This window comes from Anomaloglossus baeobatrachus, chromosome 3 (genome assembly GCF_048569485.1).
Source record: "Anomaloglossus baeobatrachus isolate aAnoBae1 chromosome 3, aAnoBae1.hap1, whole genome shotgun sequence".
NCBI lineage: Eukaryota > Metazoa > Chordata > Amphibia > Anura > Aromobatidae > Anomaloglossus > Anomaloglossus baeobatrachus.
In genome coordinates, this window is record NC_134355.1 from 637,858,373 (window position 1) to 638,002,551 (window position 144,179).

The window sequence follows — 144,179 nt, forward strand, 5'->3', positions numbered from 1 at the left end:
CGCTATTTGTGACACCGCAGGAACGAGGAACATCACTGTCCCTGCGGCCGCCCGCAATGAGGAAGGAAGAAGGTGGGTGGGATGTTCGGCCCGCTCATATCCGCCCCTCCGCTTCTATTGGGCGGCCGCTTAGTGACGCCGCTGTGACGCCGAATGAACCGCCCCCTTAGAAAGGAGGCGGTTCGCCGGCCACAGCAACGTCGCTAGGCAGGTAAGTATGTGTGACAGGTGTTAGAGATCTTGTGTGCCACGGGCAGCAATTTGACACTAGTGATGTCGCTGTGTGTAAAGCCCGCTTTACAGCTTGCCATTGTGGCCAACACAATTGAGGTCCGACTGTGATAACTGTCATGGCCAGCATTGTCTAAATCATGCATAATTTAACCCTGAGCGTCCCCAACCAACACAAGGAAGCGATGATTATGTACAAGTTGCTGTTCTTCATCCCTCTTGCATTGTTGTATGTTTTTCAAGATAAGTATGAGAGGGATGACACTCGAAAGACATACATACAGATAGGGACTCTAGATTGTGAGCCCCAATGGGGACAGTGTTGCCAATGTATGTGAAGCGCTGTGGAATTAATAGCGCTATATAAATGAATAAAATTATTATTATAATTATGACATTGCTTATTCCACACTTATCGTTAATGATTAATTTAGTCTCTTTTTCAAAGGATTTCAGTAGGAGACTTATCAAGGCTCCGGTGTGAGCTAAAATACACACCAACAGTGGTTACACCACAACAAACAAGAGGTACACTAGGAACACTTTAATAACAGTGGGCCCTAGGACTTGTGAGAGGGACGATGGACACCTCCTTCACTTACCTGCCACTGTACTCTGCACTCCTAGCCAGCCCCTATAAAGGTTCCTCACCTCTCACCAAGCAGGAACCTGAATCCCTGAAAAGACCTTTCAATTGTCCCTGGCTAGTGAGTGGGCAGGTGAAGGATGCTAGCCCTACTACTGTACTGAAACAACACACCAGGGAAGGAAGACAGACAGCGGGAACACAACAACAGACTGCTGCCAAGAGCAACAAGACTGCAGCCACCACTGCAACTTCAGCAGAGGGTTTTCAGCAGCTCCTTCCACCTTCTGGACCAGCATCCAAATTTAAAAAAATAACTAGCACCCTCTGCTGTTAGCAGAGGGTAAATAAAGGGACTGGAAGCGGTCCCAAACTGGAAAGATTTGAGCTGGTAATTAGCCTGCTTGCTGGCAAGGAATATTGCCTTTAACCCTACAACTGCCAAAGGGTACAACTTTTTATAAAATAAATGATTAAATTGTCAATTGTCTTCTGTTTTAATGGGAATAAAACTATTTTTAATATTGGGAGTCAAGTATGGAAATGACACAAGTCCTGAATCTGTCATTAGTCTCATAATGCAGAGAGACAGTTGTGACACTAAAGCTGGTGTCACACACAGCGACAACGACAACGACGTCGCTGCTACGTCACCATTTTCTGTGACGTTGCAGCGATGTCCCGTCGCTATCGCTGTGTGTGACATCCAGCAACGACCTGGCCCCTGCTGTGAGGTCGCCGGTCGTTGCTGAATGTCAAGCTTCATTTTTTGGTCGTCACTCTCCCGCTGTGACACACACATCGCTGTGTGTGACAGCGAGAGAGCGACGAAATGAAGCGAGCAGGGAGCAGGAGCCGGCGTCTGGCAGCTGCGGAAAGCTGTAACCAGCGTAAACATCGGGTAACCAAGGGAAGACCTTTCCCTGGTTACCCGATATTTACCTTTGTTACCAGCCTCCGACCTTGCTGCCAGCGCCGGCTCCTGCTTTGTGCACATGTGGCTGCAGTACGCATCGGGTAATTAACCCGATGTATACTGTAGCAAGGAGAGCAAGGAGCCAGCGCTAAGCAGTGTGCGCGGCTCCCTGCTCTCTGCACTGTGACATGTAGCTGCAGTACACATCGGGTTAATTAACCCGATGTGTACTGTACCTAGGAGAGCAAGGAGCCAGCGCTAAGCGCGGCTCCCTGCTCTCTGCACATGTAGCACAGCGACGTTATGATCGCTGCTGCGTCGCTGTGTTTGACAGGTAAGCAGCGATCATAACAGCGACTTACAAGGTCGCTGTTACGTCACAGAAAATGGTGACGTAACAGCGATGTCATTGTCGCTGTCGCTTAGTGTGAACCCAGCTTAACACTCAAGTTTGGCTGCTACATAATATAGTCTATCACCACTCATATGGACACTCCAACATATACAGCATTGAATTCCAGTGGGATATGACATCCCAATGGTACTCTGGAAGACCAATCTGTTTTTGCAAAAACAAGAGGACATTCTTTATCACGTACGAATGATGAAAATGAGCTGACTCTTTCCTAGCCAAAGCCACCACCTTCCTTATGCAGGGTGTATCTGTGACGACATGGACACCCAATGCCTAGCATGGGTTAAAGTTTCTTAAAATTCAGCCAGACGTATTGTTCTTTTGTGTGTTAACTCATGTTTTCTAAACTATTGTTTGGGACCAGACCCTTCTGAGCAATCATTGTAATGTAGTTGTGTATTGCTAATCTAATGTAAATTACCTTAGTAGCCATTGTCTAGTCTGTGACTTGCAGACTTCATGTAAAAATCCTCAGTCTTTCTATCCACATCATTTAAATGAACATTATCCATGCAGCTTGAAATTCATCCAATAAGAGAAGCAACCTTGTACAACCAATCCGATAAGGGCACAGTATATACTAAGGGAAGGCTATGGCTATAAAAGTGACTTCACCAGGTGTTTGATGGATGTGCATGATCCAGTCTAAGCTCTTAGGAGCTGGCTAGGGCATCAGAATCAGGATGCCTTGTGGACTCGGTCTAGGGACTTTGGCTCTGACTACAGAATCACTTGGCTACATGGCTTCAATCTAGGGACTTCGATTCCGATTGGAGACCATATCCACAGTCTAGGGATTTCGACTCCGGCTGCCAGGATTATATCATCATACCAGAGACTACTTAAGGAGGAAACCCAGGTTGGGACAATCCAGTCACCTGGCTACAGACTTTAAGGACCTCAGCCAGCTTCCTAAATCTGGCATTATTCCATTCTAGGTGGGTGCCCGCCAAAAGTGGGGTGCTGCTGGATTGGAGTAAGTAGCCCTGGAAGCTCTAAAGCACGGACATTCAAATCCCTGGTGAGCCAGTGGAAGGGTGAGACTCTGTTGCCTGTTACATTTGTGTGTTTTGCTGGTTATGTGTTATGTGGTTAATATTTTGGGGATCCAATAAAACCTTAATATTGGGATTTCCTCACCCTGTGTTGTCTGAGTAGTGTTCCGCCCACGGTTAAGGAGGCCGGCGTTCAGTTGGGATGAGCCCTGGGCCATGCTGTAATTCTAAAGGCGGCTGGACCAGCGGACCAGAGCACCCACTGACCTTGTATTTCCACAATTGGTGGCAGCAGTGGGACACTACTCAGGCAGGTTTAACCAGGGGAGGTGCAGAGGACTGGTGTTCGTGGACACCATCCAGGGCTCAACAACCAGGGAGGCACATAAGCATACCCAGCAGGCCATAGGGAAGGCATTCAGGTTTCGGACACTGCCATGTCCAACCCCACCAGCTCAGCCATGGGACAAGGACCAGAGAGGAGTTACGACCAAAGCAGTAAATGGATGCTACAGGATCTGTGCCAGAGGCGAAAGATTGACTACAGGAACGCTGACACTCGGTCGGACTTGATTCGGAAATTAGTACGTTGGGATGCCCAGAATGATGCAGAGGACGATGAGGATCCCGCCGATATTGACCCAGAGGATTTAATCTATGTGCCACATCATGGATCTAGTGACAAATGGGAATCAACTTGGTCCAAAATGGCCCAAGCCACAGCATTGTTGACTGCATTGGGGCCTAAAACCTCAAGAGAAGAGAGGGCTTGTGTTCTGGAATATGTTTATGGAGTTCCAGCTGCCGTACTGCTAACACCAGCCGCTCGAGAAGAATGGTCCCGCTACCCAGCAGAAGCTGCACCGAAACAAAGGTCTACAAACAGGGCCTGTGACTTGCCCAATCTACGGCGCTGTTATACATGTGGGCGCCATGGACATATCGATAAAGATTTTCTCCAAAACAGAGGCCGCATGCTTGGAGCCCATCTGCCAGTCCAACCAGTCAACATATGCCGAGATAAACCAACGAGATCTGAGGAATGCTACTCCTGAGAAACACCAATAGCTGAGGAAGTGGTTTACCCAGTCCACACCCTACAGCAGGCCGGACACCGTACACCAGCTAACCTCCATCCCCACATCCAGACGGTCAAGGTCGGTGATATACAGGCTCAGGGACTTCGAGACACTGGATCTTCCATCACCCTGGTCAGCCCAGATATTGTTCCCACAGAACATCATTTACCTGGCCGCCAAGTGACCATCACCCTTGCTGGGGGCCAGCGCTCGGACATCCCTCTGGCATGTGTGCAGTTGGACCTAAGGACCAACCAGGGAGAGGTCGAGGTGGAGCTTGTGAACAGCCTTCCCACACCTGGTATTTTGGGGAGTATCCAGGAAGCAATCGATGTGGGACTTGTGAACAGCCTCCCCATACCTGTCATTGTGGAGACTGACCAGAGCAAGGCTGATGTGGAGCTTATGGACACCGTCCCCACAGCAGTTATTTTGGGAAATGACCAGGAAGAGGTTGATGTGAGACTTGTGGACAGCTTCCCCACACCTGATATTTTGGGGACCAACCAGGAAGCGATCGATGTGGGACTTGTGAACAGCCTCCCCATACCTGTCATTGTGGAGACTGACCAGAGCAAGGCTGATGTGGAGCTTATGAACAGCATCCCCACCCCTGTTATTTTGGGGTCTGACCAGGAAGAGGTCCATATGGAGCTTATGGACAGCCTCCCCACTTCTGTTGTTTCGAGGACTAGCCAGGAGGAAGTTGAAGTGGGGTTCATAGATGGCCCCACCAAGCCTGTTGTTTCGGATACCACCCAGAGGGAAGTGAAAGTGGGGCTTGTGGATTACCTGCTCACACCAGTCATTTTGGAGAATGACCTAGGATAAGGACTATCCAGCCAGTTTGTTACCGCCATCACCCGCAGCCAAGCCAAACACCAACCTTGTGAAGATGTTTCTACCAACCCATCCGAGGGGAACCCTCCTCCTCAATCTTCAGCCTCCTCCTCAGATGCAACGAATGTGAGTACCTCAGAACCAACTGTGGCCATTGACTGGGGGGAGATAGATCATAAGGAATTCAGGGAAGCCCAACTCACGGACCCCACTTTAGTGCTTGTCTGCAATATGGCTGCTCAACCTGGGGGAGGTAATCAGGGGGAGGTGTATAGATGTGAGCCTCTCTTGCTGACCTCACTATTAAAAAGGACAATGCCATCAAGAGGAGAAGGGTGATCGGAAGCCCATCCTGTCTGGCTAATATTAAGAAGGGGGGGAAATGTGACGACATGGATACCCAATGCCTAGCATGGGTTAAAGTTTCTTAACATTCAGCCAGACGTATTGTTCTTCTGTGTGTTAACTCATGTTTGCTAAACTATTGTTTGGGACCAGACCCTTCCGAGCAATCATTGTAATGTAGTTGTGTATTGCTAATCTAATGTAAATTACTTTAGTAGCCATTGTCTAGTCTGTGACTTGCAGACTTCATGTAAAAATCCTCAGTCTTTCTATCCACATCATTTAAATGAACATTATCCATGCAGCTTGAAATTCATCCAATAAGAGAAGCAACCTTGTACAACCAATCCGATAAGGGCACAGTATATACTAAGGGAAGGCTATGGCTATAAAAGGTGACTTCTTGGAGTCACCAGATGTTTGATGGATGTGCATAATACAGTCTAAGCTCTTAGGAGTTGGCTAGAGCATCAGAACCAAGATGCCTTGTGGACTCGGTCTAGGGACTTTGGCTCCGACTACAGGATCACTTGGCTACATGGCTTCAATCTAGGGACTTCGATTCCGATTGGAGACCATATCCACAGTCTAGGGATTTCGACTCCGGCTGCCAGGATTATATCATCATACCAGAGACTACTTAAAGAGGAAACCCAGATTGGGACAATCCAGTCACCTGGCTACAGACTTTAAGGACCTCAGTTCTCTTCCTAAATCTGGCGTTATTCCATTCTCGGTGGGTGCCCGCCAAAAGCGGGGTGCTGCTGGATTGGAGTAAGTAGCCCTGGAAGCTCTAAAGCACGGACATTAAAATCCTTGGTGAGCCAGCGGAAGGGTGAGACTCTGTTGCCTGTTACATTTGTGTGTTTTGCTGGTTATGTGTTATGTGCCGTTAATATTTTGGGGATCCAATAAAACCTTAATATTGTGATTTCCTCACCCTGTGTTGTCTGAGTAGTGTTCCGCCCACGGTTAAGGAGGCCGGCGTTCAGTTGGGATGAGCCCTGGGCCATGCTGTCTTTCTAAAGGTGGCTGGACCAGCGGACGAGAGCACCCACTGACCTCGTGTTTCCACAGTATGTATTAAAGAAACTGTCCTCTATTGAATTCAGGATGTGGGCCATGGAAGGAGTGTGAGTTGCTTTGTCTGATTGTAAATCAACCAGAACGTTTTTGTCACTCATAATTTCCAGCTGTACTTTACAGGGAGCCAGCCAGTGAACAAGTTGCTGCTTTGCAAGATGGATAGACAACCACCCCTTGGCAGTGGAAACAGTCATAGCTCTGTGGAGACTTCACCACTTGTCCTGGTCGTGGTGGTGGACCACTGGCATAACAAACATTCACCCAGTAGGCTGTGAAACTCATTTTTGTCTCCTTTCCCATAAGTTGCGGCGCTAAATTTTTACAGTGTGGTGCACTTTGGAGCTCAACGAAAAGTCTAAAAATTACCTACGTTCTCCTGCACGTGAGGGCACCCCTTTCTTGGAAAAATAAATTTGGCTAGCTATCTTCTAGTAGTCTGAAAATGATACAGAGATTCAATTGACAGCCCTTTTTCATTGCCCTCTGCACCAAAGTTTCATCTAAATTGTTGACTTTTCTCGGAATTGCAACTTAAAAATACTGTCACGTCTCCAGGGCCTGCTCAGGTGACATCTGCCCTGGTCACTAGGCGTCGCTCTACTGTAACGTCTCCACCAGGGCCTGCTCCGGAGACGTCTGCCCCGGTCACCAGGCACTGCTCTGCTCACACTATAGGCGGTGCTGGTGATGGTGGACAGGTCAGTTCCAGTGGCTCTAGTGGCCAGAGTCGCCGCACATTCACCAGGCTTGGTCTGGCTGGAACTTGCTGTATTGCTGACTGACTGTAGGGGTGTGTGCCTTCCAGCTAGTATCAGCTCCTACTCCAACTTCTATGGGAAGGCGCCACATCCTTTTTATATCCTTCAGTGTCCCTGGTTTCTTGTCAGAGATAGTCTTGTGTTGCTTTGAGCCACATCCTTCCTGGTACCTTGCTTGATTTCTAATATGAACTTGGCTTTGTTTATTGACGTCCCTCCTGCCTGCTGTTTTGTACCTTGCCTGACATCTCGGTTTGACCTCGGCCTGTTTTCTGGACATTCCTCCTGCTTGCTGTACTGTACCTCGCTTGACATCTCGGTTTGACCTCGGCCTGTTGACTATCCCCATCTCTGGACTGCAGCCTACCATAGGCAGTGAACCGCTGGACCCTGCAGTAATTCCAGATCCCTGTATAGGGGTTAAAGGGTTTTGAGGTACCTGCTTAGTGGGTGGCTTGCTGTCACAAATACTTCCAGAAAAGTAATTGCTACTTTGTGAGGAGTTAATAGTGAAGAACAGAAAGACTCCTCTGCACCCTAGTTTAGCCAATGCCAAGCAAAACTGCAGCTAAAAGTAGATGAATCACATCTCTGGTCGGAGACAGCAATTCTCTTCAAGAACCAATCAAGTTGAACTTTACAAAGTGTCTCTACTTTGGGCACCAACTCCCCTCTTCCTACGCCCAAGTTTAATACATGTCCTCATAAATTTTAGATAATTTATTGGGTATAACTTAAAACTAAATCAATCAAATAAACTATATACCTTCTTCCAAAGGCAAATTAAGGGAAGGAAATACAAGGAAATGTTTATTTAGACTGTTGTCTCAGAATAAAGGCAGGAAATAGTAAAATGTTGTACGCATTCGGTTATGTACATAGAGCAGAAACCATGCCAATATCAGCACTTCTAGACATATGTCGTCTTAGTCTTCCTCCTGAGCTATTGACTGTCTTCCTTGTCGAAGTTATAATGCACTCTTATTAAGAAGTTTAAAAGGAAAATTAGCATAAAACACCCACTCGCTTCATAGTCCACTCCACTTATACTGCTCAGCTATCTTATTTTATATTGTAATACCAATGTGGACCTAAACTGGAAAAGAGTAGAGAAAGGGTCAGACCACTTGGAAAAAAAATGTTTTTATTGTGTTTAAAATAGAAATATTCTCAATTTACTAATATATTTGTATTTAAGTGTGTATTTAAATCCCTATTTATTGCCCCAAACTAATCTAATTTGTAATATGGCTACATTAAAGATTTCCTTTTCTTACCTGACTACACTATTTAACTACTATTATTTTGTGTCTCTACTTTTTGTCTGATGACGCTTTGATTGAGAATCCCAGTGCATGCTGGGATACTCAAGCGAAGTGTCATAAGAAGATAGAGGCTGCTGTTACTGCCACTGGATCTGCCCCTTCCCTGAAACAAAGAGTCATCAGTGACGCTTGTTTCAGGGACTGATCTGGTCCTTGCATGATGGGATGTCATTATGCAACTCTATTGATCTGAACCGGTAAAAGAGTAGTGCTAGGTGTCAGAGTACTCAAGTTGCAAGAAAAAGAATGCCCATCCACTCTCAGTATGGATTTCTGGATCCAGCCTCGCCATGGCTTCCAAACGAATAATGATAATCTGAGAATCCATACAAGGTTTCTTTATTTATATAAAGTGCATAATACCAGCAAACGTCACATCAACGCATTTCAGGTCCAAAGCGCACTCTTAGTCATCATGACTAAGAGTGCACTTTGCACTTGAAACGCGTTGATGTTCAGGGACCAGCAGTACCCCTGCAAGAGAAGATTATTGCAGAGAAAGCATTGGTCTCTGAATGCTGCCTGGTACTCAGACACCAGGTACTGACAGTGCGCGCTGCTGTGTTGCCTGCTGTACTGATCTGAGCCATCAAGACAGACTGTGCTGTCACAATGCGTAATGGCATCACACAAGGACCACACCAGCTCCTTAAACAATTATCACTGATGATGCTTTGTTTCAGGGAGGGAGCAGACCCTGTGGCAGTAACCGCAAATTTTGCCCTGATGAAGCTTCATTTCAGGCAGGAGGCATACACGGTAACAGTGATAGCAGCCTTTGCTTCTGATGATGCTTCATTTGAGTATCCCAGTATACACTGGGATTCTTAAACAAAGCATCATCAGACAGGAAGTAGGGGAAAAATACAATAGTAGATAGTGTAGTCAAGGAAACATGGGAAATTTTTAATGCAGCTGTGTTAGAAATTAGTTTTAATTGGGGCAATACATAGATAGTAATTTTGATTAAAATTTCTTCAGTGTTCAAACCACCCTTTTAAAGAAAGGGCCCCAATCTCAAGATATTAATGCTAGTCCTGGCAATTTACAGTATGTGATCCTCTTCTATGAGGCCTTTATGAATGTCTGTCAGGATAACTTATTTGACGGATGAGTTAGATATACAGACACTTGTTACCTACACTATATATAAATGTGGAACCTGTATTGGTCTGCTTTGGTATTTTTTTTAATTTAAATTCAAGTTGTTGTCATCTTTGCTTTGCCCCTTTTGACAAGAATATATTTAAAAAAATATAAGAAAGAGAAATACAGCATTCCAAAATATATGATGGTGCCCGGATAGGATCCCACTCCGTATCTGTATATAAGAAGAACCCGGCACTCATTTGAGTGCCAGATTCTTCTTATATATTAAAAAAAAATTAGAAATGTTTGTAGGATTTCAAGGTCAGTTATAGCTAATAAAGAGATTTTCTTAGAAAGCTCCCCGGGTATTACTAAATCCATCTTTCCACACCTTTTTATGGAAAATGCATTCTATGAAATTGACTAACCTCAGACCAGCCCCCTTTGGACACTATATCAGTGATTACACAGAGACTCAACAACACTTGTGTCACCCAACCAGCTTGGCAGACATATAGTAGGTCCAGTTGACAGGCTAATCAAAAAGTTGGTCAGTGGACTTGATTGATGGCTAAACAGATCTCCTGGCACCCTATTTAAATCTTAGGCGGGCTTTGCACGTTGCGACATTGGTAACAATGTGTTACCAACGCTGCAGCGATAGTCCCCGCCCCCGTCGCAGGTGCGATATCTTGTGATTGCTGCCGTAGCGAACATTATCGCTACGTTAGCTTCACGTGCACTCACCTGCCCTGCGACGTCGCTCTGGCCGGCGACCCGCCTCCTAAGCGACGTCACACGGCAGGCAGCCAATAGAAGCGGAGGGGTGGAGATGAGCGGGACGTAAACATCCCGCCCACCTCCTTCCTTCCGCATAGCCAGCCGGGACGCAGGTAGGAGATGTTCCTCGCTCCAGCGGCTTCACACACAGCGATGTGTGCTGCCTGCTGCAACGAGGAACAACATCGTACCGTCGCACCAGCGGCATAATGGAAATGTCGGACCCTACACCGATCATACGATAATGACGCTTTTGCGCTCGTTAATCGTATGTAAAAGGCTTTACACACTACCATGTCGATAGCGACGCCGGATGTGCGTTACTTTCGATTTGACCCCACCGACATCACACCTGCGATATCGTAGTGTGCAAAGCCCGCCTTAGTCTTTTGCAACAGGTTAACTATCATAAATGAATGACTTGATATGCTGCAAATCGAATTTGTGTTAAATTTTCTTAAAAATGCGGGACACATCAAATTTTAACAATTTGCGATTTGACTTCTCTGAATTGCCCAAAAAATGGCAACATCATCATTTTTCACAAAACAGAACAGTGCATGATCAAGAAAAGGCTAATCTAACCTCAGGTTTGGAAGCTTATGCTTCCATGTGTAAGAATATTCTAGGCCCCTATGCCCCAGCCCTGAAGACACCGATTGCCGCCAAGTTATAATAATGTTAATAGCGTTAATGAATGCAATGTGTTCATGCATAAGTGTAAGTGTTGCCATCTAGTGTACAGTTTAAGATACTGCTTCCTGGTAAAGAGGTTAGGTTCTGCCTAGCGACAGGGAGTGCATAGGCAGTGAATAATTAAGTTCTGTGGGCTGCTCACAGTTGGACGACCCAGCTGCAGGGTACATCCTGACTCAATCCCAGTTTGGTCAATAGTAGTTAGAGTGAAGAAAACTGTACTAATGGGTAGTATAGGCTGAAGAAAGTGGGTGCTTGAGGCAACCACTACCTGACCCTCAGAATCACTCCAGGAGTAGAGCATGCGAGAAGGACTCTATTTTGGGGCCAGCTGAAGGTCACATCCATCCCACAGTTGTGAACGCCAAGCCTGAAACCTAGGGAGGATTCCTGGGCAGGGGACTCACTCCAGTGGTACTTGTCCTAAAGTGGAGGTTTGGTATAGACCTGGGAGAACAGTTCAGCATGGAATCACCAGTAGACAATCCTTATTAGACAGTGGTCAAAACCGTTATACAGATAGGCTCCCTGTGGGTGGGACGAGAACATGGCGATGCGGGACTCTAAAGCGGGGTTTACACGCTGCGACATCGCTAGCATCGGCTAGCGATGTCGAGCGCGATAGCACCCACCCCCGTTGTACGTGCGATATTGTGTGATCGCTGCCGCAGTGAACATTATCGCTACGGGAGCATCACATGTACATACCTGCTCTGCAACGTCGCTCTGGCCGGCGAACCGCCTCCTTTCTAAGGGGGTGGTTTGTGCAGCATCACAGCGACGTCACGCGGCAGGCGTCCAATAGAAGCGGAGGGGCGAAGATGAGCGGGACGTAACATCCCGCCCACCTCATTCCTTCCGCATTGCTGGTGGAGGCAGGTAAGGAGATGTTCATCGCTTCTGCGGTGTCACACATAGCGATGTGTGGTGCCGCAGGAACGAGGAACAACATCGCTAATAAGCACTAAACGATTTTTTGTTTCAGGATGACCTCTCTGCGGCAAACGATTTTGACTGCTTTTGCGATCGTTTAAGGTCGCTCAAAAGTGTCACACACTGCGATCTCGTTAATGAAGCCAGATGTGCGTCACAAACACTGTGACCCCGACGATAATTCACTAACGATATCGTAGAGTGTAAACCCCGCTTAAGACTTTATTGTGTGAAACCGTTATGCCAGGCACAGAGGAGTAGGATGTACAAATAGCAGTACTACCAGGAACTGTGGAGTGGCCTGCAGTAGGCCTTGAAGTTAAATGTACTGTACCGAAAATGTTCAAGTGTTGTGCCCGCAGTAATGATGTATCAAAAATACTGGCAAAACTGTTAGTAAAAGACTGTTAAGAAAGAAACCAGAATCCAAGTCTATGACTCCCCAGAGGAAAAATCCTGATCTGCACAAGGACTTAATCATAGGCATGGCTTGCCCACATAAAGTCCCCACACCCAGCCAGGAACAGTGCAACTAATCCCTTCCCCTTGCTCTGTGGAGGTGTCCAGAGCACGAACCCAAGAAAAAGGACTGCCAAGGCGTCTGTTGCCTGCGACTACTGCCCCGCGCCACCCCCACTCATGCAATGCCCTGCACCAACGATATCACATAGCACAGCACACGCAATCAGGAGGAACTATTATGGTCTACTCTATATAAAAGCAGAGGCAGAGAATGCAGGAGATACCTGGACAGTGAGAGGACATCACATTTGAAGGCTTAACAATGGAGATAAGGAGGGAAAGTTTTAAAACACAGAATCAACATCACAGATAGTGAACTTGGGGATGCCCGATAAGTTGAGTGGCCACCACCATGTCTGACCAGGGAAGTGAGCAGAGGGGATTACCTCTGACTATATTCCCCAGAGTTAATTTTCTAAGATTCAGGAGGAGAAAGGAGAACTTGGAACAGACCCATATGGAGGTGACACCACGCAGTACTGTATTCTTATATTTAAGATGGTACCTTTATGGAACATATGCCACTAGTAAGATCTACCTAAAGGATATATGCACACATTTACTATTTGCAGCAGATTTTTCAGCCTTGTTTTTGTGTGCATTTTTTATGCACTTTTGCTTGCCTTTTTTTCCATTCATTTGAAAAATACTGAAAAAAAGGCTAAAAGAATTGACATGCTATACATGTGAAAAAAATCTTTAAGAGTATGTGCCCACGATGAGGCCCTGCTGTGTCCCAGAAGCAGGAGAGCGCAGGAGACCGCAGGGACCCGTGCCAACGATCAGGTTTCAGTGCATTGCGGTCTCTCACTTGTGTTCTCCTACAGAGCACACTTGCAACTCCGCAGCAAAGAAGTGACATGCTGCGGTATGGAAACATGCACCGCAGGTCAGTTTTTGCTGTGGGCCGCACATGCACAGTGGGCACAGGATTTCTATTAATCCCATCCACTGTGCTTGTACTGTACATCGCCGTGTTTTGGACACAGCAAAATCACGCTACGTCCAAAACGCTGCAAACACTGATCGTGGGCACGGGTCCTAAAGGTTCGAAATTGCAAAAAAAAAGAAATAAGCAGCACGTGGATGATATTTCAGAAATCTCATTTAGGCTTCCACACTCACACTTACGTGCCTGCGGTACGTGTTTGCCTTTTTTTACACGTACCGGAGACATGTACACATGTGTGCTTAGGTAATCCTAATGTTTTGGACACATGTAAGTATTTCGGAACGGAACATGTGTCCGTTCCATGCTTACGTGAGTTCCATACACTGACATGTCAGTGTTTCTGCGGCAGCACGGGTGTAACACGGCCCGCACCCGTACCACACGGATGCGTGCCCACGTGACATGCGCCGGAGAAACACACGTGTCAGGTTAAAAATAAAAAAAACACAAACTCACCTCCACCATACCTGCAGTCTCTGCCGCGGCTGTCCCCTGCATCCGTCCCCCAGTGAATTTGAACAACGCTTCTTCTTCACTGGGGGCTGGAAGCAGCGTCAGCGGGGCGTGGCCTGTGCCGGAAACTGTGAATCAGCACCACAGACAGCTCCGGAAGAAGCAGGTAAGACGGGACTATCAGTTCTCCGTGTGTTATTACGTATAACACACGGAGAACACGTACGTGCCACAAAAACGGCACACGGGGAACAAACCACCCCTTTAACACGTACGTGACAAAAACGTTACGTTTTGTCACGTAAGTGTGGCAGAGGCCTAAGGCGGGCTTTGCACACTGCGACATCGCAGCCCGATGCTGCGATGCCGAGTGCGATAGTGCCCGCCCCCGTCGCAGCAGCGATATGTGGTGATAGCTGGCGTAGCGAAAATTATCGCTACGCCAGCTTCACACACACACTCACCTGCCGTGCGATGTCCCTGTGGCCGGCGGCCCGCCTCCTTGTTAAGGGGGGCGGGTCGTGCGGCGTCACTGTGACGTCACACGGCAGGCGGCCAATCGGAGCGGAGGGGCGGAGATGAGCAGGATGTAAACATCCTGCCCATCTCTTTCCTTCCGCATATCCTACGGAAGCCGCAGTGAGGCCCGTAGGAGATGTTCCTCGCTCCTGCGGCTTCACACACAGCGATGTGTGCTGCCGCAGGAGCGAGGAACAACATCGGACCGTCGCGTCAGCGTAATCATGGATTACGCCGACGCTGCACCGATGATACGATAACGACGCTTTTGCGCTCGTTAATTGTATCATCTAGGCTTTACACACTGCGATGTCGCATGCGATGCCGGAAGTGCGTCATTTTCAATTTGACCCCACCGACATCGCACCTGCGATGTCGCAGTGTGCAAAGCCCGCCTTAGGCTGAGTTCACATGTCCTGTAATCATGCTTTAGAATGGATCCTGCAGAGATTTTTCGGCAAAGTTATTTCTGCCGGATACATTTTTTTTTAAATGGCAGTCTATGGAGAACAGATCTGTTAATGGATTGCAGTCTATCTTCAATTTGAAATGAGACATGTTAGAAAAGAACAGATCCATTACAAATGCAAGAAAAATGGATGACTAAACAGCAATTCATTAAGGGATCCATTTCCATAGACTCCAATGGAAAAAAAAAACAGATCCAGCAGAAATATGCTTGTTAACAACGAATAAAAAAAAATGTGTTGCAGAACTTTTTTTCCCAACAGATCTCTGCAGGGTGATTACAGGACAGGTGAACTCAGCCTATGTTTGCTTGTTTCTATTTCTGCAGGGAAAAAATGCAGCAAAAATGCAATAAGTGAACATGCCCGTAGGGAATAGGATATTTAACAAAAAAAATATCTAGTTTGTTTCAAAAACAGATTGAAACCTGTGACTGGTTCTTGTCTGAGCTGCAATTCCACACACAACCTGTGGACAGTTGTGGCGCTGCTTCTAAAAGAAAATTGTTTTTCTAAACTTGTAAAAAACCTTTGAAATATGCATGTCAGAATATCATCATAATAAACATCGAGTCTTAGCACAAATCCCATCTCAATGGTTATAAAAGACCCTTCTGCATTTGTGGCGCCCTGGACAAGCCAGGGGCCACAGAGAACAACACCACAACACCCCTCACTCCCAACAGGCACACCGAAGTCAGACACAAACCCTTGTTGCCTTCCTCCAGGGGCTGATGTCCACACCAGGGGGTGGAGCCAGGCGGTTGGTCTCCGCCCACCAAGGAGTTCACAGTCCTGGAGGAGGGAAAACAGGCAGTCTAGTTTGGAGGAGGAAGTGGAAGGAGGTGAAGGAGAGAGATAGAGTTTGGAGAGGAGTGAAGAGAGTTGAGAAGTGAGAGTGAGAGAGGAACAATTGACAGCAAAAGTGCCTGAAGTTGGTACGGGTGTGTGGCCCGGACAGATCAGCAAGGTTGGCAGACGGTGGTGACCGTCTGCAGGAGTGGCCGATTGGAGTCTACCGTAAGGACCGTGGACGGGTGGTGGCCCGGCGGTACCAGACCGGTACGCAAAGAGAAGCCAGCACCAGTGGCAGGGGCTTTTCGGACCCCGGCAAGGCTAGGAGTCACCGTAAATTTGCCGAATCCGTTAGTGAAGGGGACCTCCTGGGTTTCCAAACAGTCAAGTCCCGACAGAAGGTAACAGTCCAACCCAGTGAGAGAGACACCGCCACCGCCAAGGCAACCGTTTCTCAGGGCCAGTGCCTGCGGGCAAAAGGGACTCCTCCGGCCCATATCCAAGTCGGGGAGCGGGTTACCGGTGGGAACCCATTGGAACCGTACAGACAGCGTAGGTGCAGGGAAAAGACAGTCACCGCTAACCTGCCGGGAGCAACAACACCGCAGCCGTCCGAGGGACCCGTCCATCCAGCCGCTTGTTTTACTGTGAACTGTGTCCTCATCATTGGGCTGAGTGAGTACCACCATGCCGTGCGGCACAGCGCTGACCCCGCGACCCTGCACCTCATCAGGCCCCGCAACTCGCCTGTCATCCATTCCTACCCTATCACCGGGCCCCAGGACAACCAACCCCCTACCCACGGAGGGGAGAATTAACAACAAAGCTGCTCCCTGTCATCGCTCCCGGGATCCCTGTCCAGAGCAGCGGTGGTGTCCACAAAATCACCACAACCGTGGGTGGCGTCACGGACAATATCCCTAAAACCAAACCACCCCTTTTTCACTCACGGGCGAGGAGCGCCGCTCGAATCCCCGGGATCCGGCCCATCACTCGAGCCACCGAGCAGTGGCAGCGGCAGCCGGACCTGAGCAGTGGGAGAGCGCAGCGTCCCCTCCTCCGCCCGCGACAACTTGGCGTCACGAACAGGATCCTACCGTTCTACCGACTGGTGGAAGTGCGCCTTGTGTGACCGCTGGAGGTGTCCGGCCGGAAAAATTGAAAAGCCGCCATCTTGGGCGCGAAGAGTTCCCGCTCAAGCGTCTCCTCGAGTAGTGGAGGCACGAAGGCCAAAACCCCGCCCCTGTAAAGGAGGGGCCGAAAAGAGACTAAGGGGGACGAAATGAAGGCTGGTCGCATGTGAGCGCGGCTATAGAAGCAGGGATGCCAGGACCCTGCGGCCATTGACTGGTTCCTGGAAGAGGCCGCTGCTAAAGATGCTGAGTCCGACCAACAACACCGTGGTCCCCGCGCCTGGCCCCGCAGCGTGGGTGGAAGTCCGGACCGTCCAGCTAAGCAGCCGTCTGCAGGTCCGCATGCAGCTCCTCCTGGAGGAGTGGGAGGCCGACATGGCGGAAGTGGTGGCGGCCATACGGAGACGCGAGGTGGAGGGAGTCTTGGAAGGGAGGGTAAGTGACCCACGCCCCTGTACCCCTAGTGGGTCGGTCATCGCGGCTGAGGGACCCGGTCCATACACGCTCGCCCTGCTACCTCCCCCCGCTACCCGTGTTGGCTGCTGCTGCCCCGCCACTAGGCCCGTTACCACCACCACCGGTAGCGGTACCCTGCCAATCCGCCCCGGCGGACCGACCTGCAGCAGAAGCTCGTCACCGCCCTGATCCGCTTCCATGGAAGAAGCCGAAGGCTGAGGCCATCAGCAAAGATGCACCGGAGGCACAGCGGGGATGCAGCTGCCAGGAGGCAGAGCAGGCCATGTCACAGCAGGGTCCCTCATTACTGAAGGTGCCGGTCGTAGCGGACACGGAGGAACTCTGGCTGGGTCCGTCCCCCGCACACACTGAACCGGAGCAAACAGAAAGTGCTCCAGACTGGGAGCGGCAGCAACGGCAGCTGCGCAGGGAGATCGATGCCCGAGAGGGGTGTAGAGCGGATGTGCATGCCCGCATGAATATGGAGGAAGATCACCCGCAGCGAGCTACCATCGGGGTCCACAGCGGTGCACCATGTGAAGGTGGCACTAGAGCCCCGCGATTGAGGATGGACTGTTAAGTCGGTGGTCCTCCGCCTAAAAGTTGTCCCCGTTGGGACCACCAGTGTTTGAAGTTTGAAAATGAATGATAAGCGAATGATACCGTGAAAAAGTCACCTGATTGTCGATCCTGATTTGGAACCGGTCGTAGCCGGCAACTGGTCCCCGTTTGGACCCCCTTTTTACAAGTTTACATAGAAACTTCTATGAACATGCCTGAGAACTTGCAAGGCAACCACAAACTTGTGGCCTGTAAATATTGTTGTTACAGCTTCCACCGTAACCACCTCCGGAGAGGCAGATTGGAGGAAGGGCCCGCAGTGGAGCAGGCTGGGGCCCAGCCACCACCGGAACCGGTGGCGATCCTCTGGGGGTTTCAGGGGCTCCCCATGGACGTGGGTCCCCTGAAAAGGTCAGAACCCGCTCGGGCAATTTGTGCAGGACTGGGTTCAAGGGGTGCTGCCCGTTTGCTTAGGGGCAGCATCAGGGCCAGGTTGCTTGGGTGGGAGAGAGCCGTAACCGTTTACGCAACGTTTTAAGTAAGAGTGCCTCCCGATGTGGGAAGATGTTAATATAATTGTATGTCTGTTACCGTTTACATTTTTCTATTTTTTAGTTGGTGAAAATAAAACCGGTGATGGACGGGCAGCCTGTGGATGGTCTGCATTTAACTAAGGGGGAATGTGGCGCCCTGGACAAGCCAGGGGCCACAGAGAACAACACCACAACACCCCACACTCCCAGCAGGCACACCAAAGTCAGACACAAACCCTTGTTGCCTTCCTCCAGGGGCTGATGTCCACACCAGGGGGTGGAGCCAGGTGGTTGGTCTCCGCCCACCAAGGAGTTCACAGTCCTGGAGGAGGGAAAACAGGCAGTCTAGTTTGGAGGAGGAAGTGGAAGGAGGTGAAGGAGAGAGATAGAGTTTGGAGAGGAGTGAAGAGAGTTGAGAAGTGAGAGTGAGAGAGAGAGAGGAAAAAGTGACAGCAAAAGTGCCTGAAGTTGGTCCGGGTGTGTGGCCCGGACAGATCAGCAAGGTTGGCAGACGGTGGTGACCGTCTGCAGGAGTGGCCGATTGGAGACTACCGTAAGGACCGTGGACGGGTGGTTGCCTGGCGGTACCGGACTGGTACGCAAAGAGAAGCCAGCACCAGTGGCAGTGGCTTTTCGGATCCCGGCAAGGCTATGAGTCGCCGTGAATTTGCCGAATCCGTTAGTGAAAGGGACCTCCTGGGTTTCCAAACAGTCAAGTCCCGACAGAAGGCAACAGTCCAACCCAGTGAGAGAGACACCGCCACCGCCAAGGCAACCGTTTCTCAGGGCCAGCGCCTGCGGGCAAAAGGGACTCCTCCGGCCCATATCCAAGTCGGGGAGCGGGTTACCGGTGGGAACCCATTGGAACCGTACAGACAGCGTAGGTGCAGGGAAAAGACAGTCACCGCTAACCTGCCGGGAGCAACAACATCGCAGCCGTCCGAGGGACCCGTCCATCCAGCCGCTTGTTTTACCGTGAACTGTGTCCTCATCATTGGGCTGAGTGAGTACCACCATGCCGTGCGGCACAGCGCTGCCCCTGCGACCCTGCACCTCATCAGGCCCTGCAACCCGCCTGTTATCCATTCCTACCCTATCACCGGGCCCCGGGAGAACCAACCCCCTACCCACGGAGGGGAGAATTAACAACAAAGCTGCTCCCTGTCACCGCTCCCGGGATCCCCGTCCAGAGCAGCGGTGGTGTCCACAAAATCACCACAACCATGGGTGGCATCACGGACAATATCCCTAAAACCAAACCACCCCTTTTTCACTCACGGGCGAGGAGCGCCGCTCGAGTCCCCGGGATCCGGCCCATCGCTCGAGCCACCGAGCAGCGGCAGCGGCAGCCGGACCCGAGCAGTGGGAAAGCGCAGAGTCCCCTCCTCCGCCCGCGACACATTTGCCCCTCTTATTTCCCCTATTAGGCCTTTTTCACATGTCAGTGATTCCAGTACATATGATGTTGTTTTTATACATACCGGAATCACGGACATACGCAGACACATTAAAATCAATGAGTCTGCGCACATATCAGTGTTTTTCCAAGGACAGTGTGCTTCACATGGAGACAAGTCGATTTTTCTCCGGCAGCACTGATGTCACACGGACCACACATTGGTGTGATCTGTGTGACATGTACCAAAGAAAACACGTGTCTGAAATAAAATGATTTTCTATACTCCCCTATCTCCAGCCCTGCTGTCTTTGGCACTGCTGTCACTTGCTTCAGGGCCCACTCATTATGCTCATGAATATTCACTGCACCAAGGCCCCAGAAGCAGCAGCGCCAGAGACAGCAGCGCCGGGGACAGGTGAGTAAAAATTTCCTGGTCTCTGTGTGCTATCACGGTGTTACGGGGGGCTGTCTGATAATAACTTAAAGGAGTATCAGACAGTCAGGGTCCACCGTGCAAAGACTCTGCTGCAGACTATGGCAGAGTGCAATACCTCTGTTAACTCACAGAAGGATATAATAAGTAAGTAAAGCAATTCCTCCCTTACTTGGAGGGTGTGTGGAATGATCTCTGTTAATAATCACAGAGACAAAGGCAATGTGTGCGAAATGGCACCTACCTAGGTCCGCTCTTCTAGTGGTGCAAAAGAGACGAACAGCAGCGTAAGCCGCACAAAGCTCCTACCTGCGTTCGCTCCACTAGTGTGCGAGGACATGAACCACTAGATATGGCACCTGCCTAGGTCCGCTCTTCTAGTGGTGCAAAAGAGACGAACAGCAGCGTAAGCCGCACAAAGCTCCTACCTCTGTTCGCTCCCCTAGTGTGCGAGGATATGAACAACTGCCAGACGCAGTATAAGGAACGTTACCCTAGCGGCAACGTCCACCTACGAGTCGAACCACAAGGCCCAGCCAGACCATGTGCCTCAGGCACCTGCCTATGTCCGCTCCCCTAAGAGGTAAGGATACGGACAGCAGCCGAAGCTGTAAGGTATAAGAACGCTACCCTGCCAGTAGCGCTCACCTAGCATAGACAGAGGAATGCCTAGAGGAACGCGCACAGAGCGTCTACTCTTATGCATGAACCAAGAGGACTGAGCGCCATGCGGCGTGTGTCAGGGTCTTATATAGACTCTGTGCCTCATCCAAGATGGAGGACACCAGAGCCAATCCGCTGCCAGAACGACAGGAGTGACGTCATGCTGGCCTATCACGGAGCAAGGCATCACAAGCACATGACCAGCGACCAATCGGCATAGAAGGTGTCAGAGACATGTGACCTCGTGTCAGCGATGATGTCACCCGCACATGTGCAATGGCTCCAAGATAGGACTTAGTCTCTGGCGCTCGCACATGTGCAGTAGCAAGAAATCTGGACTTAGTCTCCAGCGCTCGCACATGTGCAGTAGCAAGAAATCTGGACTTAGTCTCCAGCGCTCGCACATGTGCAGTAGCAAGAAATCTGGACATAGTCTCCAGTGCTCGCAGCAACCGTAACAGTACCTCCCCCTCAAGGGCCCCCCTCCCGGCGACGCAGGTAATCGGCAACTAAGTCGGGAGCATGGACAGCCTCCTCAGGCTCCCAAGAGCGATGTTCTGGGCCGTAACCCTCCCAATCTATCAAGAAGAACCTGTGCCCTCTAACCATCTTAGAACCAACTATGGCTCGTACCTCATAGCTAGAGCGAGAGGAATCAGAGGCAGGAGAGTGCACTTCACGAGCGTGAGGTAAAATAGCCGGCTTTAGCAGTGAGACATGGAATTTGTCATGAATCCTAAGATGGACGGGTAACTTCAATTGGTAGACTACAGGATTCACCTGTCGAAGAACCTCATAAGGACCCAGGAAGCGAGGAGCAAATTTGACAGAGCTCACTCTAAGTCTCACGTGTTTTGCAGAGAGCCACACAAAGTCCCCTGGAGAAAAGACAGGAGCCGGGCGACGAAACCGATCGGACATCGTCTTCATACGGTCCTTAGCTGCTTGGATCGACTCTTGAGTCCGATCCCAAACCTCTCTGGCATTAGTTGCCCAGTCGGCCACAAGAGGAGGAGGTGCAGCAGCGGGAAACGGTACCAGTACCCTAGGGTGTTGCCCATTATTGAGTACGAACGGTGTCTGCCCAGTGGCCTCAGCCAGCGAATTGTTAAGGGCAAATTCTGCCCAGGGTAGGAGGGAGGACCAGTTATCGTGGTTCTCAGCAACAAAGTGTCGAAGGTATATAATCATAGATTGATTGGTACGTTCAACCAAACCATTGGTCTCCGGATGGTATGCCGAAGAGAGATTCAACTCAATTTGCAGAAGGCTACAAAGATCTCGCCAGAAACGGGAAGTAAATTGCGGGCCTCTATCACAAATGATACGATCTGGCATCCCGTGAAGCCTAAAGACATGCTTGAGGAATAGTTTGGCTAGTACCCTGGAAGATGGGATTCTCGATAACGGTACGAGATGAACCATCCGGGAGAAATGGTCCGTAATGACCCACACAAATCTATGTCCCTGTGAACATGGAAGATCACCCACAAAGTCCATGCCTACCACCTCCCATGGTCTATCTGGCACTGGTAAAGGATGCAAGAGCCCAGCCGGTCTCTGCCGTAATGGACGGTTGCGAGCACACGAGTAGCAGGAACCGACATATCTCTTGACGTGGCTGGCTAAGTGTGGCCACCAATACCACCTCTCCAGTAACTCTCGTGTCCGCCTAATACCAAAATGCCCACCCACCTTTGAGGTGTGGGCCCATGACAGTATATCATTCTGTCGATCAGGCGGAACAAAGGTCTTGCCCGGTGGGATTTGGTCTAATGTCACAGGGGAGAGCGTATGAAAAACCCTGGAGGGAAGGATAAGACGAGGTTCGTCAATCTCTTCCTGGGTAGAAAGCATAGAGCGAGACAGGGCGTCTGCCTTGTTATTCTTACTCCCAGACAGATAGTTGATGGAGAAGTGAAAGCGGGAGAAAAACAAGGACCAGCGTGCTTGGCGAGGATTCAGACGCTGAGCGGTTTGTAAGTACGTCAGATTCTTGTGATCTGTATAGACCTGGAAAGGATGTTTCGCTCCTTCCAGCAAGTGACGCCACTCCTCCAAGGCTAATCTCAAGGCGAGCAGTTCCCTATCCCCAATGGTATAGTTTCTCTCTGCCGGTGAAAAGGTTTTCGCAAAGAAGAAACACGGCCTTTTTCTACCTGCACCGTTCTTTTGATACAAGACCGCACCAGCACCCACTGAAGAGGCATCAACCTCTAAGAGGAAGGGCTTACTCTCATCGGGTCTTTGAAGAACGGGTGCAGTTGAAAAGTGTCTTTTTACTGCCTCAAAAGCCTGAGATGTCTCAGTAGACCAGGCTTTGGGATTAGCACCTTTCTTAGTCAAGGCCACCAAAGGGGCCACCAAAGTAGAAAAATGGGGTATGAACTGCATGTAATAATTTATGAATCCTAAGAAGCGTTGCACCGCCTTCAAGGAATGAGGTTCGGACCATTGTAGGACAGCAGAGAGCTTCGCAGGATCCATAGCCAGGCCCTCTTGTGAGATAATGTAACCCAAAAAAGGCAATGAGGACTGCTCGAATACACATTTCTCGAGTTTAGCAAACAATGAGTGCTCCCTTAAACGGGAAATGACACGAACGACATCCTGACGATGAGTCTCCAGATCAGGAGAAAAAATCAGGATGTCGTCCAGATACACCACTACTGAGGATAACAGTAAATCCCTGAACACATCGTTTACGAAGTCCTGAAATACTGCGGGTGCATTACATAACCCAAAAGGCATGACGAGGTATTCATAGTGACCGTCTCGGGTGTTAAAAGCGGTCTTCCATTCGTCACCCTTTCGAATTCGTACCAAGTTATACCCACCCCGCAGATCCAACTTCGTAAAAACTTGAGCTCCTCTCAGTCTGTCAAAGAGCTCCGAAATTAAAGGTAATGGGTATTTGTTCTTTATTGTGATTGCGTTGAGACCCCTGTAATCTATGCAGGGACGCAAATCACCCTCTTTCTTCCGAACAAAGAAAAACCCAGCTCCCGCGGGAGAGACAGACTTACGAATGAACCCCTTCTCTAAACTCTCTCTTATATAGGTCGACATGGCCTCCGACTCAGGTATCGACAGGGGGTAAACCCTGCCTTTAGGTGGAACCGAACCTGGGATAAGGTCTATGGCACAGTCATACAGCCTATGGGGTGGAAGAACCTCAGCACCCTGTTTGGAGAACACGTCAGCGAAATCCAGATAGGGTGTAGGTATGGGAGAGAGATCAGTAGATGCAACCGCAATGACCTTAGGTGGTAAGGGAAGACATCGGGACTGACATTTCGAACCCCAACTAATAATGCTGTCAGACTCCCAGTCAATGTGAGGAGCATGAGTCCGAAGCCATGGGAGACCCAGAAGGACGTCGTCTATACCCTCAGGCAAAACAAGAAAAGAAATCTCCTCTATGTGATCCTGAGACAGGGAAAGGCGCAAGGGAACTGTCCTCAATGTAATGGAGTCAGACAACATAGTTCCATTAACAACACGGACAGGAATAGGCGCCTCTAACATGATAGAGGGAATATTGTGTCCCTTTACAAATCCTGGAGGACACAAAAGTCCCGTCAGCTCCGGAATCCACAAAAGCCATAATAGACCATGTATTCTCAGATAACGAGAGCTGACCTGGGATACAACACTTAGAGGGTGCAGAAGACGTCTCTAGTAACCCCCCTCTAATGGTTACTAGACCAGGGAGTTTCCCTGACGACTAGGACACTTGTTGGCATAGTGCCCAGCCTGACGACATACGTAACATATAGGAGGACCAGACTTGCGTAGTCTGGAAGACGTATGACCTAACTCCATAGGAGTGGGAGATGTTTCAGATGCTGAGGAAGATGGTAGTGGACCCTCAACAACTGGAATAGCCCGATGCTTAGGGCGTGAGGAAGAGACCTCGAGTCTACGTTCCTTATGGCGTACATCGATCCTCGTTGCTACTGTGATCAAGTCCTCCAGAGAAGCAGGGACCTCACGAGTAGCAAGAGCATCCTTGACATAGCCTGCCAACCCTCTCCAGAAGATAGGAATCAACACCTTCTCTGGCCAATCTAGTTCTGCCACCAGAGTTCTAAAAGCAATGGCATAAGAACTAGTGGATAACGAACCCTGAGATAGATCTAACAGTCTCAGGGCCGCATCATGGGTAACCTGCGGACCCATGAATACCGCCTTAAGAGCATCAAGAAAGTCTTGATGTCTCAGAGTAACCACATCAGAGCGCTCCCATAGGGGAGTCGCCCATTCTAAGGCTTTGTCCTGAAGTAAGGAGATGATAAAGCCTACTCTGGACCTCTCCGTAGAGAAGCGAGAAGAGTTGACCTCTAGGTGTATCTGACACTGACTAATGAAACCACGACATGATCTGGCATCGCCAGAATATCTGTTTGGCAGAGCAAGTCGAGGATCATGTGCAGATGACACCATGGTCTGAGGTTTATCCTCTATACTCTTGAGCCGTGACTCAAGTACTTGTATGTAACGGTGTAACTGCTGATATTCTGCCATAACTGCCAGACCCTTGGCTCAGTCCTAATGTTACGGGGGGCTGTCTGATAATAACTTAAAGGAGTATCAGACAGTCAGGGTCCACCGTGCAAAGACTCTGCTGCAGACTATGGCAGAGTGCAATACCTCTGTTAACTCACAGAAGGATATAATAAGTAAGTAAAGCAATTCCTCCGTTACTTGGAGGGTGTGTGGAATGATCTCTGTTAATAATCACAGAGACAAAGGCAATGTGTGCGAAATGGCACCTACCTAGGTCCGCTCTTCTAGTGGTGCAAAAGAGACGAACAGCAGCGTAAGCCGCACAAAGCTCCTACCTGCGTTTGCTCCACTAGTGTGCGAGGACACGAACCACTAGATATGGCACCTGCCTAGGTCCGCTCTTCTAGTGGTGCAAAAGAGACGAACAGCAGCGTAAGCCGCACAAAGCTCCTACCTCTGTTCGCTCCCCTAGTGTGCGAGGATACGAACAACTGCCAGACGCAGTATAAGGAACGTTACCCTAGCGGCAACGTCCACCTACGAGTCGAACCACAAGGCCCAGCCAGACCATGTGCCTCAGGCACCTGCCTATGTCCGCTCCCCTAAGAGGTAAGGATACGGACAGCAGCCGAAGCTGTAAGGTATAAGAATGCTACCCTGCCGGTAGCGCTCACCTAGCATAGACAGAGGAATGCCTAGAGGAACGCGCACAGAGCGTCTACTCTTATGCATGAACCAAGAGGACTGAGCGCCATGCGGCGTGTGTCAGGGTCTTATATAGACTCTGTGCCTCATCCAAGATGGAGGACACCAGAGCCAATCCGCTGCCAGAACGACAGGAGTGACGTCATGCTGGCCTATCACGGAGCAAGGCATCACAAGCACATGACCAGCGACCAATCGGCATAGAAGGTGTCAGAGACATGTGACCTCGTGTCAGCGATGATGTCACCCGTACATGTGCAATGGCTCCAAGATAGGACTTAGTCTCCGGCGCTCGCACATGTGCAGTAGCAAGAAATCTGGACTTAGTCTCCAGCGCTCGCACATGTGCAGTAGCAAGAAATCTGGACTTAGTCTCCAGCGCTCGCACATGTGCAGTAGCAAGAAATCTGGACTTAGTCTCCAGTGCTCGCAGCAACCGTAACACACGGCTAGCATACGACGAACACACATGTGCCAAAATCACGGCACGCGGAGGGACATATGCACCATCAACATATCCATGAAAAACGTGTGTATTTTCCTTGCACGTGTAAAAGGCCTTAAGGTGGTGTCACACATAGCGACGACGACAACGACATTGCTGCTAAGTCACCATTTTCTGTGACGTAGCAGCGGCGTCCCGTCGCTGTCGCTGTGTGTGACATCCAGCAACGACCTGGCCCCTGCTGTGAGGTCGCCGGTCGTTGCTGAATGTCCTGCTTCATTTTTTGGACGTTGCTCTCCCACTGTGAAGCACACATCGCTGTGTGTGACAGCAAGAGAGCGACGAACTGAAGCGAGCAGGGAGCAGGGAGCCGGAGTCTGGCAGCCTGTGGGTAAGTTGTAACCACGGTAAACATCGGGTAACCAAGAAGCCCTTTCCTTGGTTACCCGATATTTACCTTAGTTACTAGCGTCCGCCGCTCTCACACTGCCACTGCCGGCTCCCTACTCCCTGCATACGTAGCTGGAGTACACATCGGGTAATTAACCCGATGTGTACTCTGGCTAGGAGGGCAGGGAGCCAGCGCTAAGCGGTGTGCTCTCACACTACCAGTGCCGGCTCCCTGCACACGTAGCTGGAGTACACATTGGGTAATTAACCCGATGTGTACTCTGGCTAGGAGTGCAGGGAACAGGGAGCCGGCACTGGCAGCGTGAGAGTGGCGGACGCTAGTAACTAAGGTAAATATCGGGTAACCAAGAGAAGTGCTTTCCTTGGTTACCCGATATTTACCTTAGTTACGCTTCCACGCGTCGCTGCTGGCTGGGGGCTGGTCACTGGTCGCTGGTGAGATCTGCCTGTTTGACAGCTCACCAGCGGCCATGTAACGACGCAGCAGCGATCCTGATAAAATCAGATCGCTGGTCGTGATCGATGCTGCGTCGCTATGTGTGACATCACCCTTAGATTGTGAGCTCAAATGACCAAGTTGTCTACTATAGGTATACATCTACATTTGACATGTAAGGTAAACCATGATTCTTGCATTGTTCTAATATCCACGCCTAGAGAAGCATTTGCATAGATAGTTGGAAATGTTACAATGTTCCCATTCATTACAGGAAGCGTGAATAATTAGGTGCTGTCAGCTGTTACCGCTCTGTAAAAACTTATCACTCCAACACGTGGAGCTTTTGTGAGGAGCAGGACAAACAAAACTCAACATTACACGACATTGTTCTTCTGTAATTGCAATAGGATAAATTTATTAATGTGAATTCAGAATGAGTTTCCTACAGGCTTATTTACCGACCAACGCTTACTAAATCTGAGCAAACATCAGCATTTCCAAAACACACTGAACAGAACAGTGTGACTTCTTCGCTCCTCTGTTATCCTTCCAAGCAAAGAATCTTCAAGATATTCCCTGTTTTTTATGGAACAGAGGGCCCTTAAAGGCACAAGAACTTATATAGATTATATTCTTTAATTTACATTTTTATATTTATTTTTTTTGTATCCTATATTTAGTAATAATTAAAACAAAATAGGATTTCTATTTTTTATCTGTTTTTATTCTGTAACTGTAATTTATTTTTTCATTTTATTTTATTTCTATATACATAGTTATGGTTGCATCTTTAGTGTGATGCTACTACTGGGGAGTGCAGGAAAACAGGGAGGATGTAGTGCTCCTAAGCGCAGTTTAGTGCAAACCCACTAGAGGTCACTAGCACCAGTGCAGGGACATAGAGTGGTCGAGAAGCCGAAGGTCGGTGCCGGGATGTCATGTCTGCACAAAGGAGCAAGTGAAGCCGAAGTCAGGTGAGAGCCAAAGGTCAGAAGCCAGGAGGTCATGTCAAGAGCCAAAGGGAAGCAGAGCCATAGTCAGTGTACAAACCGGTGTCAGAAGCCGAGAGGACAAGTAAGTATAGCGGAGTGAGGAGAACACGCAAAGAGATGATAGGGAGGCAGGGAAGTCAAACAAGATGGGACGGATGGAGGTCCAGGGAAGGAGTACTGAGTAGTGGGACAATATCAGAAAAAAGACCAGGAAGGGCACACTGCAAAGCAGGAAATATTACTGGCGGGAGAAACAACTCCAAGATAAACCAGCGTGATCCCCGGAATGAGGCTGAATAGATTAGGCTTCTCACAAATGAACTAACTCCCGGAGGATATCAACAGCAGGAAAATCAACACATACAGTGGCTCTGTAGAAGCAGAGCCATGAGTGAGTCATGACATTTAGCTTCGGTAAACAGAAATTAGAAATATGTTCACACGTCAGTTTTTTGCCATCAGTCATAATCCGTTTTGTGACAGTTCCGACATGGTGCAATAATAATAATAATAATAATAATTAATAATAATAATAATTAAATAATTAAAAAATCAGCAATTTTACTATTTTTTTGGATATTTTGTTTTTATGTTATTAATTAAGTGATATAATTAACTGATCTAGTGTAGTTAACTTTATTCCTGGAGTCAGTGCAATTACAGCAATACAAAATTTCTATATATTTTTAGTACTTTTGTAAAGAAAAGCTTAATATATTGACAAAAAAAATCATTTTTAAGGCGACACTTTCCAAGACCTATAACATTTTTTTCAATTGACATAGCTGTATAAGGGTCATATTTTTTTTTTAATCTCAGACAGACTGGATGATGTTGATGATATCTGGGACTTGTGAGGCGATATCATCACTTCTAGGACTACTTGTTCTAAATGAAGATAGCTCTTAATGGCTGGCATTGGCAGTATGTTGGGGGTTGTTGTTCTGCTGAAGAATACATTTGGAGCCAATCAGACTCCTCCCTGATGATATTACAGAATTTACAAGTTTCTGCCTGGATTTCCCAACACTGAGTATAACAAGAAGTCATAAATAGAGGAGATTAGGGTGCACTCGGCTATAATATTGAGCTGCCACTGAACAGATTATGGATAACCCTTGTAGCAAAATGGAGAGAAGTCTTTAGTCTTTTTCCTTGGCTGACCACTGCATCTACTGTCTTCAATGTTGCTGATTTCTTGGTATATACAGTATATAGAGAGAATCACTGCACACTCTAAAGCTGGTGTCACACATAGCGACAGCGACAACGACATCGCTGTTACGTCACCATTTTCTGTGACGTAACAGCGACCTTGTAAGTCGCTGTTATGATCGCTGCTTAGCTGTCAAACACAGCAGCCGAAGCAGTATCATAACGTCGCTACATGTGCAGAGAGCAGGGAGCCGCGCACACTGCTTAGCGCTGGCTCCTTGCTCTCCTAGCTACAGTACACATCGGGTTAATTAACCCTATGTGTACTGCAGCTACATGTCACAGTGCAGAGAGCAGGGAGCCGCCCACACTGCTTAGCGCTGGCTCCTTGCTCTCCTAGCTACAGTACACATCGGGTGGTGGCTGGTAACGAAGGTAAATATCGGGTAACCAGGGAAAGGTCTTCCCTTGGTTACCCGATGTTTACCCTGGTTACAGCTTTCCGCAGCTGCCAGACGCCGGCTCCTGCTCCCTGCTCGCTTCATTTCGTCGCTCTCTCGCTGTCACACACAGCGATGTGCGCTTCACAGCGGGAGAGCGACGACGAAAAAATGAAGCAGGACATTCAGCAACGAGCAACGACCTCACAGCAGGGGCCAGCTCGTTGCTGGATGTCACACACAGCGACAGTGATGGGACGTCGCTGCAACGTCACAGAAAATGGTGACGTAGCAGCAACGTCGTTGTCGTCGTCGCTGTGTGTGACACCACCTTTATTCCAATATGCAAAGTCTTTCATTGTAAATGTGATTCATGCAAAATAGATGAAGGCTACAGGAAACAATGTTTAGACCTAATTGGTCTTGATTACAGTGTCTCTTTGACAACCATAAAGTACTGATGGCACTCCAGTGCCTAAGCCAGGTAGAATGTTACATTCTACACCATATAAATATAGAAATGTGGCACTCCTAATATTGCGCTGGTGCTTGGATAGGGTCCCACCCCAGATCAAAAATTGTCAAAAAATCCAGCACTCAAAGTATGAAATAAGGTAATTTTTATTTAAATTTTTATAGAACACAATTTTGTGTCAATTATTATCAAAAACGTTTCGGTCTTCCGACCTTCATCAGTTTAACACTATAACAGAAAAAAATATATTTAGAATCAATACAAATGTTTTCTCCAAAAAAAGAAATATTCATAACATTCTTAGCATTCAGAACGGCAGAATAAATTCATCAATTGACATTATAGCCATGCAAATGCTAAACAAAAAATAAAAAATCAAAGCTAATAATCTGTCAGGTGAGTCACTTCACTAGCAGAAGCATGTCCTCCTAAAAATAAGGGGAAAAAAAAAAGTTGCATATGCTGAGCAAGAGAAAGGGAGACAAAGAAAGAAAGAAAAACAAGAAAAAAAGGGGAAGAGGGAGAAACAGAAAAAGACAAAAGCAAGGAAACATACACTGTACCTTTAAAAAATCAGTGAAAAGCTACGCAAAAAGAGAGCAATAGAGAGAAGAGGAACTAAGTTTTTGGTGAGGGGTTATCCAAAGGAGGTGTTGAATAGTACCAGTACCATTACTGAACCTTCCATTGGCAAGACTAAAGACAAACGTTTAGCCTTTGTACATACTTACCATCCCTTTTCTTATAAAATTCACAGGTTCATTAGGAGACATTGGAACATTTTTCATAAAGGGTATCCGGAGGTGGAAGAATTTAAATCACCCTTTCTTCCCTGTTTTAGATGACCATCTAATTTAAGTAACAAATTGGTCAGGGCAGATATGGGTACCAGTTCTACTGGACCTGTTCAAACTCATTTATTTACCTTATTTCATGCTTTGAGTGCTCGATTTTTTGACAATTTTTACATTCTACACCATGTTTAGGCACAGGAGTGCCAGCAGTATTTTGCATTTGCCAAAGCGACACTGCTCAAGACCAATTAGGTCGAAACATTGTTTTCTGTTGACTTTACCTATTTTGTATGAACCACATTTACAGTATTTGCAGATTAAAATAAGAGTGTGCAGTGATTTTCTCTATTTATGTCATGATTTTGCTCAGCGGTGCTCTGCTCTCCTGCAGAACCTATGCTGGGCCTCATATTTTTCCCCAGTTCCGGGTCGAGTCCTGTGTGGTGTGGGAGGATCTGTTCATTGGAGCCTCGTTCCGGGTGATTGCTTCACTTTATCTTGGAGCTGTTTCTCTTGGAACGCTGCCAGTGATAGTTCCTGTTTTTCAGTGCTCATTTCTGGTTCCCGTAAGTGTCTGACCTAATCAAGTCTCGCTACCTAGTTCTGCTGTTCCCCTCCTGTTGCCTTACCTACTGACTTGATTCCCTGAATCTCTGACATTGGCTTGTTCCCTGACTCTGGCTCTGCTCTCTCCCTTGTACTTACGTGACCTCTCTATTTACCGATCCTGACTCATCACCGGACTCGAGCTCGCTCATTTTGTCATTTAGGTTATCTCCTGGCTTTTTGACCCCTGGCTTGTTTGAGTGTCCCTCATTAGGTATGTCAAGTGACACCTAGTGTACTAACCCAGCAGATCCACTCCATTAGTGTGCCTGGTGACATCTAGTGGTTTGGTGTCTTATTACACCTGGATTCTTGTCATCACAGTCAGGGCCAGAAATATTTGGACTGTGACACAAGTTTTGTTATTTTAGCTGTTTACAAAAACATGTTCAGAAATACAATTATATATATAATATGGGCTGAAAGTGCACACTCCCAGCTGCAATATGAGAGTTTTCACATCCAAATCGGAGAAAGTGTTTAGGAATAGTGATGAGCGAGTATGCTTGTTACTACTCAGTACTCGCACGAGTATCACTGTACTCGGGCTACTCGGCGGGGACCGAGTAATCTCGCGATACTCGTGCTGTACTCGTGGTCTTCATCCCTGCATGTTGGCGCTCTTTTGAGAGCCAGCCCTCATGCAGGGATTGGCTGGCAGACCACTGCAATGCCACAGCCCTGTTAGTTGTGGAATTGCAGTGATTGGCCGGCCTGCACAGCGTGACCGATCCTTTATACCGGCGGGCGCGCTGTGCTCTGTACACAGCCATCTCATATTCCCTGCTTTCCACGCCCACAGGCGCCTATGATTGGTTGCAGTGAAACACGCCCCCACGCTGAGTGACAGGTGTCTCAATGCACCCAATCACAGCAGCCGGTGGGCGTGTCTATACTGTGCAGTAAAATAAATAAATAAATAATTTAAAAAAACGGCATGCGGTCCCCCCCTATTTTAATACCAGCCAGATAAAGCCATACGGCTGAAGGCTGGTATTCTCAGGATGGGGAGCTCCACGTTATGGGGAGCCCCCCAGCCTAACAATATCAGTCAGCAGCAGCCGCCCAGAATTGCCGCATACATTAGATGCGACAGTTCTGGGACTGTACCCGGCTCTTCCCGATTTACCCTAGTGCGTTGGCAAATTGGGGTAATAAGGAGTTAATGGCAGCCCATAGCTGCCACTAAATCCTAGATGAATCATGTCAGGCATCTCCCCGAGAAACCTTCCATGATTAATCTGTAAATTACAGTTAAAAAACACACACACCTGAAAAAATCCTTTATTAGAAATAAAAAACAATAACAAAGTCCCTCATCACCAATTTATTAACCCCGACAAACCCTCCATGTCCGGCGTAATCCACAGTCCTCCAGCGTCGCGTCCAGCTCTGCTACATTCAGGTGACAGGAGCTGCAGAATACACCGCCGCTTCTGTCAGCTTCACACAGCAACTGAGGTGAGTAGCGCGATCAGCTGCTGTCAGTCAGGTAACTCACGGCCACCGCTGGCCGCGGGTACCTCAGTGACAGCAGCTGATCGCTATACTCACCTCAGTTGCTGCATGGAGCTGACCGGAGCGGCGGTGAGTAGCGCGATCAGCTGAGCTGTCACTGAGGTTACCCGCGGCCATCGCTGCATCCAGGTAACCTCAGTGACAGCTCAGCTGATCGCTATACTCACCTCAGCTGCTGTGTGAAGCTGACCGGAGCGGCGGTGTATTCTGCAGCTCCTGTCACCTTCATGCAGCACAGCTGGACGCGACGCTGGAGGTCCGTGGATTACGCCGGAGATGGAGGGTTTGTCGGGGTTAATAAATTGGTGATGAGGGACTTTGTTAGTGTTTTTTATTTCTAATAAAGGATTTTTCGTGTGTGTGTGTTTTTTAACTGTAATTTGCAGATTAATCATGGAAGGAATCTCGGGGAGACGCCTGACATGATTAATCTAGGATTTAGTGGCAGCTATGGGCTGCCAATAACTCCTTATTACCCCGATTTGCCAACGCACCAGGGCAAATCGGGAAGAGCCGGGTACAGTCCCAGAACTGTCACATCTAATGTATGCGGCAATTTTGGGCGGCTGCTGACTGATATTGTTAGGCTGGGGGGCTCCCCATAACGTGGAGCTCCCCATCCTGAGAATACCAGCCTTCAGCCGTATGGCTTTATCTGGCTGGTATTAAAATTGGGGGGACCGCACGCCGTTTTTTTTAATTATTTAATTATTTATTTCACTGCACAGTATACACACACACACCGGCTGCTGTGTTTGGGTGCAGTGAGACACCTGTCACTCAGCGTGGGGGCGTGTCTCACTGCAACCAATCATAGGCGCCGAAAAGCAGGAAAGTAGGGAATACGAGATTGTTTAATGAGCGGCCGGCTTTTTCAAAAGAGGAAAAGCCGCCGGAGTTTAGTGAACAGCCATGCAGCGCCGCGGCAGTGATCGGGGAACGGTAAGTAAGAGAGAGGGGGGAGAATGACCGACAGACTGTGAGAGGGAAACAGACAAGACAGAGAGAGACCGACAGAGCGAGACCGACCGACGGGAGATAGAATGAAAAAAAAAATGACCGGCATCGCTAGTAAAAAGCACAAAACGTGCGTTTTGGACATCGGAGTGCCACACAATGTTTTACGTAAAATCTTTCATGTATTAATCTCAAAAAGTAACATACACCAGCTCTATCTCACTATTAGGTATGTGCCCTTAACATTTCCGCCATGAAAATTCATTTTGGTGTCATTTTGGAAGGTTTTCTGGTGAGTCCGTAAAAATGGCGTAAAACGCGGACAAAATTGTTCACAGCTGTGACTTTTGAGTGATAAATGCTTCAAGGGGTCTTCCCCATGCTGTTGCCATGTCATTTGAGCACTCTTCTAAGACTTTTGTGACATTTTTAGGGTTTCTACATGCTGCCGGGGGTCATTTCATAAAAATACTCGGGTCTCCCATAGGATAACATTGGGCTCGGTGCTCGGGCCGAGTACACGAGTATCTTGGGATGCTCGGCCCGAGCCTCGAGCACCCGAGCTTTTTAGTACTCGCTCATCACTATTTAGGAATCATAGCTCTTTAATGCATAGCCTCCTCTTTTTCAAGGGACCAAAAGTAATTGGACAAGGGACTCTAAGGGCTGCAATTAACTCTGAAGGCGTCTCCCTCGTTAACCTGTCATTTGGAAGCTGTTGCTGTGACCAGACAACATGTGGTCTAAGGAACTCTCAATTGTGGTGAAGCAGAACATCCTGAGGCTGAAAAAAAAAGAAAAAATTCATCAGAGAGATAGCAGACATGCTTGGAGTAGCAAAATCAACAGTCGGGTACATTCTGAGAAAAAAGGAATTGACTGGTGAGCTTGGGAACTCAAAAAGGCCTGGGCGTCCACGGATGACAACAGTGGTGGATGATCGCCGCATACTTTCTTTGGTGAAGAAGAACCCGTTCACAACATCAACTGAAGTCCAGAACACTCTCAGTGAAGTAGGTGTATCTGTCTCTAAGTCAACAGTAAAGAGAAGACTCCATGAAAGTAAATACAAAGGGTTCACATCTAGATGCAAACCATTCATCAATTCCAAAAATAGACAGGCCAGAGTTAAATTTGCTGAAAAACACCTCATGAAGCCAGCTCAGTTCTGGAAAAGTATTCTATGGACAGATGAGACCAAGATCAACCTGTACCAGAATGATGGGAAGAAAAAAGTTTGGAGAAGAAAGGGAACGGCACATGATCCAAGGCACACCACATCCTCTGTAAAACATGGTGGAGGCAACGTGATGGCATGGGCATGCATGGCTTTCAATGGCACTGGGTCACTTGTGTTTATTGATGACATAACAGCAGACAAGAGTAGCCGGATGAATTCTGAAGTGTACCGGGATATACTTTCAGCCCAGATTCAGCCAAATGCCGCAAAGTTGATCGGACGGCGCTTCATAGTACAGATGGACAATGACCCCAAGCATACAGCCAAAGCTACCCAGGAGTTCATGAGTGCAAAAAAGTGGAACATTCTGCAATGGCCAAGTCAATCACCAGATCTTAACCCAATTGAGCATGCATTTCACTTGCTCAAATCCAGACTTAAGACGGAAAGACCCACAAACAAGCAAGACCTGAAGGCTGCGGCTGTAAAGGCCTGGGAAAGCATTAAGGAGGAAACCCAGCATTTGGTGATGTCCATGGGTTCCAGACTTAAGGCAGTGATTGCCTCCAAAGGATTCGCAACAAAATATTGAAAATAAAAATATTTTTTTGGGTTTGGTTTATTTGTCCAATTACTTTTGACCTCCTAAAATGTGGAGTGTTTGTAAAGAAATGTGTACAATTTCTACAATTTCTATCAGATATTTTTGTTCAAACCTTCAAATTAAACGTTACAATCTGCACTTGAATTCTGTTGTAGAGGTTTCATTTCAAATCCAATGTGGTGGCATGCAGAGCCCAACTCGCGAAAATTGTGTCACTGTCCAAATATTTCTGGACCTAACTGTATATATATATATATATATATATATATATATATATATATATATATATATACCAAGAAATTGGCAACATTGAAGACAGTAGATGCAGAAGTCGGCCAAGGAAACTTAGTACAGCAGATTAACAACACATATTTATTTTCAAAATCAGTGCAACAGTGCCATCCACTCCGGACTTACATCAACCAATGGGACCCCGGTCTTCATAGAAGGGTTGGTCAAAAATCCTCCTTTTATAACTTAAAGAAGGACCAGCAACTCAGCTATGCATGAGAATATAGGAACTTGGGTGGAGAAAATGTCAGCAGGTGCTCTGGACTGATGAGTCACCATTTTAAATAAATGGCTGTAGCAGAAAACAGTTTGTTTATAAAAGGCTGGAGAGCAGCACAATAATAAGTGTCTGCATTGCTGCTATAAGTCTCCTCACACCTGGCATGCCAGATTGGTGTGTCAGTCTCCACAAGGAGAAAAGCTTTCCCCTTACGTCCCGTCTTAGCCTCTCATACAGCCAGATCGGATCTTATACTTGGCACTGACGAGGGGCAATCACCCCGAAACACCTGTCTGAAAATTGAAGTTCTGATCTGGCATAAATCCTAAGTCATATGACAAGGCTCATTAAAGGGTCACTTTTGACTTTGACTGAAGAGACAATTTGCATATTTCCTAAAGGAGTATTGCAGCTATACATCTCCTCAATAGCAGCAAGATTGGTTTGTCAGTCTCCACAGGGAGAACATTTTTCCCTTTAGATCCCACTATAGCTTCTTATGCAGCCAGATCAGATCTCATACTTTGCACTGATGAGGGACAATCACCCCAAAACACTGTGCTTGCAAATTGAGGCTCTGATCTGGCATTAATCCTAAAGGGTCTGTTACACGCTACGATATATCTAACGATATGTCGTCGGGGTCACGTCATAAGTGACGCACATCCAGCATCATTTGACATATCGTAGTGTGTGACAGCTACGAGCGACTGTGAACGAGCAAAAATACTCACCTTATCGTTGCTCGTTGACACATTGCTCATTTTCAAAAAATCGAACGTCCTTCTGCGTGCCAGTTGTTCATTGTTCCCGAGGCAGCACACATCCCTCCGGGGGGCCCCCCAGAACAATGAACTGCAGCTTACCTGTGTCCCGCCGGCAATGCGGAATGAAGGAGGTGGGCGGGATGTTACGTCCCGGTCATCTCTGCCCCTCCGCTTCTATTGGGCGGCCATTGTGTGACATCGCTGTGACGCCGAACGTCCCTCCCCCTTCAGGAACTGGATGTTCGCCGCCCACAGGGAGGTCGTTTGGAAGGTAAGTATGTGTGACGGGGTTACCGACTTTGTGCGACACGGGCAACAAATTGCCCGTGTTGCACAAACGATGGGGGCGGGTTCGATCGCACGTGCGATTGCACGATAAATCGCCGCGTATAAAGCAGCCTTTAGTCATATGACAAGGGTCAATTTTGACTTTTAGGATTGCAACTTCCGATAGGAGGCATTAGAGTTGGTCTGCTTCCTCCCTGAAGAGACAATTTGTACAGGAACGGTAAAGCATGGAGGAGAGTCCTTGCACATTTGGGGTGGCATTGCTGAGAAATACAGATGCTTCTCTATCAGCATTCTTACATTTTTTCCAAACCTGTCTAAAATCTCTGCCCAATTCTGCATATCATAGTATAATAGTTATAGAATTTGGATGCCATGTTTTTGTTTGGATTTATTCAGATGAGAATATTACGTAACAGTTAAAATATTTGTCGCGGGGGTGCGCCGCTGCTCGCGCTGCACGCTTGGGTCCGGCGCTACTGCGACGGCTGCTCGGTGGCTCGAGCGGTGGGCCGGATCCGGGGACTCGAGCGGCGCTCCTCGCCCGTGAGTGAAAGGGGTGGTTTGGGTTGGGGATTTGGTCCGTGATGCCACCCACGGTTTGTGGTGAAGGTGGGCACCACCGCTGCTGGTGACGGGGATCCCTGGAGCGTTGTTAGGGAGCAGCTGAGATGTTTTCCCCCTCCGTGGGTAGGCGTTGGTGGTCCCGGGGCCCGGTGAGGTGACGGGGAAGCAGGGCTGGCAAGGTGCAGGGTCACGGGGACAGCGCGGCGCGGTGCCAGATGGCACTGGTGTACTCACTCAGCAACAGATACACACAAAGTCTCTGGTAAACCAAACGGCTGGATGGACGGGTCCCACAGCCGGCTGCTGTGGCTTCTCCCGGACAGTTGATGGCAGCTGTCTTTCCCTTCACCTGTTTATGTGTTCGGCTCCGATGGCTTCCCACCGCTAACTCGCTCCCCAGCGTATAGGTGCCGGAGGAGCCCCTTTTGCCCGCAGGCTCTGGCCCTCAGAACTCTAGCTGTGGCGGTAGCTGTATTTCCTTTCTCTGGTCGGACGGTTGACTTCTATCGGGTCTTGGCTGCTAGGAAACCCCTGGGGTTCCGGTCACTGATGGATTTGACCTTTAACGGCGGCTCCAAGCCTGGTCGGGGTCCGCAGGCCCTGCCTGTGTGTGCTGGCTTCACTTCGCTCCCCGGTTCGGTACCGGCGGGCCACCGCCCGTCTCCGGTCCTACAGTTCCGCATTGATCGGCCTCTCCTGCAGACGGCCACCACCGTCTGCCAACCTTGCTGTATGTGTCCGGGCCACGCACCCGGACATGGTCAGTTTTGCTCCTCTCTCCTTCACTTCCCTAACTGAACTCTCTACTCAAGCTCTCCCTGAGCTTAACTGACTACTGTTTCCTGTCTCCAGGACTGTTAACTTCTCAGTGGGTGGGGCCAACCGCTTGGCTCCACCCCACCTGGTGTGGACATCAGCCCCTGGAGGGAGGCAACAAGGATTTTGTGTCTGGCTGATGTGCCTGTCTCAGGGTGGGAGTGTGTGTTGTAGTACCTGTGACGACCTGGCTAGTCCAGGGCGCCACATTCCCCCTTGGTTAAATGCAGACCGTCCGCGGGCTGCCCGTCCATCACCGGTTTTATTTTTCTACTGCAAAAGATATAAAACATGTGAAAACTTTTAACAAAAGCATATTTATAAATCTTCCCTTAACGGGAGGCATGGTACTTTAACGTTACAAACACATTTTTATTAATAACGGTCAGCTTCCGCTCTCCCACCCAAACAAGCTGGCCCTGATGCTGCCCCTAAGAAGTGGGCAGCACCCCTTGACCCCAGTCCAGATCCAGGCTGCCCGAACGGGAACGGGTAGGGTGTCTCGCACACGACAGCCTTTTCAGGGGACCCCACGTCCATGGGGGGCCCCTGACCCCCGGAGGATTTCCTCCGGTTGCGGTAGTGGCGGGCCTGGGCCATCACTTTCCTCCAGGCCCATCCTCCAAATCTGCCTCTCCGGAGGCGGTCACGGAACACAGGTTTCAAACTATTTACAACCCCACAAGTTTGTGGGTGCCCTGCTAGTTCTCAGGCATGTCCATGAAGAGTTCCTCATGCTAACAGTAACAAAGGGTCCCTACGGGGACAACTTGCCGGCAATGGCCGGGTCAATCACGGTGTCAATCAGGTAAACAACGGTTGATTAGCTTTCATTCATTTGCTACGGTACCGGTGGTCCCAACGGGGGACAACGGTGCAATGGAGGGACTGCTGCCTTACTTCAGACCCACATCGCAGGCCGGAGGAGGGAACTGGGCCAGTTCTTGGGCCTCCTGGCCTCCTCTCAGCTTAGCATCCAGGGCAAACCAGCCCCTCTCCCCACAGTGCCGCGTGTATTGTACCAGATCACCGGGGAGCAAGTTACGGCCCGGGTGGCCCTCTGGCAGGTGGGTATTCACATCCCGGCGGGCCACAAACACCTCGGCCTCCAGGCCCGGCTCGAAAATAAATCCATACCCCAGGCGTGGATCAAATCTTCTCACCTGCCCTTCGTGAATCGGGCCCCGTACCCGGAAGGTGGCTCTGCGGAGGTTCTCCTTTTCTTGTATGGTGCGGGCTATCAGCTCAGCCTTCTGCTTCTCCCTCTCCGCAATTTCTCGGCCCAGCGGAGTCGGTTCCCTGTCCCAATAAGGGGCTGCTGCTTGCCCCTGCGCAAGGGTCGGGCCCCGTGGGCCTTCCACTACACTGCCTACAACTGGCGCCCTCCGTGGAAGGTCCCGTGGTGACATGACCTGGGGTGCTGCTTCACAGCGGCGACCCGGCGCAGTCTCAGCCGAGGCGTGGGGGATGGGTACAGGGGTCCTCTCCCGCTAGACCTCCACCTCCTCCTGCACGGGACGGATCACTGGAGCCGGGACGGGACTGGACACGGTCACTTCCGGTGCCACCGGTAAGTCTTTGCAGACAGATGATGCCTTCGGGAGCTTCCAGGGAAGCGGCTCAGGTCGTCTGCGGGCTTCAGCTGCAGGCGGGTCTGCTTGGGCAGATGGGCAGGGTGCCGCTACCGGTTGTGCGGGTAGCGGGCCTAGTGGCGGGGGTGGTAGCGACTAACACGGATACCGGGGGAGGCAGCAGGGTGAGCGGACGCAGACCGGGCCCTTCAGCCGCAGCGGCCGATCCCTTAGGAATACAGGGGCGTGGGTCGCTTACCCGCTCCTCCAAATGTTCCTCCACCTCGCGTCTCCGTATAGCCGCCACCACGTCCGCCATGTCGGCCTCCCACTCCTCCAGGAGGAGCTGCATTCGGACCTGCAGGCGGCTGCTCAGCTGGACGGTCCGGACCTCCACCCACGCTGCGGTACCAGGCGCGGGGACTGCGGTGCTATCGGACGGACGGTGAATGCTGGCAGCGGTATCTCCCAGGAACCAAATGGCGGCGATCCCTGGAGCGTTGTTAGGGAGCAGCTTAGATGTTTTCCCCCTCCGTGGGTAGGGGATGGTGGTCCCGGGGCCCGGTGAGGTGACGGGGAAGCAGGGCTGGCGAGGTGCAGGGTCACGGGGACAGCGCGGCGCGGTGCCGGATGGCACTGATGTACTCACTCAGCAACAGATACACACAAAGTCTCTGGTAAACCAAACGGCTGGATGGACGGGTCCCGCAGCCGGCTGCTGTGGCTTCTCCCGGACAGTTGATGGCGGCTGTCTTTCTTTGCACCTGTTTATGTGTTCGGCTCCGATGGCTTCCCACCGGTAACCCGCTCCCCAGCGTATAGGTGCTGGAGGAGCCCCTTTTGCCCGCAGGCTCTGGCCCTCGGAACTCTAGCTGTGGCGGTAGCTGTATTTCCTTTCTCTGGTCGGACGGTTGCCTTCTATTGGGTCTTGGCTGCTAGGAAACCCCTGGGGTTCCGGTCACTGATGGATTTGACCTTTAACGGCGGCTCCAAGCCTGGTCGGGGTCCGCAGGCCCTGCCTGTGTGTGCTGGCTTCACTTCGCTCCCCGGTTCGGTACCGGCGGGCCACCGCCCGTCCCCGGTCCTACGGTTCCGCGTTGATCGGCCTCTCCTGCAGACGGCCACCACCATCTGCCAACCTTGCTGTATGTGTCCGGGCCACGCACCCGGACACGGTCAGTTTTGCTCCTCTCTCCTTCATTTCCCTAACTCAACTCTCTACTCAAGCTCTCCCCGAGCTTAACTGACTACTGTTTCCTGTCTCCAGGACTGTGAACGCCTCAGTGGGTGGGGCCAACCGCCTGGCCCCACCCCACCTGGTGTGGACATCAGCCCCTGGAGGGAGGCAACAAGGATTTTGTGTCTGGCTGATGTGCCTGTCTCAGGGTGGGGGTGTGTGTTGTAGTACCTGTGACGACCTGGCTAGTCCAGGGCGCCACATATTGAAATGCTAGTAAATCACACAATAATGGGTCTATTATTTCTAGACCCCATTGTGCTGAAGCATCATATAACATCCACAAACTGTGCAACAGGCTCTAAATCCAAAGAGGTAAATGTAAATGCATTAATCTTCATTCTAGAAAAAAACTTCTTATCTGAGAAGGAAAAGATCCTGACTTATGGCAAAATGTAAAAGCAAGAATAAGATGCCACATTTTGTAATCCTGTAAAACACTGTAACTTACTAGGCAAGTGATCTGAGCTATTCTGGCCTCTAAAATTGTAGAATATGACTTCTGTTGGCAACGTAAACCAATAAGCATAGTGTTTGTTATAGCCGGGTTAGGTTTATACGGCTATGAAAATGCCTTCTGCTGCTTGTAAATGCTTCAAGGACATTTTTCAAACCTAAATTTATTTTGCATTCAGCTTTTTCAGCCAAAGTTTAAGAAAACAAAGTCTTAGCGTTTTTTGTTGTTTTTTGTAAAATGGCCTTATTGAGTTAATGAGCTTGACGTTAGTTGTGTTCTATACTGAATAGTCACCCTAATATGTAATAGTTATTTATATTAACACATTTATAGTTCCTAGCAGTCAAGTAAACTCTCGAATTAGACCGGGGGAAATTTGTGGAATTAGTACCAAACAGTTCATATTGCTCATATTATCACTTTATAATACATTATTTTTTTGTGGGAAATGGGGCACCAGAAAAAGAGAAATTCTGGCATTTTGTTCTTCTTTATAGATCTTATTTTATAAATTACATCTTTTATGTTTTGATCGATAAGACTTTTAAAGATACTGCAATACTGGATGTGCTAAACAAATATCTGTTTTAGAATTCCTAAATACTTCCAGATTTGTATATCAATCCGAAAATCGTTTGCTTATCAATAACGACTAGAACATGTTAGAAAAAAAAAAAAAACAACAGTGTCAACAGGTAACACAATAGTTAGGAATAAGCATTATTGGCTCTTCTAAATGGGTTATTTAAAGTGCACCAATCACAAGTATTTTCCTATATAACCTAAAACCAGTTCTATACTGGCACTATCAGGCTGATTGTATACATACCTTTAGTTGTCAGCTAAGATGTATAGCTTTTGAAACACAAGCAAGTCAAGTTTGTAAAATGAGCAGGTATTTGATTGGCAGCAGCTGCTGAATAGCTAAGCTGGGTATTCACAGTGACTTCTGCCCCCCTGCCTGTCCGTCCTCCCCCTATTTGTTATTTAATGCTAATTCTATTATATAGGCATTTTACTAATTACTAATCTAGCCAATTGGCTAGAAGGACCTTTGCTGATGCCATACACATGTGACCAGAAGGGGCGGGGCCTCAGCCAACATAGCCGATACCAGGAAGCAACATTATTTTTCTGTTGGCTGAGGCCCCGCCCCTTCTTGTCACATGGGTATGACATCAGCAAAGGTCCTTCTAGTCACTTAGTAAAATATTTCTATAATAGAATTAGCATAAATAACAGGGGGAGGACAGACAGACTGGGGTGTGGGAATCACTATGAATACCCACCCCAGCTATCAGCTGATCGGCAGCTGCTATCAATCAAAAAGCTGCTCATTTTACAAACTTTACTTGCTTATGTTTCAAAACCTATACATCCAAGCTGACAACTAAAGGTATGTATAGAATCAGCCTGATAGTGCCACTATAGCACTGGCTTTAGGTTATATAGGAAAATCCTGGTGATTGGTGCGCTTTAAGACTGCTAGATAAAACATATCTTTGAAAAAAATGAATGAAAACCAAGAGTCTAAAAAGCTATATAAAAATTAACAAGTTTATTGAAAAAAAATATTAAAAACATACAATCTGCTAGTTCAATGGATAATCCCAGTATAAGTGACTGGGGAACTGCTTACTAGGTGTCCTACTCACTAGTTTCTCAGGCACTTATACTGGGATTATTCATTGAATTAGCATATTGTGGGTTATTTTAATATATTTTTCAATAAAATTGTTAATTATTTTTTGGTTCTCATTTATTTTCTTCAAAGATCTGTTTTAGCTAGCAAAATCTTAAATGACTACTTTAGATGAACCAACAATGCTTGTTCCCAACTATTGGCATTTCTAAACAGGCTAGAAATCACCCAACAAATGAGCAATTACTCCTTCCTCTGGGGCAATGATTTTTAAATCAGTTTAAAATGATTGTTCTGTGGGCATAGAACGTTCATTGGCTTATATAATTGGATTTGTAAGTGACCACTTGCATATAGCTGATTGGCTGTAGCTTTTAAGCCAATATCATGCATTGTAAAAGGGACATTGTGAGGAGCTGGCTGCAGACTAAAGACTATTGGACCAATGAACACAGAGCAGAGCCCACAGTGCTAAGGGATTAGGAATTTCTGGAGCACAGAGCACTGGTTATGTCAATCTTATTGTTGTGCTTTATTAGAGATTGCTTGCTTATCAGTTTAAGGTACACAGAAGGCCAGGCACAAAATTGCTTATTCTAATTACCAATCACTTCATTACTCTTGTTATGGTCTCAGTCATCTCAATAAAACCCTTGTTCTACCAGCCACTACTCCTATTGTGTGGATGGGGGTTGTAGCCTTGTGGAGCCATCACCACAGGTAGTCTTAAGCTGGGTTTACACACTGCAACATCTCAAACGACATCGCTGTAACGTCACCGGTTTTGTGACGCAATAGCGATGTTGTTTGCGATGTTGCAGTGTGTGAAACCTATCAGCGACCTGGCCCCTGCTGTGAAGTTGCTGGAAGTTGCTGATCACTACAAGTCGTTCAGGACCATTCCTAGGTCCTTTGTTTCCCGCTGTGCAGCATGAAGTTTCAGTGTGTGAATCCTTTTCAGCGACTTTGTTAGCAACTTCCCTTTCAAAAGGCTGCTTATCAACGTCCCCAACAACCAGCTAGGTCGCTCTGCAGGTCCGGATCGCTGGTAAGTTGTTGGCCAGGTTTGCCGGGTTGAACGCTCACCAGAGACTTAGCAGAGACTTATGGAGATCGCTATTGCGTCACCAAACCAGTGACGTTACAGCGATGTCCTTTGCGATGTTGCAGCGTGTAAACCCAGCTTTAGGCTATGTGCTCATGCTGCTTTTTTTTGACACTGCGTTTTTTGTGCGTTTTTGGCCTCTAAAAACGCACAAAAACGACCCCGCGGCAAAAAAACGCAGAAAAAAATGCATGCGTTTTTACCGCGTTTTGGTGCATTTTTGGCTGCATTTTGCTGCGTTTTTGATCTCTGCGTTTTTCTGCCTTTTTTCAATGCATGGCATGGGGGAAAACACAGAAAAACGCAGGAAAGAATTGACATGTCCAAAACGCAGCTTAAAAAAAAAGTTGTGTGCGGACAGCAAAAATGAAAACTCATAGGCTTTGCTGGGGAAGCAAAGTCATGCAGTTTTGAGGCCAAAAACGCACTCGAAAAACGCCGCGAAAAACACACTGTGTGCACATAGCCTTGGGTCAGAGTCTGAGCCTCAGAAAAATATCACTACCAATGCATAGTTAGAATTTGGGGGTATTTCCCAGGGGACGGCTTGGGGTACTTAAGATATTAACAAGGGGATGAGGGATGGGGAATTGTTGCTGGATACACATGCTATGGTAGTGATATCCATGGTCTGGATTTGAGGAACTATCTTAAGGAGTATTGTTGATAGCCTAAAGGGTACTTTACAAGCTGCGATCTTGCTAGCGAGATCGAAAGCGAGCGTACCTGCCCCCGTTAGTTGTGCAAATTGGCAAATTGCTGCCCATGGCGCACAACCTCGTTAGTCCCTGTCACACGGACTTACCTGCCCTGCGACGTCGCTCTGGCCGGCGAATCGCTTCCTTTCTAAGGGGGCGGTTCGTGTGGCGTTACAGCGACGTCACACGGCAGGTGTCCAATAGAAGCGGAGGGGCGGAGATGAGCGGGACGTAACATCCCGCCCACCTCCTTCCTTCCACATTGCCGGTGGAGGCAGGTAAGGAGATGTTGTCTCTCCTGCGGTGTCACACATAGCGATGTGTGATGCCGCAGGAACGACGAACAACATCATACCTGCAGCAGCAATGGCATTAAGGAAATGAGCGACATGTCAACGAGCAACGATTTTTCACGTTTTTGTGCTCGTTGATCGTCGCTCATTGGTGTTACACGCTGCGATGTCGGTAAGGGCGCTGGATGTGCGTCACTACGATATAGCAGCGTGTAAAGTACCCTTTAGTCTGTATTTGAGGAACTATCCTAAAGACTATTGTTGATATCCATAGTCTGTATTTGAGGACCTATCCTAAGGACTATTGATTTTAGCCATAGTCTGTATTTGAGGAACTATCCTAATGACTATTACTGATATCCATAGTCTGTATTTGAGGACCTATCCTAAGGACTATTGTTTTTAGCCATAGTCTGTATTTGAGGAACTATCCTAAGGACTATTGCTGATATCCATAGTCTGTATTTGAGGAACCTTCCTAAGGACTATTGTTTATAGCCATAGTCTGTATTTGAGGAACTATCCTAATGACTATTGTTGATATCCACATTCTGTGTTAGAGGAACTATCCTAAGGACTATTGTTGATAGCCATAGTTTGTGTTTGAGGAACTATCCTAAGGACTACTGTAGTTGAGGACCTATCCTAAGGACTATTGTTTTTAGCCATAGTCTGTATTTGAGGAACTATCCTAAGGACTATTGCTGATAAACATAGTCTGTATTTGAGGAACCTTCCTAAGGACTATTGTTTATAGCCATAATCTGTATTTGAGGAACTATCCTAAGGGTACCTTCACACTTAGCGATGCAGCAGCGATCCGACCAGCGATCTGACCTGGTCAGGATCGCTGCTGCATCGCTACATGGTCGCTGGTGAGCTGTCAAACAGGCAGATCTCACCAGCGACCAGTGAACAGCCCCCAGCCAGCAGCGACGTGCAAGCGACGCTGCGCTTGCACGGAGCCGCCGTCTGGAAGCTGCGGAGACTGGTAACTAAGGTAAACAACGGGTATGGTTACCCGATGTTTACATTAGTTACCAGTGTGAGCAGGGAGCAGGGAGCCGCGCACACTGAGCGCTGGCTCCTTGCTCTCCTAGCTACAGTACACATCGGGTTAATTAACCCGATGTGTAATGCAGCTACATGTGCAGAGAGCAGGGAGCCGCGCACACTGCTTAGCGCTGGCTCCTTGCTCTCCTAGCTGCTGTACACATCGGGTTAATTAACCCGATGTGTACAGCAGCTACATGTGCAGAGAGCCGGAGCCGGCAGCACAGGCAGCGTGAGAGCTGCAGAGGCTGGTAACTAAGGTAAATATCGGGTAACCACCTTGGTTACCCGATGTTTATCTTGGATACAGCTTACCTCAGCTGTCAGATGCCGGCTCCTGCTCCCTGCTCGCTTCATTTGTCGCTCTCTTGCTGTCACACACAGCGATCTGTGTGTCACAGCAGGAGAGCGGCTTTGAAGAAAACGAACCAGGGCTGTGTGTAACGAGCAGCGATCTCGCAGCAGGGGCCAGATCGCTGCTCAGTGTCACACACAGCGAGATCGCTAATGAGGTCACTGCTGCGTCACAAAAAGCGTGACTCAGCAGCGATCTCGGCAGCGAGCTCGCTGTGTGTGAAGCACCCTTAAGGACTATTGTTGATATCCATAATCTGTGTTTGAGGAACTATCTTAAGGACTATTGTTGATATCCATAATCTGTGAAAGCCATGACTGGGTGACAAACATACAGGGTTATAGTACATTTAGGAGGGACAAAAAAGACAAAAAAGGTGGTGGGGTGTGTATATTTATCAAATCTAACCTAAAACCTGTGTTGAATGATGACATTGGGGGGAACTGCAACAATGTAGAGTCAGTATGGGTAAATGTAAATGGAGAGGGGAATAATGGAAAAATGCTAATTGGAGTTTGCTATACGCCTCCTAACATACCTGAACAAATAGAGGGTGAAATGCTGGAACAAATTGAAAAGGCAGCTAATAATAATAATCAGGTCCTTATTATGGGGGATTTCAACTATCCAGACATACAGTAGGGCATAGAATCTTCTGGTGTTATGGACAAGATTATGAACTATTATGAGTATATAAGAGTTATATGGAGATATCCAAAAACCAGGATTTAAGATGCTGTTTGAGACTGTGTACCACATCTAGTTCTGCATTTTGATATAAAACTCAGACAGTCTGGGCTTTCATGTGATAAGTGAATCATGCTGCTGACATAGCTTAATATAAATGAGGAAACAAGCACATTACAGTATATTGTATATCACAGAATAAGCTGTTCTACTTTATCCAATAGGATAGACGTGTTACGTATTCTTGGCTCCTAGCCAATAACTCCTCTTAAATGTTTGTCCAACTTCTGTATTAAATCAGTCTTACTTTCTATTCATATCCGAGTACGTCTCTAGTGTGTATGAAAGAGAGTGGTATGCATGCTACCACAATTGACTCATAATTTGGAGCAGACAGATTTAAGAGGCATGCACACTTAGATTGCATCACAGTAAATAAATGGACCGCCTTATCAGTGGCGCCTAACGTGGGGCGTCAAAAGCACGTCGAATCAAGGTGTCAGCATGGCCGTCCGTCATCCAGAGCTCTGTCTTAAGGTTCGGTGGGCACAACAGTCAGTCAATCTGTGGTTTTTGAATGACCCCAATGTGAAGAAGAAAGGAAAGATGGAAAGTCTTGAGAAAACATTGTCCTGACAATACAAGAGCAAGTCTCAGAAGAAGAAGAAGAGGACTGACATAGGGTGCAGCTGTGGGCTCCCAGAGACCATAGAAAGTGGCTAGTGACCTGCTTTTACTGCCAGCCAAAGAGATAGGGGAGATAATTTGCTAGATCTGGTCCTGTCAAATAGACCGGATACAATTTCAGATCTACAGGTCCCACTTGGGCACCAGCGATCATAATATGATAAGCTTCAAAGTAATATTCAATAGAACATTTCAAAGGGGAAATGCTAAAACCTGGAATTTTAGGAAAGCTGATTTCAACAAATAAAGGTAAGAGCTTAAATGTGTAGATTGGGACAAAGTCATGGTAACTGGGGATACTGAACATAAATGGGGAAAGTTTAAGGATATACTGACACAGCCCTGTAAAAAGTTATACCCTCTGGTAATAAAATGTTCAGAAATAAAAAGAAACCACTCTGGATAAATAAGACTGTACAAAGTATAATAAATAAAAAAAAAAACAGAGGGCGTTTAAAATCTTAAAGGCTGAGGATACAGAAATAGCATTTCAGAAGTATAAAAATATCAATAGGAAATGCAAAAAAGAAATCAAACAAGCAAAATTAGCTACTGAGACAAAAATCGCCAATGACATTAAAATAAATCCCAAAATCTTTTATAAATACATTAATGCCAAAAGGAAAACAAAGGATAGTATTGGCCCCTTAAAATATAATAACAAGTTAGTTATAGAGGACAAACATAAGACTGAGATATTAAATATGCATTTCTCATCTGTGTTCACCAAGGAACTGACTGTACTAGGGATCATTCAACAAGTGAAAAATCAAAGTTCACCACCCGATATAATTAATTTAACACAAGATGAAGTTCGCCTACGTCTGAGTAAATTAAACATTGACAAATCCCCAGGGCCAGATGGCATTCATCCACGAATATTGAGGGAATTGTGCTCCGTAATCGACAGACCGCTGTATCTCATCTTTTTAGATTCGCTTGTAACAGGGTTAGTGCCTCAGGATTGGAGGATTGCTGATGTGGTACCAATATTTAAGAAAGGTAAGAGGATAAATCCAGGCAACTACCATCCAGTAAGCCTGACATCAGTAGTATGCAAAGTTTTTGAGGGCATTTTAAGGGATGACATGCAAAAATATATTGCAGAAAATAATATAATAACTGACAGACAGCATGGATTCATGAAAGATAAGTCGTGTCTAACCAACTTGTTGGGGTTCTATGAGGGGGTAAATGCAAACCTGGATATTGGTAATGCAGCTGATGTGATTTATTTGGACTTTGCAAAGGCATTTGATACTGTACCACATAATAGCCTTATATTAAAGCTCCAGAAGCAAGGACTGGGGGAAACTATATGCAACTGGGTAAGGAATTGGCTAAAAGATAGGAAACAAAGAGTAGTCATAAATGGAACATTCTCTAAATGGGCCATAGTCAGCAGTGGGGTGCCGCAGGGATCTGTGCTAGGACCGATTCTTTTTAATCTCTTTATTAATGACCTTGTGGATGAGATTGATAGTAAAGTGTCAGTCTTTGCTGATGACACCAAACTATGTAAGATATTTAAAACTGACCTTGATAGTACAATATTACAAAAAGATCTGGATAAGATGTCAGAATGGGCAGATACTTGGCAAATGAGATTTAATGTTGATAAATGTAAAGTAATGCAACTAGGACGGAATAATCCTATAACTGCGTATACATTAAATGGAAGTAAACTCGGGACTACAGAACAGGAGAACGACTTATATTCTCATTACAAATAAGCTGAGCAGCAGCACTCAATGTCAGGCAGCAGCTGCTAAAGCAAACAAGATTTTAGGGTGTATAAAAAGAGAGATTAGATCCAGTGATCCCAACGTATTGTTACCCCTCTATAAATCACTTGTAAGGCCACATCTGGAATATGGAATCCAGTTTTGGGCTCCACATTTTAAAAAGGACATTCAGAAGTTAGAGTCAGTTCAAAGGCGGGCAACTAGACTACTACAAGGAATGGAGGCCTCCCGTATGATGACAGGTTGAAAAAGTTAGATCTATTTAGCTTAGAAAAAAGACGTCTCAGAGGAGATCTCATTTATATGTATAAATACATGTGTGGTCAATATAAAGGGCTGGCACATGACTTATTTCTTCCAAAGACAATACTAAGGACCAGGGGGCACTCACTACGAGTGGAAGAAAAGCGATTCCGGCAGCTAAATAGGAAAGGGTTCTTTACAGTTAGAGCAGTCAGACTGTGGAATGCCCTACCACAAGAGGTAGTAATGGCAGATACTATAATAGCTTTTAAAAAAGGGCTGGATGATTTCCTCAGTACACAAAACATTGTTGGTCATAAATGACTTAGTGACCAAATGTAGAACTGGTGGAGGAAGGTTGAACTAGATGGACCTAGGTCTTTTTTCAACCTAAGTAACTATGTAACTATGTATTAGAGGAACTATCCTAAGGACTATTGTTGGTAACCATATTCTGTATTTGTGGAACTATCCTAAAGACTATTTTTGAAATTAATAGTCTGTATTTGAGGAACTATCCTAAGGACTATTGTTTATATCCATCATCTTGAGAAGTGTAAGGACTATTGTAAATAAAAATTGTTGCATCCTTAACTTGCCAATAAGATTAATTAAACCCTCAACCTCAGATTTTCCCAAGCATTATAGAGTGAATTGATCAAGGTACAGTAAGTTTTTAGAATTTTAATTTTTCATAGTTCTGTCCAATATGGTATAAAACAGGACTGAAATTATCATGGTCAGGTCTCAAGACACAACGTGTAACTATTAACTTTGCTTAGAGGTAAATATGGAGGGGAGTACAAGGTTTTTTGTGATTTTCACTATAAACAGCTCTCACACAGAGTATGGATTTTGTACAGGAAATCCTCAAATCATATCCCCGAGTAATCTCTAACAGCAACTGCTGATGTCTTGCAGATATTATTTCTAAAGCAACATACTAACATCAATAAACAGAAATATGACCGTATAAATGTGAGGTCAGGCCTGGCAGAGTTTATCCAACACATAAGCAAGATTTAGGGCAGGCAGATTGCCAACGGCAAAGTCAAGTAACAGTCCCCTAGGTCGAATCCAAAATTGCAAAAAAATAGGCACCATCACAGATCATGACAAACTCATTACTGCCTTTTTTCACATGGTCACAAACACGTTGAGAGCAATAAAGAGGGCTGTTGGCCCCACTAACACACTGGTTGTGAGCATAACCATTCATAGACACGCAGGAGCCAGGTCTATCCATACATGCTGAAAAACTTAATGGATTAAGTAATAGAGATTAGTAGTAGAGAAAAGACTTGTACTTTGTTTAACTTGTCTACAAGAATTCAAATTATCTCTTCTGGGAGGTAGAAGACAAACTCTGTTGCCACGTATTGGAAGTAGCAATCCTAGAGGTCAAAAGTGACTCTCCAACGAGTCTTCTCGTATGACTTAGGATTTATGCCAGATCAGAACCTCAATTTACAGACACAGTGTTTCTGGATGGTTGCCCCTCATCAGTGCAAAGTATGAGATCTGATCTGGCTGTATGAGAGGCTAAGATGTAGTTTAAAGGGGAAGCTATTTTCCTTACAGAGCATGCTAGTAGCGTGCAGACTTTTAAGCCACAATGCTCCTCTGGGAAATATTTAAATTATCTCATCAGGGAGGAAGAAGACGAACTGTGGTGCTACATATTGGAGGTAGCAATCCTATTTCCAAGACGAGCATTGCAGCTTAAAAGTCTCCTCACTACTGGCATGATGTGTCAGTCTCATTAAGAAGAATAGCATCCCCTTTAGACTTGTCTACAAGAGTCACATTCTTAGATATTGGTGGTAATTTTGTGATTACCGTATTGATAGGTCTATCACTAAAAAACAAAATAAGGACCCTGCTTCGCCTTGTAGGTGCTCAGGAGAAAAAGAGGAAAATAGCAAAGGGTAAACTCCGACACTCTACCCCAAAAGAATGTCAAACAATCGTTCTGATTCAAAAGGTTCTTTATTACATGAAAGTCCAAAACAGATGTCCAAACAAAACGTTTTAACCGATATGGTCTTCATCAAAGGACTGTGAAGCAGCAGGAAATGGTGAGACAAAAGTCAAAGATGCAGCGCAGTGAACCCCAAAGGGACTAATATCCACAGTATGTTGTACTATGCGAAGGACGTGAGTTATATGTCATTATGGATAGTCCTTATATGGGGAAGGGAATTGTATCAGGTGTCCTGTATATCAGATAGTGATGAATGAATGTGAAAACGAGCAATTAGAGCTCATGTATGAATATAGACATCAAAATAATTATTAGGATAATGAGTCCGATTAAACACTTGAGTGGCGTCAGACTGGTGGTCTAGGGGAAGACATCCGCATATGTGGTAAGGGTATAAGCCAATATGTGCAGGGATGCACTTCAAGTGAGGTCGAAAGGAAATCTTGTCAGGATAACATTAAGGTACAAGGTACAACCGTAACGGGTAAGGAACAGAACCTGCTGAAGAAAAGAACGGACCGGATCCCTGTGTATACCGCTATACACAGGGATCTGGTCTATTATTTCCTTCAGCAGGTTCTGTTCCTTACCCGTTATGGTTGTACCTTGTACCTTAATGTTATCCTGACAAGATTTTCCTTTGGACCTCACTTGAAGTGCATCCCTGCACATATTGGCCTATACCCTTACCAGATATGCAGATGTCTTCCCCTAGACCACCAGGGAGTACAACGTTGAACACTGCACAACATGACCCATGTTATTTTACAAAAATTGTACGAATTGCCACTTTTAATTGCTACTAAATAAATGCACAACTGGAGAACTCACACACCACGCAGAACTGCAACTTGTAGATCACCATAGTACAGGAAGCAGAAGCTATATCCGGTACTTAAGGCCGCTTTACACACTGCGACATCGCTCAAGTGATCTCGCTGGGGTCACGGAATTTGTGACACACATCCGGTCGCTTTAGCGATGTCTTTGCGTGTGACACCTATGAGCGAATCGTCGCAAAAACGGTCAAAATCGCTCATTTGTGACATGCCCTCCTATTCTCGAATAACGCTGCTGCTCGGTGTACGAAGTAGTTCGTCGCTCCTGCGGCTGCACACATCGCTATGTGTGACACTGCAGGAACGAGGAACCTCACCTTACCTGCGGCCGGCCGCAATGAGGAAGGAAGGAGGTGGGCGGGATGTTACGTTCCGCTCATCTCCGCCCCTCCGCTTCTATTGGGCGGCGGTTCGGTGACGCTGCTGTGACGTCGCTGTGACGCTGAACGAACCGCCCCCTTAGAAAGGAGGCGGTTCGCCGGTCACAGCGACGTCGCTAGGCAGGTAAGTAGTGTGACGGGTCCGCGTGATGTTGTGCGCCACGGGCAGCGATTTGCCTGTGTCGCACAACCGATGGGGGCGGGTACGCATGCTAGCGATATCGGTCACAATATCGCAGCGTGTAAAGTGGCCTTTAGCCCCAAGAGCCAGAACTATATAAAGGGTGCAGGCAGCTGAGGATAGTAATGAGTTGCCTGAGCTCCCAGCAGATGATCCCAAGCCAACAAGAATTAACTCCTGCTGTATTGGAGAGCAGCACAGCCGAACCAGCCAACGCCCATGATAGGCTGTGAACTAAGTGATCACAGACTGCCTGACGGACTCTGCAGTGTGAACAGAGTCTGACGCTGCCATGACACCCAGGGAGTGCAACGCTGAACACTGCATAACATGACCCATTTCATGTTGCAAAAATTGTTCAAATTGTTCAAATTGACAGGAAGCTTGGACCTTTAACCCAAAGTCCTCATTGTAGAAAAATTGTATTCCTCAGTTTCCAATATATTATATAAGGGATCATTATCATACTCCTTTCTAGAAGAATAGCAATTAAAATATTTTTTTTTTATTTTACACACCAATAAAATCGAATTCTATGCAAACTCCAAATGATAAAATCGTTAAACATAAAACCAAGCTCAATACGTGTTAAAATGAAATCCTCGGAGATTACCGGGAGACAACAATTCGAAACAAGTTCCCCCTTAAGTCTTAAGCCATTGTATTCATGAGGTAAGTATAGTAATATAGAACTTTTGGCTTATTCATCCTCTTGAGGGGAAAAAAGTTCCATTATAATTTTAAGACTTGGAAAGGTTCAAGCCTTTTAGCTTTATTGACAGGAAATGCTATTATAAGTATTCACCCATAAAATTCCAACAACGATTTGTGTTCTTGCTTGTTAGTGAGATTGAAAAGTGACATGAGCCATATTAATCATTGTCCAAAAAAACTAAGGATATTGCTCTGGGTCCGATTGAAGAATCTTTTAATGCTGTTGGCTTGTGTTAAGGTTGAAACTGGATGAAAGAAGAAAAATATAATGTAATACAAAATTTCCTGATTGACGGACCCATGGTGTCATAATAGAAAACCGAAACACAGCAAATTGCAGTGCAGCCTAGTTATGTTTATATGGTAGAATAACAGTAAAACGCTTCAGCTCTTTAAAGGACTTGCAGATGTTGTGTTAAGGTAGCATTGCCAAACAACAGAGCAAACACGGCTTTTTCAAATACGAATCCCAGAGGCAAAGGAAAAATGTTCGACAGTATTTGTACTGTTCTGTTTCTTAACAACAGGCTCCGTGAACATCTAAAGTGTTAAGTTTTTAAATGTGTTGGCCTTTGGAAAAGAATATTATCCGAGCAGTTGAAGCCATGTCAGAGCTACTATTGTGTAATCCTTGTACTGTATAGCGGAGACTAGAACAAGAATTTATATTCAATGTTTTTGAAGGTCAGTGAAGTCATAGTTTGAAAGGAAAACGATGGATTTTCTTTAGATTAGGACATCTGGGTGATGAAGGCGAATGAGTGCATCCAGTAAAAGATTTCCAGCTCCAGTTGTACGGGAGGCATAACAAAATGAGTGTCAAATCTCTAACCGGAGACTCTCTAAAGGGGGCTTTACACGGAGCGATATCGCTAGCGTTCGCACCCGCCCCCGACGTTTGTGCGTAACAGGTAAATCGCTGCCCGTGGCGCACAACATCGCTAGGACCTGTCACACTATACTTACCTTCCTAGCGACGTTGCTGTGGCCGGCGAACCTCCTCCTTTCAAAGGGGGCGGTTCGTGCGGCATCACAGTGACGTCAAACGGCAGCCGTCCAATAGAAGCGGAGGGGCGGAGAGCAGCAAAAAGAAAGAGACGCCCACCTCTTTGCCGGAGGACGCAGGTACGGTGTTGTTCGTCGTTCCTGGGGTGTCACACGTAGCGATGTGTGCTGCCTCAGGAACGACAAACAACCTGCGTCCTGCAACAGCAACGATATTTGGGACTAGAACGACGTGTCAACGATCAACGATTAGGTGAGTAATTTTGATCATTAGCGGTCATTCGTATGTTTCACACGCAACGACGTTGCTCACGAAGCCGGCTGTGCATCATGAATTCCGTGACCCCAACGACATTTCGTTAGCGATGTCGTTGCGTGTAAAGCGGCCTTTAGGTGTGGAGTTTAGCTGCCACAAGGAGGTAAGGGTTTTCCTAAATGGATTTCTGATTGATCATCGAAGTATTGATACAGGAGTAGAGATGAGCAAATCCATGGTACAGTATTCATATCAAAAACAGAGGCTAAGTGAAGCAGAGTGATGAGTAGGCCAGCACTGCAACCGCATGTGGGTTGCCGGCGTGACACTATAAAATGTCCTTCATCCCAGGCCTATTTCTGTAATAATCTCATTTCCCCCGGGCCCCTTTCTATAATAATGTCCCTCATCCTGGATCTCTTGCCCATCACCTGATCAGCTTCATCCAATAAGCATTCAGGTTTATACAGCTCGGAATTGGGAAATCTGCATAAAATGATGATATGATTAAATTACTCACTTACCTAATACACTACTCACAAATGTTAGGGATATTTGTCTTTCAGGTGAAATTTCTGGAAAATGTAAAATGTTCACGCTACAGTGATATTTTATCATGACTGTAGCACAGTTAAGTAGAAGCATGCAATGGTGATTTCCCCAATCTCACACAATTTATCGAAATTTATCAAAAGAAAAATTAACAGTGGTGGGTATACCCCCCCCAACCAAAAATAAATGTCAATGTCTCAATAACTTGTCATTTGGCCTTAAGCATCAATTACAGCTTGACAATGATTTCCTAATTTTCTTGAAGGGCGGCCCACAAGTCATTGACGTTCTTGAGTACAGAGTTACGAACCTCTACACGGCGACTCAGCTGGTCCTATATGTTTTCTTTGGGATTCAGGTCTAGAGAAAGTGCAGGCCACACCATTTGAGGTACCTCAATCTCCAGTAACCATTCACTAATGATGTGACCTCGATGAACATTGTCATCCATGAAGATGAAATTAGGCCTGTGTGGTTCATGTAGAGGCACAATGACTGGATCAATGATGTTATTCCAGTAGTAGGGACTGTCACTGTACCTTTCACAAAGTGTAGGGCCATTTTTTATTGACTAGACACACAAGCCCACAGTGAAACACCACCATCACCAAAGGCTCATCTGGTGACAACAGTGGCTGATGCACAGCGCTCTCCTTCACATCTCCAATATCGTAGGCGGCCATAATTTCTACTCAGTGTGAATCAGCTTTCATCAGTGAACAGCACTGAGGCCCACTGGTCCCTCACCTAGCAAAGATGATGACTGTGTTGTGGTCAGGTATCCTTGCAAGTCATCAAGAACACACATTCTGATGTAAATGGTTTTGAATGGTCTGACATGACACTTGAGTCACCCCCCTTAAATGTGCCTGGAGTTGTGTGGCATTCATCATCCAGTTCCAAAGGGCATTGTTTACAATCAATCGGTCATCAGTGTGGAATATGGCCAAAGGATGTCCCTTTCTATGATTTTCTGTGGCTCTTCAATTCTCTAGGTATCTTTGTTGCAACCTGCTGATGATTGTCAATGGGTGACAGGGGATAACAGGGTACCGGGGCTCCTAGACTGGCCCTCAGGCCCTACTCCCAGAGATACGTCTATAAGTAATGATGTCTGAGCTGCTTTCTTTACCCTGCTCCTGGCCAGCCCTGATCTAATACAGCCTTTTCCCCCAACCCAGGGGAGGTCTGGGACAGGAGTGGTGAACCCACAAATATGGACAAACAGGGAAACCATAACTCAGTCACAAAGCTAGTACACACTGAGATATAAGACAATATGAGGAGGAGGAAATAATGGTCAGGGAAGAAATAACCAGATGAGGAGAGGATTTCCACATGACACCAAGTAACACATAGTAAATGACCAGAAACACAACAACAACCAAACCAGGTTAGTGAAAGCTATATCGGCATGGGAAGACACATTCCTCCATCTTAAAAAGGCAGAGATTACCTGTGATAGGTCTCCCACAACATGTAATCCCAAAGGTAACCAGCAGGCCTGCAGAAATTTATTTCTGCTAATGAGTAGAGTTGAGCGCGGTTCGTGGTTCGTGGTTCTCCAGTTCGCGGCTCGAGGGATTTTGGGGGCTGTTCTAGATCGAACTAGAACTCGAGCTTTTTGATAAAAGCTCGATAGTTCTAGATACGTTCGAGAACGGTTCTAGCAGCAAAAAAAACAGCTAATTCCTAGCTGGCTTTCCGCTGTAATAGTGTAAGTCACTCTGTGACTCACACTATTATGACATTTCAGTGTATAGTGTGCGAGAACAGCGCATTCAGATCACTGCTGTATGTATAATGGCGATCGCCATTTTTTTTTTCCTTGTCTTCCTTCCCTAAGCGCGCGCGTGTAGTGGGGAGGGCCAGCATGTCAGCCAATCCCAGACACACACACAGCTAAGTGGACTTTTAGCCAGAGAAGCAACGGCATGTGTGATAGGATGTCCATGTCACATGTCCCTGCATTATAAAAACGGACATTTTCCTCCAGCACGCCATTATCTGCCTTCTGCGTCCTTGGTGTCAGACATCACTGGCGCAGCTCCTATTGCCGATACAGCTGTATACGCTCCATACACAGCGCTGTACAGCATAGGGATAGCACTTTCTATCAGTCCTTTTAAGGGCTCGTACCGGCAGGGTCAGAGCCATAGGTGACAGGTCCGTGAAAACAGAGTTTAACAGCTACACAAGATGACAGCGTCTGTGTAGCTAAGGTCAGGGATTTCCTCGCTGCATTTCCCCATTAGGAGGTATAGAAAGGCAGGCTTCCTTTCCTCTACCCAGAGACCCACAACCCTGCCACTGTACCCTCCTGCCCTTTGCACACTCCAACTCATTATAACTAAGCCATTATACTAGCAAACACTGAGTGAACTTAGTGGCATCCTAAACGTGGCTATTGGACTTCTGTATAGTCCCACTAGTGCAAAGATATTTGCAGCACGTCTGCCTGCATTGCACACTCAAACTCGTTACTTATTAAGACATTATAATATCAAAAATTGAGTAAACTTAGTGGCATACAAGAAGTGGCTGTTGTACTCCATTAGTGGCCCACTGGTGCAAATCTATGTGCAGCACCTCTGCATGACACCCTCCTGCTCTGTTTTTAATAAGCTATATTGATAGCAAAAAATACTGCCATTTAGTGGCATCATAGAACTGGATGTTGTATTCCATTATTGTCCCACTGGTGCCAAGCTATTTCTAGCACCTGTGCATGACACCCACCTGCTCTGTTTTTAATAAGCTATAATGATAGCAAAAAATACTGCCATTTAGTGGCATCATAGAACTGGCTGTTGTATTTCATTATTGTCCCACTGGGGCCAAGCTAATCCTAGCACCTGTGCAGGACACCCTCATGCACATTTTGCTACGCTAATGTTATAGCAAACTCAGGGAATTCATTGCTGCATTTGATAATTCGGAGGGATAGAAAGTCAGGCTTTCTTTAGCTTTTCCTTCTGTTCATAGACAGCATCTCCAAGTGCACACCCGAAGAGCAATTTCTCCTCCACGTGTAAGTGTGGAGAGGCAGCTAGTGCGCATGTGTGTGCCGATTTACCCCAGCTGCAGCCTAACTACAGTGTTTCGCCCAGTGAGTATGCTCAGCCTGACTGTGCCATTCCTGACGCTAAGTCTTCATTTCGGGATACAGCGCATTCTCCCACACTTAGTGTGAAAAGCCTCTTTGCACAGGTACTTGCATTCCGTGCCGGGTCTAAGTCCTGTTTTGTGCCGAGACACCATGCTAAAGCTGATAGTCTTTTTTCAGAGACTCTATTTCATGCAACTGAGCATGCTCAGGCACTTACTGCATCAGAAACTAGGTCCGGTAATGAACTCTTTGGCCCTGCCCCTGATGTGGGGGGGCCCATATAGACCACAGGGCATCAGGTGTCTTGACGATGTGGCCAGGCCACTCCCAAATGGCTTGCAGAGGCCCGCCCCTATGACTTGTCACCTCATTATTGATGGTCAGACGATGACTGGTGAGGTGTTTGTGTCGTGGCAGCCATGAGGTCATTATTGAAGTTGCGGTTCCAAATAGGACGCTAGTTATGCCACTCATGACGTGTCACTCTGCTTTTGTCTCCAGGAGGTGCATTGTGGTCCACCCTGGTTTGGGGCGGACCCAGGTTATAAAATGGGCTGGAGCCAACAAGGAGGTGCGCAGTCTTCTATTATGCTCCGAAAGAGCACACCTCCATGTGTTGAACCCATTACGGCTTTAGGCCAGAGGTAGGCAGGGATAGGGCGTCGATGCAGGCCGCCACCACAGTTGGTAACGCAGAACGGTTAAGACCAGCTCCTGTCCTACAAGTCCTGCTTGTGCAGCCCAGTGGCATTAACAGGCCTGCTGCTGCTGATGCGCCTGCTGTCCACAGGTGTGGCCCCAATGCACACGGTCAGCGTACTCAATGGCCCCTGTGATGTTAACAGGGAGTTCCTGGGCTGGGTGGGCGTGTGGACCCTGTGACGCTAACAGGGCTCCCAGTCTCAAGATCCGAGTGGCGTCTAACTCGGTTCAGGCAACTATTAGTTTCATAGCCACACAGATCTGTATCCTCCATCTAACCTTCCATTTGCCAACCTCTCCTTTTCCATCTGGGAGCACGGTGGACATTGACTGCTGATGGGGATATATACCTTTCTCTTTCTTTTCTTATTAATTTTCGTTATATAGCGGTAACATAGTATATACCACCTTATCCAAATCTGCCAGTCCCACCGTAACAGATGGTGTTTCTTCATCAAATGTTACTTTTGCTTAACCACCAAACCCACGGACAAAAACTTTTTTCCCCTTTCCAACACACCTGTTCCCCTTTCCACCAGCATTTGTCCTTTTTCAACTCATTTGGTATATGACCAAAAGTGCAACTCTGCAGGGACACCGTACTCAATGCCATCTCAGCCCAGCAGCCAGCCCTCGGTCCCTCAGATGTGGACAAGTAAAAGACCATTTCCTCCTATCCATGACAAAGCGTTGAGATTCACTCTGTGCAGCACTGGTGTTTACTGGAAAAGCAGATCTAAGAATCCGTACCACCTTCTGCAGATACTCCTGTATATGTGCGTCCCTTTCTATGGCTGGAATTATTTCGCCAAATTTTGTCTTGTACCGGGGATCTAACAGTGTGGCAACCCAGTAGTTAGCATTACTTCGAATTCGTACAATCCGATTGTCATCTTGTAGGTAGTGCAGCAAGAAGGCGCTCATGTGTCTTGTGCATCCAGGAGGACCAAGTCCTTGGTTTGTTGGTGGCAGACAGGTGAGAATCGTGCCTCCTTCCTCTGCCCTCTCCCCCCAACCTTGCACAACCGAAATGTGAGCAAGCTCTCACTCATCTGCTGAGTCTTCCATGACCATCGCAAGTTCGTCCTCCATTTCTTCATGGGCTCCTGCACCTTCCTCAACAATTTTTACTGATACTATGCGCCCTTGTTAATCCCTATCCCCCACCATGACTGCCGCCTAGGTGCCGCTCAACGTATGGACCTTGTAGATCTTATTATCCCTTCTGCATATGACTCCTCCTGTACTTCCTCACCTTCCTCTTGGACCAACACCTGACTCCGAATAATAATTACAGTGTGCTCCATCATGTAGATGACCAGAATTGTCACGCTGAGAATGGCATCGCCAGTGCTAAACATCTTCGTCGACATTTGTAAACATTGTAGAAGGGTGCATAGGTCCTTGATCTGACACCACTCCAGCAGCGTGATCTGCACCACCTCTAGATCAAGTTAGCCCAGGGTATACGTCATACCGTATTTCAGCAGGGCTCTGCGGTGCTGCCACACACGCTGCAACATGTGCAGATTCCAATTCCTGCGTGTCGGAACATCGCATTTCCGGCGTTTAACCGCCAGACCCTAAGACTTCAGGAGCGATGAAAGTTGTTGAGCTGCTGGGTGCGAAGGATGAAAGTGAGCACATAGCAGCGTGCCTGCTGCACAAGGCCATGTAGGCCGGGATGGTATTTTAAAAATTGCTGGAGAATCAGATTCAACACGTGAGCCATACAAGGCACGTGTGTCACATTGCCCTGACGAAGGGCCGCAGACAGGTTTGCATCATTGCCGCACACGGCTGTTAAGTCACCAACGTAGTCCACTCAATCAATTTGTACTCCGGTCGCCAGGTGACAACGTGTTCCTTTCGTGCATAGTGCTGATGATGGGAAAGGAGTCGATGCCTGCGGCGCAGTTGGACGCAGGTTATGGTCACCCACTGGGTTGCGTTATCTTGACAGATACAGAACCACAGGCTGAATGTAGGTGGTGGGTATCTCACAGATGAAGTACCATCATTCAGCTACAACCAATGGAAAGACACCACACCCTTTTTTAGGCCCCTCCTGTCTGCAGACCACTGCCAGACAAAGCTATGAACCTTTTGTTACTGTTACCCCCAGTTCAGTTTTATGAGTTTGTGTGCTTGTTACCTGACTACTTTTCCTGCTTGCTGTTTATGTACCTCGTTGGCCGATCCGCATTTCACCTCTGCTTGTTTTCTGATTAAGTCCTGGCCATCCCATTCTGTTCCTCTTCCTCAATTAATGTTTTTGACCCTGCCTGACTACTATTCTCTGGAACTGCAGCCTTCCACAGGTATTGATCAACTTGGGCCCTGTGTAATTCCAAATCACTGTATAGGGGTTAAAGGGTTTCAGGGTTCTGGGTGTCCAGCTTGGTGAGTGGCTTGCCTCTAGCCTATCCTTTACAGCCCATCTGAGTGTGTCGATCCAGGCAGGCGTTACACCGTGCCCTGGTCAGAAGGCCATGTAGGCCGGGATAGTGTTTTAAAAATTGCTGGACAACCAGGTTCAACACGTGAGCCATACAAGGCACGTGTGCCACATTGCCCTGAAGAAGGGTCGCAGACTGGTTTGCATCATTGTCGCACCCGACCTTCCCTGGCTGCTGGTTGAGTGGAGACAACCATTGATGAAACTCGGTCTCACTCTCCAGAGCTAACCGTCCACAATTCCTCAGCGGTGTCTCACATTTCCCCTACATTTCAAAGTAAACATTTGACTGCCTGATGGCCTTGAGCTCTGCTGCCAGCATAGTAAGGAGGTGTGTGGGATTCCTTGGGCGCAGTTACAAGGAAGGGTGGACTGACCACACAGGGTTTGGGCCGAGGTGGAGGACCCACATGAGGTTGAGGAGACAGAAGCAGTGGAGGAACTTGTACATACAGAGGAAGGATTGATACACAAGTCGTGGGGACGGCAAGACTTGTACAGCAAACCCTTCTCCATCTCTCAAACATAGTTACCCAGTGCCCAGTCAGCAACATGTAACTCCCCTGTCCATGCTTACTGGTCCAAGTATCTGTGGTGAAATGCACCCTGTCACACACAGAGTTTCTCAAGGAATCGGTGAGATTGTGTGCGACCTACTGTGGTAGCGCGGGCACGCCTTTCTTGGAGAAGGAGTGACGACTGGCCATCGGCTCTTGGGGCACTGCAATGGGCATAAGGTCTCGAAAATCCTCGGTCTCAAAAGGGTGTAAAGGCAGCCTTTCTGTTGCCAACAAGTTGCAGATGATGAAACTCAACCTCTTAGGCATGTCATGCCCTTCGAAAATCATGTAAAACACAGCGAGGGGACTCCAACCACAGTCTCCCTCGTTTCCACTAATTGGGCCACACACACCCCACTTGACTGGCATCACTTGACCCCCCTTTTCAAAATGAAAAAGATGCTTTGCATGAAGCACTCTCAAAAATATGCGTGCCTTTCCCGTCCCCTGGCTTACCCAGGGGAAGAAAAGTCCTCTGAGAGCCATGTCCACATTGTCAGTGGATAGACACGTGTGCTTATCTGCCAGCAGACCCCCAGCAGCACTGAAGACAGGTTCCGAGAGAACGCTGGCTGCAGGACACGACAAGATCCCCAAGGCGTACGTGGCAATCTCAGGCAATTTATCCAGATTGGAAGCCTAAAATGAGCAGGGCTCAAGTTGCACAGTAATGGCATCGATGTTTCCTTGCATATACTCATATATCTGTGTGTCCTCCTCTTTTTCCTTGTCCAGCTCTTTTGTTTTCGCATGAGTATATGTCCTTGTCACTTTCCCATGTGTTTGTGTTGTGTTGTGAGTTGTTTGTCACCTTTTGGACACCTTTGAGGGTGTTTTCTAAGTGTTTTTATGTGTTTGTGAATGCCTGCCATTGTTTCCTATGCAGTTCGAGTTCGGTTCGTCGAACGTTCGACGAACCGAACTCGAACGAGAGCTCCGTTCGGCGAACCGACCTCGAGCCGAACCGCGACCGGTTCGCTCATCTCTACTAATGAGCACAAGGCAGGTTGACGCCCGAGCCTGCCTGTGCAACTTTGAAGCCCCAGAGAAAGCATAATGTGGAGTGTGAGTGTTATGAGGGCTGACTGTTTGTAAATAATATGTAACGAAATTTACAAACATAGCCCGGGGTCCACGATGCAGCGAGAAATGCTACTGCTAAATAACCCAGAGGCTAGGCAGATATAAATAATAATAGTGTAGCACTAGCACTGCCTGTGTTACGTCATACAGGGGTGTAGGAGAAAATGGTGATAACCCCTGTTTACATCACAGGGATTATGCAAATTAAAACTAAGTCGCTGTAACCTCTGTTAGCATCCACAGAGGCTACGCACAAAAGGAGAACAAGCTGAAGGTGAATGCACACCATGTAGTAAATGCCTCCGCCTAGGTGACTACCGGACAGTTGGAGTAACCCTCTCACTATCCGGCTAGCGGTGTGTGCGGTACCTGGTAGCAGTCTGCTCTAATGTGCGGAGTACCCCTCTCACCGGAGCCAGACTGCAATCACGCAGAGTATCTGCCTAAGCTACCTGTTCTTGTTGCGTAGTAACCCTCTCTCAGGACAACAGGTAGCTGTAAGCACAGCACCTACCTAAGCAACCTGCACTAGTTGCGGAGTAACCCTCTTGCTGGACTACAGGTCGCAGAATAGCTGGAAGCTAAAATGGTGGATGACCACATGGAGCCAAGATGGCAGGTATCTACACACATTCACCAGCCAACAAAGAATGATCAGAGCACACTGCCATGCTTGCAGCTGCTCTTTTTAAAGGCTAAGCCAAGCCCCCGGCCGCATCACCGATAATGTCACCCACCGGCCAATCAGATGGTGCCACATCATCAGGTCTGCTGATGCTAGACCACCAATCATGACCCGCCACATCACGGGCATGCTCAGTGCCGCGAATTTTGGACTTGAACTCTGGAGACCTTGTTATTTATAACTGAGCATGCTCTACAGCATTCACTATGCTGTCAGGAACAAAGGCTCCACTAACATCCTGGATATCACCTGTCCAGGCTGGGAACTGGGTCTAACTGAGAAGCTAAGCAGCAGTTCCTGTGGCCAAAACTAAATGGGAGACCATAGGAATCAAGGCTGCCCTGGACTCAGCTTCAAAACCAGAAACAACCCAATGCCTAGGAATGAGAGTCTGTAGTTTGAGCAGCATCTGATGACACTTGGGAAGTTTAGAGTTAAACTCCTTTGACAATGACACTCTCAGCTTAGTGGCCACGTCCTTTTGAAAACTCACAAGGGTAAGGCGCTGCCGATCAACTATTAGGAAAATGAGGAGGTCTGTAATACCAATTCTAGTTGAACTGCAAAATGTATTGGATAATTCATGGATTAAACACCAGTTGTGAATTTTGCTATTGAGCTCTTTGTTAGAGAACAGCGAGTTGTGCAAAAAGTCCTGAAACACTGAACAATTGGACATGTGCATTAAAAGGCTTAGAGAAGCTCACATTAACTTCACCTGGTAAGGTTAGAGGGCATATTAGGATAATCCTGAAATTTCACCCGAAAGCCAAATACAGTATACCTAATTTTTTGTGAGTAGTGTAATTGTGGACGCTGTGATGTTCTGTACTCTCCACCTAATCTAGTAGACTGATCGTCAACAATAGGCAGTAAGACTTGGCCTGAACACCAATGAAAGTCACTGATTGGCAGTTTGAGTCTCCGCTCATATCCAGCCAGCCATAAGGAGAATACTTCTGGGGGATGGTGTGGGGGGGGGAGGTTTCTTATATTTGGGGGGTATTGCACACTACATGCAATCACGTTTTTGTTATCCACACTGTGAGTCATTCAAACACTGCAAGCAGCTTGAGTGTACTCGAGCACAGCGACGCTCACAAAAAGTGGAGCACTCGAACTCTGAATTTTTGAAAAGTCGGTGCTCGGCCCAAAAACCGAGCATTGGGTTTGCTCATCTCTAATTATGACTAGTTCTTCGTAACTGGTCATAATACTGCAGAATAATGTTTGGAAGAAATGCTAGCCATCTGGTACTCAAAGCCTTTTTTTTCCCCCAGTCTTCTGCCTGTTCAAACCAAGCTAAACGTCCTCCCTCAGCTGTCCATGCGTGGTGTATGCTATGATATTATAAAACACGTAACCTGAATAATGACGTGGAGTCACCACAGTCTGGTAAAATCAAAAGTCCTCGCTTGGAGTGAATAGGCAAAGGTAATCTGCATGACAGGGGAAGGGGAAAAAAAGAGTTATCGAAGACCAGACGTTATGCTGTGGGGATGGTTTTGGTTTGACAGGTGAATGGTGACTGGTGAGGTAAGCATTATTATTTTTGAAAACTTGAAAACTCATCTGTTCAGAAATGCCTATATTATCCAATGACCCTACCGCCTTACCACCACCGGAGCTGCCACTCAGCACCGCTGGAACTGGCGCCTCACCACCACTGGAGCCGCCACTTCACCACTGCCAGAGCTGTTGCTTCTCCACCATCCTAGCTACTGTTTTCTCCCCATTATCCTATAGAATTTAAGCCCGCAAGGGCAGAGTCCTCTTCTCTCTGTACCAGTCTGTCTATTGTAACTTGTATATGTATTTTGCATGTAACCCCTTCTCATATATAGCACCATGGAATCAATGGTGCCCTAAAGATAAATAATAATATTAACAATAATAATATATATTTTTTATAGCGCGTATTTATTATATTCAGGGGTCACAGAGAATAACTTCATGCAATTCAAATCTCCCTGTAAAATTTGCATGATTTGTTGCATTTATTTCTCAGCAAACATTTAGAGAAAAAAAAAAAGAAAAAGAATTTAATCTTCATCAAAATTTTGATAAATATGTTAAGGTTTAAGTGTGTCATTTTCTAATGATACATTCCCTTTTACTCATTATTTCATTAATCAATGTCAGTCTAGGCTTGACAAGAAGGATATTCATTCTGGCGATGAATGGAGAAGTCTGCAGGCTGGAAGCTCACATGGTAGAGGGTCTACATTTACCTTCTAATACTTTAAAGATGATTCTGAGTGTTGTATATTTAATGTTTCGCCAGAGAAGGAAATTGATGATTACTGCGGGATGATACCTGCGAGGACCACAGCTGTCTGTCCCAGAACAATGCTCCTTCTGTGCTTCCCTATCAAGGATGATTACTCTAAAAATACTCGCACTGAAAATACTGCACTTATGAAAATCATCTACAGAGATTGTAATCCCTCCAATGTTTGAACAGAGTGTTCTACATTTACATGGATTAATGCCATTTCCTCTTGTAATTCTTCAAATTCTAATTCACATTGCAACAATTAGACTGGAATAGAACAAACACTGAGGACAAACACCTATTAGGAGGAGGCTAATTGCAGAATTGATCACACGGGCTAATATAATCCCTAAAATCGTGGCTTTATACACTTCATATTGGCCAGTATTAGTCATTTTTAGTTCACTATCCAGATAAGAAAAAAGTCAGAATGTCACATATTAATTAGAGAGAAATTAAATTCTACTCAAATTGTTGAGGAGAGCCATAAGATGAAATAATTAACCTCTGGACATAGAGCACTGTGAGAAGTGTGTTCAATGAAATCAATTCTCTATACATAAGCCAGTCAGTCTTCAGAGGAACCCAAGATGGCCCCCGATGACTTCATAGACCCACCCATCAGAGGATCACCAAGATGGCCCCGGATGACATAGACTCGCCTACGATGATGCCCACCAATCAGCTCATGGACTAACACATTGTTCAACCCACTGACCAATGAACACATCCGGACATGCCCCTTTCCAAGGTTATATCAGGGCATGCTTCAATTGAAATAAAGCAGAGTCTGGGCTGACTTTAGTCGAGGAAAGATGTATATCCGACTGTGTGTGTGATCTCATTTTTCAAGCATGCACTCGATCCACACCAATTAGAATCAGGCAGTAGGCAACTTGTGGAACATTATAAGAGTTCACCTTAACAAAATTTTACAAAAATCCACATTCACCAACAAGCAGATTTTTTTGTAAATCACTTCCACATGGATTCAGCAAAATGGTGGCTACTGGCCACTGAACTGTGAAAGGCCATAAAATTGTTAAGAGTAAAAAAATCCTTAAACTCAATGTCACCCATTCATCCTCAATGCATTACATTTTTGAATCGCCATTGATCAAGCTAAAATTCCCATCAGAATGTCAAGGGTTGCACTGTGACCTTGGCAAGCACATGGACAGGACCCTCCCAGGCCTAGTAAACATGGAACCCCGGCCTATATTAGAGAGTATTCAATTGAGAGTGTCATAACTCGTGTGACCGGAAAGAAGGGGTGACTGGAAGGGGGGGCCCCTGTGCTTACCCTCAACCAAGAGGTACTGTTGCAGGTAGTGAGGTCTGAGCCCCCAGCCTCTCCCTGCCTCCTGTTCTGGCCCTGATAACAATGTATTCCTCCACACCCACCACCCAAGCGGACACACCAGGAAGTAGATCCCCCAAATCCCACCAACAAAAACAACAGACAGGGGGTAACTGCAACACTCGGGCACCCATAAACCAACAGCTGGGGAAACACACGGGGGTAAACTGGAACAGAGAAAGGAAAAGGGAAAGTAACAACACCAAATATTACTTTTACAAAACCAAACACCAGATAACTGCAACAGCTAAAGGAATGCATCCGTCCACCTATGGGCCAAATTCCACAATGATGTTGAATAACCGGCACCCCCTGCTGGAAGCGGAGGGTTTTTATCCAGGCCAGAAGTGGACAACAACAGGAACAGCTGAGCTGCATAGAGGAGTCTGCTCTTGCAATAGAAAACTGACATTAACCCCTAGTGAGCCTAAAGAAATATACACATGTAATGTGTATGGTCTAAGATGGTAAGAGAGACCCCAAACCTGAGCCTGTCCCAAAACTCAATAAGAGATAACCATGACAGAGACCAGCAGTCATCAAACACATGACAAGAACATGTTAAGGAGCAGAGGGGAGGGGGAGGGGAGCAGTAAGATGACTATAAGGCTTTTCTTATTTTTTTTATATATTACATTTATTATTCTTTTGGATCTGAAGACTCTGCATTTTTCTAAACAAATGAACACTTTTAGAAATTGAACACCATTTGTGTCATTGTAGTCTTAAGGCCACTTTACACACAGAGATAAATCTTTGCCAGATCTGTGGTTGCAGTGAAATCATGGACATATTGTTCCATTTGTACACAGCCACAAACCTGGCACTGATTGTCCACAATTTCACTGCAACCACAGATGTACCACAGATCTGCCGCAGATTTATCTCTGTGTGTAAAGTGACCTTTAGGCTATGTTCATATAACGTTTTATCTAATGTTCAGTGGCACTGGATTACTTCTAAAGCCCTGGAAAATGGGATACAGAAATTTGTGCTAACAGTGCCATTGACTGTAATTGTCGTGGGCGGGGAGAAGGCCGCCGCCACTGCGCTCTCGCTAACGCTCGGGTCCGGCGCTGCTGCCGCCTGCTGCTGGCTGCTCGGTGGCTCAAGCGGTGGGCCGGATCCGGGGACTCGAGCGGCGCTCCTCGCCCGTGAGTGAAAAGGGGTGATTTTTTGGGGTTTGGGGAGTTGGTCCGTGACGCCACCCACGGTTTGTGGTGAGGTTGGGGCACCACCGCTGCTCTGGATGGGGATCCCGGGAGCGATGACAGGGAGCAGCCGAGATGTTTCTTTCCCCTCCGTGGGTAGGGGGTCACGGGGCCCGGTGAGGTGACGGGGGAGGCAGGGTTGGTAAGGTGCAGGGTCGCGGGGGCAGCGCGGTGCCAGACGGCACGGTAGTACTCACTCAGTCAATGACGGATACAGAGTCTCCGGTAAAACAAACGGCTGTATGGACGGGTCCCGCAGCCGGCTGCTGTGGTTACTCCCGGTAGGTTGGTGGTGGCTGCCTTTCCCTGCACCTGTTGTGTATCTTCGGTCCCAATGGCTTCCCACTGGTAACCCGCTCCCCAGCTTGGATATGGGCTGGAGGAGCCTCTTTTGCCCGCAGACTCTGGCCCTGGGAATTCTAACTGTGGCGGTAGCTGTATTTCCCTTTCTCGGTTTGGACGGTTGCCTTCAGTCGGGTCTTTGTTGCTAGGAAACCCCGGAGGTTCCGGTCGCTAACGGATTTGACCTGTTTAACGGCGACTCCAAGCCTGGTCGGGGTCCGCAGGCCCTGCCGGTTTGTGCTGGCTTCTCTTCGCTCCCTGGTTCGGTACTGGCGGGCCACCGCCGGTCCCCAGTCCTACGGTTCCGCGTCGATCGGCCTCTCCTGCAGACGGCCACCACCGTCTGCCAACCTTGCTCTCGGTGCCCGGGCCACGTACCCGGACACGGTCAGTTTGCCCTTCATTTGCCACTTCACTCTCCCTAACTACTCTCACTTCCTTTCCCGCCTCCAGGACTGTGAACTCCCCAGTGGGTGGGGCCAACCATCTGGCTCCACCCCACCTGGTGTGAACATCAGCCCCTGGAGGGAGGCAACAAGGATTTGTGTGTGACTGGTGTGCCTATCTCGGGGTGTGGGGTGTGTTGTTGCAGTCCTTGTGACGACCTGGCTAGTCCAGGGTGCCACATAATTATACAAACGGAATCTCTGCCTGACATTATTTTCTGCCATATATGTGACGCCCTGGACCAGCCAGGTTGTCACAGGTAGGCCCTTACACAAACACCTCCCCCCCTTAATAAGGTGACAGGAGCCAAACTACAAAAACCCTTGTCACCTCCCTCCGGGTTTGATGTTCACACCAGGGGGGCGTAGCCAGGTGGTTGGCTCCGCCCACTGAGGAGTTCACAGGCCTGGAGGTGGGAAAAACAGTAGTCTAGTAGAGTCTAGTTTTGACAGTGGAGTGGAGTGAAGTTCAAGGGCAGACCTGTGCCTAGGTCTGCCATAGTCTACACCAGGTGTCTGGGTTGGAGCCCAGTCACCTCTGGCAAGGAGGCAGACAGTGGTTGCCGCCTGCAGGAGCTGGGATTACAGCCGGTGGAACTGTAGGGACCGGGGACGGGCAGTTTCCCCCCGGTACCAAACCGGGGAACCGATTGGAAACCCCGAGCACCAGGAGGGGTACTCAGACCCAATACGAGGCCCAGAAACAACCAGGTTGAGTCAAATCAACTGATTGAGGACTGGACTTTAGGATCTTTCCCACCTAAGACCCGACTGAAGACAACAGCCCAACCATTAGGGTAAAGCCACCGCCCAGGCATAGAGACTCAACGGGCCAGCATCTGCGGGCAAACAGGGCTCTCCCAGCACATACCAAGCGGGGGAGCGGACTAACGTTGCTCAGGCATAGGAGTCGACCTTTCTACATAAGTGAGGTGCAGGAGAAAGGCGGAAACCACCAACCTGATAAGGGGAAAACCACAGCCGGCTGCGGGCACCGTTCACCATCTTGTTTGGTTTACCAGAGACTCCAGCGTGTTTGTAATAGTGAGTACAACAGTGCCCTCAGGCCGCGCACCGCGCCGCACCGCACCGACACGCCAGCACGCATCCGTTCCCCCGCCTCAGCATCTCCCTCGGGCCCCCGGGACCATCATCCCCCTACCCACAAAGGGGTCAACACCAAGCTGCGCAACACCGTCCCCGGGAATCTAGTCAATGGCAACGGTGGTGTGCATCCATTCACCACAACCAGTGGGTGGCGTCACGAACTCAAATCCCCCAACAAAGAACCACAGCTCCGGCCGTGGACCTCCCCGCTGAAGTCCCTACATGCAGCGCCAATTCCCCCCTTTCAGAGCGAAGTGACCCCTGGGTCCGTGAGGAGCTCGAGCCACCCACCGACGAGCACGGATCTGAGCGGCTCGGCAGCCGGCCGAGCCCCGGGGCGGTACATATATATATATATATGCTGCCCGACTAATCCACCTGTCCCCCCACTACTCCCCAACCTCTCCACTCTACAATCCCTTCACTGGCTTCCCATTGCCCAACGACTCCACTTCCTTGTAGACTGTGAGCCCTCGCGGGCAGGGACCTCTATCCTCCTGTACCTGTCTGTGTCTTGTATTGTTTATGATTATTATACTTGTCCCTATTATGTATACCCCTTTCACATGTAAAGCGCCATGGAATTGATGGCGCTATAACAATAAATAATAATAATAACCCCCAGAGCTTTTCAAACTCGGAAACTCTCAAAATCTAAAAACTCAAAAACATTGAGTTACCACTGACGGGCTATGTGCACAGTGTCAAGCATTTGCAGACATAGCTTCCGAGTGTTCCAAAGTCAAGCTGGCAGTGTATCCATTGTTTTTACAGCAGCTACATTGCTAGTGTCTTTTCCCATGTACCTTCTTTAAGAATACACTTGTTATGTCTTTTAATCAGTCCAGGATTTCCCAAACTCTGAAGTGTTTAAAAGAAGAAAATACTGAACATGTGCACAGCAATGTTGGTATTACATTGCTGTGCATTATATAAAAAAAGTTTTTTCAGCTGTAATTCGCCGGAAAAAGATGCCGGGTGCATACACCCAATTACTGCACCAAAAACTCCATGTGAACAATTGTCCATGGCTTATCTTTTATGTGGGCCTTAAAAAATGGTAAAAAACGGCTGAGGGTTGGCCTGGCATAGCTGGGTCCTGGGGGTTACTTTGTTTGATGGGCGGTCCGCTTTGGCGCCACTTGCGGGCAGAGTTGGCTGGTCGGGGGTTTGGAGGAGACCTTCCCTGTCGGTTTTGCTAAAAAAAAAAAAAAAAAATGGTGAAAAGGATGAATATATGCACTTCAATTTAAAAACACGCTGGTGAGGTCATACACAGTGTCGCCCATAATCTCGCGCTTGCGCAACTACATAACTGGCGCTCACGAAAAAGAAACTTTATGCTCAGCCCCGCGATAGGGGCAAAGCGAAATGCGCCTGCGCGAGATTCCAGCAGCGTGGGGCGGCATCATCTATGTAAATCATGACTGGGGGACAGCGAACAGCAGCAGGAGGGGGGACAGGAGCCGAATTAGACCCCATCCATCTGGCCAACCAAACTCATTTGCATAGGAAACGGTAAGATTTTATAAAGTTCTTTTAGGGGTCTGCAAGGGGGGGCAGTAACAAGGTGCACCTTCCTAGAATGCAGCCCAGGAGCTGCAGAAGGAGATACTTTTGGTTTAATAGGGAAAAAAACTGGTGACAGGTTCCCTTTAACTCTTTTCAGGCTTCAAAAGCCATTAAGTAAAAGAAGTGATCTTTCCATTCTTTAGGATTCTTCTGTTTAAAAGCTGCTGACTACTTTACATATAAGTTAAAAAAATAAACAGTGTTGGCAAATCTGCCGTAAAATAGGACACATGAGACACCAATTAACAACAGTTCAAGAAAAAAAGAAAAACACTGCTGACACTTTCCTGAAGTATCTTCCTCTGAAAAAAGAATTTCCACACAAATTTTCAGGTGAATTCCAATAGGAATCTGCTTGATGCCTCGTTCACACGTCCGTGAAAACCACGCATGTTTTGCACAGACGTGTGCCGTGATTTTGGCACACCTGTTCTCCGTGTGCTATCCGCGATAACACACGGAGAACAGGAACTTTCTGCTCACCTGTCCCTGGCGTTGCTGTCCGTGGTGCTGATCTACAGTCTCCAGCCTGGCCGACTCCCCGCTGCTGCTGCTTCGGGTCTTCTGTGCTGTGCATATGCGATGAGCATAATGAGCGGGGGTCAGAAGCGATTGACAGCAGCGGCAGAGACAACAGCGCTGGGGAAGGGGAGTATAGAAATTCATTTCATTTCACAGACATGTGTTTTCTCCGGGACGTGTCACACTGATGTCACACGGAGCATATCCGTGCGGTCCATGTGACACCCGTGCTGCTGGAGAAAAATGGACATGTCTACATGTGGCGCACACAGACACACGTATGCTCCACACAGACGCACGGTCCATTGCAAAATACGCACGTGTGCGCAGACCCATTGATTTTAATGGGTCTGTGTGCCTATGTCTCCAGTATGTGTGAAAACGGACGTCACACATACCAGAGACACAGATGTGTGAAGGGGGCTTGAAAATGAGTTAAAAAAACACCAAAAAGATTGAGCATATGCAAAGAAATATGTATACTTGTTGTGCATATCTTCCATCTTTTTCCACTTTTTTTAACTGCTTTTGGCTTTAAAAGCCATGAAGAGACTAGAACCAGTGACTGATCCATTATTCTGGTGGCGTCCACTAGGAAGTCTCTAGAAATTATATTTTATAATAAAAAAGCTGGTGGCAAAACAGACTCAAATGCAAATCGGAAGGCATCAAAGAAGAAACCTAAGGAAAAACATTGCCAGCACGTTTCTGAAGCAACTTCTGATTAAAAACCAAAGCTAGTACTCACCAATGTCACTGGGTCTCATGGAGTACAATATTGAGTTAGCGATGCTGATGAGAGTTGTCGTCACTACCCGTTGCCTGTGAAAAGCTGCACTTTACTGCTATTTATGTCGCGGGCGGGAAGGACGCCGCTGCCGCGCTCGCTAACGCTCGGGTCTGGCGCTGCTGCGACTGCGGCTGCTGCTGCTCGGTGACTCGAGCGGTGGGCCGGATCCGGGGACTCGAGCGGCGCTCCTCACCCGTGAGTGAAAGGGGTGGTTGGTTTGGGGGATTTAGTCCGTGACGATACCCACGGGTAGTGGTGAAGATAAGCACCACCGCTGCTGGTGACGGGGATCCCGGGAGCGATGGTAGGGAGCAGCTGGGATGTTGTTTTCCCCCTCCGTGGGTAGGGGTCGGTGGTCCCGGGGCCCGGTGGTGTGACGGGGAGGCAGGGTTGGTGAGATGCAGGGTTGCAGGGACAGCGCGGCACGGTGCCGGATGGCACGGGTGTACTCACTCAGTAAGAGATGCACAAAGTCCTCGGTAAACCAAACGGCTGGATGGACGGATCCCGCAGCCGGCTGCAGTGTCTCTCCCCGGACAGGTGATGGCGGCTGTCTTTCCCTGCACTTTTGTGTACTTGTTTGACTACGGTGGATCCCCAACGGTAGTCTGCTCCTCGGGGTATGGATGCCGGAGGAGCCCGTTTGCCCGCAGGTGCTGGCCCTTGGGTCTCTAGCCTTAGGCGCTGCGGAATATGTTGGCGCTATAGAAATAAAGATTAATATTATTATTATTATTATTAGGCGGTAGCTGTATACCCTCACGGTGTGGGCGGTTGCCTTCTGACGGGTCTTTGGCTGTTAGGAAACCCCTGGGGTTCCTGTCACACTCGGATTTGACTGTTGACGGCGACTCCAAGCCTAGTCGGGGTCCGATGGCCCTGCCTGTGTGTGCTGGCTTCACTTCGCTCCTCGGTCAGTACCGGCGGGCCAACGCCTGACCCCGGTCCTGCGGTTCCGCGTCGATTCACCACTCCTGCAGACGGACACCACCGTCTCCCAACCTTGTTGTCAGTGCCTGGGCCCCAAACCCAGACACTCTTCACTTCAACCTCCTCCACTGAACTCCTGAACTCAACTCTGACTTTTCCCGCCTCCAGGTCTGTGAATTCCTCGGTGGGTGGGGCCAACTGCTTGGCTCCGCCCCACCTGGTGTGGACATCAGACCCTGGAGGGAGGCAGCAAGGGTTTTATGTTTGGCTAATGTTACTGTCTGGTGGGGGTGGGGGTGTGTGAGTGTTACCTGTGACGACCTGGCTAGTCCAGGGCGCCACATTCCCTCTTGGTGAAATGCAGACCATCCGCGGGCTGGCCGTCCATCACCGGTTTTATTTTTCAAAACTGTAAAATATAAATAACATGTCAACATATCAAAACACAGGCATTTTTGTCAGGTCACTTCAAACGTTGCACATAAAAACAATTTTAATAATGACGGATGTCTTCCGCTCTCCCACCCAAGCAACCTAGCCCTGATGCTGCCCCTAAGAAGTGGGCAGCACCTCTTGACCTCAGTCCAGGTTCAGGCTGCCCGAGCGGGAACGGGTACGGTAACTCGCACCCGGCTGTCACTTCAGGGGACCCCACGTCCAGGGGGACCTCTGATCCCCGAAGGATGGCCACCGGTCCTGGTGGTGGCCAGGCCCCAGCCTGCTCTGCTGCGGGCCCTTCCTCCAATCTGCCTCTCCGGAGGCGGAAACAGTTTCCATCCCACAAAACTATTTACAAGCCCACCAGTTCGTGGGTGGCCTGCCAGTTCTCGGCCATGTTCATGAGCAGTTTCTCATGTGGGTGGTAAAAACACACAGAGTCCCTCCGGGGACAACTTGCCGGCAACGGCTGGGATAATCATGTAGACAATCAGATGATCTTTTAGTTGATTATTGTCATTCACTCTGCTGAGGGTCCCAACGGGGGATCACTTGCTTGCAACGGAGGACCGCTGCCACTACTTGAGGTCGTACTCATCCAGGACCTCTTCCAGCTCAACATCCGGACGGCTTGGTGGAGGAGGGGGCTGGGGCCGCATCTGCACACCGCGGCTCTTCCTTTGCTTCACATACAAGGCGAACCAGCCCCTCTCCCGGCAGTGGCGGGTGTAAGATACCAGGTCGCCCGGCAATAGATCGCGACTTGGGTGGCCCGTGGGAAGGTGTGAGTTGACATCGCGGCGGGCCACAAACACTTCGGCCTCCAGGCCCGGCTCGTAGATGAAACCGAACCCCCTCCGCATGTCAAACTGCCGGACTTTGCCTTCATACACCGGGCCCCGCACCTGAAAGGTGGCATGACGGAGTGCATCCTTTTCTTTAATCACTCGCACCATTACTTCGGCCCTCTGCTGCTCCCCGGCGGCAATCTCTCGACCCAACTGGTTTGGTTCCCTGTCCCAATAAGGGGCATTGGCAGACCCCTGCGCCCGGGTCGGGCCCCGCTGGACCGCGCCCACACCGGCCACTACCGGTACTCTCTCGTGTGGGTCCTGCAGTGCCGTGGCCTGTACTGCAGCTTTGCAGTAGCGGCCCGGCGCAGCCTCAGCCGAGGCGTGGGACTCGGGGACAGCTGGCTTCACCGGTTGGGCCTTCGGGCCGGCAGCAGCTGGTTCTTCCACGGCTTGGTGGACTGCCGGAGCCGGGACGGTCTCGGGTGCGGCCACTTCCGGGGCCGACGGCTTCTCGTCGCGGACGGCTACTTCCCGCGGGGTCTTCCATGGCAGCGGGAGGGATATAGGCTGTTCCCGAACAACGCCCCCAGGCCGGTCCTCTAGGGCGGACGAGTTGGATTCCGCTACCGGTGTGGGGGGTAGCGGACCGAGCAGAGGGGTAACAGCAACCGGTACGGATGGCGGGGGAGGCAGGAGGGTGAGCGGGCGCAGGCCGGGCCTCTCAGCCGCAGCGGCCGGTCCTTCTCGGACACAGGGGCATGGGTCGCTTACCCGCTCCTCCAACACTGCCTCCACCTCGCGTCTCCGCACGGCCGCCGCCACTTACTCCATTTCGGCCACCCAGCGCTCCATCAAGAACCGGACCTGGGTTTGAAGGCGGCAGCGCATTTGTGCGGTCCGGGCTTCCACCCACGCCGCTGTTCCTGGTGTGGGCTCTGGGGTTCCAACGGTGCCGGACGGACGGGACATCGTGCGCAGCAGTGTTCCAGGAACCAAATGTTTGCAGAGTCCTGGCGTCCCCGCTTTTATAGCCTGGGCTACATTAGGCAGACACACACCCGCCCCCCCGTGGTTCTCTTCAGCACTTCCGCTTGTTGGGGGAGGGGCTTCGCTTTCGCACCTTCCCTGCTCAGAGAAGACGTGCGAGCGGGAGATTTTCGCGCCAAAGATGGCGGCGCTTCAAAATTTTCGTCCGGACACCGCCGGCGGAGATCACAAGGCGCACTTCTACTGGCAAGTAGATGGGTTCAATCCTGTTCGTGACGTCAAGTTGTCGCGGGCGGGGAGGACGCCACTGCCGCACTCGCTAACGTTCGGGTCTGGCGCTGCTGCGGCTGCTGCTGCTCGGTGGCTCGAGCGGTGGGCCGGATCCGGGGACTCGAGCGGCGCTCCTCGCCCGTGAGTGAAAGGGGTGGTTGGTTTGGGGGATTTAGTCCGTGACGATACCCACGGGTTGTGGTGAAGATAAGCACCACCGCTGCTGGTGACGGGGATCCCGGGAGCGATGGTAGGGAGCAGCTGGGATGTTGTTTTCCCCCTCCGTGGGTAGGGGTCGGTGGTCCCGGGGCCCGGTGGTGTGACGGGGAGGCAGAGTTGGTGAGGTGCAGGGTTGCAGGGACAGTGCGGCGCGGTGCCGGATGGCACGGGTGTACTCACTCAGTAAGAGATGCACAAATTCCTTGGTAAACCAAACGGCTGGATGGACGGGTCCCGCAGCCGGCTGCAGTGTCTCTCCCCGGACAGGTGAAGGCTGCTGTCTTTCCCTGCACCTTTGTGTACTTGTTTGACTACGGTGGATCCCCAACGGTAGTCCGCTCCCCGGTGTATGGATGCCGGAGGAGCCTGTTTGCCCGCAGGCGCTGGCCCTTGGGTCTCTAGCCTTACACGGTAGCTGTATACCCTCACGGTGTGGGCGGTTGCCTTCTGACAGGTCTTTGGCTGTTAGGAAACCCCTGGGGTTCCTGTCACACTCGGATTTGACTGTTGACGGCGACTCCAAGCCTAGTCGGGGTCCGATGGCCCTGCCTGTGTGTGCTGGCTTCACTTCGCTACCTGGTCGGTACCGGCGGGCCAACGCCCAACCCAGGTCCTACGGTTCCGCGTCGATTCACCACTCCTGCAGACGGCCACCACCGTCTGCCAATCTTGTTGTCAGTGCCTGGGCCCCAAACCCAGACACTCTTCACTTCAACCTCCTCCACTGAACTCCTGAGCTCAACTCAGACTTTTCCCGCCTGCCAGGCCTGTGATCTCCTCGGTGGGTGGGGCCAACCGCTTGGCTCTGCCCCACCTGGTGTGGACATCAGACCCTGGAGGGAGGCAACAAGGGTTTTATGTTTGGCTAATGTTACTGTCTGGTGGGGGTGGGGGTGTGTGAGTGTTACCTGTGACGACCTTGCTAGTCCAGGGCGCCACATTTACAGTCACTGGAGCTGCATTCAAGGATCATGGACTGCGAAGAAGGAGCTTTGTGGGAATGATTTTAATAATAATTTGGTGAACCAGGGATAGTGTGCTGGTATCTTTATTCAAATAAATTATGTTTTTCTGTGTGTTCTTTTTTGTATTATTGGGTTAGTAATGGGTGTGTCTGATAGACACCTCCATTACTAATCTCTGGGCTTGATGACAGGTAATTTTATACAGCTGATATCAACCCCAAAAAATATTACCCCGATTGCCACTGCACCAGATCAATCAGGAAGAGTTGGGCACAGTGTCAGAATTGGTGCATCTAATGAATGCACCAATTCTGAGGCAACTGCAAACTGAAATTTTTAGGCTGGGAAGGGCCAAATAGCCATGGACCATCCCAACCTGATAATATTGACAGCCAGTTGTCTGCTCTGACCTTTTCTGGTTATCAAAAAACTTGGGGACCTGAAAGTCATTTTTTAAATTATTTATTTATTTAGTTCCAAGCAGCGACCTAGGAGTTAAAGGAGTCTTCACCCATGCTGTTTCCATTCCATTTGAGCACAGTTTCCATCCAATCCAGTCATTTTACTGCCTCCCCAGACTTCCTGTTAGGGTTTTCCAGAAAAATGCACGGGTTTCCTTTGACTTCCATTATACTCGTTACTCTAATCAAGCCCATCCGAGGGTCCAGCCTGCTCGATTCCAGTACCAAGCACCCGATCATTTTAGTGCTCGCTCATCACTAGTTTTTACCATTGCTAAATCACAATATTTATTCATTCGAAGGAGTTTCTCTATATACTATGAAAGCAATCAGTTAAGTAGCAAATTGCTGACTATTCACCACCCAAGCACTGTTCACTGTTCTATACCACCAAGCACCATCCCAGCACTGTTCTGTTGTACTGTACATAAAGCTATAGGGCTTAATTGATCATTTCATCTCTGTAATTTTGTGTGATTACAGGAGATGGGAAAATAATAACTATTCATGTTCTAACAATGCCATGTGCACACGTGTGTTCAGTATTTGGTGAGTTTTTACCTCAATATTTTTTAGGCCACGTGCACACACTCAGTATTTGGTGAGTTGTTACCTCTTTATCAGTAAGGCCACGTGCACACGTTCAGTATTTGATGAGTTGTTACCTCTTTATCAGTAAGGCCACGTGCACACGTTCAGTATTTGATGAGTTGTTACCTCTTTATCAGTAAGGCCACGTGCACACGTTCAGTATTTGGTGAGTTTTTACCTCAATATCTGTAAGGCCACGTGCACACATTCAGTATTTGATGAGTTGTTACCTCTTTATCAGTAAGGCCACGTGCACACATTCAGTATTTGGTGGGGTTTTCCCCTCAGTATCTGTAAGGCCACGTGCACACATTCAGTATTTGGTGAGTTTTTACCTCAGTATCAGTAAGGCCACGTGCACACATTCAGTATTTGGTGAGTTTTTACCTCAATATCTGTAAAGCCACGTGCACACATTCAGTATTTGATGAGTTGTTACCTCAGTATCTGTAAGGCCAAGTGCACACGTTCAGTATTTGGTGAGTTTTTACCTCAGTATCAGTAAGGCCACGTGCACACATTCAGTATTTGGTGAGTTTTTACCTCAATATCTGTAAAGCCACGTGCACACATTCAGTATTTGATGAGTTGTTACCTCAGTATCTGTAAGGCCAAGTGCACACATTCAGTATTTGGTGAGTTTTTACCTCAGTATCAGTAAGGCCACGTGCACACATTCAGTATTTGGTGGGGTTTTACCTCAATATCTGTAAAGCCACGTGCACACATTCAGTATTTGATGAGTTGTTACCTCAGTATCTGTAAGGCCACGTGCACACGTTCAGTATTTGGTGAGTTGTTACCTCAGTATATGTAAGGTCACGTGCACACGTTCAGTATTTGGTGAGTTTTTACCTCGGTATCTGTAAGGCCACGTGCACACGTTCAGTATTTGGTGAGTTTTTATTTCAGTATCTTTAAGAACACATGCACATGTTCAGTATTTGATGAGTTTTACCTCAGTATCTGTAAGTCAAAACCAGGAGTGGAACAATGAGAGGAAAGTATATTCTACATTTTTTTACCCACTCATGGTTTTAGCTTACCAATGTTGAGGTAAAAAACTGACCAAACATTCAATGTGTGTACATGGCCTTAGGCAAATTCATGAAATATGACTTTTGTTTAAGAAGTTGAAAATTTTGGTGGACCTTTACTCCAGCTACCCTCCCATCCCCACAGAGTGATTTTATGAATGACAGTTGTTTTGACTAATATTTTGGGACATTTTAGGGAAATGTGCACATTTTCCCACTAAACGGTTGTAAGGGCAAATAGGGTCTTATCCTAAAATTCTGTGAGCAAAGGTGCTGTAAGGGGAGGTGTGCCACCCCTACGTCAGCAGCCGGGCTGCTCGGATCCGGATCCGCAGTGGCTCAAGGGATCTCCGGATGCGGGGGCTCGTGCAGACACTCAAATAAAAAGTGGATGTAATATATACAGGGGATTGTTGTAAACAGTTCGTGACGCCACCCACGGTGTATGGTAAGGTGGAGTACCACCGCTGATGTTGGGGAGCACCCGGGGGCGATGGAGTGGCAGGTGGATGTTAACCCCTCCGTGGGTAGGGGTGGATGACCTGGGGCTCAGTGTCCAGAACACAGGAGGTGATGGCTGTTGGTGGTGATGAATCGGGCCGGACCGGAGGATGTTGGTGTACTCACAATTGAATAACTGCAAACACGTCTGCTGGTAAACCAAGGTGTCAGTGGCCGGCTGCCGCTTCAGAGTGTATACGGTTCCCACACCCGGCTGGTGTACCAATGTCCCTTCCTCCGGCACTTTGTATTTTCCTTCTATTTTAGACAACCTCGTATGGAACGGGGAAGTCCACTCCCGGTTTGGTTTTGGTTGGGAGATGTGCCCACGAAAACTGACCCTTGGGATCTCAGTGGGTTGTTGCGGATACCCTATCCCCCACGGTGGGCTGCTGTTTCGCTCTATCTGGGCTAACACACTGGAACAAAGTCTGGAACCTTGCTCCCGGCCTGGTTAATTAGAGGAGGGGCTTACAACCGTCTTCTAACTAGGGTCCAGGTACCCCGCCTGTGCACGGTTTCCGGACCGGATCTTCGCTGTCGGTACAGGCGGGCTCCAACCCTGTCCCGGTCCACTCTGGATCTCCTGCGACCGGACTCCCATCGCCTTTGGACACGGTCCACTGCTTGCCACCTAGCCAGTTGACCAGGGCCACTACCCTGGCTACCGTTCACTAGGCTCAAACTTGACTCCAACTTCAACTTGCACTTGCACTTCAAACTGAAACTCACTGATTCCCTCACCCGGATCCTCAAGACTCCTAGGTGGGCGCTCCCAATTCTCTTGGTCCCGCCCACTGGTGTGTCCTTCCTAACCTGAGGGGCATGGCTAGGATTTTGTGGCAGATGGAACCTGATGTGGGATGGTGTTGTGTGGGGTGTGTGGTTTTCTGGCACCACCTGGAGGCGCCAGGGCGTCACATAGACTCACCTGTTGTGGTTGTTAGAGTCCCAACCACTGTAATGGCGTAAATGTGGCTGCAGCAGAACTCGCGTGGATATGCAGTTCAAATTTGTAGAGAAAAAGGTTTACAGACTGCACTGCCGTAGAATAGAGGATCCATGTAGAAGGAATGATTTTATTTGTCTACGCGTTTTAAAGCCTTATGGCTTCTTCCTCAGGGGAAATCATATAGATGATTTGTCTTGAGGAAAAAGCCATAAGGCTTTGAAACACGGAAATAAAATAATTTCTTCTACATAGATTCTCTTTTCTGCGGCAGCGCGGTCTATTAACGCAAGAAAAGGATGAAGGAATCTCACACACCGTTCCTCATAAAATTCTTCAAGACTTTGACACATTAAAATCCTTCTTTAAAATTGCCTACTTCGGGCATCCAGCCCCGCCTTACACATTTTGGACATACGTCCTTACTGATAGGCTGATAAAGAAACTTGGCACTCAAGATAAATGTGAATATTGGTCTTTTATTGAGAAGAACTTGTAGGACCAGCACAAGCACAGATGTTTCAGTCAAAGACCTTCATCAGTGTGCGTGCAGAGGGTACTCTGAAGGTATAGTACTTGGCAACTGGCGTAGTTAGGTATGACGCTGTGGCCACCATGTCCACCACATAGACAGTGGTGGACACCATGTCATACCTGACTACGCCAGTTGCCAAGTTGCTATACCTTCTGAGGACCCTCTGCACGTGCACTGATGAAGGTCTTTGACTGAAACATCTGTGCTTTTGTTGGTCCTACAAGTTCTTCTCAATAAAAGACCACTATTCATATTTATCTTGAGTGCCAAGTTTCTACATCTACTTGAGACAGTTTTGAACCCTACTTGAGCACCATACCAGAAGTGCCGAGTGTTTCAACTTACTTAGGCCGGTGTCACACATGTGATTGCCTCGCGTGTATCTCACGCGAGTTTCACGGTGCATCACCCGTCACGGACTCACACTCTGCTCACAAGAGTGGGTCGGTTGCATGCATCTCTATGCAGTCGACCCGCTCCTGTGAGGAGAGTGTGAGTCCGTGACGGGTGATGCACCGCGAAGCTTGTGTGGAGCCCCGCATTACTTTCTGATGCCGGACGCCGCAGGGTCTCCACGGGCTTGGTAGTCTTCTGGTCCCAGGTAGGTAGGTGGGGGATTCATGACGCCACTCTCGGTAAATGTGGTCAGGGTGACCGCCACTGCAGATTAGGGGACGCCTGGGGCTGATGTTGGGTGCAGTTAGATTTGGTGGCCTCCCGAGAGTTAGGCTGGCCCCAGGGCCCAGTGTAAGTGTGTAGTACCACAGGTCGCAGAAGAACTCACACACAAAGCAGTAATGTCTTTCAGGGTTTTTACTCACTTCAGATGGCATGGGTGAGTTAACCCGGGCGATGCTATGGTGGACCAGGAGGAACCAGGTATCCCTTCGGCTTATAGGGGTGACTGCTGACTCGCCTTCCTAGCCCTTCTTGTTTTTGGGGTGACCCCGACCTGAAGTCCTCCTGGGATCACCCAGGGAAGTCGCCTACGCTGCTCTCCCCTTTCTGGCCCGTTTGCGGGCAGCGTGGACCAAGTAATTCTGGCTGCTTGCCGTCAGTCACTTATGAGCCCCTCGTTGCTGCTGTAGCTGCGGACTCTGTTTAAGTTTGATGAGGCGGATAAAGTGCCCTCACCGGCAGGTTGAGCAGGCCAACTGAATGGGCCCCTGCTCTGGGGACCTGTACCCCGTGCAGGCAGGGTCTACTGGCAGTCCCCGTACTCAGCCACCTCTCTGCACTCCGGCCTCAGGTGGTTTTCGGGCAGCACTACCAGGTAGCCCTTTCTCCCCCACCAGCAGCCACGAACGGTGCAGTGTCGGTCCTGCTCCTCTGCACTCCCCTTCCTTACTCTCTCAGCTCAACTAGCCAACTGCCTCACCACTACCTCCCCTCTGTGCTTTCCTCTGCATACTCCCTTATTCCCAGTGACACAACCCACCCCTAGCTGGGAGGCGAGTCTGCTCAGGGGTCCCCTCTAGCTGTGTGTGTGTTCTGGTTACTAGTGTTCCGTGTGTCCACACCCTAATCAGCCTCTGGGATTACCTGTGTTGTACAGACCCAGCATGGGCTGCAGTACTCAGTGGCGCCTGACCAGGTCAGGGGCGCCACACTTGCGCGAGATACACGCGAGGCAATCACAAGTGTGACAGCGGCCTCGCTCATAGGCAGTCTATTAACCCTTTTCTCTCCAAATTTGAACTGCATTTTCATGATTTTGGCACAAATATCATCAGCGAAAACCACAAGTCAGAAAAGAAAAGTGACTCAGATCTCAGAGCTGTGCAAAAACAGAATTTTCGCAATTGGTATTCCAATTGTCTGTACCAAATTTTAATAATAGTTCAAGAAAAAAATTATTGAAATTCTTACTATAGGCTGAAACCTAATAAAACTGTCTTTGCTCCATGTTTAACCCCACTATGTGGTGCGTGGCCTCCATATGTCAGCCTTGTGTACCTCATTGTTCTTGTGGGGAGTCCTCTAGAGTAGCAGGTGGGATAGTATCAGGAGACCAGAGGAGGACTCTTAATCCTTTGCAATTAATTTAAGTGTAGGAAGTATGTTGATCCAGGGCAAAATCCGACTGCCATTATAGAGTTAGGAAGGAATTTCTCTTTCCCCTTACGAGACAAAATGTTCAGATGATTTAATTGAGGTTCTGACTTCCTTTCTTGACTCCATGTTACAATAACTTTAAGGTAAAACTTGCAGGTGATAGAGGCTAAAATCGCTGCCACCCACTTCCCCTATGACTCTGCCCAATTATATAATTATTAGGAAACCGAAAACTCCATTTGGTAACTGTTTTTTGTAGGAAATAAGGCTTTCGAAAGCTCGTAATTGACAGATGTCAAGGAAATGGTCCTATCGTAAGGGGCGTAGTGTGACGATAGGTATGTGAAAATATTTTGCATTGGAATTAGAGTTGATCATTACTCATAATTCACATTTCATTTAATACATGAACTTGATAATGGAAAATCCACTCCACTAATTCTGCCATCAATTATGGACACATGATGACTTTGCCTCACTGAGGAAGATTAAGACTATTATTCTGGTTCCTGTGTTTGATTCTTTGAATGACTTATGAAGTAAGAAGCCTCCATTTAAGAAAATGAGTCAATAGATGAAGTTATATTGATATTTCTTCCTTTCTACCAATATATGTCTTTTTAGGCTTGAACTATTTGTAGCCTATATTATTATTTTTATTTACCGCATTTTCGGTTTATAAGACGCTCTGGATTATAAGACGCACCCCAAATTTAGGGGAGGAAAATAGGAAAAAATATTTTACAATGTTAAAATCAAGGTCCATCTTATAGTCCTAGTGTGTCTTAATCTTAATGCTCACCAGAGGGGGGGCAGCGGTGGTGGAGTGGCTCGGGAAAGTCACAGGAGGCAGAGTTGGGGAGGCTGCGGGCTCAGAGGCGAGAGAGTTGTGGCTCTGGAGGGTCAATGGACAGAGGGTCGGTGATACTGCGAGCTCGGTGATATCACGGTGGTGAGCGCCATTGATCTGTCAGTGGGCTGCGGGGGTGTCACTGCAGTGGACTTACTCAGGAGCATCACAGGACGGGGTGTCTTGGCGCAGTGGGTGCATTGAGCTGACTGCGGGCTCCATTGAATCGCCCGCAGTTGACACGATGGACTTCAAGAAAATAGCCGCGGAGATGGTGTGTGCGCTGAAAGGCCTCTGCGGCCATGTCTCTTGAAGTCCATCGTGTAAATCTGAGCACGTGATGCCTCATCTGCCATTTTCTTGAAGTCCATCGCGTCAACCACAGGGAATTCAATGGAGCCAGCAGTCAGATCAGGCACCCACTGCCGCTGTCACACCCCATCCTGTGACCCTCCTGAGCCGCTTCACTGCAGTGAAACCCTCAGTATCGCTGACCCTGTCTGCTATGACCCCGCTCCACCGCCGCCGACTCGGTAAGCCGTATCCGGTTTGTAAGACGCACCCCATTTTACCCCTAGTTTGGGGGGCAAAAGTGTGTCTTACAATCCAGAAAATACAGTAGTTATTTTTTCGGAGTTGTCCAGGATTGGAATAACATGGCTGATTTTTTTTCTAGAAACAGTGACACAAATGTTCAAAGATTATGTCTATGTATACATAAGTAGATTTAATGCAAATTAATTTTTGTCCAAAATTTAAGAAATTGCCTGGACATGGCAAATACAAACAATTTGCACTTTAATTTGCATGATTAGACAAAAAAAATGTGCACCAAAGTACACTGACTAGATTTCTTGAGCCAGAGAAGGTTCACATGAACTCAGGTCCAACATGCAGGCCACTCTGTAATGTCTTTTATCTATCACATCACATGTCATAGCACAACCAATCAGAAAAGACTATTACAGCCTGATTAAAAACAGAGGCAGGGATTGCAGCTGCTGCTTTGTAGTGAATCTGGATAGTGAGAGGACGTCACAGTTTGTATAAGGAGATAAAGTAAGCAAGTAGTATACAGTTAGGTCCAGAAATATTTGGACAGTGACACAACTTTTGTTATTTTAGCTGTTTACAAAAACATGTTCAGAAATACAATTATATATATAATATGGGCTGAAAGTGCACACTCCCAGCTGCAATATGAGAGTTTTTACATCCAAATCGGAGAAAGGGTTTAGGAATCATAGCTCTGTAATGCATAGCCTCCTCTTTTTCAAGGGACCAAAAGTAATTGGACAAGGGACTCTAAGGGCTGCAATTAACTCTGAAGGCGTCTCCCTCGTTAACCTGTAATCAATGAAGTAGTTAAAAGGTCTGGGGTTGATTACAGGTGTGTGGTTTTGCATTTGGAAGCTGTTGCTGTGACCAGACAACATGCGGTCTAAGGAACTCTCAATTGAGGTGAAGCAGAACATCCTGAGGCTGAAAAAAAAGAAAAAAATCCATCAGAGAGATAGCAGACATGCTTGGAGTAGCAAAATCAACAGTCGGGTACATTCTGAGAAAAAAGGAATTGACTGGTGAGCTTGGGAACTCAAAAAGGCCTGGGCGTCCACGGATGACAACAGTGGTGGATGATCGCCGCATACTTTCTTTGGTGAAGAAGAACCCGTTCACAACATCAACTGAAGTCCAGAACACTCTCAGTGAAGTAGGTGTATCTGTCTCTAAGTCAACAGTAAAGAGAAGACTCCATGAAAGTAAATACAAAGGGTTCACATCTAGATGCAAACCATTCATCAATTCCAAAAATAGACAGGCCAGAGTTAAATTTGCTGAAAAACACCTCATGAAGCCAGCTCAGTTCTGGAAAAGTATTCTATGGACAGATGAGACCAAGATCAACCTGTACCAGAATGATGGGAAGAAAAAAGTTTGGAGAAGAAAGGGAACGGCACATGATCCAAGGCACACCACATCCTCTGTAAAACATGGTGGAGGCAACGTGATGGCATGGGCATGCATGGCTTTCAATGGCACTGGGTCACTTGTGTTTATTGATGACATAACAGCAGACAAGAGTAGCCGGATGAATTCTGAAGTGTACCGGGATATACTTTCAGCCCAGATTCAGCCAAATGCCGCAAAGTTGATCGGACGGCGCTTCATAGTACAGATGGACAATGACCCCAAGCATACAGCCAAAGCTACCCAGGAGTTCATGAGTGCAAAAAAGTGGAACATTCTGCAATGGCCAAGTCAATCACCAGATCTTAACCCAATTGAGTATGCATTTCACTTGCTCCAATCCAGACTTAAGACGGAAAGACCCACAAACAAGCAAGACCTGAAGGCTGCGGCTGTAAAGGCCTGGCAAAGCATTAAGAAGGAGGAAACCCAGCGTTTGGTGATGTCCATGGGTTCCAGACTTAAGGCAGTGATTGCCTCCAAAGGATTCGCAACAAAATATTGAAAATAAAATTTTTTTGTTTGGGTTTGGTTTATTTGTCCAATTACTTTTGACCTCCTAAAATGTGGAGTGTTTGTAAAGAAATGTGTACAATGCCTACAATTTCTATCATATTTTTATTCAAACCTTCAAATTAAACGTTACAATCTGCACTTGAATTCTGTTGTAGAGGTTTCATTTCAAATCCAATGTGGTGGCATGCAGAGCCCAACTCGCGAAAATTGTGTCACTGTCCAAATATTTCTGGACCTAACTGTATCTATTCTTTGAATCACTTGTAAAAAAACGGTAATCGAGTATCAAAATACTTTAAATAATGGAATTATTAAAAACTAGATTTTTAATTTCATTTTAAAAATGACTCCACAACGAATCTTTATTTTAACATTTAGCTAAAAACCAGTAACTCACCTGTTCAAGAGTTGTGTCAAATTCTGCAGCTCAGCTCTATTAAAGCAAATGTATCTGAGCTGTAATAACACATACAAGCCATGGAAAGATTTTAGGGAAAAAAACCTTTTTTTTTTATAATCCTGAACTTCTCCTTTAAAAGTAAAAGCAAATGGGGCCTGTGAATAGAAACTATAGATCCTTGTTTTTCTGTAAGTACAGATTTGTAAAAAAAAAGTTTAAAAACGCAATTTTTCTAAAAGTTGTAGGCATTTGTTTTTACAGGTTTTATGCTGAAAAAGTTGACAATTTCGGCCAGTCTAGAACTGATCTGGCGCACACTTGCAAAAAAACAAACATAAAACAATTTTTTTATGTTTTGATACATATTGAGCTTAGTTGCACACCCTTCAAAATCAAGTATAGAAAATTTGCTACAATCCAGCCTCAATAGTGAGAATTGTTACCATGTCTGATGGATGTGCTCCATTCATGTGTTCCATTATTTATGGTAGTAGTTTGCTAAAGTGAAATCCAAATTTTTCAACTCCTTTTTTGTGCCAGCTACAGTATCTGCTGGCTATTGGGTTCTGCTACTATGAGTAATATTTGCAAGGAAATAGATCAACTATGGCAGTGAGTCTGCATTTAATGAGCATGGCTTTCTTATTGGGTCTACGTCTGCATTAAGTGGGCATTACTGTTACATGACTTTTTCCTCTCAACCTCCAATTATATTCGGAAAGCCGTCATTACTAAGCCAATTTCACACTATGTTTCCAGTGCTCTATTGTTTTATGCTGGGGAGGCACATACATCAACCTCATACTTAGACCCTCGTTAACCCAATAGGTGGCCAAAAGAGTGTCCTTTTGTCGTCCATCAGGCTGATTCTTTTCAATATCTTTTTTCTGAAGTAAAAAATAGGGCAGTTTACAGAGTACGGTGGAACCTCGGATTACGAGTAACCCAGTTTATGGGCATTTTGCAAGACAAGCAAAGCTTTTCACAATTTTGTAACTTGGTTTACGCTTTAAAGACGAGCAAATACTCACCACACACACTTCCGGTTTCATACTTTCACCGCGCTCTGACCTGCTCTGCCTGCTTCTCCTGGCCTGCAGGCACATGGATCCGGTAACGATAGCAGGGGCCATCTTTGCTTTATTTCAGATAACTATTTTGCCGGTGCTGTGCAGAGCTCTCTCTGCACAGCTACTGTATTCCCGAAGGCAGTGCACTGGCCAATCAAAGGCAAGCAGAGTATGACATCAGCTGCTGAAGCGCTGTCAGCGGCAGTCCCTGCATCTCCAAGCTACCGGCCACAATATGTGAAAGAACTTAACACAGCAGGTGCTCACTTTTACCGCAGCATCACAAGTGGTGAACTGAGGCATTACATGTTGCCAGATAAAAAATAAGCTTTCTATGCAATTCACAGACATGATGGGTAGAGATAAGTGGATCACTTTGCACAACCCCAGTCCAAGGTCCAAGTCAGTTCTCTCTGGACTTTGGACTTTCTGGGCAGGATCTGTACAAATTTCTTGAGCTTCTGGATTCCCCAGAGTGACATTTGATTCAATGGCCACCTGGCATGATATCATATGTGCAAAGTATGGGTGACGTCTCACCAGCCTGGCTAATTATAAGCTGAGCCTTGGATCCCAGATAGTAAGGAAATATCGTAGACCATGGCTGCACTAAGCAATCCACTCATCTCTAATAATTAGGAATGAGCCAATACTAAATATTCGGCTTTGGGTTATTCGTACCTAGTACAAGTCAAGTATTCATCATGAATAACGAACCTTATGCAAGTCAGTGGGGAACCCAAACATTTCTTTGGGAAATCTTCACAAAAAATGCTTGGGTTCCCGATTGACTTGCATTAGGTCCATTATTCATGATGAATACTGGAATTGTACAAGGAAAAACAAGTAGGTGTCCAGCATTAACGTCCAAGATGGAAGATGTAAAATCAAAAATTTACTGAAAATCCATTAAAATGTATGTACAAAAAAACCCCAGTAAAAATAGTAAATGTCTGTTTTTTCTATGTTTTTTGTACATACACTTTAATGGATCTTCAGTAAATGTTTGATTTTACATCTTTCATCTTGGACGTTAATGCTGGACACCTACTTGTTTTTCCTGTTTGCTGTTGGCTAGAGATGAGCGAACCTTTGGAGGTTCAGTTCAGCAGGTACAGTCGAAATTTAGATAAGGTTCGGTTTGTGACCCCAACTTGATCCGAACCTCAATGGAAGTCAGTAATTGGGAAGTTCGTGTCTCCACCAACATGCTGACAACCATGAGCAGAACACTTCCAGGGGAGGGTGGGCAAGGTTTTCCAATTTATTTTTTTATTTGTGTTTGCACACTACATCTGACCATGCTGATTTTACCACCAGTGAGAAGCGTTCAAACACTGAAAGCGGTTTTCACACATACCCAAGCACAGTGGTCCTCATTTGAGTGGTTTGCAATCGTAACTCACTCGAATATTGAACCCAAGCTTCCTACATCGAACTTTAGGTTAGCTCGTGTCTACTGTGGACACATCGGTTTCCGTGTACCGTTCAGAATTGGTGCCTTTACCAGGATATTGAATTAGTGCCTCCATGAATACTTTGGTGAGCTGAATATTATTTTTTTTTCACTGGAATAGTACCAGGTATTCTGTACGAATACCTGAACCTGAATATTTAGTATTTGCTGATCACTACTAGTAATAGGTCCTACAAAAAATTAGTCACTTTTAATACCCATTCTCCACTACAGCCAATTAATAGAGGTTTAAACTATTCAGTTTTCCTTAAAATGTGTTTCTTAAATCCAACAACTCCATTGTTGGCAAGGCGGGATGTAAAATATAGTTTTAAATTAGAAAATGTATTTCACTTTAGAAAAAATGTAAAAGTATCCACATTTTGCTAATTTATTAATTCACTTTTATATTTAAATTAAAATTCAAGACTTTTCTTTATGCGTTTGGTTAATATCCACAGCCGCTCAGGAGTGACATTCTGTTACGGATCAGTAGAACCCAACATCGCTGTAACGTAATATCGAGAAGAAAACATGAATGCAATTCATAGAAAATAAATGTATCAGAGCTGTCTAATGTCACTTGGCATAGGCCTGCCTTATTCCATTAGAGACAAAAAGAAAATATATAAATGAAAATTAATTAGTTATTGTAAAAATATTTCTGAAATGTCATCCATGCGAGCCACTTACATAAAGTAGCCGGCACACGGAATATTAGCCAATCACTCAATGCGTGGCAAATTTTTCTTCTAGTTCTCTGTCTGCTCCGTTTCACTCTGGCTCAGTCCTGAAGTGTAGAATGACATTTTTGGCAATGCTATTTATATTAACAGGGGGGAAAAATGACCACTGTGTAGTATTTTCCGTAAGCTATAAAGCAATGATTTATCTATAGAAGGCTGCGTTTACACTGGCTTCTTTTTTTCTCTCAGTTTTTGGGGGGCCATTCAATAGTATCACTTGTGTCATGATCTATGCTTGGCCCAGTCGCTGCTGAGCATGTATCCCTTCTCCAGGGGTACTGGTCTCATGGGAGAAGCTCTTTCCATTCTGCCTTGTTCCAGAGGTCATGCCACCATATCTTGGTGCTGCAACCTCCAGAACGCCGCCAGTAATAGTCCTGCTCTGCAGCGTGCGGGTCTGGCTTCCGTGAGTGTACTCTGCTACGTCGTTCCTTTCAGCTACCTTGTCCTGACCTGTGTCCTTCCTGTACTGCTACATCCATTCCGTTCCCCTGACTTCCCAATTTTGTCCTGTGTCTCCTCTACCCTGTCTGTCTAACCCTGGTCCTGTCCTATGACTTCTCCGCCCCTGCATGTAGTTTTGACCTCCCGGCTCCTAACCTTGATTATTATTCCTGACTTTGGCTTTGTTTCTCTCTTCTGTCATTTACTAGACTTCCTGGTATCCGATCCCTGGCTTTCACCCGACCACGACTTGCTTTTTCCTTGGTATAGACATCCTGATACTGACTTGGCTTGCTGACTATTCTATTTTATTCTATCGCCCTCTAATGGGTTTGTCTGCTTACTGCATATTTGAGCTGTCTCTCCAGCCAGCTTCTGGGTCCTCACAACTTCTTTGGCCATCCTGGCAAAAATATGCCCCAATGTATCAAGGCATTAATTTGGTACTCCAGCCATAATGAAGCGTGTGCATCAAATTAATTAGGAAATGTGGACCTTTTATTTAATTCACAGTATTTTTCAGCTGCAAGAAATGCAAGAAATGTACTCCAGTTCGGCACTAGAGTATATTTCTGTTCTATTTTTCTCAATGATTATATATATGCTAGCTGTGCTCAAAAAATTGTCTGAGCTGGCCATGATTAGCGTAAAACTCTAATAGTCACACTATTTTATGTATCTACAAATTGCGGTAATTTTTTTACTGCATTCTAAACAGTTTTCTAACTGAATTCTGATGGAACCAGTTTGGTGAATTGGGGTCATTGTATTCTGTGTTACCTGGTTAGGTGACTTCTCAAAGTCCTTAGTCCGGATGAGCAGCTGTTAAGCAGAATGAAAAGATGGCATTAGTGCAATGGGGGAATCCAGATGGAACAACAGAAGATATTGTGGCAAAATGGTAACAGGAGAAGCAAACAGGAATGGGATCCAATGAAACAGTTGAGATTACGGCAAAGGGCGGCTAGAGTTGTAATCCACAAAGTAGCAGATTAATCTCTGAACTCGGTTGCAAAATAATATGGCAGAGTTGACTTAGTGACTTAAGGCCCCGTCACACTAAGCAACATCGCTAGCAACATCGCTGGTAACGAACAACTTTTGTGACGTTGCTAGCGATGTTGCTGTGTGTGACATCCAGCAACAACCTGGCCCCTGCTGTGAGGTCGTTGGTTGTTGCTGAATGTCCTGGGCCATTTTTTAGTTGTTGCTGTCCCGCTGTGAAGCACAGATCGCTGTGTGTGACAGCGACAGAGCGACAACTAAATGTGCAGTGAGCAGGGAGCCAGCTTCTGCAGAGGCTGGTAACTAATGTAAACATCGGGTAACCAAGAAGCCCTGTCCTTGGTTACCCGATATTTACCTTTGATACCAGCCTCCTCCGCTCTCACTGCCTGTGCTGCTGGCTCCTGCTCTGTGCACATGTAGCTGCAGCACACATCAGGCAATTAACACGATGTGTGCTGTAACTAGGAGAGCAAGGAGCCAGCGCTCAGTGTGCGCTGCTCCCTGCTCTGTGCACATTTAGCTGCAGCACACATCGGGTTAATTAACCTGATGTGTGCTGTAACTAGGAGACTGGGGGCTGGTCACTGGTTGCTGGTGAGCTCACCAGCAACTCGTGTAGCCACGCTCCAGCGATCCCTGCCAGGTCAGGTTGCTGGTGGGATCGCTGGAGCGTCGCAGTGTGACAGCTCACCAGCAACCTCCTAGCAACTTACCAGCGATCCCTATCGTTGGTGAGATCGCTGGTAAGTTGCTTAGTGTGACTGGACCTTTAGCACTAGTTAGTTTGCCCAAAGGAGTCCAAAGGAGAGTTGATAGAGGTAAAGCAGATTGAACTCAGTAAGTTAGCAGAGCTCAGTTTGTCAAAGAGTCAAATGCAGAGCTGGCAGCAAAACACCAGAATTGAGTTTGACACAGAGTCAAATGCAAAACTGGATTCACCGATTCATCACAGATCAAAGTCAGAAATAAACAGCAGTATAATAGAGTTCAGGCTCGGTTCCACTTCCGTTTTGCACGGATGAATGCAATCCGATAAAATACCGGACTGCACTTGCACCAGTGTAAAACTACGGGGCAGTGTCCATCTGTGATTAAGTTCTCATGCTATATCGGCCTGAGAAATTAATTGCAGCATGCTGGGTTTGACCGTGAGTCTCGGTTCACCCACCCCCATACAAGTCTATGGGAGAGTGTGAGACATCGCACTGCACTCGCATGTCATTTGACCGCAGTGTGATGTACGCAGAGATGAGATGGGGAGAAAGTGCTCCCCCTTCTTCTCCGCAGCTGTGATACGATTGCAAGATCACATCACAGTCACATGACCCTCGGCTGACGCTCATTAGCATATCGCTTCCAATGCTCTTGCATCAGAGGCTATGTGCAAGAGATTAAACACATTAAATCCATAAATCAACAACCAGTCAGGAGGATCCTAATCAAGGATCAATCCCGGCTTGTAGGCTACTCATTTACCATAATACACAGGAGAAAAAAAAAGAGTAGTAATGCTCAAAATTAATTTCATTATATTTATTTGTAACAAAAAAGTTTCAAATATTTTATATCTTTGTAAAGACGCTTAAATGTATACAGCACAATTAGGGGGGTAGATGTAAAAGTGGCAACAAAATAGGCCTGCCATACATATTACAAAATCAATTGTTTACATAGAAAAAGCATATTTCTAAGTGGGGTTCTAAGAATTTGGCTTAGAGATAAACTAGTTAACATAGTTTTGGGCTTAAATGTTTTTATCCTCAACCCCTTCAATGAGGATGTTGACTTTCTCCATTGGCTATAACAAGAATTGTCTTCATTAGGTGCCTCACCAAGTTGTGAGACTAAAGCAGTGAGAAGAAGGCATTGTTAAATGATGCATGGATCATGGTAAGTCATAAGTGGTAGAGAGGCACAAGTTATGAAGGACAGCAGACGAAAAAAATTGGTTAAATTAATAAGTCAGGTCAATACCAATAGAACAGGAACCTAAACGCATGCAGTTTCGGGAATCTAAAGGCCCCGTTACACGCAACAACATCGCTAACAAGATGTCGCTGGGGTCACGGAATTCGTGACGCACATCCGGCCTCGTTAGCGACGTCGTTGCGTGTGACACCAACGAGAGACCGTTAACGATGGAAAATACTCACCTAATTGTCCATCGTTGACACGTCGTTCCTTTTCAAAAAAGTGTTGCTGGTTCAGGACGCAGGTTGATCGTCGTTCCCGAGGCAGCACAAATCGCTGTGTGACACCTCAGGAATGACGAACTACAGTTTACCTGCGGCCGCCGGTAATGCAGAAGGAAGGAGGTGGGCGGGATGTTCGGCCCGCTCATCTCCGCCCCTCTGCTTCTATTGGGTGGCCGCTTAGTGACGCCGCTGTGACGCCGCACGAACCGCCCCCTTAGAAAGGAGGCAACAGCGACGTTGCTCAGCAGGTAAATCCGTGTGACGGGTCCGAGTGATGTTGTGCGCCACGGGCAGCGATTTGCCGGTGACGCACAACCGACGGAGGTGGGTACGCATGCTAGCGATATCGCTAGCGATATCGCTGCGTGTAACGGAGCCTTAAGGTCTTTACTCTAATAAAGTATAGGTCATACTGGCAATGGTTGAAGTCAAAACCTTCGGCACACACTGGCTCTTTAAATTGTCTGAGCCAACACTTATATGCCACTGAGAATGAGAATTTCACAATGAAAGGGAAGAGACGCAGCTGGGAGCTGGACACTAGGTTCTATATAGGAACTTAATTGAGAGATCCTTTTGGATTGGACCAAGGGTCTGGATCCTTCTAATCTAAACTAATCTAAGCTTGATATATTCTGCATAGATGAACACAGTAGAATATTATTATTGCGAGCGGGGGTATGTTAATATGAACATTTTTTTTTCCTACTTAGTTTTGGCTAAGAACTCACCAGCCTGCCCAAGAAGACATTTGAGGTTTAAAACTTCCTCAACACTGCTAATCTTTTCCTTATTACCTAATTAATTGTACCATTGTTTAGCGCTAGTATACATTAATATGTAACTGATCTGACTTGTCACTTCCGATATATTTCCTCAATTAAATCTACATCTTGGCATGGACCACTGCCTTTATATTAACATAGAATAAATCTATTATTTACATTTGGAAGGGTTTAGCCCTAAGGAAGAAAAGGTAAATGAATTTCATAGCGTACAACGGTTGGGCTATTAAAGTCTATAGAAAACTATGACAAACTGTTGCAAGCAAACCGTGAAAATTGCATGACAAGTGTATTTCCGAATTTTTTTTTTTCACATCCGAGCCTTGGTTTGCAATATTAAAATGTATATCTTAAATTAATTTGTTACCATTATTTATAAATTGTCCCATCATATAATATGGATATTTTATCTCAAACTTTACTGAAATGAGAGGGAGATTAATAAATGACTCAGGAATTAGTGCAGTAAGGAAGGTTTTGGGCACCTGGAGAACAGGGGCCCACCCAGAGCTGTGCTACTGTATCTATATCGGCGTACACAGTGCACTTTTATAGTTAATTTGAGCGGCAGTGCAGGGAGACACAATCTCCCTGCACTGCCGCTCTCTGTTCTGTAGACCGTAGGGCACGTTAAGCCCACGATCGCGGTGACTGAAGCAACGGCCCACACACAGGACGTCAGAGTCCCGTCTCGGTGACTTCATTGCGCAGTGCCGGGACTCTGATGTCCTATGTGTGTGATGACAGCGCTACAATCCACCCATGATCGAGCCAGCAGGACCCTGGACCCAGGATTAGGTGAATATGGGATGTTTTTCATTTTTTTATTTTATTACCGAACTGGAAACATATACACCAGGATGGGGACATATATACCAGGATGTGCCTAGAATGGGGGACATATACACTAGGAAAGGTACCAGGATGGGGGATGTATATACCAGGAATGGTCCCAGGATGGGAGACATATATACAGGATGGGGCTAGGATGGGAGACAGAAATGCCTATAATCTTCAATGACCCCACTGCTTCACCACCACCACCACAGCTACTGCCTCACCACCGTGCAGAACTGACGCCCGACCTACACTCCACCTACTGTTTCCTGCCCAAAATCCCATAGAATGTAAGCCACAAGGGCAGGGTCCTCTTCCCTCTGTTCTAGTCTGTCTGTTGTAGCCTGTATATGTATTCCGTATGTAACTCCTTCTCATGTACAGCACCATGGAATTAATGGTGCTCTATAAATATATTATTAATAATAATAATGATAATAATAATAATATACCAGGATGGGACCCAGGATAGGGACATATATACCTGGATGAGCCTAGAATAGTCAACATATACACCAGCAATGGGCCCATGATGGGGGTACATATATACCAGCATGGGGATATGCATATCAAGATGGTTTCAGGATGGGAGACATATATGCCAGAATGGGGCCAGGATCAGAGACCTATATACAAGGATGGGGGACATAAAAACCATGATGGGGCCATGATGGGAGACATATATACCAGGATGGGGGTCAGATATACCATCATGGAGAACATATATACCAGGATGGCGGATATATATCAGGACGGGGGACTTATATAAGAGTATGAGAGACATATATACCAGGATAGGGGACATATATACCAGGATGGGGACAGATATATCCAGATGGGAGACATGTACCAGGATAGGAACAGAAATACAGGATGGGGGACATATATACCAGAATGAGGGGGCATATATACCAGGATGAGGGACATATCATCTGAAGATATGAGCTGTCAATATGAAAAATTATGGCATCTGACCAAGGTGGACAATAAAAGAAAGACAATGATTCCAATCATAAAAAATTTTACCCAAAAGGTACCTGGATGTAAATGTTAACTTGTGATACTGACTACATCTTATCATTACTGTGGTTCCTTTACAGCCCACAATCTGATGTTGGCTGCTAATCACAACTTCCAGTATCTCCTTACCACTGTTGGTCATGTCACACACAACGACAGCGACGACAACGTCGCTGCTAAGTCACCATTTTCTGTGATGTTTCAGCGACCTTGCTAGCGATGTCGCTGTGTATGACATCCAGCAATGACCTAGCCCCTGCTGTGAGGTCGCCAGTTGTTGCTGGATGTCCTGGACCATTTTTTGGTCATTGCTCTCCCGCTGTGAAGCACACATCGCTGTGTGTGACAGCGAGAGAGCAACAAACTGAATGTGCAGGGAGCAGGGAGCCGGCTTCTGCGGACGCTGGTAACCAAGGTAAATATCAGGTAAGCAAGCAAAGGCTTGGTTACCCGATATTTACCTTCGTTACCAGCATCCGCAGCTTCTTGAAGCCGGCTGCCTGCTCCCTGCACACGTAGCCAAGGTACACATCGGGTAACTATAAGCAAAGCGGTTTGCTTATTAACCCGATGTATTCTCTGGCTACGAGTGCAGGGAGCCAGCGCTAAGCGGTGTGCGCTGGTAACCAAAGTAAATATCGGGTAACCAAGCAAAGCACTTTGCTTGGTTACCCGATATTTACCTTAGTTACCAAGCGCAGCATCGCTTCCACGCGTCGCTGCTGGCTGGGGGTTGGTCACTGGTCGCTGGTGAGATCTGCCTGTTTGACAGCTCACCAGCGACCATGTAATGATGCAGCAGTGATCCTGATAAGGTCAGATCGTCATCGTGATCGCTTCTGCGTCGCTACGTGTGACCTAGGCTTTAGAAAGAGGTAGGGGTGAGAGAATTATCGACATAAGAGATAATATGGCTGGAGAGATCATTAACTGAATTAATGTGGCGCCCTGGACTAGCCAGGTCGTCACAGGCACTACAACATACACCCCCACCCTGAGACAGGCACATCAGCCAGACACAAAATCCTTGTTGCCTCCCTCCAGGAACTGATGTCCACACCAGGTGGGGTGGAGCCAGGCGGTTGGCCCCACCCACTGAGGAGTTCACAGTCCTGGAGGTGGGTGAAGGAAGTTAGTTCAGTTAGGGAAGTGGTAGGAGAGGAGCAAACTGACCGTGTCCGGGTGTGTGGCCCAGGCACTAAGAGCAAGGTTGGCAGGCGGTGGTGGCCATCTACAGGAGAGGCAGATCAACGCGGAACCGTAGGACCGGGGACGGGTGGTGGCCCACCGGTACCGAACCGGGGAGTGAAGTGAAGCCAGGACACACAGGCAGGGCCTACAGACCCCGACCAGGCTTGGAGTCGCCATTAGAGGTCAAATCCGTCAGTGACCGGAACCCCAGGGGTTTCCTAACAGCCAAGACTCGATTGAAGGCAACCGTTCAACCAACAGAAGGAAATACAGCTACAGCCACAGCTAGAGTTCCAAGGGCCAGAGCCTGTGGGCAAAAGGGCTCCTCCGGAACATATATACGCTGGGGAGCGGGTTACCGGTGGGAATCCATCGGGACCGAACATACACAAAGGTGCAGGGAAAGGCAGCCACCACTAACCGTCCAGGAGAAGCCACAGCAGCCGGCTGCGGGACCCGTCCATCCAGCTGTTTGGTTTACCAGAGACTTTGCGTACCTTTGTAGCTGAGTGAGTACTACCGTGCCGTCTGGCACCGCGCTGCGCAGTCCAAGCGACCCTGCACCCATCCAACCCTGCCTCCCCGTCATCTCACCGGGCCCCGGGACCACCAACCCCTACCCACGGAGGGGGAAAACAATATCCTATAGCTATAATAATAAATAATAATAATAATAATAATATCCCAGCTGCTCCCTGCCATCGCTCCCGGGATCCCCGTCACCAGCAGCGGTGGTGCCCAACCTCACCACAACCCGTGGGTGGTGTCACGGACCAAATCCCCAAACCAAACTACCCCCTTTCACTCACGGGCGAGGAGCACCACTCGAGTCCTCGGATCCGGCCCACCGCTCGAGCCACTGAGCAGCCATCGCAGCAGCGCCGGACCCAAGCATTAGCGAGCACAGTGCAGCGGCGTCCTTCCCCGCCCGCAACATTAACATTATCAAGTCGGCTGAATCGAGAACCGGTAGGAATTCTTCATGCAAGGAGCAAGTTTGATCATAGACAGCACATTCTGTTACAGTGAATATGATGGACATCGGGCACAAACATGAACTGATTTACCGTACAGATAACTTGGCTGCTTCATTGTTTCTATATCTGCTGCAAATATTTTCAAATAAATATTTAAAGATGTGAAGACTGACATATGGATTCTCTATTAAATCGCTCACATAGTTCTCTTACAATAAGGTGGTGCAATCACATTCTGTTCTAAAATATTTCTGGCTCGGAGACCTCATTGAGCAATGCTTGAGGAAAAAAGGTCACTTGAGATTGCTTCTGGTTTTGCATTGTTCTAGACCAGCATTAAATAATATAACTTTGGTTAATCTTCCGAACATGGTTTCTTCAGAGCAAATAAACACACTCCCATGTAGAACATGCTAAATCTTCAGCCAAGACAACCATTTTCATTTCGTAGTAACTGCTGAGGAATATTACACAATATATTATCCCAGATGCTGCAAAAACTCTTTTAAAACAGTCCGAGGGGCTGGTTGGAGGTGGGGTGGGTTGTCCAAATCTTATATATTGCCAACCTATCCTTATTATCATCTGGGTGGGGGGTCCAATATCAGTCACACTCAATGCACCAGCTGTTTGCAGATCCCACGGCAAAAGAAAACAGCGTATGGAACTGAAACACCACAGTTCCATACACTATGCAGTGACCATTCTCAGGTATTACAGCTTAATTCACATTCATGTCAATAGCTGTTGAGATGGACTACAGTGAAGGAAATAAGTATTTGATCACTTGCCGATTTTATAAGTTTGCTCACTGTCACAGACTTGAACAGTCTGTAATTTCAAGAGAAGGTTAATTTTAACAGTGAGAGATAGAATATCCAAAATATTATCCAGAAAATCACATTGTGTAAATTATATAACTTTAGTTGCATTTTGCAGAGAGAAATAAGTATTTGATCCCCCACCAACCATTAAGAGTTCTGGCTCCTACAGACACTAAAGGCCGCTTTACAAGCTACGATTTATCTGACGATCTCAGTAGCGATGTAACATGCCCAGATCGTAGTTACGATTTGCCGAGATCGCTCATAGGTCATTTATTAGCGGTCACACGTACACATCTCACAAACGACGCAAAATCGTTCAGCAATATATTGTTTGACTAAGGCGGTCGTGTGGATGTTGTTCGTCATTGCATGGTGTCAAATGTAGCAATATGTCTGCTGCGTTCTAAACGACGAACAATATTTTGAAACTGAACGACGTGTCAACGATCAACGATTTTCAACCTATTTGAGATTGTTCACAGTCGCACGTAGGTGTCACATGCAACGACGTCGCTAACGATGCCGGATGTGCGTCACAGAATCCATGACTCTGACGACATATCGTCAGATAAATCGTAGCGTGTAATGCCGCCTTTAGACGCTCCTAATCAACTTGTTACCTGCATTACAGACAATGTCTTAAATTGTCACCAGTATATAAGACTCCTGTCCACAGACTCAATCAGTCAAACTCTAACCTATACAACATGAGCAAGACCTAAGAGCTTTCTAAGGATGTCACGGACAAGATCATAGACGTGCACAAGTCTGGAATGGGCTACAAAACCATAAGTAAGACGCTGGGTGAGAAGGAGACAACTGTTGGTGCAATTGTAAGAAAATGGAAGAAATACAAAATGACTATCAATCAATCTGGGGCTCCATGCAAAATCTCACCTTGTGGGGTATCCAGGATAATGAGGAAGGTAAGAGATCAGCCTCAACTACACGAGGAGAACTTGTTAATGATCTCAGGGTAGCTGGGATCACTGTCACCAAGAAAACCATTGGTAACATATTACGCCGTAATGGATTAAAATCCCTCAGTACCCGCAAAGTCCCACTGCTCAAAAAGGCACATGTGCAGCCGGCCCGTCTGAAGCTTGCCAATGAACACCTGGAAAATTCTGAGAGTGATTTGGAGGAGGTGCTGTGGTCACACGAGACAAAAATTGAGCTCTTTGGCCTTAACTCAACTCGCCGTTTTTGGAGGAAGAGAAATGCTGCATATGACCTGAAGAACACAATATCTTCTGTCAAGTATGGAGGTGGAAACATTATGATTTGGGGGTGTTTCTCTGCTAAGAGCACAGGACTATTTCACCGCATCAATGGGACAATGGATGAAGTCATGTACCATAAAATCCTGAGTGACAACCTCCTTCTCTCCTCCAGGACATTAACCTCATAACGACGGCCGTACGACTTAAAGCGGCGGCAAAACAGGGTACTTATTCTGTTCCGCCGCTTTAAAGCGGCGGCCCGAAAAAACCCTGTAGCACCCCCCAGCGACCGAAAATCTCGGGGGTTTCAGCTACCGGGGGTAGCTGAGACCCCCCAGATTATAAATCGGGGTGTTTTTTTTGGACCCCGATCATGTGATCGGCGGTATACACTGTATACCGACGAACACATGAAAAAAAAAGAAATGGCCGGTAAAACTGATTTCTTTTTCATCTGACATGATCAAACATGTCAGATGAGAAAGAAATCTAACCCCCTAGTGCCCCCAAAGCCCCCGGTACCGGAGAGTCCCCCCACCCCCACCCCTACCCCCACCGGACATCCAAAATGGCGCCGAAGCGCACAGAAAACTGCCGCCGGCGCCGGCTCTGCAGTCATTTCCCTCCGATCTGAAATGATCAAACATTTCAGATCGGAGGGAAATGTCCTCCCCCTGACCCCTCCTCCGGTCCACCGGAGCCCTCTGGTCACCGGAGCCCCCTCCGGTTCTCCAGAGCCACCACCCCCCTCCCCCCTCCGGAGCGTGGAAGATGGCGGCGCACAGCGCGCGGCCGCATTCATTCTGCGCTTTCTGCCGCATGTGACACGTCACATGCGACAGAAAGGTGTCCCCAGGTCCCACTAGGTCACCCCCCGTCACCCCCCCCAAGCCCCCGGTCTTACGTTACCAGTCTGCCGCTCCGTCCCGCGATCACGCCGCCTCCTTCTTCTTCTTCAATGCTGGCGGCGCATGCGCAGACAGCGGCTGTCAGCTGGATCCCTGCAAGCAGGGACCCTGACGTCGCTGATGCACAGGCTCCACTGTGGACCGGGGGAGGGTGAGTGCGGTAATCTGCAGTCACACTCCTCACATGGAGAGACTGCTGTTCCAGAAAATGGGGGGTACGTTCTGTGAGCGTGCCCCTCATATTCTGGAATGAGGTTACTGCAGGTCACTCTGCCCTAGGTTGGACCGGGGCAGTGTGAGTGCAGTATTCTCAGATTACTGCACCCACACTGCTCATGGAGAGCTTGCTCTTCCAGAAAATGGGGGATACGTTCCCTGAACGTGCCCCCCATATTCTAGAAGATCCAGAGTCGGCGTGGGACCTCCAAAATGGATTACAGCGACCGGAATTTCTTTATTTTCAATAAATTGGTAAAAGAGGAATGTTTCGGGGAGTTTTTTTTTCAAATAAATTTTTTTTTTGTCTTTTTTTTTTCTATTACTGACTGGGTTAGTGATGTCGGGTATCTGTTCAGATGCCGTGACATCACTAACCCCAGGGCTTGATGCCAGGTGACATTACAGCTGGTATCAACCCCATTTATTACCCCGTTAGCCACCGCACCAGGGCGCGGGATGAGCTGGGGCGAAGCGCCAGGATTGGCGCATCTAATGGATGCGCCACTTCTGGGGCGGCTGCGGCCTGCTATTTTTAGGCTGGGAAGAGTCCAATAACCATGGCTCTTCCCACCCTGAGAATACCAGACCCCAGCTGTCCGCTTCACCTTGGCTGGTGATCTAATTTGGGGGGGACCCCACGTTTTTTTTTTTTAAAAAAAACGCCTGGGGAGCCCTCCAAATTGATCACCAGACAAGGTGAAGCTGTCAGCTGTGGTTTGCAGGCTACAGCTGTCTGCTTTACCCTAGCTGGCTATCAAAAATAGGGGGGACCCCACGTCGTTTATTTTAATTATTAATTTTTTGGGGGGCTAAATACAAGGCTAGGCACCCTTTAGTGCCACATGAAAGGCACTAAAGGGCGCCAGCTTAGAATATGCAGGGGGTGGGACGTTATATATGTTTGACATCTATCCATTCATCCATTGTAGCATTTTAGGCTGTGTGCCCACGATCAGGGTTTGCAGCGTTTTGGGCGCAGAGTGTTTTCCCTGCGTCCATAATGCTGCGTTGTGCAGTAGAAGCACAGTGGAAGGATTTTTAGAAATCCCATGCCCAATGTGCTTCTTTTCTCCGCAGCATAAACCGACCTGTGGCGCAGCTTCCCGAGCCTCAGCATGTCAATGTATGCTGCGGAGATGAGTGTGCTCTGCAGGTAGCATAGAGCTCCACAGCGGCCTGAACCCAAATCGTGGGCATGGGCAGCTGCGTTCTCCCGTGGACAACACTCACATCTCTGCAGGAAGGCTGACACTGTATACTAGACGCCGTGTCGCTGGATCATGGCCACATAGCCTAAAAGTGAGACATTTGTTGCTACAGCAACATTTTTGTGAAGTACCTGTGGATTCAAAATGCTTACTATACTCCTGAATAAAAGCCAGTTTCCAAAATGGAGTCACTTGTGGGGGGTTTCTGCTGTATAGGTACCCAAGGGGCCCTGCTAATGTGACATGGTGCGCGCAATTTATTTCAACTTTTCCAGAATTCAAATGGTGCTCCCTCCATTCCAAGCCCTCCCATTTATCCAAACAGAGGTTTTTGGCCACATGTGGGGTATCCCTGTGCTCATAAGACATTGGATAACAACCTGTGGGGTCCACGGTTTGTTGTTGTCTCTTGAAAAAGTGAGAAATTTGATGCTAAAGCAACATTTTTGTGAAAAAAATGAAAATTTTCAATATGGCAACCTAAGCTTATCAAATTCTGTGAAGTACTCGTGGATTCAAACTGCTCACTATACACCTAGATAAAAGCCTTGAGGTGTCTTGTTTCCAGAATGGGGTCACTTGTGGGGGACCGCCACTGTTTAGGCACCTCAGGGGCTCTCCAAATGCAACCTGGCGTCCGCTATTGATTCCAGCCAATTTTGCAGTCAAATGGCACTCCTTCCCTTCCGAGCCCTGCCATGCGCCCAAACAGTTGATTTCCACCACATATAAGGTATCGCCAAACTCAGGAGAAATTGCACAATAAATGTTATGCTGAATTTTTTCCTTTTACTCTTGTAAAAAAAAAAGCTACCTGGTTGAAATAACAATTTTGTGGTAAAATATTTTTTTTTTTTTTCATGGCTCAACGTTATAAAATTCTGTGAAGTACCTGAGGGTTCAGGGTACTCACCAAACATCTAGATAAATTCCTTGAGGGGCCTAGTTTCCAAAATGGGGTCACTTGTGCGGGGTTTCTGCTGTTTAGGTACCTTAGGGGACCTCCAAATGCGACATGGTGCCTGCAATCTTTTTCAGCCAAATTTCCTTTGCAAAATTCAAATATTGCTCCTTTCGTTCCAAGCCCTCCCATTTGTCCAAACAAAGGTTTCAGACCACATGTGAGGTATCACCGCGCTCATAAAAAAGTGGTTAACAAACCTTGAGGTCAAATTTTTGGAATTACCTCTTGAAAAAGTGAGAAAATTGATGCTAAAGCAACATTTTTGAGAAAATTATTAAAATTTTCAATATGACAACGTAACGTTAACAAAATCTGTGAAGTACCTGTGGATCTAAAATGCTCACTATACCCCTAGATAGAAGCCTTGAGGGGTCTAGTTTCCAAAATGGTGTCACTTGTGAGGGATTTCTTCTGTTTAGGTACCTTAGCGGACCTGTAAATGCAACATGGTGCCCGCAATCTATTTCAGCCAAATTTGCTTTCCAAAATTCAAATATTGCTCCTTCTGTTCCGAGCCCTCCCATTTGTCCAAACAGAGGTTTCTGACCACATGTGGGGTATCGGCGCACTCATAAGAAAGTGGGGAACAAGTTTTGGGGTCCATTTTGTTGTGTTATTTCTTCTAAAAGTGAATAAATTTGGGTTAGAGCAACATTTTTAGGTAAAATTTAATTTTTGCTTTTTTTCATTCCACATTGCTTTTGTTCATGTGAAGCACCTGAAGGGTTAATAAACTTCTTGAATGTGGTTTTGAGTACTTTGGGGGGTGCAGTTTTTAGAATGGTGTCACTTTTGGGTATTTTCTGTCATCTAGGCCTATTGAAGTCACTTCAAATGTGATGTGGTCCCTAAAAAACTGGTTTTGTAAATTTTGATGTAAAAATGAGAAATCGCTGATAAACTTTGAACCCCTCTAACTTCGTAACAAAAAAAAATTTTGTTTCCAAAATTGTGCTGATATAAAGTAGACATGTGGGAAATGTTATTTATTAACTATTTTGTGTCACAGAAATCTCTGGTTTAACGGTATAAAAATTCAAAAGTTGAAAATTGCTAAATTTTCAAAATTTTTGCCAATATTCAATTTTTTTCATAAATAAACACAAAAAATATTGTCCTAAATTTGGTACTAACATGAAGTCCAATATGTGACGAAAAAACAATCTCAGAATCACCGGGATCCGTTGAAGCGTTCCAGAGTTATAACCTCATGAAGTGACACTGGTCAGAATTGCAAAATTTGGTCTGGTCATTAAGGTGAAAATTAGCTCCGTCACTAAAGGGTTAAAAATGGGTCAGAGCTGGGTCTTCCAGCACAACAATGAACCAAAACATACAGCCAAGGCAACAAAGGAGTGGCTGAAAAAGAAGCACATTAAGGTCATGGAGGGGCCTAGCCAGTCTCCAGACCTTAATCCCATAGAAAATGTATGGAGGAACTGAAGCTTCGAGTTGACAAGTGACAGCCTCAAAATCTTAATGATTTAGAGATGATCTACAAAAAGAAGTGGACCAAAATTCCTCCTGATGTGCGCAAACCTCATCATCAACTACAGAAAACGTCTGACTGCTGTGCTTGTCAACAATTTTTTTCCACCAAGTATTAAGTCTTGCTTGCAAGAGGGATCAAATACTTATTTCTCTCTGCAAAATGCAATTAAATGTATATAATCTATACAATGTGATTTTCTGGATTTTATTTTGGATATGCTATCTTTCACTGTTAAATTTAACCTACCCTTAAAATTATAGACTGTTCATGTCTTTGTCAGTGGGCAAACTTGCAAAATTACCAAGGGATCAAATACTTATTTCCTTCACTGTATCTGCGAACAGCTACAATATAGTGTAACTGTAATGGGCATAACAGAGCACTTTAACTGCCTTGACTCCCAGCTCCATGCTCCGTCCTCCACTAGTAGACTGTTATGCTACAGCAGTGCTATCTGTCAATTGTCTAGTGGGGGGCAGAGTTAGGCCTCGGTTTAACTTGCAAGAGCATCGGAAGCGATATGCTAATGACCCCTTAGCTGAGGTTCTGCTGCGCGCATGAGCCGAGTGTCATGCGACTGTGATCTTATCTTGCATTCCCCCTCTTCTCCACAGCCTGTCTGTACTGCACTCGGATTACATGATTTTTCACACCCTCCCATAGACTTGTGTGGGGGGGGTGAGCTGAAACTTGCTGCTAGACGCAGCATGCTGCAATTTTTTTCTCATGCCGATATGGCATGAGAAAAAAATCTCTGATGGACTCTCCCTGATTGATCAACACTGGTGCAAGTGCAATCTGATGTTTTACCGGATTGCACTAATCCGTGTTAATCGCAAGTGGAACCGAGCCCTTAGGCTGAGAATGGAGCTGAAATCCGAGGCAGTGGCAGTGCTCTGTTCCACCCAGGGCACTTCCAGTCTCATTTTGCATATCAGTTTTAGGCTATGTTGAGACATTGTGTTTTTGCTGAGTATTTTTCTGCAGCAAAATCTGCTCTCTTGTCAGTAAAAAAAAGCTTCTTCCAAAAAGCAGGCTTGCCGCGTTTTTGCTGAGTTTTATGGTTGACCTTTTGGTGTGTCATCTGTCTACAGTTCATGTTTAAACAAAGTTAGTTTCATTCATCGCAAAAGCAGCAAAAATAGCATAAAAACAATACAGCAACAGTGCATCAAAAACACTCAGCTGCATTTTTGCACTTTATCATTACTTTCAGAGGAAAAAAAAGTTGCAAAAACGCCAAAAGAATTGACACGCTGCATCTTTTAAAAACGCAGCAAAAATGAAGCAATTTTCCATTTCAGTTAGGAAGAAAAAGCAAGTCTGTATGTGCATGATATTTCTGGAATCTATTAGATTTTGTGAATACTGTAAAAAGCAGCTTTAAATTTGTATTAATTTGCATAAAACTCATGAAATAAAAACATGCAAAAAAAAAATGCAACAAAAACACAACATGTGAACATAGCCTTAAAGGGAAACAACCACTAGGATTTTCATGTATATAGTAAAGCCAGTGCTATACAGGCGCTAGGATGCTGAATGTAAGCATACCTTTCATTCAGAGATTGGATGTTTTATTTCAGAAATATGTGCAAGTAAAGTTCCAGCAATGCACTGCTATTTGATTGACAGGTGCAACAGGAAGGGAATATGTGGGTCAGGTCTTGCTATTTTCCCCCCTGTCTGTCTGCCTGTGTACCGCCCCGCGGGCTCGGCTGCGACCGCCGAGCCGCTCGGATCCGTGCTCGTACTGCGGGTGGTGGCTCAAGCTTCTCACGGATCTGGGGGTCACGTCGCTCTGCAAGGGAGTTGGCGCTACATGCGGGGATTTGGGTGTTTGATTTGGAATGACAGTTCGTGACGTCACCCACCCACGGGTTGTGGTGATTGTGGATACCACCGCTGCGATAAAGGTGCGGGGATTCTGGGAGCGGTGTAATGGCGCAGCTAGGTGTTGACCCCTCCGTGGGTAGGGGTTGTTGGTCCCGGGGCCCGGTAGGCGAGGGCCGAGGTGCAGGGTGAAGTGTTGTGGTGCAGTGCGATGCGGTGCCTGATGGCACTGGTATACTCAGTCTGACACAAGACACTGGAGTCACTGGTAAACCAAACGGAGTGATGAACGGGGCCCGCAGCCAGCTGCAGCTTCTTCCAGATTAGGCTGGTGGTCTCCACCTTTCTCCTGCACCTCTGTGTAAATGTTTTGACTCCCGTGCCTAGACACCGGTAGTCCGCTCCCCGACTGGTATATGCCGGAGGAGCCCGTATGCCCGCAGACGCTGGCCCTTTGGGTCTCTATGCCTTGGCAGTGGCGTTACCCGCTATGGTTGGGCTGTTGTCTTCTAAAGGAACTTGTGTGGGGTAGGTCGTTAAGTCCATCCCGCAATCAGTTGATTTGACTCGGCCCTGTCGATGCAGGGCTTTGTGCTGGTGTCGCGGGCGGGGAGGGAGCCGCCGCAGCTGCGCTCTCACTAGCGCTCAGGTCCGGCGCTGCTGCGATGGCTGCTCGGTGGCTCGAGCAGTGGGCCGGATCCGGGGACTCCTCGCCCGTGAGTGAAAGGGGTGATGGTTTGGGTTTGGGGATTTAGTCCGTGACACCACCCACGGGTTGTGGTGAAGGTGGGCACCACCGCTGCTGGTGATGGGGATCCCGGGAACGATGGCAGGGAGCAGCTGGGATGTTGTTTTTCCCCTCCGTGGGTAGGGGTTGGTGATCCCGGGGCCCGGTGATGTGACGGGGAGGCAGGGTCGGGGAGGTTCAGGGTCGCAGGGACAGCGCAGTGCGGTGCCGGATGGCACTGGTGTACTCACTCAGCAACAGATGCACGCAAAGTCTCTGGTAAACCAAACGGCTGGATGGACGGGTCCCGCAGCCGGCTGCTGTGGCTTCTCCCGGATGGTTGGTGGTGGTTGCCTTTCCCTGCACCTGTGTGTATGTTCGGTCCCGATGGCTTCCCACCGGTAACCCGCTCCCCCATATGTGCCAGAGGAGCCCCTTTTGCCCGCAGGCTCTGGCCCTTGGAACTGTAGCTGTGGCGGTAGCTGTATTTCCTTTTGCTGGTCGGACGGTTGCCTTCTATCAGGTCTTGGCTGTTAGGAAACCCCTGGGGTTCCGGTCACTGACGGATTTGACCTATTTAACGACGACTCCAAGCCTGGTCAGGGTCCGCAGGCCCTGCCGGTGTGTGCTGGCTTCACTTTGCTCCCCAGTTCAGTACCGGCGGGCCACCGCCCGTCCCCGGTCCTACGGTTCTGCGTTGATCTGTCTCTCCTGCAGACGGCCACCACCGTCTGCCAACCTTGCTCTCAGTGCCTGGGCCACACACCCAGACACCAGCAGTAGCTCTGCACACCTCAGCTCCCTGACTCTATCTCCTACACACTACTGCTTCCTGCCTCCAGGACTGTGAGCTCCTCAGTGGGTGGGGCCAACCGCCTGGCTCCACCCCACCTGGTGTGGACATCAGCCCCTGGAGGGAGGCAACAAGGGTTTTGTGTTTGGCTGATGTGCCTGACTCGGGGTGGGGGTGCGTGTTGTAGTACCTGTGACGACCTGGCTAGTCCAGGGCACCACACTGGGTCTGAGTACCCTGCCTGCAGCTCCGGTATCCAGTTGGCTCCCCAGTTCGGTTCCGGTGGGCCACTACCCTGCCCCGGTCCCTTACGGTTCCACCGGTCGTATTCCCGGTCTCCTGCAGGCGGCCACCACCGTCTGCCTCCTTGCTAATGGAGACTGGAGCTCCAACCCAGCCACCGGTAGTCTTTGCCAGGCCTCATAGCACGTTTGCCTGTGTACTTGTCTGCTCTACACTCCTACTTGAACTTGACTCTTCCAGAGCCTGAACTTGACTACTTAGGTTCCCGCCTCCAGGCCTGTGAACTCCTCGGTGGGTGGAGCCAACCACCTGGCTCCACCCCCGCCTGGTGTGGACATGAAACCTGGTTGGTTGTGACAAGGGTTTTGGGATTCGGCTGATGTTACCTAACCGGGAAGGTGGTGTGTGGTGTTGTTGTGTGTCTACCTGGGACGACCTGGATAGTCCAGGGCGTCACACCTGTACCAGAATTAACATCATTCGATGGCGACAGGCTGAGCAAGGCCAGGCAGGCAGACAGGGTGCAGAAATAGATAACAAAACCCGACCCACATATTATCTTCCTGTTGCATCTGTCAATCAAATAGCAGTGCATTGCTGGAACTTTACTTCCACATATTTCTGAAATAAAACATCCAATCTCAGAACAAAATGTATGCTTACATTCAGCATCCTAGCTACAGTACAGCACTGGCTTTACAGTATATATGAAAATCCTGCTGGTTGGTTCCCCTTTAAGTTTATGTCTCTGCACCAGAGCAGCATTTTGTTTGATAAAGCTGTTACTTGTGGTTTTATAACCTACACATTTCTCATCATTTGGTGGAGGAGGATGTAGAACAAGCTGACAGATTCCCTTAACCTTTTAAGGACTCATCACCATTTGTCCCCATTTGGGGGCACACACTGCTTATTACCAAATTTTTATTAACTCAATTCTGCTGTTGTTTTTTACCATTTTGAAAGAAACACCAATCAAAAACTGGACAAATAATGGGTTAATTTTATTTTGTGGGTCATTCTGATTACAACATACGAAAAAGGACATGAAACCCAGCAATGAAGAGCAAATCCACAATGAAAAAGTATTGATTATTTGATCGATGAAAAATTATCAATCAACCGTAACTAAAGCGTAGCCGAAACGCGTTGGTGTCTATTTGTTACTTCTGTCTGGCTGCTTAAAAATATTTTATTGATCAACTTAAAGTGAAATTTTATCAATTGTTTTTTCATTGTGGATTTGCTTTCCATCGCTCGATTTCATGTCCTTTTTTTGTATATCGCAATGCGCTGCCAAGGTTTTCTACCTTGCTAATTAAAAAGATCAGGGGATATATCTGGTGGATACAGTAAGTGTCATGCATGGAGTTGGAGATGTCCATATATAACAAGTGACACATGCGATCAGACCAATGCGCATCTGACGCACTACAAAATACACCACAAAGGAGGGAGGGGAACACCGGGGTAGCGATACAACAGAGGTCCCTGCCGCTAGGGAGAGGGGTGAGAGAGACTTCCTGACCTCACCTCAAGCTGACTCCTGTGCTCCCTAACATCCTTATACATGTTCTTTCAACCTGTCGGGCGAGCAGGACCCTTGGACCTTGGACCCTCAGCTAGCCCTAAACTCACCCAGCCTAGTGAGTAGGCTGACAAGTACAGTAGACTCATCACTCAAATAATAAACACAGAGGGAAAGGAAAGACAGACAGGATAAATAAACAGAAGGATACAAAACACCAAACTTCACGGTAGCAGATGGACTCTAAAGTAGAAGGTGGATAGGAACAGGACACTTCCTCAGCAGTTCCTTCCCCCACGGTGGCCAAAGTAGAAATAAATTCTAACAGCATCAAGAACGGCTGGGAAGGCTCTAGTATTTAACCTAAATGGGCATGGACCCAAAGCAGCTACAGCTGACCTTCCCTGCTCAGAACTGCTGGCAACAAAACCTGAAATTAACGCATGAGATGCCAAAGGAAAGGAAACATTGTTTAACTGAGGAGTCAAGATGGGGATGGGAGGCTCCAGTCATAAGGCTGTCACTAGTCTCGAAACAGCAGGGAGATAACCATGACAGTGAGCTCATCTAAAATTTCTCCTTCTTTTTCTTATTCAGAATATGGCTTTTATCTATATTTAATGATTTTTCTGCAATAAAAACAATACGACGACACAAAAACAAGATTTTAAAAAACGTTTTTGCGTCGCCTTATTCTGAGAGTCGTGCGTTTTACAATTTTCTTTCAAAAGAGCTTTATGGGGGGTAATTGTTTTGTGTGACTATAGTTTTCAGTTTTAAGATTTTCTGTTATGTACAACTTTTTGATTACTTTTTTACACTTTTTTGGAGGTGGAATGTACAAAAGAAACTGTAATTTTGGAAAACTATTTTTGTTTTTTCGTAAACACCATTGACTTTATAGTTTAATTTACATACTAGCTCTATTTGGCAGGTCAATATGATTAGGAAAATTCCCACTTTATGTAAGGTTTTTTTTTTATTCCTACGTTTTATACTAAAAACAATATTTAAAAAAAAATTGGGGTTGTCATATTCCAAGACCCATAACTTTTTTATCTTTCCATAGACAAAGTTGTATGATGGCTTATTTTTTTGCAAGGTCAAGCCGTAGTTTTCACTTGTACTATCTTTTGGTATGATAAACATTTTGATCACTTTTTATTTCATTTTCCGTGAAGCTAAGTGAGCGAAAACCAGTAATTCTGGTATTGTTTTTCATATTTTTTTCTTGCAGTGTTTACCATGAAATATAAATAATGTTAGTTTTATAGTATGAGTTAATACAACTACAATTACCCTATACAGTTAGGTCCAGAAATATTTGGACAGTGACACAATTTTCGCGAGTTGGGCTCTGCATGCCACCACATTGGATTTGAAATGAAATCTCTACAACAGAATTCAAGTGCAGATTGTAACGTTTAATTTGAAGGTTTGAACAAAAATATCTGATAGAAATTGTAGGAATTGTACACATTTCTTTACAAACACTCCAAATTTTAGGAGGTCAAAAGTAATTGGACAAATAAACCAAACTCAAACAAAATATTTTTATTTTCAATATTTTGTTGCAAATCCTTTGGAGGCAATCACTGCCTTAAGTCTGGAACCCATGGACATCACCAAACGCTGGGTTTCCTCCTTCTTAATGCTTTCCCAGGCCTCTACAGCCGCAGCCTTCAGGTCTTGCTTGTTTGTGGGTCTTTCCGTCTTAAGTCTGGATTTGAGCAAGTGAAATGCATGCTCAATTGGGTTAAGATCTGGTGATTGACTTGGCTATTGCAGAAGGTTCCACTTTTTTGCACTCATGAACTCCTGGGTAGCTTTGGCTGTATGCTTGGGGTCATTGTCCATCTGTGCTATGAAGCGCCGTCCGATCAACTTTGCGGCATTTGGCTGAATCTGGGCTGAAAGTATATCCCGGTACACTTCAGAATTCATCCGGCTACTCTTGTCTGCTGTTGTGTCATCAATAAACACAAGTGACCCAGTGCCATTGAAAGCCATGCATGCCCATGCCATCACGTTGCCTCCACCATGTTTTACAGAGGATGTGGTGTGCCTTGGATCATGTGCCGTTCCCTTTCTTCTCCAAACTTTTTTCTTCCCATCATTCTGGTACAGGTTGATCTTTGTCTCATCTGTCCATAGAATACTTTTCCAGAACTGAGCTGGCTTCATGAGGTGTTTTTCAGCAAATTTAACTCTGGCCTGTCTATTTTTGGAATTGATGAATGGTTTGCATCTAGATGTGAACCCTTTGTATTTACTTTCATGGAGTCTTCTCTTTACTGTTGACTTAGAGACAGATACACCTACTTCACTGAGAGTGTTCTGGACTTCAGTTGATGTTGTGAACGGGTTCTTCTTCACCAAAGAAAGTATGCGGCGATCATCCACCACTGTTGTCATCCGTGGACGCCCAGGCCTTTTTGAGTTCCCAAGCTCACCAGTCAATTCCTTTTTTCTCAGAATGTACCCGACTGTTGATTTTGCTACTCCAAGCATGTCTGCTATCTCTCTGATGGATTTTTTCTTTTTTTTCAGCCTCGGGATGTTCTGCTTCACCTCAATTGAGAGTTCCTTAGACCGCATGTTGTCTGGTCACAGCAACAGCTTCCAAATGCAAAACCACACACCTGTAATCAACCCCAGACCTTTTAACTACTTCATTGATTACAGGTTAACGAGGGAGACGCCTTCAGAGTTAATTGCAGCCCTTAGAGTCCCTTGTCCAATTACTTTTGGTCCCTTGAAAAAGAGGAGGCTATGCATTACAGAGCTATGATTCCTAAACCCTTTCTCCGATTTGGATGTGAAAACTCTCATATTGCAGCTGGGAGTGTGCACTTTCAGCCCATATTATATATATAATTGTATTTCTGAACATGTTTTTGTAAACAGCTAAAATAACTAAACTTGTGTCACTGTCCAAATATTTCTGGACCTAACTGTATTTGATTTTTAGAATGTTTCCGCATGAGTTTTAACTCATTTTAACATTTTCAGAACTCTATGATGGCTGTTTTTTTGGGCATAACAGCCTTTAGCTTTAACTGGCATAATTTTTGGACAATTTTTTTTTTAATTTTATGTAAGCAAGGATGAACAAAAATAACACTTCTGGCATTGTTTTTTAAAAATAAGTGAAAAAAGATGGTCCAGCTCAAATGAACAACTTCTTCTTTATTGGTTTAAAAATTCTAATAAACTGGACATCAAGTATTTACACAGAAAATGGTATAGTAGCATATGCATCAATGTGGTTCTGGTGTGCATCCACCTAAAAAAAATGAGCACTACAATACTATAATCACTCACTACACCCTAATATGAATTCCTTGAGAGGTGTATTTTGCAGAATAGGGTCAGTTGAGGGGGGTTTTCTGCTATTTTGGCATATTAGGGGATCTCCAAATGTGACATGGTGTCAACAATCTATTCCAGCCAAAATAGCGCTCCAAAATTCAAATAACACTCCCTGCAGCCCTGGGCCCAAATATTAGTTTTCTATTACACATGGACTATCAGTGTACTCAGGAGAATTTGCATAACAAATTATATAAACCATTTTCTCCTGTTACCCTTGTGAAAATGAAAAATTTGGGGTTAAGACAACATTTTTGGGGTGAAAATTTATTTTTTTATTTTATGGCTCAATAATGTTGTAAAATTCTGTGACATACCTGGGGGTTCAAGGTGCTCACCACACATCTAGATAAATTCCTTTAGGAATCTAATTTCCATGAAGGGGACTTGTGGGTGGTTTCCACCGTTTATCAATATCAATGGCTCTGCAAAATGCCATCTCTGAATTGCATTCACTATCTATTCCAGAAATTTTTCAGCTCCAAAATTCAAATAGCACTCTTTCCCTTCCAAGCCGCATCGTGCCCAAACAGTAATTTTCCACAACATATCTCTGTACACTGGAGAAATTGCACAAAAATTGTTCGGTCCACTTTCTATGTTACCCTTGTAAAAAAAATGGGGGGAAAAATTGGGGTTAAAGTAACTTTTGGGGGATAAAAATATATTTTTTCCTTTTTACAGCAAAACATTATAAAATTCTGTGAAGCACCTGTGGGTTCAAGGTGCTCACCACAAATATAGATAAACTCCTTGAGGGGTCTAGTTTCCAAAATGGGATTCACATGTGGAGTTTCCACTGTTTAGGCACCTCAGGGGCTCTGCAAATGTGAGATGGTCTCCAGCTAATTTTGCATTCCCAAAGTCAAATTGCACTCCTTCCCTTCTGATCCCATCTATGCACCCAAACAGTACTACTATTTCACCACATATGGGGTACCAGCATACTTAAGACATATTATGCAACAAATTGTATGGGACATTTTCTCCTATGACCCTTGTGTAAATGCAAAATGTAGGGCTACATCAACATATTTGTGGGAAAAAAGTATTTTTTTTTCTCAGAATAACGTTATAAAATTTTTGGAAGTTCCTGGAGGTTCAAGGTGCTTACCACACATTGAGGTAAATTCCTTGAGGGGTCTTGTTTCCAAAATAGGGTCACTTGTGAGTGGTTTCTACTGTTTAGGCACATCAGGGGCTCTGCAAAAGCAACACTGTGTCCGCTAATGATTCCAGCCAATTTTGCATCCCAAAAGTCAAATTGTGCTCCCTTCCTTCTGCACGCCTCCCTTGTAAAAATGCTAAATTTTGTTGCTAAAGTAACATTTTTGTCAGAAAAAAATAAAAATTTTTAATTTTCTCCTTCCACATTGCTTTAGTTCCTGTGAAGCTTTTGAGGGGCTTGTAAACTTCTTGGATGGGATTGTGAGTACTGTGAGGCATGAAGTTTTTGGAATGGTGTCACTTTTGGGTATTTCATGTCACCTAGGCCTCTCAAAGTCACTTCAAATGTGATGGGGGTCTCTAAAAAAATTATGTAAATTTTGTTGGAAAAATGAGAAATGGCTGATAAACGTTTAACCCTTCTAACTTCCTGATAAAAAAAAAAAGTTTCAAAAATGGTGTTGCTTTAAAGTAGACATGTGGTAAGTTATTTATTAATAGTGATGAGTGAGCACTACCATGATTAGGTGAAGATCTTCCGTAAAAATGCTACAGTTCCCCATTAAATTCCATTACAGTGGGTACACGAGTCAAGCCCGTCTAATTTTCTGACTGCTCGTTATGAGTACTAAGTATCCAAGCATGGTAGTGCCCACTCATCACTACTTATTAAATATTTTGTGTGACATAACTTTCTAGATTAAGAGCATAAAGATTAAATGTTTGAAAATTGCGGAATTTACTAAATTTTTGCCAAATTTCCTATATTTTTACAACACAAAAAAATATCGTTCAAAATTCTCCAATAGCATAAAGTACATTATGTCATGAAAAAGTGATGTGAAAATTACTAGGATCCGTTGAAGCGGTGCAGAGTTATTATTACCTAATAAAGTCAGCGTGGTCAGATTTTAAAAAAATGACCTGGTCAGGAATGCGAAAACAGGCTGGGGGGTGAAGGGGTTAAAGGGAATCTGTCAGCAGATATTTGCAATTTATTCTGACAGCAGGGTAATATAAGACACAAGATCCTGATTCCAGAGTTGTGTCACCTACTAGGCCTTCTGGTGTAGTTGGCTGTAGTGTTATCAGTGTTTTCCCAGCAGGAGTTTAATACTTTTGGACTACAGCTCACACTACAAACAGTCCAGCTAATCTATGTAGCCCCGCCCCCTCACAGATTAGCAGCTTACTCACAATGCACACTGTACACAGGAAGCTGCCAGTCAGGGATATGGCCCGGGATATACACAGCCCAGAAGACTAAAGGCCCCGTTACACGCAACAACGTATCTAATGATATATCACCGGGGTCACGGATTCCGTGACGCACATCCAGCATCGTTAGCGACGTCGTTGCGTGTGACACCAACGAGCGACCGTTAATTATGGAAAATACTCACCAAATCTTCCATCGTTGACACGTCGTTCATTTTCAAAAAATCGTTGATTGTTGAGGACGCAGGTTGTTTGTTGTTCCCGAGGCAGCACACATCGCTACGTGTGACACCTCGGGAACGACGAACTACAGCTTACCTGCGGCCGCCAGCAATGAGGAAGGAAGGACGTGGGCTGGATGTTACGGCCGGTCATCTCCGCCCCTCAACTTCTATTGGGTAGCCACTTAGTGACGCCGCTGTGACGCCGCACAAACCGCCCTCTTATAAAGGAGGCGGTTTGCCGGCCACAGCGACATCGGTAGGCAGGTAAGTCCGTGTGACGGCTCCGAATGATATTGTGCGCCACGGGAAGCGATTTTCCCGTGATGCACAATCGACGGGGGCGGGTAGTGATATTGCTAGCGATATTGCTGCATGTGACGGGGCCTTTAGCTCTAAGGCGGGCTTTGCACGTTGCGACATTGCAAGCCGATGCTGCGATGTCGCACGCGATAGTCCCGACCCCCATCGCAGGTACGATATCTTGTGATAGCTGGCGTAGCAATAATTATCGCTACGCCAGCTTCACATGCACACACCTGCCCTGCGACCGTCACTCTGGCCGGCGACCCGCCTCCTTCCTAAGGGGGCGGGTCGTGCGGCGTCATAGCGACATCACACGGCAGGTGGCCAATAGCGGCAGAGGGGTGGAGATGAGCAGGATGTAAACATCCCGCCCACCTCCTTCCTTACGCATTGTGGCCGGCGGCAGGTAAGGAGATGTTCCTCGCTCCTGCGGCTTCTCACACAGCGATGTGTGCTGCCGCAGGAACGAGGAACAACATCGTACCTGTCGCTGCACCGGCATTATGGAAATGTCGGAGCCTGCACCGATGATACGATAACGACGCTTTTGCGCTCGTTAATCATATCATCTAGGATTTACACACTACGACATCGCAAGTGACGCCGGAAGTGCGTCACTTTCGATTTGACCCCACCGACATTGCACCTGCGATGTCGTAGTGTGCAAAGCCGCCCTACCAGTTATTCTATGAAAACTACAGCAAGCAGCCCTGTAAGTGACACATCACTGGAATCAGACTTTCTTGCCCTATAGTGTGTTGTTATCAGATACATAGCAAAAACCTGCACACAGATTCCATTTAAGGGTTCTTTTCCACTTGCGTACCGCTTCCGATGCGAGAGCATCAGAAGCGATATACTAATGACTTTCTGCTGTGAGTATCAGCCGAGGGTCATGCGACTGTGATGTGATCTTGTGATCGTATCACAGCTGAGGAGAAGAGGGAGGGAGAACTATCTCCCCATCTCCTTCTCTTTCTGTCTCTGCATTTATCGCACTGCAGTCGGGTGACATTCGAGTGCAGTGCGATGTTTCACATGCTCCCATAGACTTGTATGGGGGTGCGTGAGCCGAGACTTGCTGCCAAACGCAGCATGCTGGGATTGCACTGAGGGTGCGATTTGTGATGAGAAATAAAAGGCAAGAGGAAACTGCCCCACAGTTTTGCACTGGTGTGAGTGCAATCTGATGTTTTATCGGAGCGCACTCGAACATAGAAATCGCAAATGCAAAAAAATCCTAAGGGCGCTATGTTTATGATACAAATCCAATAGTTTATCGAAATATGCAAGCAAGGCCAGTAGTAAGCTACAATTCACATCATAACCACAGGGTGGCCAAATATAGTATAAAAATCCTCTAAAAGAGTATATTGAAATCATATATTTTTTCAAAACCTATTTATCAGATCACTAATTTCATGTGAGGAGATAAGGTAAGGAAGGAACATCGGTACATGCATCTCACGACTGTAGGTTACCATTTCATCAGTCACAATGTTGTGTAACTCAAAAGTTGCCTTATTAGATGTGTGACTTGCTTCTAACTAGGATCATAAAACAGAAGTTGGCCCAGGTCAGAGGACGATCAATAGATAAGAAGAAACCAGGGTGAAGAAGACAACCAAGAAAGTGATTAGATGTGGGAGCTGTGGAGGACTAAACATTGTCTAGAGCAACTTTGTAATATAATTTTATAACACAGTACTGAAGTATATATAACACCAGAGCATGATCAAATATACACATGAATTGACTTTCAAATGTGCTCTATTATTTGTGTATTATTAACGTATAAGCCAAGAATGATGCAGGAACCTGAAGACACCTGAGGCATTAGCAGAAGGGGAAGAAGTAAGATTTGGGCAATTATACATTCTACAAGTGTAATAAGACTCTTAGCAAAATCATTTACCCCCATGCCAGCTGCAGGGTTTTTCCTTTATATCACATTTACTTTAACACATTTATTTACATGTCTAGCGCTAGTTTAATTCAGGTTTTCATTGAAATGCTGTTGAATAGTGTTTGTGCGTACATCTGCATATTGACAACTGCACATAAATTCAAAACTATAGAATCATAGAATGGTAGAGTTGGAAGGGACCGCAGGGGCCATCGGGTCCAACCCCCTGCGAGTGCAGATTTTCCTAAATCATCCAAGCTATATGATTATCCAGCTTCCACTTGAAGATTTCCATTGATGGAGAGCTCACCACCTCCCGTGGTCGCCTGTTCCACTCCCTGACCGTCCTCCCTATCAAAAAGTTTTTCCTAATATTTAATCTGAATCTCATTCCTTGAAGTTTCATGCCATTGCTTCCTTGTGCTAATGAGAAACAGGGTAGTTCCCTCTGCACTGTGACTACCTTTCAGATATTTGTAGACCGCTATTAAGTCTCCTCTCAGCCTTCTCTTTCGCAAACTAAGCATTCCTAGTTCTTTTAGCCCATCTTCATGGGACATGGTCTGCAGATCTTCTACCATCTTGGTTGCTCTTCTCTTGCTCCAATATATCGATGTCTTTCTTGAATTGTGGCGCCCAGAACTGTACACAGTATTCCAGGTGGGGTCTGACCAGGGCAGAGTATACAGGTATTATTACCTCTCTTGATCTAGATTCAATGCTTGTCTTGATACATCCCAGAATTTTGTTGTCCTTTTTAGCTGCAGCTCCGCACTGTTGGCTCATGTTCAATCTGGGATCTACTATTATGCCCAAGTCCTTTTCCCCGGTGCTATCACCTAGTTCTATTCCTCCCACACTATATATGCTTTTTACATTTCTTTTATCCAGATGTAGGAATTTGCATTTGTCCCTGTTAAACACCATTCTGTTTGCCTTGGCCCATTGTTCAGTGTGTCTAGATCAGGTGTTTCAAATTTGACTGGGCATATGGGCCGCACATAGAAAAAAATAATTTGGGGGCTGCATTCTATTCAGGAAAAAGTGACATTTTTATTGGTACCATTTTTTCTCTCTACACCCTTGGATTATTGTTTTTGAATATTTTTTGCTTTTTTATTATAATAAACGTATTTTCTTTACATATACATATACTGTGGCGCCCCTGACCTGGTCAGGCGCCACTGAGTACTGCACCCATAACGGGTCAGTACAAACAGGTAATCCCAAAGGCTGAATAGGGTGTGGACACATACAGGCACCCTTTGACAGGACACACGCGCACACACACATAAGAGGGGACCACTCGGCAGACCCAGGAGCGGGCGGAGCCTCCACATCTCAGTTAGTGTGGTGCTGTAGTGAAGCTGGAAAAGAGTTATGCAGTGGCAGTCAGAGGAGAAGGAGTGGAGCAGCCGTGTCTGAAGTGTAGGGCTGAAGAGCGCAACACTGTTAGACCCTGCACGTGCAGTGGCTTCTGGCGGGGGAGAACATTACCACCAAGTCAGACTGAAAGACACCCGAAGATAGAGAGCAGTAAGGAGTTGAGTACGAGGACTCCTGGTAATGATGCACGCACGGGGACAGGTCCCTAGAGCCAGACATCCATTTAATGGTCTGCTAAATCCTGCTGGTGGTGGGACTAGAGGTTCCACACCAACCAACACAGAACCCGCAGCATCAACAGCAATGAGGGGGATCCATAAGGAGGATCGAGCCTGGAGCTATCTCATACTTGGTCCACGCTGTCAGCAAATGGGTCAGAAAGGGGAGGAAGGCAGCAGCGACTTCCCTGGATGCATCTGTGATGCCCTGGACTAGCCAGGTAGTCACAGACATAACAACATACACACCCCCTCCCCTGGACAGTTCACAACAGTCAAACAAAAACCCTTGTTGCCTCCCTCCAGGGTCTGATATCCACACCAGGTGGGGTGGAGCCAGGCGGTTGGCGCCACCCACCAAGGAGTTCACAGGCCTGGAGGCGGGAAAAAGCAGTTAGTTCAGTTTAGGAGTGGAGCAGTGGAGGAGAGTTCTGTTTGGACGTGAAAGTGAGAGGTCAGAAACTGCAAGTGTCTGGGTTGGAGCCCAGGCACTGACAGCAAGGTCGGCAGATGGTGGTGGCCATCTGCAAGAGTTAGCGGATCTCTGCAGAACCGTAGGACCAGGGTTGGACGGTGGCCCACTGGTACCGAACTGGGGAGCGGAGTGAAGCTAAGCACACAGGCAGGGCCATCGGACCCCGACTAGGCTTGGAGCTGCCGACAACGGTTAAATCCGAGTGTGACAGGAACCCCAGGGGTTTCTTAACAACCAAGTCCCGCCAGAAGGCAACAGTCCACACCGTGAGGATATACAGCCACCGCCACATGCTAGAGATCCAAGGGCCAGCGCCTGCGGGGAAAAGGGCTCCTACGGTACCAATACGCCGGGGAGCGGACTACCGTTGGGAAACCATCAGAGTCGACACATTCTACACAGGTGCAGGGAAAGACAGCCACCATCACCTGTCCGGGGAGAGCAAAGACACTGCAGCCGGCTGCGGGACCCATCCATCCGGCCGTTTGGTTTACCAGAGACTTTGTAACTTTCTATCTGAGTGAGAACAACAGTGCCATCTGGCATCGCGCCGCGCTGCCCCTGCAACCCTGCACCACAGCCATCCAGCCTCCCCGCATCATCACCGGGCCCCGGGAACACCAACCCCTACCCACGGAGGGGACAACATCCTAGCTGCTCCCTACCATCGCTCCCGGGATCCCCGTCACCAGCAGCGGTGGTGCCATCATCACCACGTCTCGTGGGTGGCGTCACAAACTATCTCCACAAACCAATCACCCCTTTTCACTCACGGGTGAGGAGCGCTGCTCGAGTCCCCGGGTCCGGCCCACTGCTCGAGCCACCGAGCAGCAGCAGCAGAAGCTCCGGACCCGAGCGTGGTGAGCGCGTCCCTCCGCCCACAACACATCCCACGATATACTTCAAGTCAGGGATGGTCCGAAAACAAGGTGCTAGGGAGGCGAGTCAGCAGTCACCCCTAAATCAGCCTGAGGGATACCTGGTTCAACCTGGTTCATCATAGCATCGCCCGGGTTGTCTCACAACTACCATCAGAACGTGAGTAAAAACCCTGAAAGACATTTCTGGACTTGTGGCACCGTGGTGGGTGACTCATTTTGGCGTCACGAACAGGATAAGGATTAGACCTGTTAAGACAGGTGACCTTGCGCCTTGGAGGTCCGTTCAGAAAGTTTGGATCGCCGCCATATTGACATTGCGTAAGCGCGCCAAAGAAACAACAGCAGCCCGCGCAGAAAGAAGTAACCGCCCATGAAGGGGCGTGGCTGTCCCAGCATGGAGGAAGCGCTCTGATAGAGTGACCAGAGAAGATGAGGGCGGATCTGACCAGAGACGGCGGGAACATTGCTGTCTGGAAGAAACGAAACTCAGGCTGCAGCGAGGCGACAACCTGGTGAGCAGCGACGAAGAAAGGATGGCGTCTGCAAGCAGCGAGCCAAAACCAGGCACTGCCGCCTGGTGGGACTGGGAGCTCGCCCAGTTCTGCGGCCGGGTGCAAGCTCGGATCATGCAGCAAGTGATGGAGTGTTGCTCGGAGCTGCGGGAGATGGCGGTGGCGATTCGGGCCCATAAGAAGCAGACCGCGCAGCCAACACCATGCAGAGAGGTGAGTACCCAGACCCCCTTGCTTGTACCCTTGGGTGAGTTCCACGCTGCCCCTGCCCACTTGGGTGCGCAGACCCTGCCTACGCTGTTACCGGAGGCGATCCCTGCTGCGATCCCGGAGGCGATCCCTGCTGTGATCCCGGAGGCGGTCCCTGCTGCGATCCCGCAGGCGATCCCTGCTGTGATCCCGGAGGCGACCACCTGCTGTGATCCCTGCTGCGACATCCCAGGCCACAGCGTCTCCAGTCCCAGCCAGACCAGACCTGGCCTCAGCGTCTCCAGTCCCGGCCAGACCAGACCAGGCCGCAGCCACTCCTGGCCAGACCAGACCAGGCCGCAACGCCTTCTACCCCCAGACCAGAAGAGGTCACAGCGCCCCAGTCGCTGACTGAGGAACCGGGTCCCGCGCCGCAACCTGGAGCGGACCCTGCATGCTTGCAACAACCAAAAGAACCGACACTTCCGTCATGGGCTGATCTGTTTGCAAAGTGCAGAAGCTACAGACAGCCAGCCCGACCACCACCACCCTGGCCAGTTGATGACAACTCCTCCCACTAGTCTTTACCCGAGCAGCCAGAGGAGCCCAGAGCAACCCCAGTTGAGGATGAAGAGCTGACCATCTTCATGCCCAGCATGCATGTGACCTGGGATCCCGCAGAAGATCAATTCATGGTGATGCAGTGGCCAGCCCGCCGAGGACGGCGCCGCGTGAAGGCAAGGCAGCCTCCGATGTAACCCCCCCTGAGAAGGAGCTGGTGACGGCCTGAGATCTGGAAGAGAAGCAGTCCCTGTGACGAGCCAAGCACCAGGTCAGATGTCCTATCCACTATAGTGTCGTAGAGGAGTTCAACCTGTGTACAGGTTACGGCTTCATCGTGGAGGTTGGGGTCAATAGGGCATATTTCTGTCCAGAAGGGATGTCGAGTCTCACCTGCAGAAAGGACACCCTGGTCGCGAAATGTTTATGGAAGACCTCGTGGAATACACCAGGCACAAGAGAGCGCGAGGCTGGTATGCATTGGATGTAATGCAGTGCCCCAAGAGCACCGTGGCAAGACCAAGCTCCACCCCTACTGCTATTACCAGGTCCCTATAGTCACCGCCACCAGAGGAAGCACAAGCTAAAGACACAGCACTAGATACAGAAGCCCAAGACAAAGCACTAGATACAGAAGCCCAAAACACAGCTAAAGATGCTACAGATGCTAAAGATGCTACAGATGAAAATGCTGAAGATGAAGATGCGAAGATCTCCGGGTATCAGAGCCCTGCAAGCAAGAGCCCTGGTTTTGAGAGGAGAAAGTCCGCTTGATTAAGAGGAAAAGTAAAGAAACGTTACAGAGTTACTAGTTCAGCAACATTAAGGCTATGTGCGCACGTTGCGTACAGTTCACTGCAGAAATTTCTGCAGCGATCTGAAGAGCACATGTGCGCTTTAAATCGCTGCAGAAATGTCCGTAGTGAAGCCGATTCCATGCGCTCTGCCTGCAGCTCCTGCCGTAGACAGAGCAGGAGCTGCCGGCAAAGCGCACGGAAGAAGTGACATGTCACTTCTTAGAACGCAGTACTTCGGCAGCAGCCGAAGCGCTGCGCTCTAAAACGCCACGTGCGCACGGCCCCTGCACAATTGCCATAGACTGTGCAGGGGAGGCAGGACGCATGCAGTTACGCTGCGCTACAAAGCGCAGCGTAACTGCATGTATTTACGCAACGTGCGCACATAGCCTTAAAGTTCAAGAAGATGTGCCCACAAGTACTGTTGTGAGAATCCACCTGTTTTAAGCACCCAGTTTTGTGCAATTCTACAAATGGACCAAAGGCTATGAACTGGCTATAGCCACAAACTCTCGCAGTGTGAATAGTTAATCCACAGGTACCAACCAGAGCACACCTGTTTATGGGCCCTGGCTCTGCACCAGAAGCCAAGAGCATGCCTGTTTATGGGGCCTGGCTCGCCAACAACAAGGGAGTACACCTGTTTATGGGGCCTGGCTCTCCACCACGCGGAAGCGGGTATGCCTGTTTATGGGGCCTACCTTTAACCACCATTTCCAGGAGAGGAAGATTGGAGGAAAGGCTGGGATAGAGCTGGCCCAGACCTGGTCACTAAAAGGACCGGTGACCTGCCTTCTGAGAAGTTTTTGGGTGAGTTACGGACTTGTGGGTGGAGGGTGGTGAAAAGTGGTACCTGGAATGTTTTTATACTGTTTTAAATGTTTGCAAAAATTTGTTATTGTCTTTACAGCCCAAGAACGTGCTGCTGATAACTAAGGGGGAATGTGGCGCCCCTGACCTGGTCAGGTGCCATTGAGTACTGCACCCATGCTGGGTCTGTACAAACAGGTAATCCCAAAGGCTGAATAGGGTGTGGACACATACAGGCACATACAGGCACCTTTTGACAGGACACACACACACATTAGAGGGGACCCCTGGGCAGACCCAGGAGGGGGCAGAGCCTCCACATCTCAGTTAGTGTGGTACTGTAGTGAAGCTGGAAGAGAGTTGTGCAGTGGCAGTCAGAGGAGAAGGAGTGGAGCAGCCATGTCTGAAGTGTAGGGCTGAAGAGCGCAACACTGTCAGACCCTGCACGTGCAGTGGCTGCTGGTGGGGGAGAACATTACCACTAAGTCAGACTGAAAGACACCCAAAGAGAGAGAGCAGTAAGGAGTTGAGTACGAGGACTCCTGGTAATGAATGCACACACGGGGCCAGGTCCCTAGAGCAACAACAACAGAGGCGAGGAGTAAAGATGGTCACTGAAAGACAGCTGTCACACATAGCTCTCCCAGGACCAGGCGCAGTAAGCATGACATCGGGGGTCCTAGACTGTGCGGGTGCTAAAGCCCCATCAGTGAAGCCTGGAGGGCAGGAGATTGCAAGTCCCCTGGCCCAAAAAAAACCCCAAAGGTGAAGCAGCAAGGTAGAGCCCAGAGCCACATCCCAGCAAAACGGTACCCGGACAGGCTCACGCTGCCCACCACACGAGTAAGGACAATTAACCACACAAGAGAGAAAGAGGGTCACTGTACAGCTCCAAGCCAAAGAGACCCGAACACTTTAGCGCAACAAGGAAGGCTTCTAACCCACCTGGCTAGGTGGATTCCCTCCATTGCTTCCAGGCTGACCAGACTTCCGTTACCTGCTGGAACAGACTCCCGGGCATGTAGTAACAACTGAGAAGGAAAAGGTAAAGGAAACTACTGTGTTGTCCAGTTATTACCAATGTCCTCAGTCCTGCACCCCAACATTAAGCCCCACCATCCCAGCAACAGAGACTACCACTCCCATCATCTCTGGGGATCCCAGCTCTGCCTGTGAAGAGCTATACTATCTAAGCTGCGCCATCAACTTCCCCAGCAGACACCTCTCGCAGCGGCGGCTCATAATTGGCCGCATACCACAGGTGGCGTCACAAATAAACTTTACTCTCCCCTGTAAATATTCCCCTCTATCTTTATTGACACCGCCGGGGTCACAGAGCTGGGCTTGGCCGCTATGACATCCATCCCTCCCTACACCAGCAGGCGTGTCAAGTGCACTCCTCCTGAAATACTTTGTGATGCTGGAGGACCCTGCTCCTTCCACTATATAAGGCTATGTTCACACAGGGCTTTTTTGATAAGTTTTTTTCCTGACCAAAACCTGATCTTGTGGCAGGAAATCTCATTTGAGTCATCTGCGTTTTTGGTGCGTTTTTGGTGCATTTTTGGTGCATTTTTTCTACAAAATGGGTTGTATCAATGAAAAAACGTTGCAAAAACGCTGCAAAGAATTGACATGCTCATTTTTTTAAAATCTGCAGGAAAAAGGCAGGTATTTGACAAAACAGTCAAGAAAAAATCTGTAGGTGTTTGTGTCGCGGGCGGGGAGGACGCCGTCGCTGCTGCGCTCTCGCTAACGCTCGGGTCCGGCGGGTCAGCTCTGGCTGCATACATGAATATGCCCACCAATAATGAGCCGGCTCTGAAGCAGCAGAGGCAGAACAGAGCGTCGTTGGAGACGGGTGAGTTGAAAATGTTTTTTATTTTCAATATCTGTGTTTTTCTGGTACGTGTTTCTCGGATCATGCCATAGTGTGGTGCATGGGACATCAGTGATGCCAGAAGAAGATGGACATGTCTCCGTGCGGCAATCACGGACACATGTGTGTGCCACACAGAGACACGGTCAGTGAAAAGTCACTGATGTGTGAGTGTCGCGGGTGGGGAGGACGCCGCCGCCGCGCGCTCGCCAAAGCTCGGGTCCGGCGCTGCTGCGATGGCTGCTCGGTGGCTCGAGTGGTGGGCCGGATCCCGGGACTCGAGCGGTGCTCCTCGCCCGTGAGTGAAAGGGGTGGTTGGTTTGGGGGATTTAGTCCGTGACGCCACCTACGGGTCATGGTGAAGATAGGTACCACCGCTGCTGGTGACGGGGATCCCGGGAGCGATGGTAGGGAGCAGCTGGGATGTTGTTTTCCCCCTCCGTGGGTAGGGGTCGGTGGTCCCGGGGCCCAGTGATGTGGTGACGGGGAGGCAGGGTTGGTGAGGTGCAAGGTTGCAGGGACAGCGCGGCGCGGTGCCGGATGGCACGGGTGTACTCACTCAGCGAGAAAGATACAAAGCCCTCGATAAACCAAACGGCTGGATGGACGGGTCCCGCAGCCGGCTGCAGTGTCTCTCCCTGGACAGGTGATGGCGGCTGTCTTTCCCTGCACCTTGATGTTCTTGTTGACTACTATGGATCCCCAACGGTAGTCCGCTCCCCAGTGTATGGGTACCGGAGGAGCCCGTTTGCCCGCAGGCGCTGGCCCTTGGGTATCTAGCCTTAGGCGGTAGCTGTATACCCTCATGGTGTGGGCGGTTGCCTTCAATCGGGTCTTTTGCTGTTGTGAAACCCCTGGGGTTCCAGTCACATTCAGATCTGACTATTGTTGGCGGCTCCAAGCCTGGTCGGGGTCCGATGGCCCTGCCTGTGTGTGCTGGCTTCACTTCGCTCAACGGTCGGTACCGGCGGGCCGTCGCCCGACCCCTGTCCTACGGTTCTGCGTCGCTCCACCACTCCTGCAGACGGCCACCACCGTCTGCCAACCTTGCTGTCAGTGTTTGGGCCACAAACCCAGACACCCAAGTGTTTACTCCTCTCACTTCAAACTCCAAGACTGTTCTGTCACTTTTCCCGCCTCGAGGCCTGTGAACTCCTCGGTGGGTGGAGCCAACTGCTTAGCCCCGCCCCACCTGGTGTGGACATCAGACACTGGAGGAAGGCAACAAGGGTTTTGTGTTTGGCTGGTGTCCCTGTCTAGTGGGGGTGGGGTGTGTGAGTGTTATCTGTGACGACCTGGCTAGGCCAGGGCGCCACATTTGTGTGTGTGAGCATGAGATTTCAGAAATTTCATTTACTTTGCTGGAACTGTAAAAAGCAGTGTTTTATTAGCATGGATTTGCATAAAACCAAGGCAAATCTGCAGCTAAAAACACAGCAAAAACTTACCAAAAAGCGCTGTGTGAACATACCCTAACTGACCTCACAATCAGAGGTCAATCCCCTCCTTTAATAATCTGTATTGTTGTGGGACTCTGTCCACTTCTCTATGTAAGGCCTGTTTCAGATGTCAGTGATTCTGGTATGTATCTGCTAGATTTTGCATGTACCAGAATTACGGACATACACAGACCCATTGTAACAAACAGGTCTGCTAATGTGGCGCCCTGGCCTTATCAGGTCGTCACAAATAACACACAAACACCCCACCCCCATTAGACAGGGACACCAGCCAAACAAAAACCCTTGTTGCCTCATTCCAGTGTCTGATGTCCACACCAGGTGGGGCGGGGCTAAGCGGTTGGCTCCACCCACTGAGGAGTTCACAGGCCTGGAGGTGGGAAAAGAGACAGTTGAGTGTAGGAGTTTGAAGTGAGCACTTGGGTGTCTGGGTAGTGGCCCAGGCACCAACAGCAAGGTTGGCAGACGGTGGTGGCCGTCTGCAGGAGTGGTGGAGCAACGCGGAACCGTAGGACCGGGGACGGGCGATGGCCCGCCGGTACCGACCGGGGAGCGAAGTGAAGCCAGCACACACAGGCAGGGCCATTGGACCCCGACCAGGCTTGGAGCAGCCGACAATAGTCAGATCCGAATGTGACTGGAACCCCAGGGGTTTCACAACATCAAAAGTCCCGATTGAAGGCAACCGCCTACACTGTGAGGGTATACAGCTACCTCCTAAGGCTAGAGACCCAAGGGCCAGCGCCTGCGGGCAAACGGGCTCCTCCAGTACCCATACACCGGGGAGCGGACTACCGTTGGGAATCCATAGTAGTCAGAAAGAAGAACATCAAGGTGCAGGGAAAGACAGCCGCCATCACCTGTCCGGGAAGAGACACTGCAGCCGGCTGCGGGACCCGTCCATGCAGCCGTTTGGTTTACCGAGGACTTTGTACCTTTCTCGCTGAGTGAGTACATCCGTGCCATCCGGCACCGCGCCGCGCTGTCCCTGCGACCCTGCACCTCACCGACCCTGCCTCCCCGTCACCACGTCACCAGGCCCCGGGACCACCGACCCCTACCCATGGAGGGGGAAAACAACATCCCAGCTGCTCCCTACCATCGCTCCTGGGATCCCCGTCACCAGCAGCTGTGGTGCTTATCTTCACCATGACCCGTGGGTGGCGTCACGGACTAAATCCCCCAAACCAACCACCCCTTTCACTCACGGGCGAGGAGCGCCGCTCGAGTCCCCGGATCCGGCCCACCGCTCGAGCTACCGAGCAGCCATCGCAGCAGTGCCGGACCCGAGCTTTGGCGAGCACGCGGCGGTGGCGTCCTCCCCGCCCACGACACTCACACATCAGTGACTTTTCACTGACCGTGTCTCTGTGTGGCGCACACGCGTGTCCGTGATTGCCGCACGGAGACATGTCCATCTTCTTCTGGCATCACTGATGTCCCACAGACCACACTATGGCATGATCCGAGAAACACGTACCAGAAAAACACAGATATTGAAAATAAAAAACATTTTCAACTCACCCGTCACCAACGACGCTCTGTTCTGCCTCTGCTGCTTCAGAGCCGGCTCATTATTGGTGGGCATATTCATGTATGCAGCCAGAGCTGACCCGGAAGTAGCTGCAGCGGGGTCAGCGGCGACAGGAAACACAGCAGAGCCAAAGAGTTCAGCATCACGGACAGCAGGAGCGGGGACAGGTGAGTTGATCGCCATGTGAAATCACGGATGACAGATAACTAGTGATGAGCGAGTACTAAAAAGCTCGGGTGCTCGAAGCTCGGGCCGAGCCTCCCAAGATACTCGTGTACTCGGCCCGAGCAACGAGCCCAATGTTATCCTATGGGAGACCCGAGTATTTTTGTGAAATGACCCCCCGGCAGCATGGAGAAACCCTAAAAATGTCACAAAAGTCTCAGAAGAGTGCTCAAATGACATGGCAACAGCATGGGGAAGACCCCTTGAAGCATTTATCACTGAAAAGTCACAGCTGTGAACAATTTTGTCCGCGTTTTACGCCATTTTTACGGACTCACCAGAAAACCTTCCAAAATGACCCCAAAATAATTTTTCATGGCGGAAATGTTAAGGGCACATACCCAATAGTGAGATAGAGCTGGTGTATGTTACTTTTTGAGATTAATACATGAAAGATTTTACGTGAAAACATTGTGTGGCACTCCGATGTCCCTGAGAAGAGACGTACATGAAGGCCTCTTGAGTCTAATGTGCCCATTTTGAGGAAGTGAGTCTTTGTAGTATTTTCCTTTGCCAGGGCAGTCCAAAATTGTGAGGTTCACCAATGCCCCTGCATACAGACGTGCATGAGGGCCTGTAAACCTGAAGTGCCCATTGTAAGGAAGTGGGTCTATTGTAGTATAGCCCTTAGGCAGGGCAGCCAAAAATTGGGAGGCTCCACGTTGTCCCTGGGTAGAGACGTGCATGAGGGCCTCAAAACATTAAGTGTCCATTGTCAGGAAGTGGGTGTATTATAGTATAGCCCTTAGGCAGGGCAGCCAAAAATTGGGAGGCTCCACGTTGTCCCTGGGTAGAGACGTGCATGAGGGCCTCAAAACATTAAGTGTCCATTGTCAGGAAGTGGGTGTATTATAGTATAGCCCTTAGGCAGGGCAGCCAAAAATTGGGAGGCTCCACATTGTCCCTGGATAGAGACGTGCATGATGGCCTGTAAACCTGAAGTGCCCATTGTAAGGAAGTGGGTCTATTGTAGTATAGCCCTTAGGCAGGGCAGCCAAAAATTGGGAGGCTCCACGTTGTCCCTGGATAGAGACGTGCATGAGGGCCTGTAAACCTGAAGTGCCCATTGGAAGGAAGTGGGTCTATTGTAGTATAGCCCTTAGGCAGGGCAGCCAAAAATTGGGAGGCTCCACGTTGTCCCTGGGTAGAGACGTGCATGAGGGCCTCAAAACATTAAGTGTCCATTGTCAGGAAGTGGGTGTATTATAGTATAGCCCTTAGGCAGGGCAGCCAAAAATTGGGAGGCTCCACGTTGTCCCTGGGTAGAGACGTGCATGAGGGCCTCAAAACATTAAGTGTCCATTGTCAGGAAGTGAGTGTATTATAGTATAGCCCTTAGGCAGGGCAGCCAAAAATTGGGAGGCTCCACGTTGTCCCTGGGTAGAGACGTGCATGAGGGCCTCAAAACATTAAGTGTCCATTGTCAGGAAGTGGGTGTATTATAGTATAGCCCTTAGGCAGGGCAGCCAAAAATTGGGAGGCTCCACGTTGTCCCTGGGTAGAGACGTGCATGAGGGCCTCAAAACATTAAGTGTCCATTGTCAGGAAGTGGGTGTATTATAGTATAGCCCTTAGGCAGGGCAGCCAAAAATTGGGAGGCTCCACGTTGTCCCTGGGTAGAGACGTGCATGAGGGCCTCAAAACATTGTTCCCATTGCAAAGGAGCGGGTCTCCTGTCGTTGTAATGTCCATTCTGCAAAGAATGGGCGAAAAAATTTACCACTGGGGGTATACCTGAAACAAAGGCCTAAGTATTGCAATTTGTAACGGTCATCATCATGGTGGCGCATGAGGAGAAGGAGGAGGAGTCCAGCGATTATCCAAAGTCCAGAAGTGTGTACCCATGGGTGAGTGGAGGTACATGGCAAACTTTAAATTCCGCTCTCATTTGCTGGTGGTGTGGTGAAGTCTGGCCCAATCCAACCCTTGTTCATCTTGATCAGAGTCAGCCTGTCAGCATTTTCATTTGACAGGCGGGTGCGTTTATCTGTAATGATTCCACCTGCGGCACTAAAAACACGCTCTGACAAAACGCTAGCAGCAGGGCAGGCCAGGACTTCCAAGGCGTAGAGAGCCAATTCATGCCACGTGTCCAGCTTGGATACCCAATAATTGTAAGGCACAGAGGAATGTCGGAGTACAGTTGTTCGATCTGCAAGGTACTCCTTCAGCATCTGGGCAAACTTAGGATTTCTTGTGGCACTACCCCGCACCTCAGGGGCTGTGGTACGTGAGGGGCTGAGAAAACTGTCCCACATCTTAAAGACTGTTCCCCTACCTCTGGCGGATTGGACTTGTGCCTCTCTCGGCTGTACGCCTCGGTTGTCCACTGATTCATGACCTATGCCGCTAGCGTTTTGTGAGGGGAATGCTTTGCCTACTTCCGTGACTATGGCCTTCCGGAACTGCTGCATTTTGGTTGACCTCTCCTCCACGGGAATAAGAGACAAAAAGTTCTCCTTGTAGCGTGGGTCTAACAGTGTTACCAACCAGTAATGATTGTCGGCCAAGATGTTCTTAACGCGAGGGTCACGAGACAGGCAGCTTACCATAAAGTCAGCCATGTGCGCCAGACTCTTAACAGCCAGGACTTCAGTAGCCTGACCAACAAGATGACTGAACATGCTGTCCTCCTCCTCCTCCTCCTCCTCCTCATCTACCCTGTCCTCTGGCCAGCCACGCTGAACCGAGGATATGACTGGTGTGCATGTCATATCCTCAATTTGGCCGGAGAGTTGCTCCATGTCTTCATCCTCCTCCTCGTCATAGTCCTCCACTGCACGTTGTGATGAGACGAGGCTGGGCTGTGTGTTATCATCACCCACACCCACTACTGTTTCTTGCTGCAACTCATCGCGCTCCGCCTGCAATGCATCATGTTTGTTTTTCAGCAGAGACCGTTTTAGAAGGCAGAGTAGCGGTATGGTGACGCTAATAATGGCGTCATCACCACTCACCATCTTGGTGGAGTCCTCAAAGTTTTAGAGGATGGTACATAGGTCTGACATCCATCTCCACTCCTCAGGTGTTATGTGTGGAGTTTGACCCATTTCCCGACGGCTTAGGTGATGCAGGTACTCAACAACTGCCCTCTTCTGCTCACATATCCTGACCAACATGTGCAGAGTTGAATTCCAACGCGTGGGGACATCACACACCAGTCTGTGAGCCGGAAGATGCAAACTCCGCTGAAAGCCGGCAAGGCCGGCTGAAGCAGTAGGTGACTTTCGAAAATGTGCAGACAGGCGGCGAACTTTTACCAGCAGATCAGACAGCTCTGGGTATGACTTTAGAAACCGCTGAACCACGAGGTTGAGCACATGGGCCACGCATGGAACATTTGTCAGCTGGCCTCGCCTCAAAGCCGCCACCAGGTTCCGGCCATTGTCACACACGACCTTTCCTGGCTTTAGGTTCAGAGGTGTGAGCCAGTGATCTGCCTGCTGTTTCAGAGCTGTCCACAGCTCTTCTGCATTGTGGGGTTTGTCACCTATGCAGATTAGCTTCAGCACAGCCTGTTGCCGCTTCGCCGAGGCAGTGCTGCAGTGCTTCCAGCTTGCGACTGGTGTGGAGGGTACAGTGGATGAGGATGCGCAGGAGGAGGAGGAGGCTGAAGAGCATGACATTCCGGAGCTGTAGAGTGTGGGTGAAACACTGACTGAGGTAGGGCCTGCAAACCTTGGTGTGGGAAGGACGTGTTCCGTCCCTCGCTCAGACTGGGTCCCAGCTTCCACAATATTAACCCAGTGTGCCGTCAACGAGATGTAGCGGCCTTGCCCACAAGCACTTGTCCACGTGTCTGTGGTTAGGTGGACCTTGAGTGAAACAGCGTTGTTCAGGGCACGTGTGATGTTTTGTGACACGTGGTTATGCAACGCGGGGACGGCACACCGGGAGAAATAGTGGCGGCTGGGGACCGAGTAACGTTGGACAGCTGCCGCCATCAGGTCACGGAATGCTTCTGTCTCCACCAGCCTAAAAGGCAACATTTCCAGCGCAAGCAGTCGCGAAATGTTAGTATTTAGAACTGTGGCATGTGGGGTGTTGGCAGTGTATTTGCGCCTGCGTTCAAAGGTTTGCTGAATGGATAACTGAACGCTGCGCTGGGACAAGGACGTGCTTGATGATGGTGTTCTTTCTGCGTAGGCAACTGCAGGTGCAGGAGTGGAGGAGGCTTGTTCGCAGGCAGCATGGACAGGGGATTGGCTCGCATGCACAACCAGCGAAGACGTAGCAGTGACATCAGCAAGCACTGCTCCTCGACTCTGTTGTACTTCCCACAAAGTCGGGTGCTTGGCTGACATGTGCCTGATCATGCTGGTGGTGGTCAGGCTGCTAGTTTGGTACCCCTGCTGATGCTGGCACGGCAGGTGTTGCAAATGGCCTTTTTTGAATCATCTGGATCCAACTTAAAAAACTGCCAGACTCGGGAAGACCTAACATTTGTACAGGCACCTTGTGTCGTCGTGTTGTTCCGGGGAATGGTTGCCTGACTTCTGCCTGGGGCCACCACCCTGCTTCTTACTGCCTGTTGTGATGCTACGCCTCCCTCCCACTGTGCACTGCTGTCCTCGCTCTGCATATCCTCCTGCCAGGTTGGGTCAGTTACTGGATCATCCACCACGTCGTCTTCCTCTTCCGCACCCTGCTCCTCCTCCTGACTTCCTGACAATTGTGTCTCATCATCGTCCACCACTTGTTGAGACATGTTGCCAACTTCGTGAGAACGTGGCTGCTCAAATATTTGGCCATCTGTACAGACGATCTCCTCATGACCCACTTCAATATGAGCTGGCGAGAGGCCAGAATGTGTGAATGGAAACGTGAACAGCTCTTCCGAGTGTCCAAGTGTGGGATCATTAATGTCCGAGGAGGACGTGTACTCAGCCTGGTGGTAGGAAGGAGGATCAGGTTCAGAAATGTGCGGTGCAGTATCACGGCTACTGACACTTGACCGTGTGGAAGACAGAGTGTTTGTGGTGGTGCCAATCTGACTGGAAGCATTATCTGCTATCCAACTAACAACCTGTTGACACTGGTCTTGGTTCAAGAGCGGTGTACTGCTGCGGTCCCCAAGAATTTGGGACAGGACGTGCGAGCGACTAGATGTGGCCCTTTGTTGTGGCGAAATTAGAGCTTGCCCACGACCTCGGCCTCTGCCTGCACCACCATCACGTCCACTTCCTTGTTCCTTGCCAATGCCCTTGCGCATTTTGCAATGCTGTGCACTGCTGACGTGTATATTCACTACTTGTGCGTTATATCAAAGTTTGTGGAAATTGCACACAAGTGCACCTGTACGCTGCCACCAACAGGCACACACGTACGGTTTTAAAAACCAAGCACGGACGCAATAAGAACCTAACAGGTTTTTTTGGGGAGCGACAATTACAGACAAGTCAGACACTATCTGGACTGTTTTACACTGTGTACACCAGCCCCAGATATGATGAAGGCTGGTATACGGTCACCACTACCCTGCCTGCCTGCCTGCCTGTATACTGTTACAATAGTCCTGACAAGGACTCTTCTGGTCACTAGCCTGTATTCAGACCTGGCTATACCCTGCCTGTATATAGCAACAATAGTCCTGAGAAGGACTCTGCTACTGTACTCCGACCTGGCTATACCCTGCCTGCCTGTATACAACTAGAATAGTCCTGAGAAGGACTTTTGGTCACACTGTTTGCAGCCCTGCAACTGAAAAAGCTATAAAGGGCCGCAAAGCTTTCCCTGAATCAGCGACACTCTCCCTGCACTGACTGTCTTGATAGCTGTGAGCAGACCACAGCGCGCCGGCCGGTATAAAGGCTCGGTCACGCTGTGCAGGCCGGCCAATCACTGCAATTCCACAACTAACAGGGCTGTGGCATTGCAGTGGTCTGCCAGCCAATCCCTGCATGAGGGCTGGCTCTCAAAAGAGCGCCAACATGCAGAAATGAAGACCACGAGTACAGCACGAGTATCGCGAGATTACTCGGTCCCCGCCGAGCAGCCCGAGTACAGCGATACTCGTGCGAGTACCGAGTAGTTACAAGCATGCTCGCTCATCACTACAGATAACGTATCACGGATTGCACATGGACAACCCACGGAGGGACATATACAGTGCCTACAAGTAGTATTCAACCCCCTGCAGATTTAGCAGGTTTGATAAGATGCAAATAAGTTAGAGCCTGCAAACTTCAAACAAGAGCAGGATTTATTAACAGATGCATAAATCTTACAAACCAACAAGTTATGTTGCTCAGTTAAATTTTAATAAATTTTCAACATAAAAGTGTGGGTCAATTATTATTCAACCCCTAGGTTTAATATTTTGTGCAATAACCCTTGTTTGCAATTACAGCTAATAATCGTCTTTTATAAGACCTGATCAGGCCGGCACAGGTCTCTGGAGTTATCTTGGCCCACTCCTCCATGCAGATCTTCTCCAAGTTATCTAGGTTCTTTGGGTGTCTCATGTGGACTTTAATCTTGAGCTCCTTCCACAAGTTTTCAATTGGGTTAAGGTCAGGAGACTGACTAGGCCACTGCAACACCTTGATTTTTTCCCTCTTGAACCAGGCCTTGGTTTTCTTGGCTGTGTGCTTTGGGTCGTTGTCTTGTTGGAAGATGAAATGACGACCCATCTTAAGATCCTTGATGGAGGAGCGGAGGTTCTTGGCCAAAATCTCCAGGTAGGCCGTGCTATCCATCTTTCCATGGATGCGGACCAGATGGCCAGGCCACTTGGCTGAGAAACAGCCCCACAGCATGATGCTGCCACCATCATGCTTGACTGTAGGGATGGTATTCTTGGGTTCGTATACAGTGCCATCCAGTCTCCAAACGTCACGTGTGTGGTTGGCACCAAAGATCTCGATCTTGGTCTCATCAGACCAGAGAACCTTGAACCAGTCTGTCTCAGAGTCCTCCAAGTGATCATGAGCAAACTGTAGACGAGCCTTGACATGACGCTTTGAAAGTAAAGGTACCTTACGGGCTCGTCTGGAATGGAGACCATTACGGTGGAGTACGTTACTTATGGTATTGACTGAAACCAATGTCCCCACTGCCATGAGATCTTCCCGGAGCTCCTTTTTTGTTGTCCTTGGGTTAGCCTTGACTCTTCGGACAAGCCTGGCCTTGGCACGGGAGGCAACTTTCAAAGGCTGTCCAGGCCGTGGAAGGCTAACAGTAGTTCCATAAGCCTTCCACTTCCGGATGATGCTCCCAACAGTGGAGACAGGTAGGCCCAACTCCTTGGAAAGGGTTTTGTACCCCTTGCCAGCCTTGTAACCCTCCACGATCTTGTCTCTGATGGCCTTGGAATGCTCCTTTGTCTTTCCCATGTTGACCATGTATGAGTGCTGTTCACAAGTTTGGGGAGGGTCTTAATGAGTCAGAAAAGGCTGGAAAAAGAGATAATTAATCCAAACATGTGAAGCTCATTGTTCTTTGTGCCTGAAATACTTTTTAATACTTTAGGGGAACCAAACAGAATTCTGGTGGTTTGAGGGGTTGAATAATAAATGACCCTCTGAATAAACTTTTCTCAATTTAAAAAAAAAAATAAAAAAAGAAATAACATTCTTTTTTGCTGCAGTGCATTTCACACTTCCAGGCTGATCTACAGTCCAAATGTCACAATGCCAAGTTAATTCCGAATGTGTAAACCTGCTAAATCTGCAGGAGGTTGCTACTTGTAGGCACTGTATGTTTTTAACATGTCAGTGAAGAACATCTGTGTTTTTCACTGACGTGTGAAACATGCCTAACATGCAATCTCCCACAAGGTCAGCAAACACCTGTCCTGAAATACTCTTTGCTGCTGAGATCCCTGTGACTTCCAATATGTAATTGTGACAGCCATCGAGAACCGCACACTATTCTGAAATATTCTGTGCTGCTGGGGGACCCTGTTCCTACAACTATGTAACTCTGAACTCCTATCTGTTCAGCAAATTACTGTCCTCAAATACTCTGTGCTGCTGGAGAAAAAAAAAAAAGCTCTCACACTGTTCTCCTGAAATATTTAGTGCTCCTGTGAATCTTATGACTTCCAATATGTAACTGTGACCTTCCCTCAGGATCAGCACTCTGCTCTCCTTAAATACTCTCTGCTCCTGGTTCCTGCTTCTTCCTTTTTGTATCTGTGATGCCCTGGACTAGCCAGGTAGTGACTGATAGGCCCCGCATAACACCTGTCCCCCTAAAAAGGTAATGTGAAGCCCCACAAGTGCTCTGTCGGTGCATTACCTTCAGGGAGCTGGATCTTGTCACAGGTAGGAGATCTTCTTTTAGGATTGTCGTGACGCCACTCTCAGAATTGCGGTCAGTGGGGACCGCCACTGCAGGTTAAGGGATGCCTGGGGCTGATGGTGGGTGCAGCCAGTTGTAATAGCCTCCTGAGAGTGAGGCAAGCCCCAGGGCCCTGTGTAGGTGTGTAGAACCACAAGGCGCAGAATAACTCCACACAAGCAGAATGTCTTTCAGGGGTTTTACTCACAGAAGGTGGCAGGGTGAGTAACCCGGGCGTAGCTGGGATGAACCAGGCTGGAACCAGGTGTCCTTCAGGCTGACTGATGAGGGTGGCTACCGACTCGCCTTCCTTAGCCCTTCTGTGGTTTGTGGTAACCCCGACTTTCAGTCCCTATGGGGGTCACCCAGGGAAGTAGCTGCTCCCCTCGTTTGTTTGCCGTTTGCTTGTCGCCTGGACCAGATCACTCCAGCTGCTTGCCTCCTGTGAACTATGGGCCCTAACTGTGGCTACGTGGCTGCGGCCTTTGGGGTGTTGTGGCGTGGGCTTTGAGGGCCCCACACCGGCAGGTTTAGCAAGGAAAGGTGGATCTATCCCCGCACCGGGATCTGCCGCCCGTTTGGGCCTGGTACTCCCTGACAGTCTCCGTACTTTCCACTACGCTGCTCTCTCTCTAGCTGCGTGTGGGGTTCGGGCAGCACTACCAGGTGACCATTCTCCCCCGTCGGTAGTCACTGCGCGGACGCTGTTAGACTGCAACAGCTCCAGGGGTCTGCTCCTGACGTCTGCTCTCCCTGGACTGCACACTAAACCGGCTCACTCGTGGGACCTGCACTGCTGCTCCTGTCTGAGCTCCACTTCCATGCTCCTCACTCCTCCACACTCTGCTTCAGACTGTTTACTCCTCCCTCTCTTTTCCCTTTTGTGCCTGCCTACGCCACCTAGCAACCAGATTCTCTTACCACACCCCTTGAGAGGAGATGGAGGCTTTTGGCCCCCTCCACTATTCCAGTGGAGGTGAAGGCTTTTCCCCCTCCTGGGATCCCCAGGGGTCCTCTCATAGGTACATGTGTGAGACCTGATCACTATGCGCCTGTGTAGTCACACCTCGGTCAGCCTTCTGGATTACCTGTATTGTACTGTCCCCAGCATGGGTGCAGTACTCAGTGGTGCCTGACCAGGTCAGGGGCGCCACATTCCCCCTTAGTTATCACCAGCACGTCCTCGGGCTGCAAGACAACATTTTAAAATGCATAAAACATTAAAACATGTAAAACATTTTTAAAACCACCAGGTACCATACATCACCACCCTCCACCCACAAGTCCGTTAACCCACCCTAAACCCTCTCACGTTGGCCGCGCCTTCAGCCACTTCTGGCAGGATGTAGAGGCGGCTTTCAGGGTCTGGTGGTTTTCAGGGTATACCTGGCCTGGTGGATCCGCGCCTTCAGCCTCTTCTGGCAGGATGTAGAGGCGGCCTCCACAGTTGGTGCTGACCAGGTACCCTCTTTGTGGTGGAGAGCCAGGCCCCATAAACAGGCATGCTCTCTGGTCGCAGGTGAGCCAAGGCCCTATATACGGACGTGCTCCCTGGTTGCAGACGAGCCAAGCCCCTAAACAGGCTGACTCTGGTGGTGGTGGTGCCCTCTGGTGTAACTATTTACACTGCGAGAGTTTGTGGCTATAGCCAGTTCATAGCCTTAAGGTTTATTTCTCACATCAGTTTATGTGGGCACATACTTAAACTTTAAAACGTTGCAAAAACTTCAAAACTGGTAACTTGCTGTATTTCTTATGTTATTTACATGGATTCCTCCTCACCAGGGCTTGGGCCTGTAGGGCTGCGGCACCTGTTGCTTCCTTGACCTTTTTCTTCATCTGTGGTTGTCTCATCAGTAGGTCCTTTGTCTTTTCTTTCTTTATCGCTGTCTTTCCTTTCTTCATAGGCCTGAACCGCCGCGGTCATTCCCAGGAACTCCGCACGTCCCTCTCTGATCAGCCTTCCGACCCTGGCCTCCAGTTGATCGCAGAACTCGGCGAGCTCCCGACACCACCAGGCAGCGGAGCCTGGCTCTGGGTCTCTGCATTCAGACGCCATTCTCTCTAACAGCAAGCTGCTGGCTTCTTTTCCGTTCCGCCGTCTCTGGACGCTTCCGCTCTCTTCACAAGCGAGGTCAGACCTCTGCAGGGGATCTCTGGGTAGCCACACCTCTTCGTGGGCGGTAACTTCTCCCAGCGCGGGCTGCTGTTGTTTTTCAGCGCGCTTTTCATGGTGGCAATATGGCGGCGCTTCCAATTTTCCAAGCGGACCGCCCAGGCACATGGTCACCTGTCTGAACAGGTCTAGTCCTTATCCTGTTCGTGACGCCAGATGTGAAGCCCCACAAGTGCTGTGTCGGTGCATTACCTTCAGGGAGCTGGATCTTGTCACAGGTAGGAGATCTTCTTTTAGGATTGTCGTGACGCCACTCTCAGAATTGCGGTCAGTGGGGACCGCCACTGCAGGTTAAGGGATGCCTGGGGCTGATGGTGGGTGCAGCCAGTTGTAATAGCCTCCTGAGAGTGAGGCAAGCCCCAGGGCCCTGTGTAGGTGTGTAGAACCACAAGGCGCAGAATAACTCCACACAAGCAGAATGTCTTTCAGGGGTTTTACTCACAGAAGGTGGCAGGGTGAGTAACCCGGGCGTAGCTGGGATGAACCAGGCTGGAACCAGGTGTCCTTCAGGCTGACTGATGAGGGTGGCTACCGACTCGCCTTCCTTAGCCCTTCTGTGGTTTGTGGTAACCCCGACTTTCAGTCCCTATGGGGGTCACCCAGGGAAGTAGCTGCTCCCCTCGTTTGTTTGCCGTTTGCTTGTCGCCTGGACCAGATCACTCCAGCTGCTTGCCTCCTGTGAACTATGGGCCCTAACTGTGGCTACGTGGCTGCGGCCTTTGGGGTGTTGTGGCGTGGGCTTTGAGGGCCCCACACCGGCAGGTTTAGCAAGGAAAGGTGGATCTATCCCCGCACCGGGATCTGCCGCCCGTTTGGGCCTGGTACTCCCTGACAGTCTCCGTACTTTCCACTACGCTGCTCTCTCTCTAGCTGCGTGTGGGGTTCGGGCAGCACTACCAGGTGACCGTTCTCCCCCGTCGGTAGTCACTGCGCGGACGCTGTTAGACTGCAACAGCTCCAGGGGTCTGCTCCTGACGTCTGCTCTCCCTGGACTGCACACTAAACCGGCTCACTCGTGGGACCTGCACTGCTGCTCCTGTATGAGCTCCACTTCCATGCTCCTCACTCCTCCACACTCTGCTTCAGACTGTTTACTCCTCCCTCTCTTTTCCCTTTTGTGCCTGCCTACGCCACCTAGCAACCAGATTCTCTTACCACACCCCTTGAGAGGAGATGGAGGCTTTTGGCCCCCTCCACTATTCCAGTGGAGGTGAAGGCTTTTCCCCCTCCTGGGATCCCCAGGGGTCCTCTCATAGGTACATGTGTGAGACCTGATCACTATGCGCCTGTGTAGTCACACCTCGGTCAGCCTTCTGGATTACCTGTATTGTACTGTCCCCAGCATGGGTGCAGTACTCAGTGGTGCCTGACCAGGTCAGGGGCGCCACAGTAACAGCA